Source organism: Cetorhinus maximus, chromosome 10 (genome assembly GCF_964194155.1).
Source record: "Cetorhinus maximus chromosome 10, sCetMax3.hap1.1, whole genome shotgun sequence".
In the NCBI taxonomy this organism is placed as follows: domain Eukaryota; kingdom Metazoa; phylum Chordata; class Chondrichthyes; order Lamniformes; family Cetorhinidae; genus Cetorhinus; species Cetorhinus maximus.
This window is the reverse complement of record NC_135888.1, coordinates 99,108,034-99,235,814: the sequence shown is the minus strand read 5'-3', so window position 1 is coordinate 99,235,814 and position 127,781 is coordinate 99,108,034. Positions and strand designations below refer to the sequence as shown.

Here is a 127,781-nt window from a genome sequence, read left to right as displayed (position 1 = left end):
AGCTAGCCAATTTTCTATCTATGCCCCAATAACCTTTGATATGGCACTTTATCAAATGCCTTTTGGAAATCTAAGTACAGTACATCCAATAGTCCCCCTTTATCCACAGCATATGTGACTCCTGCAAAGAACTATGAACTTATATGAAGAACCTGCCTTTATGCTATCCTTTAAATATCACACAATGTCAGTATCTAAGCTAGAGGCTGTAAGTGTGAAATTGGGTGATGATGCGTCATCACCACTGTCTTCTTGCTGCTCCTCCACTGCCTAGTCAGCACTTTTTGGGTGCCAAAGTGTTAGTAACTAGATATAGTTTAAGTAAGCTGTATTTGTGGGTGTTAGGATTAAGCTATAGCTTTAAGTTTAAGTTTTAGCTTTAAGTTTAAGTTCTGTATTTGTGCATTAAGGAAATCTGAGTTTTAATTTCACTTTAAACTGATGCCTGCAACTCTGGGGGTTTGTTTGTATACTTGTACCCTAATGAGGTTTTATGACTCTTGAAGTAGAAAAAAAACTATGCTGTTGCCTGGCAACAGGGGGGCCCACAAAGACAGAAGAAGCAGATTTGAGTTCAGTTGGAAGAAAGTGCCAGGACAAGACATGAAAAGGGAAAGGGAGCAAATCCCAAACTAAAGAAGAAGCTCAAAAACCAGGGAATGGGGCATGAAAAGTCCCAAGACGACAGCTAAGTCAAGGAACAAGGAGCAGGGATTGAAAACAGGTCTGGTTCAGTGTAGTCAAAATAAGGAGTAGAGGGGAAGGCTCCAAATTAAAGAGGAGAATTGCAGGAAGCAGACATAAAGCAAAATAGGCTTGTGAGAAGCCAGAAGATCCAAGGAGACAGCCAAAGGTCTGTAACTCTTTACCATGGGCATGTGAAGCAGTGGTGTTCTGTTAGTACATCTGAGTATCTGTGAGAGAGTGCATGGAAGGCGTCCAAGATAAAGCGTCATTTGGGAGAAGATTCCAAAGTGAGTTCTTTGAGAGTGGAGATTGGAACCTCATGTGAAAGACGGAGTTCAGTGAGACTGGTTGGCTCATGATGTGACAAGCATCTGGGGGGACTTGATGAGAGATCCTTAGCATCTGTTTGGGGTAGCATCTGTCACTTGATCCTGGAGTGTGGTGTGTCTGGCTCCAAGTCACCTATTGGTTTACATGGACTGTGTACTGATGGTGAACATTAGAATATAAGATAGCTTTTGTAACTTGTGTTATCATTACAAATCTGTATAAACCTGTAAAGGTATAGTTGTGGGTGAAGGAGTAATGTAATATAGTTAATCATTCTTTAGTTAATAAATGTTTTATTCTTTTGTTAGAAGTTCATCAGCTGACTCCGGTGACTCTGTTCAGTAGCTGCTCTCCATGTTTCAAAACAAAAAGTACAAGTACAAGTTAGGATTTATCAAAAACAAAAACAGAATTACCTGGAAAAACTCAGCAGGTCTGGCAGCATCGGCGGAGAAGAAAAGAGTTGACATTTCGAGTCCTCAAGACCCTTCAACAGAACTGAGTAATATTAGGAGAGGGGTGAAATATAAGCTGGTTTAAGGTGGGGGGGGTGGGGGGAGAGAGAAGTTGGGGGGGGCGGTTGGTTGTAGGGACAAGCAAGCAGTGATAGGAGCAGATAATCAAAATATGTCACAGACAAAGGAACAAAGAGGTGTTGAAGGTGGTGATATTATCTAAACGAATGTGCTAATTAAGAATGGATGGCAGGACACTCAAGGTACAGCTCTAGTGGGGGTGGGGTGGAAAGAATAACAGGGCATTAAAGGTATAGATTTAAAAATAATGGAAATAAGTGGGAAAAGAAAAATCTATATAAATTATTGGAAAAAACAAAAGGGAGGGGGAAGAAATGGAAAGGGGGTGGGGATGGAGGAGGGAGTTCAAGATCAAAAGTTGTTGAATTCAATATTCAGTCCGGAAGGCTGTAAAGTGCCTAGTCGGAAGATGAGGTGCTGTTCCTCCAGTTTGCGTTGGGCTTCACGGGAACAATGCAGCAAGCCAAGGACAGACATGTGGGCAAGAGAGCAGGGTGGAGTGTTAAAATGGCAAGCGACAGGGAGGTTTGGGTCTTTCTTGCGGACAGACCGCATGTGTTCTGCAAAGCGGTCGCCCAGTTTACGTTTAGTCTCTCCAATGCAGAGGAGACCGCATTGGGAGCAACGAATGCAGTAGACTAAGTTAGGGGAAATGCAAATGAAATGCTGCTTCACTTGAAAGGAGTGTTTGGGCCCTTGGACGGTGAGGAGAGAGGAAGTGAAGGGGCAGGTGTTGCATCTTTTGCGTGGGCATGGGGAGGTGCCATAGGTGGGGGTTGAGGAGTAGGGGGTGATGGAGGAGTGGACCAGGGTGTCCCGGAGGGAACGATCCCTATGGAATGCCGCCAGGGGGGTGTGAAGGGAAGATGTGTTTGGTGGTGGCATCATGCTGGAGTTGGCGGAAATGGCGGAGGATGATCCTTTGAATGCGGAGGCTGGTGGGGTGATAAGTGAGGACAAGGGGGATCCTATCATGTTTCTGGGAGGGAGGAGAAGGCATGAGGGCGGATGCGTGGGAGATGGGCCGGACACAGTTGAGGGCCCTGTCAACGACCGTGGTTGGAAAACCTCGGTTAAGGAAGAAGGAGGACATGTCAGAGGAACTGTTTTTGAAGGTAGCATCATCAGAACAGATGTGACGGAGGCGAAGGAACTGAGAGAATGGGATGGAGTCCTTACAGGAAGTGGGGTGTGAGGAGCTGTAGTTGAGGTAGCTGTGGGAGTCGGTAGGCTTGTAATGGATATTGGTGGACAGTCTATCACCAGAAATTGAGACAAAGAGGTCAAGGAAGGGAAGGGAAGTGCCAGAGATGGACATTGTGAAAATGATGGAGGGGTGGAGATTGGAAGCAAAATTAATAAATTTTTCCAGGTCCCAACGAGAGCATGAAGCAGCACCGAAGTAATCATCGATGTACCAGAGAAAGAGTTGTGGGAGGGGGCCGGAGTAGGACTGGAACAAGGAATGTTCCACATACCCCATAAAGAGACAGGCATAACTGGGGCCCATGCGGGTACCTATAGCCAGACCTTTTATTTGGAGGAAGTGAGAGGAGTTAAAGGAGAAATTGTTCAGTGTGAGAACAAGTTCAGCCAGACGGAGGAGAGTAGTGGTGGATGGGGATTGTTTGGGCCTCTGTTCAAGGAAGAAGCTAAGGGTCCTCAGACCATCCTGGTTGGGGATGGAGGTGTAGAGGGATTGGACGTCCATGGTGAAGAGGAAGCGGTTGGGGCCAGGGAACTGGAAATTGTTGACGTGGCGTAAGGTGTCAGAGGAATCACGGATGTAGGTGGGAAGGGACTGGACAAGGGGAGAGAGAAGGGAGTCAAGATAACGAGAAATGAGTTCCGTGGGGCAGGAACAGGCTGACACGATTGGTCTGCCGGGACGGTTCTGTTTGTGGATTTTGGGTAGGAGGTAGAAGCTGGCCGTCCGAGGTTGGGCGACTATCAGGTGGGAAGCTGTGGGAGGAAGATCTCCAGAGGAGATGAGGTCAGTGACAGTCCTGGAAACAATGGCTTGATGTTCAGTGGTGGGGTCTTGGTCCAGGGAAAGGTATGAGGAAGTGTCTGCGAGTTGACGCTCAGCCTCAGCGAGGTAGAGGTCAGTGCGCCAGACAACAACAGCACCACCCTTGTCAGCGGGTTTGATGACAATGTTGGGGTTGGACCTGAGAGAACGGAGTGCAGTAAGTTCAGAGAGAGACAGGTTAGAATGGGTGAGAGGAGCAGAGAAATTGAGACGACTAATGTCACGCCGACAGTTCTCAATGAAAAGATCAAGAGAAGGTAAGAATCCAGAGGGAGGGGTCCTGGTGGAGGGAGAATATTGGAGGTGGGTAAAAGGATCCGTTGAACGGGGAGAGGACTCCTGCCCAAAGAAGTGAGCACGGAGACGAAGACGGCGGAAGAAGAGTTCAGCATCGTGCCGAGCCCGAAATTCATTGAGATGAGGGCGTAAGGGTATGAAACTAAGTCCTTTGCTGAGCACTGAACGTTCAGCGTCGGAGAGGGGAAGGTCAGGGGGTATAGTGAATACACGGCCGAGGCTGGGATTGGAAGATGGGGTGGGGACGGAGGGGCAGGCAGGGGTGGAGGGTCCTAGATGGGTGTTGGTGTCGATGAGTTGTTGGAGCTTGCGTTCCTTAGCACTTGAAAGAGAAAAAGTTTCTTGTTGAGGCGTCGGATGAGACGAAGAATAAAATGAAACTGGGGGCACGCGCAGCTTTGAAAAAGAGTGCGGCGGTGCTGCTGGAGGGAGAGGTCGAGTGTGTTCATATGGCGGCGCATGGCACTGAGTGTGAATCTCAGAATGCGACGGGAACAGCAGTCCGAGAAACGTTTTATGTCCCGGAGATACCTGTAATCCTGGGTGAGTTCGAAACAAGAGGGATGGAATTTCAGTTGAAATCCACGTGGGGTAAGTCGGAGATGGAGACAGTCACTGAGAAAGGAAATATGGCTGTGAAAGCGGGTTTTAGTAAACACCTTGTCAAACACCAGGAGAGAAATGGAAAGCAATGAAGGTGAACAAGGCAGAAGAGAGATACGGAAATACTGTCGGAGAGCAGAGCAGTACTTCTTCAAGGTAGGCATTTTTTGAAGAGGAGTGGCAGTCAATTAAACACAGAGATAAAAACAAAAAACTGCGGATGCTGGAAATCCAAAACAAAAACAGAACTACCTGTAAAAACTCAGTAGGTCTGGCAGCATCGGCGGAGAAGAAAAGAGTTGATGTTTCGAGTCCTCTTGACCCTTCAACAGAACTGTAATATTAGGAGAGGGGTGAGGGCTGGTTTAAGGTGGCTGGGTGGGGGGGGGGAGGATAGAAGCTGGTGGGGGGTGTTGGTTGTAGGGACAAGCACGCAGTGATAGGAGCAGATAATCAAAAGATGTCACAGACAAAGGAACAAAGAAGTGTTGAAGGTTATTATCTAGGATTAGGATTTATCAAGCTGGGTTCCACCATGTGATCTGACTTGTCCAGTAGTAACATCAGCTGGGATCATAACACAAAGGCACAAGGATAAGGTTGTGTTGTGAGAGGATGGGAAAGTAAGGAGTGCATCATTCTCCTTCAGTAGTTTGTAAATCAGAAGTAAGTGTGGGATGAAGAGGAGAAGGAATGAGAAGAAGGATTTGGTATGAGGATACCATCATCTTTGACTGTTTCAGCTTCTCTGCTAGCCAAAGCCTCAGGAACAGGTATCTCACTAATGGTTAACATTGTCTCCTTCATTATGTGTTAGGACATGCAGGTGCACCTGTCCTCTCTGTTTGCTCCTGCTGCCTCTGGTTGTGTACCACCTTGTCCTCTATGACAAAGGAAAGTGTGTCATTTAGGGCTATGTAATCTATTTGAGTGATTGGCTGCCATGATTGAATAGCTAGAGATGTGTGCAAGCTGCAAGATGTTGGGAGTGAGTTTTGCAATGATACCACATGTGTAACGGTGCAGTGGAGTATATAATGGCCGAGTATGTGTCGTGATTGATAGAGATTGTTGGTGGATGTGTGATGGAGGTGTGGTGAATTGAAAAGTATCTGAGCCTAACTGAGCAGTTGATAGAATATGGTATTTGAAGACACATTCACTGCCCTTGACCACTCATGTGATGTCATTGAATTTCTTATGGCATTACATCCAGGTCCCCAGGGTTTGATTCCTGACATTGACCTCTATAGCCTTCTGCTCCCACTGCCTTTTGATTGTGTCTGGGTGATCTCTTGGCTCCCTCCAGATACAAGACATCTTTCTTACGTTCCACCCCTCAATGAAGGCCTCCAGTGCAGTGTCTGAAACGTTGGAGGCCCCTCTCTCCCATGATGCGCCATTTTTCACTGTTTCTTAAGCTAGATTCACTTCCTGCATGATTACCAAAACCTGCTCCAGCCCCTTTAAGGGGTATCGAGTAGCTTTTAGTTGTGCTAGCAGTTTCTCAGGCATCTAACCAACCAATAGCATGCTTCGCGTTGGCTGAATGCTGAAATCAAACAGTATGAAGTTAATGGGTGCAAGTTAATCGCGATCCTCACGCTCGTTTTCGGGTAAAAATGGCATTTTGTCCCCTCTGTATTTATACAGCACCTTTTAACACAGAAAAGTAACGCAGGGTGCCTCACGAACGAAAATAATTGAAAGCTGTTATGTTATATGCCAATTTTCAGTTCAGTTAGATTCATCAAGATATTTTATGGGCATCAACATTATTTTTTTAATCCTCCAGTCACCTGCTTGTTCGGGCACCAATTCCAAGTGATTTCTAATGGGTGGTTAATTGAAAATGCCTCTTGTCACTGTCAACAATTGGAAGGGTAACTGGAGAAAGAGAATCAGTGGTTTCCCCCTCCCCGCGGACAGAAGTTGGAGTGGTAACAAGTCTGTAAATTGGGGTTGAGTATGGACTCGGTATGATAGATCCAGTTGGCTGCTTTCAGACAACTTCATGCATTGCCACAAAGTAATTGGTATGTAGAAACAATTTGCGGCTCCATTCTAAACTGCACGAGCCAGCAACACTGAGTAATCACCATGGAGACCGCACCATCTTGGAACATCACCCAACGGCCCCTGCGCCTCCGACGTCATATCCAGGTCTAACGGGAGCGCTTCCTCTTTCTCTGCGGCCCGAGAAGCGCGTTTAGCTGAGGCCGAGCCCTCTGCCGCAATCCAGTTCCATCCGACCTCAGGACGCCTCATCTCCACTCAAAATGACGGAACAGATGACCCTTCGCGGGACCCTGAAAGGCCACAATGGCTGGGTGACACAAATCGCCACAACTCCGCAGTTTCCCGATATGATTCTGTCTGCGTCCCGAGGTACCAGGAGTGGGGGAGGGGGTCCAGTTCGCGGCACTTGCCACTCTGGCCGAACAGAGCAGCCTTTTCCCGGTTTTACTTTTATTGCGTCTCTCTCTCTCAGTCGCATTTTGTTTAACTTTTCGAGTTGTTGGCTCTAGGCGGCCAGTGTAATTAATTGCGGGTTGCATGTACCATTATATCCACCGATTACAAGTTGGGTGAGGTAGAGGCCTGGCTCCCTGTCAGCAAATAGCTACTGCGAATTGTTGTAAAGCACAAGACGGAAGCCTGCATAACTGATGTGTATAAATTAGGGCAAGCAAAAGCAAAAATACTTTTTTTTAATGTGTTAAGTAACTTCAGGTTAATTAGCGCCCACTAGACCTCAGTGTCCCAAAGTGCTTTACAGCCAATACATTGATTTTTCTTTGCAAGTACAGACACTTACAGTGAACGCGGTAGCTAATTTAAAGCGCGCCGTTATTTTTGTGCTAAAAGGAAACTACTTTGCCTGGCGAAAAAATATCTGCGGATTCTGGAAACCTGAAACAAAGTACTGGAAGCAGTCAGTTAACGTTTTGCTTTCCGACCTTTCCAACGGGATCGTTTGTCAATCCCACTCCTTGGATGGGCAAACAACTTGCATTTTCGAGAAGTAGGGTTAACGTTTCAGATCGACCACCTTCTATTAGAAGTACTGAAGAAAGGTCATTGATCCGAAATGTTTAACTCTTCTCTACATAGATGCTGCCAGACCTGTTGAGTACCTCCAGCATTTTCTGTTTTTATTTGTTTTTTAGCATCCACAGTAGTTTGTTCTTGTAACTTGCATTTCTATATTCTCTTTAATGTAGTAAAATTTCCCAAGGCACTTGGCATAGGAATGATTGTCAAACAGCATTGGCTGTTGCTATGTCCTATATATGCTAGCTTTTGGATACAGAGTCATTTTAATAAATAAAGTTTAATGTATTACATTAGTTGATGTCCTAGCTGGAAAATAACTTCAAACTCTGAAGTTGCAGCTTTCTATCTCTAGATGTAGTGTTTGAAAGACTATATGTTTGTTTTCAGATAAAACTATCATCATGTGGAAGCTAACAAGGGATGAGACCAGCTATGGTGTCCCTCAGCGTTCCCTCTGTGGCCACTCTCACTTTATTAGTGATGTAGTCATTTCTTCTGATGGTCAGTTTGCCCTTTCCGGCTCCTGGGATGGAACTCTGCGACTTTGGGATTTGACAACGTAAGGGTGCAGTTAATTTAGTATTTTAAAATAATCAAATTTGTAAGTAAAAAAGGGTTAATTTGTTCTGAATGCACTTTAAATGTTGTTAGTAATTTCAGGATATTGATCCAAAAACATTAATGAGGTAGTTGAACATTTTCTGTTCTATGCAATAATTGGTGTATGTTTTTTCACAACTTGTTGGATTGATTAATGCAAGGTCAACTTTATTACTCTTCCAGAGGTTCAACTACCCGCCAATTCGTGGGTCACACCAAGGATGTACTGAGTGTTGCCTTTTCAGCCGATAATCGCCAAATTGTGTCTGGCTCCCGTGACAAGACCGTCAAATTGTGGAACACTCTGGGAGTTTGCAAATACACAATCCAGGTAACTTTGAGGCTGAGTGTTCCTAGCATGGCTACTGCATTATGTAAGAAAATAATTATTTCACTTTATTACCTCAGAATTTGATATTTTAGCCTCCTTCAGGCACTGAAATAGCTGATAATCCAAGCAAAAGTGAAGCTTAAATGTAAATTTAAAGAACCTACAATTAATTGGAATTGCCATTCCGAGTCTTGTACTGAGAAATTAGTTAATGAGTTATTTGACTAAGAGTAATGGTAGGCCTGAACTTTTCATACTTAATTTGTCCACATGGATTGAAAGCGCACACCAGTACAATTATTTTATCCTTGAGTTGTCTGGGGAGAATGTTCTATGAGGTACAGCAAATTGACTTCACAATGTATTGGCGCAATGTCAAATGGAAATAAATATTGTTGCAAGTAATATTGGAGTCAGCCATGTTACACTATTTTTGAGTCAAAATTATGTGCTCACTCTTAATTTGTTATAAGTGCATTGTTTAGCTTAAGTTATGCAAAGTTGTCCAATCTTGTTTTGTTGAATTATCAGAATTTTAAAAAATCCAGTATGGCTACTATGTGGTGAGGAGGAGATGTGGAAGTTAACATCAGTGGCTGATCTTTCTGAAGCTTGACAGAGTAGTTAGTATCTGTTGGTTGCCTCATTGTTCATTTCAGACAGCAAAAAGCTTGAGAAACATGGTAAGATACCAGATGTGACCCTCCAGTACCTCATACCATGTTAGAGGCTATGGTTTTAAGATTATCGAAAGATGATGAAAAGAATGGTACCTGTTACTGGTTGAGCAGTGGGATGTGTTTGATATTTGAAACTATTTAGACAGTTGCATTGGGGATGTCATATTAACGTGAATAGAGGAATGGCTAACAGGAAACAGTGTCAAGGATAAATGGGACATTTTCAGGTTGGCAAACTGTAACGAGCCAAGTGCCATATCATAATGTCATGGATGGAGGGACCAAGTGTATTGTAACCAAATTTACTGATATAAAGGTAGGAGGGAAGCAATTTGTGAGGAGAGCACAGAATCTGCAGAGGGATTAAATGAGTGGCAAAAAATTGGTAGATGGAGTATAATGTGGGAAAATGTAATGCCTGTTTTGGTAAGAATAGAAATGCAAATTAAATGACAGGACACTACAGAATGCTGTGGTACAGAGGGATCTGGTTGTCCTCTTACATGAGGCACAAGAAGTTAGAATGCAGGTACAACAAGTAATTAGGAATGCAATGAGAATATTTACCTTTATTGCAAGGGGGGTGTGGAATATAAAGGTAAGGAAGTGTTGTTACAGCTGGAGAGGGTGTTGGTGAGATTATGCCTAGAGAACTGTACAGTTTTGATCCCTTGAGGAGGGATATACTTTCATTGGAAGCAATTTAGTGAAGGTTTGCTAGATTGATGTCTGGAGTGAATAGTTACCTTATGAGGAAAGGTTGGGCCTTACTTTAGAAAAATGAGAGGTGGTCTTATTGAAACATACTCTGAGGGGGCTTGGCAGGGTAGTTGCCGAGTTCCCTCGGGGAATCTAGAAAAAGAGGGCACCATTTCAGAATAAGAGGTCTCCCATTTAAGGCAGAGAAGAAAAGGAACTTCTTCTGAAGGTTGTTAACCTTTGGAATTCTGTATCCTAGAGAGTGGAGGCTGGGTAATTGAATAAGTTAGACAAATCTTTGATCTATTATGGAGTTGAGGGTTGTGGGGGCAGGCAGGAAAGTGGAATTGTGGCCATGATCCGGTCAGCTATTTTCTTATTGAATGGTGGAGCAGGCTTGAGGGCCTATTGACCGTAGTTTCTTGGGGCGGTGACAGGAAGAATTGTGAAATGTAGTAAGTGAGAAAATGGTGAATATAAATTGTATTAATGTGCCTTTGTTAAATTTTATTCCACTTTTCCCATGTCTTTTTGTAGGATGAATGCCACACTGAGTGGGTTTCTTGTGTTCGCTTCTCACCAAATAGCAGCAACCCCATCATCGTCTCCTGTGGCTGGGATAAACTAGTTAAGGTACAAGTGGGGCTGATGTAAATTAAAATTAATGGTTGGGCTTGTGGGAACAGAATATGCTGGAAATATCTTTCAACTTCTGTAAAGAAAGATGAATGGATGGGTGTAGACTTTTGTCAAGACTGAATTGTTATAGGTCTGAAAACGAAGGGAAATGAAGCAAATCAGATGCCGTGATTTGTTGGAGGCAGTGGTTTTTCTTCACCTGTGATCGCCAAGGCTGTTTGATGTACCCATTTCATTTCTGTACTTTCTCTTAAGCTAAGAGTTTCTCATTGTTTCTCTCTGTGCGTGCCACTCATTTCTGCTAGTTCATATTTCTTAATTACTGCCACTAAACGTTATATTCCCTGCACAAAATGTAGATTCTATTATATTTGGTTCCTTAGCAGAACATATCCTTTGTGACATGTGTGCATGACCTCCCTGTGGCTCACTGCTTCGGTACTCGTTAACAGTACTCATTCTTTTCCATACCCTTTCCTTATCTAGGTAGACTCGGTGCACTCCTTAGAGATAGTGTCTCTTTCTGCTCCATATTTTGTAGTTATTTGACCTGGGCATTGATTTGGTTTTGTTTTTGACACTTGCTGTATTTTTACAATTTTTAAATACTGTTTCACTACTTTTATGTATACTCATAATTTTTTTTGAAGAACTTATTTGCAGAAAGTGGTTAACTATCTTTCAGTGATGTGGTCGGTATATGCGATCTCCTATCTTTAAAATTTTCCTACTTACCCCCTTTTGTTTTATTCAATCCCAAAAGGGAGTTGCCTTAATATCTAGTTTGTCATCGTGATGAAGGGCCTACACCTGAAAAGTTGACCATCTTCCTTCTTCCCAGGTGCTGAGTATTTTCAGCTTTTTTTCCCCCCTTTCACCCAGACTGGAATTTGAAGCTTTCTTTTGGAAGAATATGATCTGTGGTCTCAGTTTACTTTAAAATTAGGAAGCGATAGTTGTTATGCAAAATGTGGAATCTTCAAAGTTTCAATGTGTACTCATCACTGTTCTAGGTTTGGAACTTAGCCAACTGCAAGCTGAAAACCAATCACATTGGGCACCCTGGCTTTCTGAACACTGTTACTGTTTCTCCTGATGGATCACTTTGTGCTTCTGGAGGCAAGGTAGATCACTGTAGCTTCACATGATTACTATTAACAGTAAAAGTAGATGTTTCTTATTTGATGGATTAGATGGCTAACAACCCTTAAGGAATAAGGCATTGTCAACAGCTTTTAATTAATCAGTGTATGCACATGAAGCCTGATTTCTGTCATTTATATTCTACTGTTGCTACAATATTTTCAGACTGCTCTTAGGTGGTTTTTGGTTTCAAATGTGAAATATTTTCAAACCAAAACCAGTAAAAGTTCCTGTGTCTGATGGTTTTTCAGGAGTTGTTGAATTGTCTATCAAACTTTGCCCAATATAAGATGTTTTTTCTCTGTTGTGTAGGATGGTCAGGCCATGTTGTGGGACCTCAATGAAGGCAAGCATCTGTACACCTTGGATGGTGGTGACATCATCAACGCCTTGTGCTTTAGCCCCAATAGGTATTGGCTCTGTGCTGCCACTGGCCCAAGCATTAAGATCTGGGTAAGTACATTTGCATTTTTGGGTCAAAATGGGGCTTATTCCTGAAAATTGGAAGTTGAAGCACTTTTTATTGCAGTGATCTTTACAATTCACTGATTTTAGAACAAGCCCTTGAAGTGTATGATGTTTTTAATGGTACAGAATGAAGCTTCAGTTTAAAGTGTTTGTTTCCTCTGTTATCTATCTCTGGTTGTCCAGCCAGTGAACCATGAGCTGTATGTGGCTCAGTTCTGTTTTACTGGCTGGTTCCTCCTATTCATGGCCTGGAGATTTGAAAGGGACTATAGTTGGTGCTGTTGCCTTATTTGTGGACACTGTCTACTCCTAGTGATTGTCACTTTTTTTTTTAACTTGCACAAGCAAAAACAAATTCAAGTGCTTTTGAGATGGGGAGCTAGCCAGAAACAAAGCCACTGCTTAATGCGGTAGTGGTTTTTCTTCATCTCCATTCGCCCATTTGTCTGAAAGAACAGGGTGAGGAAATACTCCCTTGTTTTTGTAACTGCCCACTGATTGACATTGCTTTCGCATGCCTGGGTAGATTGTGTCAGTTAGTATTTCTTTAAAAATGCAAATACTGTTGCTAAATTCACTTGCATTTGCTTAAGATGGAAACTTCCAAACATGTGCATGTTTTCTTGAATGGCTTTGTATTGTAGGTTTTAGTAGTGAATTTAAAATTTTTGCATTTATGAATTGTTTTCAGGACCTGGAAGGAAAAATTATAGTGGATGAACTTCGCCAGGAAGTGATTAGCACCAGCAGTAAAGCAGAACCTCCACAGTGTACATGCCTGGCTTGGTCTGCAGATGGACAGGTATCCTTTTTGCTTGAAACATTACTTCAAATACAACCAGTATCCCGATGATTATATTCACTCACAAACAGCTGACCCTTATGGGGCTGATTACAAGTCCTGCAAATATGAGGGATAATGGACTATAATTTTTTATAATGGTATTTGCAAAATGTATGTGGCTGTTGTATATTAGTCCTATGCCTCCCAAGAGTTGCACAAGTAGTGCATATTAATGGTTAAAAAGCAGTGACTCAAGTGATTTTGGTAGCTGTGGCTTGTTTTGTTCACTGGTTTGCAAATATGGAATCCAGTGGTGGCTGTATTGAAGGCCACTTAAATTAGTTAGCAATTTGAAAGATAAACAACCATATTAGTACAATTAAATCATCTATTTTTTTGTTTGTCCCCAGACATTGTTTGCTGGCTACACTGATAACCTGATCAGAGTGTGGCAGGTCACTATTGGAACAAGATGAAGTGTTTCTTCCAAGAAGATACAGAGAATCTTTACTTGTTCAAGCTGATCTGAAATAAAATATTCCTGTTTCCAACCTGTCTCTAATTCTCAACTTGAATATGTTGTTTCTTTTTGGATTTCTAATTTACAGAAGGAATAACTGCTCTAACCACACTTTTCTGCTTTATAATATGACTTTACCAATCAAATGTTGCTAAGTTTTGTATGTGTAATCCTGACTGCATTATTTACTTGTGCAAGGGTTTTGCAGATAGCATTTAGCAATTTTGGAGTTTTATTAAAACTGGTCTGGATGTGTTGGGTTGCTTATTTCAGGTTGGATGTACATGCAGAGCTGTACAGCAGTTTTTTGGCTTATGGATGCTACATTCACTAAACTAATCAAATATGTGATGGTAAGAATTGGGGTGTTATTTATGGAATCATTGAATGGCTTCCTTCTATGCTTTAAATCATTCTGCCCTTTATGTGCATGCCTGCCCTATGCAAGAGCAACTCAGTTAGTCCCACTTCCCTGCCCTTTCCCTGTAGCCCTGCAATTTCTTTTTCTTTTCAGATAATTATCCAATTCCCTTTTGAAAGCTGAGATTCAATCTCCCTCCACCACTCTAAGGCAGTGCATTCCAGATCCAAACCATTTTTTAAAAAGCAACTATTCATGTTACCTTTGACTCTTTTGCCATTCACCCTGGTTCTATACCCGCTGTCAACAGGAACAGTTTTTCCCTATCCTAGACACTTCATGATTTTGATCACCTTAAATCTCCTCTTTAAAGAGAACAGCCCTAGCTTCTCCAATCTATCCATGTACCTGAAGTTCCTCATCTCTGGCATTCTTGTAAATCTTTTCTGCACGTGCTTTAATGCATTCGCATCCCTCAGTGTGGTGTCCAGAATTGGACATAATAGTCTAGCTGAATATATATGAAGGACTGAAGTTGCTATTTGTACATTATTTTGAAGCTATGCTACCCTTAAAGCAACATTGTAATCTTGAGGGCTGAATATGACTTGCTTGGGCACTTACTCCTCCAGAGCATATGGCTAAAGAGCATGCATTTAATAATGCTCTATCACATCTGTGTCAGTCTTGGTTTTAACACATGCTGGTGACTGATGCCCTAGTTTCTGCAGGGGAAGACAGCAGAATGAGGCAGTAAGCAGTCCAGCCATGCTCCTGCATTTAAGATATGGATAAAGTGAGGTCTGTTTAGTTTTCTACTTAAAATCCCCTCTGTACCGAGTTGTGAATTTGTGAGCATTATCTGCAAGTTTAATGAACGAATGTTGAAATTTTCCACAGCTGCCCCCAACATATCCAGTTTAATATAGGTGAAAGTACTGAAAAAACAGCACCTTGCATAATTAACTTTCAATTGGGAAGATTTAATTTAAATGTTTGCATGGATGGGAAATATATATCAACTATATTCTAAGTTGTTGAATGTTGTCAAGTTTATTTAGCCATTACAAACTTGTTCATAATGACCCTGATCACATACATGTTTTCCAGTAGGAGTGGTAAGTTTGATTTTGCTGCACCCTTCCCAACTAGTTGAGTGCAGGCTAATTGGGATAGACTATAAATTTAACCTGTGACATTCCTAATCTGTAGGACCCTACCCCAAATCTTGCTCTATATATGCTGCTAGGCCAGATTGTTGGACAGGGCTTTCACCATCTAAATGGTTTTTGAATGGTGCCTAACTATTGCTTGCACATCGTTTTGCCCTTACTTGCTTTAACCTTTCAGGACTGATACAGAAGAGGCTATTTATGAAAGTTCATATTGATGTCCTCATTTGTGATGTATATGGAAAGGATGCAAATTTGTGTGTTGTACAGTATGTCAGTGTTATTTTGCTTCCCATCTTTTGAGTTTAGATGTGATTCTCTAGAGGAAGAAATAGATGCTGAGTAAATGAAGAACACAAAAAGGCAATAGCAGATACATTGTTTAAAAATCCTGTAATTATGCATCACTAAAGAGTTTTGACAATGGAATCAGGCAGGTACAATTTCCATATTAAAGAAAGCAGAGCCACATGTGGTCAGTCAAATGGCCTAATCTGAATGCAAGCTAAACACATTAAAATGCAGAAACAAAGGAACAGCAGCTGTAAAAAGCTAAGGAATTAAATAGGGAAGTAAAATTGGCAAAAGTTTTATTTAGATAAATACATAAATAAAATAACAAAAAGCAATAGGGCCTGTTAGGGACCATGAGAGTAACCTGTGAATGGAGATGAAGGATGTGGGTATGGTTCTTAATGAATACTTGGCAGTTCTTTTCTCAAAAGGGGGCAATACAGATGGGGAGGAGTATGAAAGATTAGATGAAATTAACTTTTTTGCTGAACTTGGAGTTTGGCCAATACTGATCTCAATGGGTGCCATCAAAACAGATCATCAGTGATGATTTCATCCCATGTAAAACATACCATTATATTTGCCTTCGTAGCAGTTCCTGGTTAACAAAATTGATTATAAGGGGATGGCATATATAGGTTGGGAAGTTTTGCTACTACTGTACATGACATTGGTAAGACTGCATTTAGAGTACCATGTACATTTTTTATCTCTTTACTAGGGTTTTACTTGCATTGGAAGCTGCTCACTAAAGGTTTGCTGGGTTGTAGGGGTTGTCTTAGGAAAGGTTGAGCAGGTTGGGCCTATCCTATACTCATTGGAGTTTAGAAGAATGAGAGGTGATCTTATTGGAAAAAATAACATTCTGTATGTTCTTGACTGGGTAGATGTGGGGGAATCTAGAACTAGAGGGCACAGTAAAGTAAGGGTCCCCCATTTAAGACAGCAGGGGGAATTTCTTCCTGAAGGGTCAGTAGTCTTTGGAATTCTCTTCCACAGAGAGCAGTGGAGCTTAGATCATTGAGTATATTCAAGGCTGAGTTAGACTTCTGATCTAGAAGGGAGTCAAGGGTTATGGAAGGCAGACAGGAAAGTGGAGTTAAGGCCACAGCCAGACCTGTGATGAGCTTATTGAATGGCAGAGCAGGCTTGAGGGACTGAATGCTCATCCGCTCCTGTTTCTTACGATCTTCTAAATATTAAAAGATTTAACAATGTTGAAATTGGATAAACCTCAGGCCTGAATGAAATGTATCCTAGGCTGTTAAGGGAAGCAGTATAAGAATTATTGAAGGCTCTGTCATTTTCCAATCCTCTGTTTACCAGCATGGTGCTGGAAGACTGCAAGACAGGTAACATACTGCTATTTACAAAGGAAGGCATAGAGCCAGTAATTAAAGGCCAGTAAACCTAAATTCGGTAGTGGGAAAATTATAGGAAAAAATTCTGAGTGACAAAATAAATCTCAATTTAGTATTTCACAGGTTAACCAATCAGCATGGATTCATTAAGGGAAGGTTATTTCTGACTAATGTTGATTTTTTGGGGCGGGGGGGGGGGCACTAATGTGTGAATATTGTGCATTTGATGTATGCTATGTGGATTTTAGCAAGGCTTTGGATAAAGTTCCATGGGGCTGACTGGTCACAAAAGTGAAAGCTCATGGGATGCGAGGCAAAATGGTGACTTGAATCCAAGGTAAAATGGTAAGATGGATTCAAAATTAGCTCAGAGGCAAGAAGCAAAGTCATGTTTGATGGATATTTTTGTGACTGCAAGGTTGTTTCCAGTGGTGTTCCAGAGGATGCTAGGTCTCTCGCTTTTGTGGTAATATCAATGATTTGAACTTGCATGTCGGGGTATGATTAAGAAGTTTGCAAGTGACACTAAAATTGGCAGTGTGATTGATTATGAAAATGAAAACTAGATAGCAGGAAGATATCAATGGACTAATCAGGTAGGTGGAACAGTAGCAAATGCACTTCAATATGGAGAGGTACCAGGTAATTATTTTGGGCAAGGCTAACAAGCCAAGGGAATGCACAATCAATGGTAAGATATTGAGAAGTGTAGAAGAACCTAAACAGATGCCTGAACAGGTAGATAACCTGGTCAAGAAGGCATATGCAATTGTTACCTTAGCTGGGGCATAGAATATAAGCTGTGAGGTTATGTTGGAACTGTATGAAACACTAGTTAGGCCACAGCTGGAGTAATGTTTGGGTTCTGGTGTCTACACTATAAGAAAGATGTGATTGCACTTGAGAAAGTACAAAGGAGATTTATAAGGATGTTGCCTGGAGCGGAGAATTTTAGTTGTCAGGAAAGATTGCATAGGCTATTGTTTACTTTGGAATAGAGCAGGCAGAGTTAGAGGGATGGAATGTATGAAATTGAGAAGTCTAGATAAAATTGCTAGGAAGGCCCTAAACCCCTAGATTGAGTGCTCCACAACCAGGTGACATAAATTTAGTGAGAGAGTTGTGAGGATTTGATGGGAGATTTTTTTCACCCAGACGGTGGTGGGGATCTGGAATTCACTGCTTGAAAGAGTGCTAGAGACAGAAACACTCATTGCATTTAAAAAGTACTTGGACATAACATTTGGAAGTGCTGTAGCTTACAAGGCTACATACTAAAAACCAGAAAGTGGGACTGGGCTAGATGGCTCCTTATTAGCCAGCACAGACATGATGGGTTGAATGGCCTTCCATCCTGTGAATTTATAAAGTTTATTTTCATGTTTTCGTTAACCTGAATATATCTCCTATTGCTGATGTTTGCAGAGTTTTCTGCTCTGCAGTGATTTAAATTTTTAACGTTTGTTTTCAAAGTGTGAGCGATGCTGCCAAGGCTGCATTTATTTCCCACCTCTAGATGCCCTGTGAAGGTGGTGATGGGCCTCCTGTAATTGCTGTAGTTCTACGAAGCTGATAGAGCATTCCAGGAACCTTGGCAATGATGAGTAAAGGGTGAAAGATGTTTAAGTTAGGATAGTTTGTGATTTAATCGAGGGATATGTAGATTGTTTCCAAGACATTTATACACCAATGAATTAACAATACCAAACAGCCCACAGCGTGAACTGTAGGAAATATTCTCTCTCTCTCTCGCCCGCCGCCCCGCCCGGTAGAAGCCTGCGTGTGACTTTGTTTAACGTGGTCATTGTCCACACGGGCTAGTGGTCAGATTTCGATGTGTCCAACCACTTCCTGCTGCAGCTTTCTTTCGCCTTCGCAGAGGCTGAGACGCACAGTCTTCCATCGCCTATTCTGCCGTTGAGGACTTGGACAGAGCTTTGTCTGGCATCTCTCTCGGTCTTTGCCACAATGGGTTCTCTTCCCGGCAAGGAGCTTCTGAAGGAATCGCTCGGGAGATCGTCGGAGCGCACAAGCCTCTCCACCACATCGAGGTAGCGATCCACGTCCTGTGCCCCACCAATTTAGCTAGCTACCGTGTAACAACAGATTAGAAATCGGGTGAACCAACTCGGTGTCAAGTAGTAGCTACTGTAAACAGCTCAATACATATCAGAGTTGGAGACTTAAGAATAGTAAATTGCTTAAATATTTAGCCAAATAACCATTATTTCAAAACATTCCATTGAGGTAAGTATTTTAATATTTCAACCGATCTCAAAACAGACGTGGGGTAGAATCTACATTCCCACGCTCAAGATCTTTTGAGTTTAGCGGAAGCCTAGAAGGCCTGACTGACACTGTTGACTTAGAGGAGCCACTCAAAAGTTGCCCAATGACAACACTGAGTTTTCCTACCGTCATTAAGGTTTAATTACAACACATTGCAGATTAGCAAAGCGTTTTACGCTAGTAGGATATTAATTCCTAAAATAACCTGCACTAAATATAAATTGGTATCAGAGGTAGGTTGCTTCTGCAAAGTCTCCTGGGAGAGGGACATACACACAAGTGTTCCTTAGCAACCAGAGCAGCCCAAACAACACCAGAAGGAAAATGGGGAAGATTAGTGCCGTGCTTTAGAAAGCTCTTGTACTCGCGAACACAAATAATAAGAGTAAAAAATCATTCTAGAATAGAGTTTTCATTTTCTTGCTGCCGCTGCAGTGCCCCATGCTCTATTTTTTTTTAAGGAATTTCGCCTGAAAGGGAGTGAATTATGGAGGAAGCCCAGTCTGCAGCAGAGGTGTATGTGGAGAGGACACTGGCCCTGATCAAACCCGACGCCATTGACAACGCGAACGAAATCGAAGAGATCATTCTCCGATCCGGGTTCACCATTGCTCAAGTAGGCTGTGTGGTTTCTACTGGACAATATCTTGTACCATTGTATCTCCCGCTAGTCAATGCAACTTTTACAGCTCTACGCAAAACACTGTCAATTAGAATTCCGAGTTTTAATGTTTTACAGCATTGTTAGTTTTAGTTATGGGGTGGTTGATTTATGTCTTTTATCGTTGAACAGAAAAAGCTGAGTTCAGTTTATTATTCGCGATTTTGTTTCACTGGTGTTGTTAAATAACAAAAATATAGAGGAAACTACTGCCATAGGGTAAGACATGGAGAGGTTTTTCTGGAGCTTGCGACTGTATCTGCTTTCTTTCCTGAAACGTTTGGCTGAAAGATAGCAGCAGAGTGGTGGTAGTGGTGAATGGTTGTTGTTCACTCTGGAGGGTAGTGTACGATAGTATTCCCAATTGGTCTCTGTTAGGACCATTATGCTACATAGTAAGGACCTGAACCTGGAAAAATATAAGCAGAGAGAGAGACAAGTAACACTAGACTAAGGAATAGTTCAGAAATAGGAAGGACGTGGCAGGTGATCTGTGCCAGGTGGACCAGATCCACAAGGGAAACTTGGCCATGCTATCACAACCATTTTGCAATTTGTATTTATTGCAAGAAGATTTGGGCACTGAATTCAGAAGTAATGAGTCTGCTAACCCATTTAGAGATTTTAAAAACTAAATTAAAACATTTATTAACAAAAGAAAAAAGATTTCAAGCACATACCTAAGATTACAGTTACTTAATATTATAAATCCCAAAATTTCTAATTAAACTGACTCCCAACTACACACCCCCTTTAAGGCAACAGTCCAAAATAGATCTTAAATTTAAATAGCAAGCTAGTTAATTTACCACAGCACCCACTTGACAGAATGCCAAAGGCTTGTCTCCAACTTTAGTTACTGGACACAGCAGGTTTTTGCAAACATGATGGGAGGCTTCCCCAAGGCTGTTTCCCACACTCCTGTTAGATCTTATGTGGGTCCCACAACATTACTTTCCCTCCTGATTTATATATGTTTCTCTTTTTAATCTGTAAATTCCATTGTCTTATATGTCTTTGGAAGTGTACTTTTCCCAAGAGATAAAAAATCTTTAATGTTGCCAATATAGTCAGTACCTTTTGAGAAAAATAAACATAGTAACCTTGCCCTATTTATCTTGTTAGTTGTAAACATCCTAACATCCCTTTGAAACCCAAACAACTCCTCTTATCTAAAAATGCAAATTTCCTTCACATCCTACATGCTAAGACCTCATCCATGTTTACTCATTTGCGTTTCAAATGCCTTTTATCCCTAACTACTTTTGATAATTTCAAGCTTGAAGCCTATCTGACTCGAATTTAATTAAATCACACTGAGAAAACCATCTACATGCACACCCATAAACCTGCTTTACAATAAGTTTCATAATATTATTATGGTTTATTATAGTTTTGTGACAATGGGTAAATGCGAGGCAGTCTAATGTGGGGTTGGAATGCAATACTTAAATGCATGTAGTGTGGTAAATAAGCTTGGTGAGCTGCAGACACAAGTTGGTTACATGGATCTATGATTATAGTGGCAATAACGGACCTAGCTCAAAGAAGGGGAGTTTTGGGAACTTAATTTCCTTGGCTATGAGATATTCAGGAAGGATATGGAAGGAAAAAAGGAGGGAGAGTGGCAGAATTTATCAGCTAAGCTATTGTAGTACTGGAGAGTGTTGATATAATTGCAGGGCCAGAGACCGAAACTATTTGGTTAGAATTAAGGAACAGTTGAAGAGTTATTACAGTAATGGGTGTATACTTCATGTCACAAAATAGTGGGAAGAAGATGGAGGTGCAAATTTGCAGGCAAATTACAGAAAGATGCAAGAACTTTAGAATAATAATATGGGTGCCAATTATTCCAATATAGACTGGGATAGTAACAACGAAAGGGCAAAGAAGGGGAGGAATTCTTGAAATGTGTACAAGGAAACCTTGATCAGTATGTTTCTAACCCAGTCAGGAAGGAAGAATTGCTAGATCTAATTCTGGGGAAGAGCAGAAGTGGAGCATGTTTCAGTGGGGTGCATTTGGGAACATTGATCAGAATATCATCTAATAATTATGGGAAAGGATAAAGAACGTGTGTGAAAATATTTAAATGTAGATGGACTCATTTCAGCAAGTTGAAAGAGGAGCTGGTCCAGGTAGGTTGGAATTAAACATTGGTAGGCAAAGCAGTAATGGAACAGTGTCAGGCCTTCACAGAGGAAATAGCTTGGGTACAGAATAGACACATTTCCATGAGGCGAAGGGAAAGGCATCCAAAGCTGGAACTTCCTGGATGACTGAAGATATAGATATTTAAATGAACGAGGAAAAGGTGGCTTAGGACAAATACCTGTAAAAGGTTCAAAATACATTAGAGAACCAAGCTGAATACAGAATGTACTGAGGAAATCTAAGAAAGAAACAAAGGGCAAAGAGGGTGTAGGAGAATAGATTAGCACTGTACTTAAAAGGGAACACAAAAATCTTTTAGACATATAAATAATAAAAGGCTAGTTAAAGGAAGGGCAGGGCCTTTTACAAACCGAAAAGGTGGTGATCTCCTTTTTGTCGGAACTAAGAAACACCAAAGGACAGAAGAGATTGGTGGGTGAGGTTTATAGGCCTGTACACAGTGGCTGCAGTGTTGGGCAGAAGAATACAAGTCAGGAAATCAAAGGTGCATAGGGTGTAGGATGGAGGAAAAGGCAAAACTGTTGAAACCTCAGCAGGACTTGAAACACTTAATAGAGAATAGCTATTGTTAGGAGCAGTCAATGAATCCTTCATTATGACATAGATTGAAGGACATCAGTTTGCTCAAAATTTATTGGATTAGGGAAATAATTAGACCCAAACTTACTTTATCATCAGATGGGACAGGTGCTAATGGCGGATTCATTTTTTATTTGTTCAAAGTAGCGTGTTATCGTTGTTTTGAGATGTGAAAAATTATTATTTTTACAAAAAATGAGTTGAGTTTGAAATTGAGTTAAGGAAAGAGGGGACAGTTTGCACATATTTTGCTCTTTACAAACCCAACTCAAATTTAAATTCGACAAGAAGTATATCGCTGAAAAAAATCATTAATATGTATTTTAAAAGTTTGAATTAATGTATGATGTTGAACTGAAATTTTTTCCCATTGCAGAAACGGAAAGTATATTTAAGTCCAGAGCTGTGCAGTGATATTTATGCTGCACATTATGGAAAAATGTTCTTTCCCAGTTTAACAGCATTCATGAGTTCTGGACCAACTATTGCCATGGTTATTGCCAGACATCAAGCTGTAGAATACTGGAGGGAGTTGATTGGACCTGCAAATAGTGTAAAAGCAAAAGAAACTCATCCAGGCAGGTGAGTGTTCTCAGAAACTAGGGTGTGTGTAGCAAATCTATGTCTGACTATAGTGGCAATACCCTATTAGGACACAATTTTATCTTTCACTATGGTGGAGCTGCTTTGTGGGAGTTGGGAGTGGGGGCAGGGGGGGGGAGGAGTGGAATTTTTATCTGAACAACCAATCTGGAAAGTAAAATGGGTGGCTGATCTGATCCTATCAGTTTAAGATTCCTTCTCTCTCAACCTGTTTCTGAAATCAGAGGACTGAGTGGGCTAAATGCATACACATGTTTTCAATTGCTGCACACTAGGTTTGGGTGTCCCGAATGCCTAATTTCATGAATTTTAAATCAAAAGCTTTTGTCATTAGGTGAAAGTTTTATCGTAACAACTGAGCAGCTTCAATAAATTTTTTAACAATTGATATTGCTTTGATGCAGCAGATGTGTGCTAGGCAGATCAGATCCATGAGGGAAACTTGATTTTGCAATTTGTATTTTGTTTCGAGCTGCATGCCCTGAATTCAGTAGTAATAAGTCCACCAAGACTCGATTTTTTTTTACAAAACTAAATTAAACATTTATTAACAAAAGAAAAGATTTCAAGCACATACATAGTTCTACAAATTACTACTATAATAACTCCTAAAACCCCTAATTAATCTGGCTTCCAGTTACACCCCCATTAAGGCAATAGTTAACCAAAAAATAGATTTTAAATAGATTCCAGCCAGTTAACACAATACCCTGGACAGTAGAATTCAAAATGGCTTTTCCCAGCTTCGGTTTCCGTAGATAGCAGCTTAATGCACAACTACTGGAGGCTTTTCACACTTCTGGCAGATCTTACAATGCCTTTCTCTCTCTCTCTACATGTTTCTCCCTTCTAATGCAAATTCCATTGTTTCAATATATCTTTGGATCTTTACTTTTCTCATAATCTAAATCTATTCATGGCACTAATATTGTCAGTAACCTTTAGGAAAAATAAACACATTGCTTGGCCTAGCTTCTCTGGCTAGGTGTAACATCCTACCATCTCTTTGAAATTCAAACTACTCTGATTTGTCTAAAAATGCAAATTCTCCTCACCTCACATTTGTAAACTTCAGTCATGTTTACGTATTTAGCATTTCAAACCTAGCTTCTTTTTATGAGTCAAAGCTTCCAACTCAGATAACAGATACACACACACACACCCTACTTTTATAATAAATCACAATAATATGAGAATTATTATACTTTTGTGACAATATACTTAATACACGAGGTGCTGGTGCTGCTTCAGCATGCTATCAGGTCCCTCTATTTGTGGAGCAACAGTTACGTCCGCATTCTCGGCGTTAAGTCAAATTCATTCAAGGTGCATCTTGTTTCCACTCCTGTTAGTGATTTTCATGAACAGAATATCAAGGCACAGCCAAGATAATGGAGAGTATCCAGTTTGGGGGCTTGAGGGTGGCATCTCCATTGTTTGCAGGTGATGTTGTGCTTCTCGCCTCATCTGACTGTGATCTCCAGTGGGCACTCGAATGTTTCCCTGGCGAGTGTGACGCAGCTGGGGTGCAGGGCATCACCTCCAAACCTGAGGTCATGGTTCTGTCCCGGAAAAGAGTGGGTTGCTCTCTCCAGGTGAGTGGGGGGGGAAACAGCTTCCCTTCGTGGAGGAGTTCAAGTATCTCGGGATCTTGTTTGCGAGTGATGACAGGGGCAGCTTGAGATAGTGCGGCGGCTGCAGTTCTGCGGGCGCTCTACCGGGTGGTGAAGCAGAAGCTGAGTTTTAGGACGAAGCTCTCGGTTTACCGGTCGATCCATGTCCTCATCCTCACCTATGGTCATGAACTGTGGGTAATGACCGAAACGATAAGATTGCGGGTACAAGCACTGGAAATGAGGTTTCTCCAAAGGGTTGCTGGGTGTACTCTCTGTGACAGGGTGAGGAGTTCGGCAATCCAGGAGAGCCTCAGAGTAGAGTTGCTGCTCCTCCGGATCAAGAGGGGCCAGTTGAGGTGGTTCAGGCATCTGATAAGGATAAAAACAAAAAACTACTGCGGATGCTGGAAATCCAAAACAAAAACAAAAACAGAATTACCTGGAAAAACTCAGCAAGTCTGGCAACATCGGTGGAGAAGAAAAGAGTTGATGTTTCGAGTCCAATGACCCTTCAACAGAACTGAGTGTAGTTAGGAGAGGGGAGAAATATAAACTGGTTTAAGGTGGGGGGTGGGGTGGGGGGAGAGAAGTTGAGGATGCCTCCTGTTAGGCTCCTGCTGGAGCTGTACCGGGCATGGCCACTGGGTGGAGACCTCGAGGCCGACCCAGGACACACTGGAGAGATTACATCTCCACCTATCGCTGGCCTATCCAGCTTCACCTGTCCCACCCCACTTAAAGAGTATATATTTCACCACATTTTTACTTCTCTCTAGTTCTGAAGAGGAGTCATACAGACTCGAAACGTTAGCTGTCTTTCTCTCCACAGATGCTGTCAGACCTGCTGAGTTTTTCCAGCAATTTTTGTTTTTGTTTCAGATTTCCAGCATCCGCTGTATATTGCTTTTTTTCTTTCGGCTGGCCTGGGAACACCTGGCAATCCTCCAGGAGGAGCTTGAACCTGTGGCTGAGGAAAGGGAAGTCTTGCTCAGCTTACTGCCACCGTGACCCTCACCAGGAGAAGCGGTGTGAAAATGGATGCTTAATACATTTTATATTTAAAAATTGATGTTAAGAATGCTGCAGTTTTACTTATAAAAATGCTAGCAAAATGTATATGATCCATTTGACCTACTTTTTCAATGTCTGCCTGTTCCAGTTTAAGGGCGCTATATGGGACGGATGAGCTTAGGAATGCTGTACATGGTAGTGAGACCTCTTCTGCAGCAGAGAGGGAAATTCAGTTTATTTTTCCTGACGGTGAGTCTTTAATCTGTAAGGCTATTGCTGGTTACAATTTCCAATCCCAGTTTTCTTTAATGCACGTAATGGCAGGTGTGGTCCCATTTTATCTCTCTCTTAATTTCTTGGTGCAAAACGACAAGCAAAATAACCCAAATTATTTCATTTGAATACACGAGAGCTGTGAAGACAAGTTCTGATTAAAAGTCCTACAAAAACTGATAAAGGTTTCATAAAAACATGTGTACAGTTTCCCCAAAATAAGTTACACTGCTCTTGTCTTTCAGTAAAAATGCATGCTCAGGTTTCCTCGGTCTGTCATTCACGTTGGTGTAAAATCTGTGTAAAATGGGTGAATGGCAGAGCTACCTGTAATCTTGTGTAGCCTACAAACTTTAGCACTAGACTCAGGAACAAACTGGGAGGAGAAAGACATTGCTTTGGTCTTTCAATTCACTATCAAATGACTTCACTTCCATTTTAAGTTTCTGCTTTTATTTGTGTCTTTTAAAAAGATCAGAAAGAAACCAATTGGATCCATCACAAGAAGTAGCGCAAATAAACTGCATTGGCACAACTTCAAGGTAGAAGAGCAAAACATTGCAGATGATAAATTAGAATCGTTTGTGCCCTCTTTTTGGGACTGTATACTCTTAGAGCTCCAAAATAGTGCTCCCCAGCCTGCATGCACTTCTTGGGGAAAATTGCACTGGCCACTATATTGGTGAGTGCGTTAGCATGCCTTTCCTACCAGTAATATTTAAAGAGATTATAGCTATTTTCAGTTAAGATCCTTGTTGATTTCTTCGAGCTGTTGCTTTGATTCTAAAAGTATTTGGTGCTTTCTTTAGTTGTTTAAAATTGAAAAGGTCTAACAGGGAGTGGTATGACAGGTGCTGAAGGAGTTTTTACTTATTTCAAGACTTCTGTATAAAACAGTTTCTCTCAGACATGGGTACACCAGTAGACATGCTCCTTGGAATACAACACAACTTTGAGAATGAACAGTGGCTGTACAGTGCAAGACAAGCTGCTGGAAGAAGGAGGGGGTGGTGGAGAAAGGCACTTAACAGGAGCTATATCTGCTCAGATTGTTCAGGGAGCAATTCTTCTAAACGAACCTCAGTGATGACTAATGTGCCTGCACCTCTTTAAGAAAATCCTCACTACCTGTTGCCACAACTGCAACTTCAGAGCAGGGCAAGGTGTATCTCTTTGCACCATTGCGTCTTAGACAAGAGATATAAGTGTGTCAGTGAGTGTCACGCAATCAGTTTGGCTGTTGTGACTGATGTGGTTGAATAGATTGTAATTTGTTTGTGCAAGCTGTGAGATTTGGGTGTTGAGGTTTGCAGCTGTGTTAAGTGTGTGAGTTTGCGATGAAGCATTCAAATGTCAGGTAGGAGTCCTGATTAATAGATTGTTGGTAAGTGAGCGATGGGGTGTGGATAATTGGGCAGTGTCTGAGGTTAATAGTGCAGATGGTAGGATATGATATTTGAAAATACATTCACTGACCTCAACCACTCAGGTGAGGTTACTGAACTTCTTGTAGTATCACACTTAAATATAATCTAGGAATATATTTTAAAGCAAATTTTTTTTGAAAGTAATTATTTTTTAAAACACTGCCAGATTAAGCATGTTCATGGCAGATTTTGCATTCAACAATATACGGATTAGGTTGGGCAGAAAGACCACAGGCTTGTGGGGGGAGAAACGTGTTTTAAAATGGATGCAATTTGCACTGAAATCAAAAACTCCCCCAATCTGCTTGTATATTCTGCAGTACTGGAAACCTGGAACACACTCCTCTACCCCTCCACATGCTCAAATAACCCCTCAAAAAAGCAGTGTTGAATATAAGAGCACAAGAAATAGGACCGGAATAGACCAAATGGCCTGTTGAGCCTGCTCTGCCATTCAATATGATAATGGCTGATTTTGGGCTTTAACTCCACTTTCTTGCCTGCTCCACATATCCCTGGATTCCTTGAGTGACCAAAAATCTTTCTATCCTAGCCTTAAATGTATTCAGCGATAGAGCATGCACAACCCTCGGGTAGAGAATTCCAAAGATTCACAACTGAGTGAAGTAATTTCTCCTCACCTCAGTCCTAAGTGATCGGCACCTTATCCTGAGACGATGCTCCTGGTTTAGATTCCCCGACCAGCGGAAATAAACTGTCAGCATCTAGCCTATCAAGCCCCTTCAGAATCTTGTATTTCTCAGTGAGATCATCTCTCGTTCTTCTAAATTCCAGAGAATATAGACCCAATTTACTCAGTTTCTTATCATAGGACAACCCCCTCATCCCAGTGACCAATCTAGTGAACCTTTGCTGTATCGCCTCCAATGAAAGTATGTCCTTTCTTAAATATGGAGACTAAAACTGCACACAGTATTCCAGATATCATCTCACCAAAACCCTGTACAACTGTAGCAAGACTTCTTTATTCTTGCACTCCAATCCTCTTGCAATAAAGGTCAAAATGCATTTGCCTTCCTAAGTGCTTGCTGACTTTGACTTTCATGCTAATTTTCTGCCTTGTATGAGCACACCCAAGTCTCTTTGAACACCAACATTTACAAGTTTGACACCTTTTCAAAAATGTTCTACTTTTCTATTCTTATGACCAAAGTGAATAACTTCGCTACATTATACTTTATCTGGAATCTTGTTGCCCACTCACTTAACCTGCCCACATCTCTTTGCAGCCTCTCTGTCCTCCTCACAGCTTACCTTTCCACTTAGCTTTGTATCATCAGCAAACTTACATACATTGCTCTCTGTCTCTTCATGCAGGTCATTAATATAGATTGTAAATAGCTGGGGCCCCAGCAATGATTCATGCGGCACTCCATTGGTTACAGCCTACCAACTTGAAAATCCCCCGTTTATGCCCTCTCCCTGCTTCCTGTCTGTTAACCAATCCTCTATCCATGTTACCCCCAACTCCATGAGTCCTTGGGGTGAATTTCACAGTGATGTGGAGGGGGTGCTATTGCTCTCACACACACACACACACCACCCCCCCCCCCCCCCCCCCCCACCTCCCCACCCCCACCTCCCCACCCCAGTAGAAAAGTTGGTTAGCAGCTCGCCGACTTTAAAAAGGGCTACCCGACACTGGTAATAGACTCGGGACGGCCTTAACAAGTTGAGAGTGCAACATCTGCCCCTCAGGGATGGGAAATCCTGCCCTTGAGCTGCCGGCCAATCTGATTGGCAGCTGAGTAGTCCCAGCAGTGCCATAGCACAGTAGTGGACACTGCTGGGTCTACAAAGGAGTCTTGAGAAGAAAATCGATGGATTCCAGACTGATAGGTAAGTCCAGGGTTTTTGTCAGGAAGGGATTGGGGACCCTAGTGAAAGGTGGTTGGGGTTTTAGAGGTTGTGAGGGGGGTCCAATCTTGGGCATTGCCCCCGATGGGAACATGGGACCTTCCCATCTTTTACCTGAAGTTGGGAAAGTAGCAGGCTTTTCTTCTGTCTTCCCCCCGCGCCCCCCCGTCCATTGTTTTATGGAGGCGGAGGCAAAAAGAGGCCTTTAAGTGGCCTTTAATTGTAACTTAAGGGCCTCAATAGGCCTAAGGGTGGGTGGGTTGGCTGACGACTTACCCTCCCACCTTAATATGGGGGAAACCTCAAGGGTGGGCGGGAAGGAAGTGGGCTGGCTACCTGTTTTATTTTATATCCCCTCCCGCCTTCAAATATATAGCAGGGCGCTGTATAATACATCCTCTCACCTTGCCTATTAACTGTTTGTGTGGCAGTTGTCATGAGCACGGATCCTATCCCTGAATTAATTACAGACAAATTAATTTTTTAAGTAAGACATGTGTTTTTTAAAAAAGGACATACAAACAAAAGCTGTCTGAGACTGTAAGGAAACCACCTGCTGGAAAATTCCTATGTGGGTTACTTGACCAACTAGTTCAGAGAGAACAAAATGTTGCACATGAAAGGTGTGACACAGCCTATTTCAGACAGAGGCACTTCAAAGGAAAAGATGCAATGTAAACTGAACTGTAATCTCCTGCGGTTGTGGCGATAATAGAAAAATGATTACCATCTTAGTTGAAACCACCACCTGTTGAGTTATATCCCAGACTGTGAACATGGACTGAGTTTGACAAGAAAACAGATCTGGGCGAAAGACATGTTTGTTTTTCCCTTCCAGGAATACACAAGGAAAGGTGTTTTTTTTTTAAAAAAAAGCCAACTGCAACTTGAGGGGGAGGGTGGGGGGTGCGTGTGCGCACATGTACATCCCTGCCATTTGCAGGTACAACATCTCTTTCTTTCGCTCTGATTGCTGGAAGCAAGTCACAAGTTGGCAAAGCTACAGCCGAAAAGAAAACAGGACAACTCCTTTAAGCTAACCTGTAGAACCCAGAATCTCCAAACCAACTGCTCAACTGCCAAAGTTAGCTCTACCGGAATCACCTCAACTAAATGTCCGCAGCGTTTCACCATCTATTCCTCACGGACAATCTATTTTTGGTCTCAATTTCTCATTTCTAATCTTTGTGTATGTGTGCTGCATTTTTATTATTTTTTCTCACATTTAGTAACTAATAAACTCACTCTTTCTTTGACTCAAGACACCCTGGTTAAATTGGCTCTTTTTAAAACATAAATTCATTTGGATTGGGAAGTGGTATCCATGAGGGAAGGAATCCTTTTTAAATTAACCTTGTTGCGACCAACCGAGGGGGTTGAATAAACAAAGGGAGCCAGTTCATCCTTCCTCACCCGGGATTTGCGGTACCTTGTCTGGGATCATAACAAGTTGGGGGAACCTCACCCGGGGACCGGTAGTGACAAATTGGGGATCTCTTCTGGCAATTTAGCAGATTGGGGGCTCGGTGCCGGGATTGTTCCCACAGGCAAAACAAATGAATTAGAGTGGGGAAAGTAAATTGTTCCTTTGAAACCAATTTTAAAAACTTCAAAAAGGCTTTCTTGAGTCTGCACTATTAAAGTGTAAAAATGTCCACATTTGAGGCCAGTGCTTTTCTAGGAGAATTAAGGGAAGTTACTTTTGAGGATTTAAAAGTTCTGTCCCTTGAACAGTTCAAAGATTTAGCGGGGCACTTAGGATTAGAATTTTGCCCGAAAGCTAGAAAACCAGAAATCTTAAAAGGGGTGGCCAGCAGTCTACAGGTGGAAATTGAGGACGATGAAATGGATAGAGTAGCAGTAGAGAGATTAAAATTGGAGCAGCAGACATTATAATTTCTGGAAAGAGAGAAGGGAAGAGGAAGCTTTCCAAAGAGAATGAAAGAGGGGCAGGAAAGAGAAAGGGAGAGGGAGGAAGCTTTCCAAAGAAGACTGCATGAACTGGAAAGGGAGCGAGCAGTCGGGAAAAATCACTTGAGTCAAAAAAAGCTGCAAAGGCTGGAGGAAGCCAGCTGGGATCTGTAGGAATACAGGGAATCCAGAATAGGTCAGAGGCCTTAAGGGGGGGCGCGATAGAGCCTGTAAGGATTGGAGTAGCCAGGCAAGGGCTACTTGCAATCAAAGAGGCAGGGAGCACTCAGGCAAAATCTGCGGAGAGATGGAGAGTGTTCAGGGGCCTAAAAGGAGGTGGTAGAACCAGTGAGGGTTCAGGTAGTTAAGAAGCAGCTTCTTGAATTTAAAAAGGCCAAGGTTAGGTCTGTAAAGTTATTGAAGGCCAAGAAGAGACTGGTGGAATTTAAAACAGGTAAAGAGGTTGACCTGAAAATTGAGTTAGTTGGTACGTTTTTTGCAGAATTAAACGGGGTCAGGGGGAGTTCCCAAACAGAAAGGTGGATCATGAGGGAGCTGCCTCACACAGTCAAAGAGCCACATGGCAGAGAAGTAAAAGCTAGCCAGCCTCATGTGAACCAGGGTGCTCCGGAGGACATGGGACCGAATAGGGATTGGCCTTCCCCTACAGTAACTACAGTGGGAAGTCATTACCCTGTGAGCAAGTCCATGCTTGCCATCATCCCAAAGGCAGAGCAAGTGCAGCAGTTAACTCCCAGGCATCCAAAACGAGTGGGCAGAACTCTGTTGAGGAGCCGGGGGAAGAAAAAAGGCTGGATGGGAGCAGCCAAGTTTGGAAGAGATGCAGTCGATGAAGGGCTAGCAAAATCCTTCTCGCTGGAGGTAAATAGGGGCACAGAAAGTCCCCAGACCTGGCCAGAAGCCTGAACCCCTGCTGCTTGAGCAGGAGGCCTGATGAGCCCACATAATTTTTCCAACTTTAGAGGGAGAACAAAGAGGGTCTCAAGTAGACTTGCAGATAGTGAGGGAGATGCCTCATCTAGTTGATGAGCTGCAGGGCAGTGCAGCAAGAGCTGAACCTCCACCTGAGGGCAGTAGTGTCCCTGAGCATATGGGACACTTTAGGGGAGGACCCCCTCCTAAACAAAAAAAGGAAGAGAGGACCCTCGACCTTAAAGTAGGCAAAACTTGTGAAGATCACAAGGAGAATAAGGAAACCCATGCAGGGGCTAGCCCTGGTAAACCAGACAAAACCAAACACGCTTTAGTTCTCAACCAGAACAGTGTTGATGAAAAACTTACTAAACGTGAAGTACCTGAACCCCCAGAATCCCTACAGGAGGTGGAGGTCACATCACGACACACTAACCTCCTGACAATTAGACCAGTAAAAATGCCTGTGTTTGGGCAAGGAAATTCATGGGTTGCAGAGGTAGGCAAAGAGTTAAACCTGATAAGGACAGCTCAGCATAACAGCCTTTGTAGAAGACAGCCTGGGGCCAGGGAAAAACACAGTATGAGCAGCTTGGCTATTGTTAGCAAGGTGGAAGCTAACAGTAGGTAAAACACCCAAACCTCATTGATGATACTTAACCCAATGTCACAGAAAAGGATGGATACAGGTTTAAAAGCAAAAAACTGCGGATGCTCACTAGATATAACTATAAGATTAAGCAACGTTGAAACTTTGATACCAAGCTAATCTGCAAATGAAAAGTAGTCTTTGTGAAAAAGTTTGATACATAGAATGCCAGGTTATTCCATTGGAGTTTGTTTCTCCAACCTAAAAATCACCCACATTGCCGGGATATAAAATGTGATTGCAGGCAGCCTGTCTAGAACTTAGAGACCCGGTTAGAACTGAAACGATAATATTGACCAAGGCTAGGAGAATGAATGTGTGTGTTGTTTGTGGTTTATATTTAATTTTTTGTTTATCCTTTTGTAATGAAATGAAAATGAATCTCATTTCATTCATCGTGTGGGCCAAGTGTTGTGACCACAGATCCTATCCCCCAATTACTTGTGGACATATTGAACTTTTAAGTAAGGCATGTGTTTTTTTCAAAAAAGGACATACAAGCAAAAGCTGGCTGAGACTGTAAGGTAACCACTTGCTGGAAAATTCCTATATGGATTACTTGACCAACTAGTTCAGGGAGAACGGAATGTCGCACCTAAAGAAGTGTGACATGACCTACTTTAGACAGGCACTTCAAAGGAAAAGATACAATGCAAATTGAACTGTAATCTCCTGTGGTTGTGGGGATAATAGAAAAAATGATTACCAGCTCAGCTGAAACCACCTCCTGCTGAGTTATATCCCAGACTGTGAACATGAACTGAGTTTGAAAAGAAAACAGATCTGGGCGGAAGACATGTTTGTTTTTCCCTTCCAGGAATAGACCAGGAAAGGTGTTTTTAAAAAAAAAGCCAACTGCAACTCTAGTTCTGTGTGCTGGCTGGTGTTATGTGCTAGTGTGTGTGGACTGTGAAGGTCGCAACTGAAGAACACTAACTGGGCATCCCGGCGATTGCAGGTAAAAATACTCTGATTGCTGGAAGCAAGTCACAAGTCAGCAAAACCACAGTCGAAAAGGAAACAGGTCAGCTCCTTTCAGCTAACCTGCAGCACCAAGAATCTTCAAATCAACTGCCAAAGTCAGCGCTACCAGAATTGCCCCAACCTAACAGCCACAACCTTTCACCATCTATTCCTTACGGACAAACCAAAGGACTGATTCGTATATCATTTTTAACTTTTATTTTTGGACTCAATTTTTTATTTCTAATCTGTGTGTATATATTGCACTTTTACTATTTTTTCTTGCACTTAGTAACTAATAACCTCACTCCTTCTTTGACTGAAGATAGCCTGGTTAAATTGGTTCCTTTTAAAACCGAAATAAATTTGGACTGGGAAAAAGTATTCACGAGGGAAGGGATCCTTTTTAAACTAACCTTGTTGCAACCAACCAAGGGGTTGAATAAAGAAAGGGAGCCAGTGCATCCCTCCTCACCCGGGGGCACAACAATTTGGGGTACCTTTTCTGGGATCATAACAAATTGGGGGAACCTCGCCCGGGTACTGGTCGTAACACAGCTTATGAAATGCCTTTTGGAAATTCAGGTATAGTACTTCTACTGGTTCCCCTTTATCTACCCTACTAGTTACATCCTCAAAAACTCTAATAAGTTTGTCAAACAAGATTTACTTTTGTAAAACCATGTTGACTTGTCTTAATCAAACTATACTTTTCTAAGTGCGTTGTTATGACTTCCTTAATAAATAAATTCCAACATTTTCCCAATGACTGATGTTAGGATAACTGGCCTCTAATTCTCTCTCCCTCCTTTCTTGAAAAGCAGGGTTACATTTGCCAACTTCCAATCTGACAGGTGTGTTTCCAAATCTAAGGAATTTTGGACAATCATCACTAGCACATCCACTATCTCTTCTGCTACCTCTTTTAGAACCCCAGGATGTAGGCCATCAGGTTCTGGGAATGTCAGATTTTAGTCCCTTAAGTCTCTCCAATACTTTTTCTCTGCTGATATTAATTACCTTAATATCCTCACAATGTTTAGCCCCTGGGTCACCCTCCATTGCCAGTATGTTACTTGTGTCTTCTACTGTGGGACAGACACAACATATTTGTTCAATGCCTCTGCCATTTCCTCAATCCCATGATAATTTCTCCTGTCTCTGCTTCTAAGGGACCAACATTGACTTTAGCTACTTTCTTCCTTTTTATTTACTTATGAAAGCTTTTACAATCTGTTTTAATATTTCTGGCTAATTTACTCTTTTATTTAATTTTTTCCCTTTTTATCAACTTTTTTGTGACCCTTGGGTTTCTAAAACACTCCCAATCCTCAGTCTTGCTACTGTTTTTTTTTGCAACATTCTAAGCCTCTTCTTTTAACCTAATACTATCCTTAACATCCTGAGTGAGCCATGGTTGTGTCTTTCTTGCTGAGTTTTTTGTTTTCCAATTGATTGTATTTTTGTTGAACATATTGGATTGTTTCTTGAAATGTTTCCTACTGCTCATTTACTGCCATACCTTTTATTCTATTTATCCAATAAGCCTTAGCCAGTTCTCTCCTCATACCTATATAATTGGCTTTGTTTAAGTTTAAGATTCTTGTTTGTGATTGGGGTATGTCACTTTCAACTGAACATGGAATTCAGTGGTATTATGATCATTATTTCCCAGTGGATCTTTTACTATGTTGAGGCTAGGTGAATTGAAAATTTCAAAACTGAGATGAATAGACTTTTGCTTGGCAGGGGATTAAGGGCTACAGAGCCAAAGGTGGTAGATGGAGTTAAAATACAGATAAGCGATTCAGTTAATTCGTGGCTAAACAGGCTTGAAGGACTGGGTTGCACCTGTTTCTAATTCTTCTCTGATATTTTAACAGTTGTTAACTTGTTTATTTTAATTGGGGTTATATTAAAATAACAAGAATTTGACACATATGTGCTAAATTTTAAAATAGCTGTGTTATTTCTGGTCTATACAAATGTGATAATTCAAGATTTTGATTTGGAGAAATTGGAGTGATTATTGAGGACTTCACACAGATGTCAGCAAATTTACAGTCCCAAAGTTACATCTATATCAAACTATTACTGGAATAAAAAAATTCAGGACAGAAAATTAGCTAATCAAAATCAAATAACTAAATTAAAGAATGCTTCATTTGAATTAAATGCTGATCCTACATACAAAATTAGGGATCTAAAGTGGATTGTATTGTAATTTAATTAAGCCAATTGATTGTGAAGAAAAAATTTAAATCTCAATTGCCTGTTCTGAATGTTACTTGGTTTCAATTAATTACAATATAGCTTATTAATAACATTAATACAGATTATTAATGGCACTGCATAGTCGAGTGTCCAATATGATGCAGATAGCCCTGTAGCTTCAGCTAATGATCACATGCTCACACATCAATTTTAGGCTAAAACCCTGATACTTGCAGAGCTAGATGGCGAAAAGTGCTTTGATTAGGCTCAGTTGACTAAAACCACACTCATGAGCAGCCAGTAACTCTTGCTAGAAATGTGTGTGCAACTTTTTCAAGTGAAAACCGGTTCTGGGCCTAGTTGTGATGCCCCCAACAGCTGAACAGCCTGCTGATTTAGCCTGCGTTTGATTGGGACTTGGAAAATTTATGATTTCACAAGAGTTAAGGGGAGAACATTATTAAAAAAAATCTACAAACTAAGTGGTTAGAAGAATGAAAATTTGAAGCATTATATATTGTTTATAATTTATCTTTTAGCAAACATGTCTGTAAAAACAATAAACTAAATAAATTCTGTGGAGTTTATTAGCTTCGCTAGGAGGAGCAATAAAGTGGAAAACATTCTAACAAGACTTTTTAAAGAAAACCTTACTCTATATTAAAAAGAATATTGAGGTGAAACATTCATTATTCAATATTTACAGCTACTGTTTACCCAATTCCAACTGGGCAGGATGCAATAACATACCTGAGCAAATTTGTAAATCCTACATTGTTGCGTGGACTGACCGAACTCTGCAAACAGAAACCCAGAGATCCTATTGTAAGTACTCATCAGTTAGTGAATATTCTACATTTACGTATGTGTTAAATGCTTATTAAGTTATTCCTGCTTACCTAGGATATTATTTTCCTTTACTATTCTTAAAGTAGACATAAGGAATTTTCAGGAATTTGTGTCCTGTTGAAGTCAACTCTTAATGCTGGATTTTTCCACTATTGGAGGGTTTTCATTATTTCGATCTGTTTTAAATTGTAAGCATGCTTTGTGGCTTTGTAATATACTGAGTTCCAGAATGTTGTTTGCACCTGCTATGTGATGCACAGGCAGTAACTCCAAGCAACTCCTGTTGGCAGCCATACAAACAGTTTAGTGTCAAGTAAAGGGAGGGAAAATTTGGAGAGGATCACATTGCAAGCATCTCACATGCAGTTCCTCATGACATTGCAAATGTATTGAAAGCTAATTGTAAATTCTCAATGTGAGAAAATTATGCACAATGAAAGGAGAAAAGGGTACGTTATAATTGGCTTCAACCAATTAATTGGAAACTTAAGCCAATTCTGCTTGCTGTCCAGGAATCTAATTGGAAAGTATGTGTGGATTTCCAGTAAGTAAGGATCAAGTTTAGCCATAATAACTCTTCAGTAGTTGAATGGTATCCCGACATTCATTCTCTATGATAACACTTGAATCATGTCCAATTAGTTGAGGCAACTGAGGATGGTTAATCCTGAAATTTTTTTCTAAGTTTTATTTTTAAATGGATAAATGGATGGACATGTGAATTAGCAACATTTTAATTGTATAGGTCTTAATAGTTTTGTACAGTCGCAATATGGAATCTCTTGGTGTAATCTGGGTTTATTTTTATTGAAGAAAGCCATGCAAGTTATTTTGCATGCTAGACAGTAGAGTACTCAATAAAAAAATGAATAAGTTTTGTGTTGGAATTGATGTTTCTCTCTTTGGCTTATCATTTACAGTCACTATTATATCTTGCTTGCCAGTTACCCTCTGCTGCTGTAAATATTCTTTTTGATATCACTGCTGCATTCTCATAAATTTTGTGCAATTCAGTGTCAATTTATGAAGTAACCCTATCATTTTAAGGATTAAGATATGTAGAAAGTCCCTGTAAATATGTCGAATATTAGCAATTTACTCATGTTTTTGTGGTACTTATCCTGTATTGTACTGTAGGGAGCATTTGCATAAAAGGAAGTACTGTTGCCCATCATTTAAATGAATTTATTCTTTGAGACAAGGAGCATTTAATTGCGTACTGTTCTTTTATCCCTGATGAAATATAAACCACCTCTCTAAACTAAGTGCAAGGGCTTAAGTGAAATGTGTTTTGGGCACTTTCATTTAGTTACTGGTTACATGGGCCTAAAGTGCCAAGTTGACCACAATTTACCAATAGATAGACAATCTAATGCTGGAAGGCCATTAAGATGGCTAGTACACAAGATGCAGCAAGAGATGTTATTCTAAGATTACATTGGCCAGGATTTTACAACCCTGCCATGGCGTGTCTCCCCCTGGCAGATATGGGGAGCCATTTAAAACTCCATTCAGTTTGATGGGACCGTAATATCCTGCCGGGTGGGAGGGGACGTAAAATCCTGGCCATTAAGTAGAGGGAGATGTACTCTGATCTAGCCCAAAATGGGAAACTAGATGCGAAAACATGGTGGAAGTGGCTCCACTTCCTAACACTGATATGCATCATATTAATGTCCATGAATAGTAACTATGGTTTAAAAAAGGTTCATTTAACCTTTTTAATGTAATTTTATATATTCTCTTCTCTTACAGACCTGGCTTGCAGATTGGCTGATTGCAAACAATCCCAACAAACCAAACATTCATGAAGGTCTGTTAGAAGAGCCATAAAAATTGCTACTCCGACCGTAAGGACTCTTATTTGTTGGAAAAGTGAAAACCAACTACAGATTTCAGGAAATATGCACTGCAACTGTAATTTAACCAATGCAAACAACTGGCTTTGAATTTTAATATGTTCAAGATATCTGAGGTTGTTATTATTTTGATATGAAATTGGAAATAAGCTTATGGGTATTTTTTTGTGTTGTCAAAGGATTGCAAAAATAGAATACTGTATTGTATCCTCAAGCATTAATACCCACCATCCTGCTGATCAGAAATATGAAGGTCAATATAATTTCTGTGCTAAATGCTGATTGCTCATGATATCATCTCTTAATGTTTTCTGTTCCAAGGAGAACAGCCCTAACTTTTGAAACCTGCCCTCATAACTGAAGTTCCTCGGATAAATCTTGATAAGCCTAGTTTGTACCCTTTCCTATGCCTTTACATTTTTCCTGAAATGTGCTACCCAGAATTGTCCATTATATTCCAGCTGAGACCTAATCAGAAATTTACAAAGTTCCAGTATGACCCCTTTGTTTTTATGTTCTATTCATGAACACAAGTAATGTGTATGTTTTGTTAACAACCTTTATCATTCTTGCCCTGGCACCTTTAAGAATTTATGCATATGGGCACAAAGGTCCCTCTGCTCATCTACACTTTTCAAAATGATGCCATAGTATATTTATTTAAGATGATTTTTCAAGTGTTTACCTAATTCTCTCAAACGTGTGATTAACACAGCTTATATATCAACTTGTTATAATTCATTCCATATTCTAATGATCCCTTGCTTGAAATAAATTTTTTCTTGGATCCCTCTTTATACTTTTAGTACTAACGCAAAGATTAATGCTTGCTTGTTGCCAATTCATCAACCAGTGAAAATAATTTTTTAATTATTTGCTTTTTCAACTTTTTGAACACTTGTTAGATTTCCCCCTTAATCATCTTTGCTCCAACTAATAATACATCAGTACTTTTTAAAGTTTTTCTTCAGAATTATGTCCTCACAGAGCTGGTATAATCTGAGTGAGCATGCATTACATCTTTGTTATAATTCCAATATCCTGTCTATTATGGGGTATCCAAACTACACCCAGTAACCTAACTGCGGCGTACCTCGCATAGATCCATCAACACCTTTTTTATGCAATGCCTCTCCATGTAAAACACAATTGCACTGGCCTGTTTCTTCATATACAATCTTGCGTTTTTCTTTATCTTTTCACAGGATCACAGAATTGTTACGGTGTAGAAGGAGGCCATTCGGCCCATCGTGCCTGTACCGGCCCGCTGAGCATTTTAACTCAGTACCAATCTCCTGCCTTTTCCCCATAACCCTGCACATTGTTTCTATTTAGATAATCATCCAATGCCCGATTGAATGCCTCAACTGAACATACCTCCACCACACTTCCTGGCAGTGCATTCTAAACCCTAACTACTTGCTGTGTGAAAAAGTTTTTTCTCACCTTGCATTTGCTCCTTTTGCAAAATACTTTAAAACTGTGCCCACTGGTTCTTGATTTGTTTACGAGTGGGAACAGTTCCTTTTTATCTACTCTGCCAGGTCCCTCATTATTTGAAAACTTCTATCAAGTCTCCTCTCAGCTTTCTCCTCTCCAAGGAAAACAGTCCCAACTTCTCCCATATTTCCTCATAACTAAAGTGTCTTATCCCTGGAACCATTCTCGTAAACCTCTTCTGCACTTTCTCCAATGCGTTCATATCCTTACTACTGTGTGGTGCCCAGAACTGTGCACAATACTCCAGCTGAGGTCTAACCAGTGTCTTATATAAGTTCATAAAAATGCCCCTATTAATGAGGCCTAGAATACTGTATGCTTTAGAAACGGCTCTCTCTACCTGTCCTGTCACCTTTAATGACTTATGTACATATACACTCAGGTCTCTCTGCTCCTGCACATCCTTTAGAATAGTATCATTTATTTTATACTGTCCATGTTCTTTGCACCAAAGTGTATCACCTCACACTCCTCCACATTGAACTTCATCTGCCACCTATCTGCCCATTCCACCAATGTGTCAATGTCCTTTTGAAGTTCTACACTGTTCTCCTCACAGTTTACAATTCTCCCAAGTTTTGTGTTGTCTGCAAACTTTGAAATTGTCCACCACACACCAAGATCTAGATCATTTATATATATCAGGAAAAGCAAAGGTCCCAATACCGACCCCTGGGGAACTCCACTACAAACCTTCTTCCAGCCCAAAAAATACCCATTCACCATAACTCTGTTTCCTATCCCTCAGCCAATTTTGTATCCACGTTGCTACTGTCCCTTTTGTTCCATGACCTATAACTTTCCTCAAGTCTGTTGTGCGGCACTGTATCGAACACCTTTTGGAAGTCCATATACACCACATCAATGGCCTTGCCCTCATCAACCTGAGGTGCCACAGGTTCATAAATGGTGGTGGGTAATTAGACAACAAATGGGAGGAGGAGGTTATTGAACATCCTGATTCCCAGTGATGCAGCAGCCTAGCATGAGTGCAAAGGACAAGGCTGTAGCATTTGCAAGCATCTTTAGCCAGAAATTATGAGTGGATGATCCATCTCAACCTCCTCCTGAGGTCCCCACCATTACAGAAGCCAGTATTTAGCCAATTCAATTCCTTCCAGGTGATATCAAGAAACAGCTGAAGGTACAGGATATGGCAAAGGCTTTGGGCCTTGGCCATATTCCAGCTGTAGTGCTGAAATCTTGCCCTCCAGAACTAGCCGTGCCCATAACCAAGATGTTCCAGTCATCTACAACACTGGTATCCATCTGACAAAGTGGAAAATTGCCCAGTGATGTCCTGTCCACAGAATGCAGGAGAGATCCAATTTGGTCAGTTAGCACACCATCAGTTTACTTTCAATCATCAGCAAAATGATGGAAAGCGTTGTCAATGGTGCTATCAAGCAGCACTTACTGAGCAACAATCTGTTCACCAATACTCGGTTTATATTCTGCCAGGGCCACTCTGCTCCATAGCTCATTACAGTTTTGAACCAAACATGAACAAAAAAGTTGAATTCCAGAGTGAGGTGAGATTGACTGCCCTTGACATCAAAGCAGAATTTAACTCAAGGAGCTCTAGTAAAATTGAAGTCAGTGGGAATCAGGGAAACTCTCCATTGGCTGGGAGTTATGTGCAGCACAAAAGTAGACGGTTGTGATTGTTGGAGGCCAATCATCTCAGGATATCGCTGCAGGAGTTCCTCAGGCCGGTTTCCTAAGCCCAACCGCCTCCAGCTGCTTCATCAGTGACCTTCCCTCCATCATAGGGCCAGAGTGGAATGTTTTGCTGATGATTGCAGTATTCAGTTCCATTCATAACTCCTCATACTGAAGTAGTCCATGTCCGCATTCAGCAAGACCAGGAAAACATTCAGCCTTGGGCTGATAAGTGACAAGTAACATTTGAGCCATACAAGTGCCAGGCAATGACCATTTCCAACAAGAGAGAATATAACCATCTCCCTTTAACATTCAACAACATTACCATTATCAAATTCCTCATCATTAACATCCTGGGGGTTACCATTGACCAGAAACTTAACCAGCCATATAAATAGTGTAGGTACAAAGACAAGTCAGATTCTGGGCAGTTTGCAGTGAGGGGTTCACCACTTGATTCCCAAATCCTTTCCACCATCTACAAGGCAAAAGTTGGGAGTGTGATCGAATACTCTCCATTTGCCTGGATGAGTGCAGCCTAAACAATACTGATGAAGCTTGACACTATCCAGGAGAAAGCCTGCTTGAACAGCAACCATCCACTACCTTAAACATTCACTCCCTTCACCACGGGCGCACAGTGGCAGCAATGTGTACCAGCTACAAGATGCATTGCAGCAACTCACCAAGGCTTCTTCAGTAGCACCTCCCAAACCCGTGACCTCCACCACTTAGAAGGACAAGGGAAATAGGGAACACATCACCTGCAAGTTCCTTCTCTAAGTCACACACCATCAAGACTTGGAAATATATTGTCACTGGGTCAAAATTCTCCCTACCTTAGAACTGTGGGAGTACAAACACCACACAGACTGCAGCAATTCAAGAAGGTGGTTAATCACCAATTTTTCAAGGGCAATTAGGGATAGACAATAAATGCTGACCTTGCCAGAAACGCATAATTTTGTGAATGAATTTTTAAAAAATTAAATTTTTTCCCCCAGCCACAGAGTTGAACCAGACTGTTCACAATTTTGGCATTCTATTTGACCTTGACCTGAGCTTCCAACCCTTTATCTTTATCATCATGGAAACTGGTTACATCCACTTCTATAACTTACCCTGTATCCACCCTTGCCAAACCTGCTGCTGAAACTCACATCCATAAGTATGATTGCAATTGTGTGAACGGCCTTGGGATTTTTTTAAATGTTAAAGGCATTATATCAATACTAGTTGTTGACAATGGAACTGTCTTAATACACTATATATTTTTATTTAAATCTACATTACTAGATAATTTTTAAAATGTGAATGCTATTTCTTAAGGGTATATGTTTATATGTATAACTATTTTAGAATTTTACCTTAATGAAATTAAAATGTAAAAATGAACTCTGTAAGATTCTGAAATAATTATAAAATCAATTTACAAGCAGGTACATGAGTGAGAACAATGTATTTCAAATAAAAACATTTTTGTTGCGATATCCTTTGGATTAAATTGGTATTTACAATATCAAAATAGCTGACTGGGAAAAGAATTAGATTTAAGAACAGAGAACGTTTGAAACCCAGTCCTGCATTATAAACTCTCCAATTACACTGTTGAATGTATGAATTTTCAAAGGGTGCTTTATAAGATATTACATAGGAAGTTAGCATTTGGACAATTCCTTCATATATATATATATATATATATATATGTAAAAATTGTTTGAATTCAAATATAGAGTAAAAAAATCAATTTTGTAGTTGACACGAACCTAATGAAATGGTGAAGAGTACTGTAAGTGGTATTAAATGGACAGAGACAGGTTCGGAAAAGAGATTTTGGATGAAACTAAATGCACAGAAATTTGAGGTTATACATTTTTGGAAGGAGAATGAGAGGTGATATACATTAATAAAACTTTGAAACAGATAAATCCGGGGAGCCAGATATGCAAACCCTTAAATTGGAAAGAGATGATAACAGCATTGAGAAACACCGGCTACCTCTCGGTAAGTTTAAAGAGGACATTTACTGTTCTCAGGGTTAATGGGGGCGATTCTGGCTAATGGGGTTATAGTGAGAAAATTGACCCTCTTTGTATCCAGGTCTTGTTATTGAAGAGGGGCAGCATATCAACCATTTTGGAAGTAAAGTTGTCTCTTAAGCATACAAGTGGAAGCTGAGCTCATACTTGCTGCTGATGTTGCCAAGAGGTACCTTGCATTTGGTGAAGAGGAAGGAATAATTTATTGATATTTTCCTATGAGGTGATATGGATAAATATAAAATTACACAGAACTATAGCAAGAGTGGGTCGGTAGGCGATCTGTTCCCTGCAACGTTGCTTTTATTATATATTCTTGGGTGGAAGTTTTTTTTCCCGAATCCTTACCACTCTGAAACATATCAATTTAAGCAGCATACGATCTCAGTGGTATCCATGTTCACAACGCCATGAAGGCGTTGAGACGTTGAAGTCCAGTGCTGCAGGCAGCAACTTTTGTGTAAAAGCTTGGGTGCCAATGAAATGTAATTTTCTGATCAAGATCATGTTCTTCTGTGACATTGTAACGTGGGGCAGTGTTGTACTTTGTATAGTGCCATGCACTATTTTTGTAATTAACTTGAATTTGTAAATTGTCACAAAAGATTACAAAGGCTGAGGTGTATTGTTGCTGCGCCACCTATCGTATGAAAAACCTGAAAGATGCGGCAATTCATTGTTACTATAACACGGGTTGAGGGCATTTGTCCTAATGCTGTAAAATACTGTGTACCAAAAAGTTGCTATCCTTCCAATATAGACTCGATACATTGTTATTAAAGATATTTGGGTGGAATTTTGAGGGTAGCATCATATGAAGGCTGGATGCACTTACCTAACAGTCACCAACTATTTTAAAATCAATTTCGGATTTATGGTTTTTTGCATTTTATTTTTAAAACTTAATAAATACTTGGAAATGCTGAGGCGTGGCACCGATTCGATTCGTGACTTTGGTTTGGTGCTGATAATGGAGTTTAGTGAGACGGTGCTGTTACGTGGAGTTGGAATTTGTGGTGCGAGGAGATTAGAGTTTAGGGCAAGGAGGAACTGGAGTTTAAAACAAAGGAGCTGTAAATTGCTGATAGAGGGCAGGGTGGGAAAAGGACTGGAGCTTGGAAGAAATAAATTGCAACAGTGAATCATCCTGCCGCTTCTCCGCCACCCTCAGCCCAGAACACTGTAGCAAACTGCTGTGTCACATGGCTTCTAGCAGCCAATCAGAATGGCAGGAGCGGCTCACCAGCAGCAATGGGGTTCTATGGCAGCTGAATTGTCAATCAGATTGACTCTTTCCTCCCGGCTTCGGAGAGTGATTATGACTGACGTGCAATGCCTTAAATGCCTTCACATCAGTTGGTCAGTGTACTTGGGAAACATTCGGGGGAAAAAAAAATAAAGAACCTTAATTGTAAAATAACACTATTGTGATGAAATAGAATAAATGATAAAATGTTTCCGCCCGGTTTCGAACCGGGGACCTTTCGCGTGTGAGGCGAACGTGATAACCACTACACTACGGAAACTGTGATGGCCAAACTCTTGCTGACAGTCACTTTGTTAAGTATCTTAGTCATATTCAAATCGCGTTTACATCCTTTTCTTCGTTTCAGTTCATCAATGACTTAAATTGAGGGCTTTCAGCATTTGCTGAATGTCATAATTTTGTCTAAAACATTACGTCAGCCGTAGTCTCGCAATAATATTGAGAATGATCCAGGACTGAACGCACTTTTCAGTGAATAATGGGAGTGAGATTTCTATGCTCACCAATCCCCCACTTTAAGTACCTTTTTATGTTTTGTAAAAAAAAACTGCATTCATAATTTATGATCTTTGGCCCCCGCACGCCACTTCATGATTTTTTTAAATTACGAAAGTCTACAAAATTGTAGGTGGACTCGACTTTGTGATTTTTCTCGCTGTTTTATTGGATTTTATTTGAAATGTCTCTAATTGAATTTGTATGTAAAGGCAAAAAACACGACGTATCATTGAATTAAAATTGTTTTTCACATCCTCCCCAAAAAAAATGTTTCCGCCCGGTTTCGAACCGGGGACCTTTCGCGTGTTAGGCGAACGTGATAACCACTACACTACGGAAACTTACGTGGCAGCAGCTCTCCGAGATCTTCAGTTCAATTCAACCGACATCCGGGAGACTCCCGAGCTCCCTTCATTGTGAGTCCGTGACCCGGATGCAGGACTGGCGCGCGAACTGAGTCTCATCCTAACGGCCGCCGGTGAGGGAGATTAACGGGGCCGGGGAGTCCGTCCTCTCGATCGACACTCTTCTCATGTCTCTATTTTCATGAGTAATCTACCGCCTCTGCGGTATGATTTCATATAATTCTAATTCCCTTTCCCCAGCCCCATTTCCAATTCTCAAGACACCTTCCCTCTTGCCAACCGCAGGCTTTGCCCAGTTTTAAGTTGTGAGATCTCGGGTAATATTTCTCAGCTTTCTGATTTTTCGTTATTATATTTGTTAGTTTCTAAAATGGCATCTTTTAGGATTGTTCATGAGCAAGGTCCAACGCCTCCCTTCACCTGGCACACTGGCATGGACTTACTTCCCTGAGCTCAGGCTGTGTGACTTTCCATTCCCTGAGCTCGTAATGAAGTAGGAGAGTGTCCAGAGCCTGCGGTACACATGTTGGCACCTGGACATTTATCATTTGCATCAGCTCAGTTGAGTCAGGGTGTGTCAGGGAGGTGTAATTTTGAACAAGGATCAAAGTTAGCAGGCGAGAAATTGTCATGGGAACCCTTATGAGTTTTTTTTTGGATTCCCCTCGCCTAACCAGGTTGGTGGCGAGTGATCGCTAACCATTGAAAAAGATTAAAATGCCAGCATTGTTTCTAGTAACGCAATTTCTTGGTGACATTTCGTTTATTTAAGTTGTAGAACTATAAAATTATTGAATTTTACAGTACAGAAGGGGGCTATTCTGTCCATTGCATCTGCGTTGGCTCGCTGAAGGAGTTCTCCACTTTGACCCAATGTCCTGCATTTTCCGCATGCACTTTTTAATAGCCGCGAAATGATGATCACTTTAATTTCAGGACGTCTTAATGGTTTGAAGTTTGGTTTCATGAAATTCTCAGGACTGAGCATAGCACTGGATTTTTGTCAGAGCGCACTCCTGTGAAGTGCGTTGGGATGTTTTACATGAAAATACAAGTTGATGTTGTTCCATTGGCTGTGTCTGGTAGCATTTCTGTTAACCCTTCCCCTTCCTGAACCCCCTTTTTTGCACGAGTCTCATTATTTTGACATTTTCAATGTTGACATCTCTGTTCTTCAGGTACAGAGTGAATTGTTTTTCAATAAAATATATGTAAAAGAGATACAAGGAGAAGATTACAGTTTGCAAATTTATGTGTCGATAATCCGCTATTTACAGACAGAATGCAAAATGGCTTTGTTGCAGAAAGAAATTAATGAAGATATGTTTGATGATAGCGGGCTCTCAACCATGTTATTGTACTTAAGAACTATGTTATCCTTTACAGCTTGAATATTCCATTCCCAATACCTCTTAAATTGGAAGAATAAAAATAGTGAAAAAAATCTGTCATCATGTGGAAAATTTCCAGAATCTTAAGTGCCAGATGTAAAAGAAGAGCGTGTTCCAAGAAAAGAGTTAATTGCAGTTGATGCATTATCTGGGAATTGATTTATGATACAGATGGAACAGAGAATAAGGTACAAATTTAGACCAATAATCTAATGTCTGGAGAGGGATTTGCACTGATAAGGGAAGCAACAACTACAGACAGAAAACTTCAAGTAGCTATCAAGTATGTTAAAGAGCAACCCAAGTGTAGTCAGCATGTTCCTAATAAATTGGGAGAATATTGTATTGTATGAGGCAACTCAGTGATAAATGTCTTGTTAATGTACTGGAACAGGTTTATACTCTAATCAGCAATGAGGACCAAGATTTATGACAGAACCCATTAAATGTATCTATGAATACATATCTGTGCCATCGCTAAGACTGCCTTTTTCTAATAATTTTTAAAGGGCATGAGATTGTGCCCATAGTTCTTGTAGAGAACTGAGAATTCTAGTTTGTGTCACCTGATTCACAAATTTACCAAGGCTGCGTATATCACAAAGGTAATGAGTAATTTTATTTTTGTGTGTGTTTCATTGAAACCATGAAGGAAAATTATTTTTAAGTGACTAATTTGACTCAGATTGTTATTTACATATTGTTACAATTATGAGGTTTATAGGTTTATTATATTTTGGGACTGTATCTTTAAATTTAGGGTAAATGAAGTAACATCTCTAATTTCATTTCATTAGTAATCTGCCATCTCTGTGGTATGATTTCACCACACTGTTTAATTTCCTTTCCCCAGCCCCTTTCCACTTCTAAAGAAATCTTCCCACTTGGCAACACAGGCTGTGATCTGCTCTGGAGTCTGCCTGACAGTAAGCCTTGGTGGTTTGGTTGTTTGAGATTAAAGCAGGGCTTAGATTGTCTTACTGAGAAGAAGGTGCAAAGGAATTCTATGATTCTATATTCATGGTAAACTCAGAGACTGCTGCCATTGGCTAGACTCTGGTTGGGATTATGTCAACAGTGTGTCAATCTCGGCGTCGTAATGGGAGCTATGTGCCACTTCACTTTCCCTCTTTTTGACTTTTCCCACGTGATTATATTTAAAATGCTAAGTGGCATACATGGAAAACACATGTGATTTAGTGGCGAGGAAGCTTTTCATTGGTCAACTTGCCATCAGCTGACAATGCTGCATCTACATGTGGCCTATTAAAGAGTCTCCTATTCAAGCAGGGAACCTGTTCATCACTGCCAGGATGCTCCACTGTTTGACAGTGCCATATTCTTTGGAGAGATGAATAACTGCTGAAGCAGACCAGCAATACCTCCCTCCATGTACTCCTCCAAGCTGTGAGGGAAAGGCAGGAGGTGCTCTTTCTTGAAGATGACATAAGAAGGCCTTCCCGCCAGACCACACTAAAGCCAAACTTCCAAACGCTTTGGCCTCAATTGCCATGTGGCACTAAGGCTGATCATTCTTCTGGCATAGTTGCCCACTCGCTCATAGACATTGTTGATGATCGCAAAAGAGACTTCTGTTTGAAGATGTGACTCTGGCACTTACCCTTGCTCCTGCCAGACCAAGGCTGCCTGGACAGAGCAGAGGAGGTGAGCAACTGTGTGGTCACCTGCCAAACCTGGGTCCAGTGGAGGAAATGGGCCAACAACCTGCTCCAATCAGCAAGGGTAAGTGCCCGAGTTGCATCTCTTTTGTGATCATCAACAATGTCTATGAACAAGTGGGCAACTATGCCAGAAGAGTGATCAGCCTTAGTGCCACATGGCAATTGAGGTCAAAGTGCCTGGAAGTTTGGCTTTAGTGTGTGCTTGGATGCAACATGTGTATATGTGATGGGAATGCAGAGGGTTAGGTGTCACTTGATGTGTCACTGCACTTTTTCATGCAGGACAAGCAGACCCACAATTCCTGTGAGAAGAGATGCACAGGAGGAAGAGGTCGAGACCTGGGGCTCCTCACAGTTACTGAGGAGGAGGTGATGGAGATCGCTGGTGAGGAAGAAGTGGCAGATGGCATGCCTGGACCAGCCAGGAGTAAGGAGGAAGAGGCACCCATCCTGCTGGTGGCATGTGGGCACAGAATAGATGCGATGTAATGTGGAATGTTCAAAATGTGAGCACCATCATCAATCTACCTCCTCATCCATCTCCACCAGCACAATTACACCCACATGGTGCATGGAGAAATTGCGGGTAGATTTGGGAACACAAACTGGTGAGCATCCCAGAGACACAGCAGTTGAGGGAGAATGTGAGAGCCAGGTCCCCAAACGATTGGAGGATTTCTGGGGACCAGGCCCCTGCTGAGCCCTGTGCTAATGATAAGCCTATGGCCATGGCCAAAAGAAGCCTGCTGGACATGCAGCAGAAACTAGGGGAATATATGGTGAAGATGCCAGGGAACATGCACAGCTTTGCACTGGCTACGGACGAGTCCATGCTACCCATGATTTCTGTCATGTCCCAAGCTTTTGAGCGCATGCTTCATGGAGAGGATAGCGACCGCTTTGGAGAGCCAGGTTGAGAATTCAATTCAGATGCACTCTGATCTGCATTCCTTCGCTTTGGCCATGGGCTGGCCGCAGCATTGGCTAGGCAAGTTGGGGGCGAGGCCCCTGGACCCCATTCCAGGAGAGCCCTTCTCAGTGAGACAGGGACATGCCGTTGTGGAGCCAGATGGAGGAGAAACACATGCCAGCTGCTCAGGACAATCTCAGGGCTAGTGGTATCTCCTCAACTGCTTCACCATTGACCTGAACAGCTCCAGCAGACAAGGCTGAGGGGGTCACCCCTGCACCAGTGCAGGAAACTCATGGTAAACTGGAGCCCTCAAGGTTCCATTTATCCAGAGGACCCCCACCATAGTTGCAATGGGGCATGATACTGAGCAGACTGCTTACACCTTAGCTGGTGATGTTGGGATTGCACCTAGATGTAGTGGTAGAAAAAGAAAATTGAAAAAAATATGAGCACTAAGATGGCACAGGCGATTTTTCCATGGCCAGGATATTTTAGATGGCAGGGTTTCCCATCCCAAAGAGTCGAAGGGGAATGCATGCCTGTCCCGCAGCCATTTCAAGCTCGAATGAACATTAATTGGCTGCAGGTGGGACTTCTGCCCCTCGCTTGGGAGGAAGTCCCAGCCTAGAGAGCTGCTGGCCAATCTGATTGGTCAGCTGCTCTTTCGTCCCTGCAGTGACAGAAGCTGCAGCAGACAGAAGTGGAAGTTCATGAAGTTCAAGGCGCATAAGCCCCATCAAGTGACACCTAACCCTCTGCATTCCCATCACATATACACATGTTGCATCCAAGCACACACTAAAGCCAAACTTCCAGGCACTTTGGCCTCAATTGCCATGTGGCACTAAGGCTGATCACTCTTCTGGCATAGTTGCCCACTCGCTCATAGACATTGTTGATGATCACAAAAGAGATGCAACTCGGGCACTTACCCTTGCAGTGGGAGTGCACAGAAAGGTGAGTTTTTGGGGTCTCAGGTGGGGAAGGCTTGGGGGAGAGGTGGATAATGGTGGACTGGGGTGTCAGGGAGAGGCCCTGGGCTGAGGGGGTGGGAGGTCCAGTGGCCACCAGACCTTGGAGGGTGTGGGGTGTGCAGTTAGAAGGGGGCTTCTGATGGAGGTGTCCAACTCCCCACTTTTCACCTGAAGCCTAAACCCAATCATTTTCAGACTTCCCCCACGCCTGGGAAGTCCCCCTGCCAGCCTAAAAATTGAGGCTGGGTGGAAAATTGCCCTTAAGTGGTCAATAATTGGTCACTTAAGGCCCTCAATTGAGGCAAGGACGGGCGGCCCATCCGAGGCCTTGCCCGCCCCAGGCAGAGAGAGCGTAAAATTCAGGCCCATGTCTTTTCCGATTGTTAAAAGACACACAATATAATTGGTTTTCTGTAATTGTTTGTAACTATTGAGACTTTTTGGGGTCTGTCACATGTTTTTCACAATGTGATGTCTAGAGAGGAGATAGGAACACAGACATTATTCCTGAATGAGATGCATTGCATTCTCGTGCATTCTTTATTGAATGTTCTTGTCTCTCCCCTCCGCCCCCCCCCCCCCCCCCCACCAAGCCCCTGACCATCTATGCACTCTAGAGGATATTGGTCCACTTAACTCAGTGGCTATAAATGAAACAGGTGCAGTTGCATTCAAAGTACTTGAATGGTAGTACTGGATCAGAATAATTGAGCAAGGCTGTTACTTGGATGTCCATGTACCCCTAAGATGTCCTTGATATCAGCACTCACTAGTGAGCATGTGTGACATAGCTCTGCTCCCCATTCTATTCTAGGTGGTAGAGGGTATAAGTTTAGCATTGACTCAGCAAAAGAGGAAGGTAGGGCTAGGTCTAAACCCCAGGAAGGTGATGGAGGTCAGGCGATGGAGCGATGGTCATGCAGAAACATCATTGTTGGGCAGACCTTGTGTAGATCAGATTGTCTCTGGAAGCCTTGCATGTCTTTCCATGGTCCTGGCACCCATGAAAGGCTCATTTGGATTTATGGGCTCCTCCTCTTTGACAAATCCTCATCACCTGAGGAGGGTAGATCTTCCTCGTGCTCTTTCTCTTGCAACATCTGTCTGCGTCATAGCACTAGGTTGTGCAGTGCACAGCAGACCACTACTATTCATGACACCCTCTAGGGTGTGTATTGCAGAACCCCTCCGGACCAGTCAAGGTAGCGGAAGCGCATTTTAAGAAGCCCAATAGTGTGCTCGATGATGGCTCCGGTGGATGCATGAGCTTGATTGTAGCGCTCCTCTGCCTTACTCTGGGGATGCCTCACTGGCGTCATGAGCATTGCACGCAGGGGATAGATTTTGTCACTGAGGATCCATCTATCAACCTGGTCTGAGCTTCAACAAGATCGCAAGATGTGTGCACCGTGACAGCGCCCTGGGAAATGAGCACAGACTTGCATTAATCTTCTGTGGTCACACACCGGTTGTGCATTCATGGAGTGAAAGCCTATATGATTTACAAATGCAGCTAGCTGTTCCCAGGGAGTTTTTATGGCCACATGAGTGCAGTCGATGACACCTCACACTCGAGGAAACCTAGCGATAACACTGAACGCAGCTGATCTTACGGCCTGGCTGTCTCCATTGCTGGTTAAAGGGATAAAATTATTAGCACAACTAAATAGAGCATTGCCACTTCCTTTATACACCTATGTGTGGCAGCCTGTGAGATGCTTGTTATGAAACCCAACTTACCTTATCTTGAGCTCAGAGGTCGGGAATTTCATTTCCCAATAGTCTTCAGACTTTCTGCACATGTGCAGGCAGGAAGGGAGCTGCACACTTGCAGTTCTACATCTTTACATTCTTCAGGCCCTACGTGTCTGCGCATAGAGAAAAAAAGAAGGGTATAAATACCCAGGTCACGTGACCACGTGCAGAGTACCATAACCAGTAAGTGTCCCAGACAGGGGGCAGGGAGAGATCCCATATAGGGGAGAGTGGACAGGGGACAGAGACAGGTCCCAAAAGGAAGTCTCAGGCAGGGGACTAGGTAAGGGGACAGGTCCCAAAATGAAGTCCCGGGTAAGGGACAAAGACAGGGGATAGGAATAGGTAAAAAGATCTTTTGATTATCTGCTCCTATCACTGCTTGCTTGTCCCTACAACCACCCCCCCCCCCACCTTAAACCAGCTTATATTTCACCCCTCTCCTAACTATACTCAGTTCTGTTGAAGGGTCGTGAGGACTCAAAACGTCGACTCTTTTCTTCTCCACCGATGCTGCCAGACCTGCTGAGTTTTTCCAGGTAATTCTGTTTTTGTTTTGGATAGGAATAGGTCTCAGGAAAGAAAAAAAGATAGGAGCAGAGAAATAGGCTCCAAGTTAGAGAAAGCGCTGCGGGGAGCAGATTTTAAGTAAAGAGGGCTCAGGAAAAGCCCTGGTAATTGAAGAGGGCTGCTGTGGCAAAGGTACCCTTTTGGAGCAGTAGTGTTTTGCTCGGTGCGGCTGAAGACCTAAAGCTGTGCCTGTAATTTAATGCTTGGTTGTATACTCGGGAATCCAGGGGAATGGGACCTCAGAAGGTGAGATTTAAAACCTGGAGGTGGGCCGTTGTTAATGCTGTTCGGGTCTGGTAATTGAAGAGGGCTCAAGAGAAGCCCTGAAGATCCAAGAAGGCAGCCAAAAGTTGATGACCCTGTGGTGTGGACCCTTAGGGCAAAGGTACCCCTTTGGAGCTGTAGCGTTTTGCTCAGCGCAGCTGAAGAGCTGAAATTGTGCTTGTAAGTTGATGTTTGAGTGTACTCGGAAATCCACGGGAACAGAGTCTCGGGAGACGAGATTGAAACCCTACGATGTTGGCTGTTGTTGAAACCATCTGAGTTGGAGCGACTTTTGGAGAGAATTCGAAGGTGAAGATTAGAAACCTTTGTGAGAGAGAGAGACGGAGTTTCAGTGAGATTAGTTGACCCACAGTGTTACTAACGCCTGGGTGAATTGTTGAGAAATCGATGGACTCTGTCTTAGTCACATCTGCCATTTATTGTGCAATGTGGTGCGTTCGACCAGTTTGCCTGTTAAATCGTATGTACCTCATATTAATAGGTATTGTAAATTGTTTTCTCTTTGTGACCTTGTATAGTAAAGTTTATTTTTGTTTGTTTAAAACCTGTGGAATCTTGTGGCTTTTTTCACTAAGCAAGTGTCTTAAATCTCAAATTTTGTCTACTTTAAACAAAACGTCGTTGGTCCCTAACCAGATCTCACTAACAACTTGGAGGTCTGGCCAAGGGTCATAACATGCCATATATGTCTCCTGTCATGCCCTGGAAGCCACCGGTGGCATAGAAATAGAGCATCACTGTAACCTTGAAGACCAAGCTGGCATGGGGTTCCCACCAAGTCCTCATGACTGCACGTCTTGATGAATGCACCTCGGTGACCATTTCCCGGACATCCTCAGAAGCCTCTGGGGCTGCCTGCTGTTGGCCTTGAGGCCTTTGTTGTTAGACAGCAAGAGCTCTCCTTTGCATTCTATCCTCCTGCTCCCGAGATTGCAGAAAAATAGGGTGAATGAGACCCATGGTTATGGCAGTAATTGCACTATACGAAGAGGGTAGACATACATTTGAGAGCATGCTCATCCATGGTTCTCATCCATTTAACTAAATATTAGGGAGTCCCTTTAATTGGCCAGTTATATGCAGCATGAACTCCACCCACGCAAACCGACCTTGCTCCCACATCAATCTCCAATCCATGCAACAGAATGTGCATTTTCAGTGAGCCACAGACAATGGCGCGTGTTACATTCCAAACCTGATCCTGTACCGTCTACCCTCCCCCTGTGACCTGCACGCTCCCCCATCACCCTGACCCACCCAACATGAACTTTCCTCTCCCCATTATTATCCTTAACCTCCCCGAGTTACCCTGGACTCTACTACCATTTTCCTGCACATGTCATCTCCCCCCACCCCTCTGCCTACACCCATGACTATCCCAATGCCAACTCTGAACCTGAACCCTCCTGTTATCCTCTTTCATGCTTTTGTTCGCTCCTGTGACCCACCCCATGAGACCTTACAATACTCGATCCTGACTCTGGACCTGCCCCCATACAAAGTACAACTTGTGACTGTGACTGTTCCCTCTGCCACCCAGCACTCTCAATTTGACCCTCAGGACCCCACCATTGATAGCAATGACCCAGCCCTTTAGGCCCTTCATCCATCTTTCAATCCCTGCTTCACCTGCCCACCACAACTCCGCCACCCCCCCCCCCCCCCCCGCCATTACAGGACCACCACACCCAGGACGTTAGGTTCTTCCTTGCGCTGCATCTCCCTGCAGTAGAACACCACTCTCTGTATACCCTTTCTTCCCTCCACCCCATCTCCCTGCATCTGAACACCAACCTTTCAACACCCACAGAGTTCAACATGGAAACCTGCATCCCATAGCCAAAACTGCACAAAGCTGACTGGTGCACACCACCTTTAAATGATCGTGAACTAGCTGCCACTAGATTCACGTGTGCTGCTGACTTTATCCTGAAGTAGAACTTTATTGAAAACTGTTTCAGGTTAATGAGTATTCATGGCATGCAAATGTATTGCAACTATGAACCACCACAAGCTGGCATAATTTTTGACACACCATAAACAGCTGTTGACTTTACTTTTTTTTGTTTTTTGTTTTAAAAATAAGTTTTATTAGTGTATTTAGATTCTCAACCTGCGGTCGGGAAATTGAAATTTCACATCTTGCCTAATTAAGTCACCCCGCTTGCCACATTTACTTCCTCTGTGTCCCCCAAGGTCCCAGAAAAATGTTATAGGTATTGGGGTGTAAACATTTATGATGTATACTCCCCATTTACTTCTAAGATGAAAGGATGTTGAAGCAAGAATAACTAATCAGCATTTCTACCTAGATAAAAGCAAAAAACTGCGGATGCTGGAAATCCAAAACAAAAATAAAAATACCTGGAAAAACTCAGCAGGTCTGGAAGCATCTGCGGAGAGGAACACAGTTAATGTTTCGAGTCCGTATGACTCTTCAATAGAACTAAGTAAAAATAGAAGAGAGGTGAAATATAAGCTGGTTTAAGGGTGGGGGTGGGACAGGTAGAGCTGGATAGAGGGCCAGTGATTGGTGGAGATAACCAAAAGATGTCACAGACAAAAGGACAAAGAGGTGTTGAAGGTGGTGATATTATCTAAGGAATGTGCTAATTAAGGGTAGAAAGCAGGACAAGCAAGGTACAGATAGCCCTAGTAGGGGTGGGGTGGGGTGAAGGGATCGAAAAGGGCTAAAAGGTAGAGATAAAACAATGGATGGAAATACATTTGAAAATAATGGAAATAGGTGGGAAAAGAAAAATCCATATAAATTATTGGAAAAAAAAGGGGGGATCGGAAAGGGGGTGGAGATGGAGGAGAGAGTTCATGATCTAAAATTGTTGAACTCAGTATTCCGTTCGGAAGGCTGTAAAGTGCCTAGTCGGAAGATGAGGTGCTGTTCCTCCAGTTTGCGTTGAGCTTCACTGGAACAATGCAGCAGGCCAAGGACGGACATGTGGGCATGAGAGCAGGGTGGAGTGTTGAAATGGCAAGCGACAGGGAGGTCTGGGTAATACTTGCGGACAGACCGAAGGTGTTCTGCAAAGCGGTCACCCAGTCTGCGTTTGGTCTCTCCAATGTAGAGGATCCCCCCCATTTTTTTTCCAATAATTTATATTAATTTTTCTTTTCCCACCTATTTCCATTATTTTTAAATGTATTTCCATCCATTGTTTTATCTCTACCTTTTAGCCTTTTTCGATTCCTTCACCTCACCCCACCCCTACTAGGGCTATCTGTACCTTGCTTGTCCTGCTTTCTACCCTTAATTAGCACATTCCTTAGATACTATCACCACCTTCAACACCTCTTTGTCCTTTTGTCTATGACATCTTTTGGCTATCTCCACCTATCACTGGCCCTCTATCCAGCTCTACTTGTCCCCCCCCACCACCCCACTTAGATCCAGCTTATATTTCACCTTTCCTCTATTTTTACTTAGTTCTGTTGAAGAGTCATATGGACTCGAAACGTTAACTGTGTTCCTCTCCGCAGATGCTGCCAGACCTGCTGAGTTTTTCCAGGTATTTTTATTTTTTTTTCTCTACCTAGATACAAGGCTACTGTTTCACATAGCACTGGGGAAGAGGGCAGAGGAAGCCATTTTTGAGATCAGGTTTCAGGCTTCCCTACAAATCAATGAATATCACAGACAGCAGAGATTCTGTGTAGAGAGAAAAGGTTGCTTGACTTTGCAAGCTACCACAGTCAGATGTGGGAGGGAGACAGTCTCTAGTCAAAGAGACGATACCTGTAGCCTTCTATAATTCTGGGAGATTTTTCCTGCTATGACCAGAAGGAAGAAAAATCACGGGAAAAGGCTTTACTACTGATGGTGGATTTAAGGAACTCCGAAAACTGAGTGAAGCGCCTGGAGATGGTCGCTTGAAGATACTACTTAGCGAAAGGGGGGATATGGAAACCTATTGGAAGCTGGGAGCAATTGTGGACTGTTTCCTAAAAGCACTGTAATTCTGTGGAGAGTACAATGGGTGAAAAGTATACAAGAGGAATGTTATTTTCTGTTGTTTAAAGTATATGTTGCTTACAAAGGGAAAATAGTGTTTAGTCAATAGTGTTTTTAGCCATTTTTTACAATAAAAGTTTTGAAATGTGAAATATTGACATGTCATTCTTTCAGCTATTAACTGGAAGTTCAAATTTCTTTTTAAAAGTTATCAGCCTCTACAGAGATCATAACAATGTGACTCTGCATCTATCAGTAATGTACAAATGGAACAGAATTTTCTGTGTTACAATTGTTTGTAGATTTGTCATTTATTATTAATGGTCCAGTACAGTACTTAATTTTAAAAAAATTGTTTTCTTAAAATCTTTGTGAACTATTTAAAAGCTTGACTGATTGTTTATTATTTATTTGCTTGTTTGGTTTTATGAGAATATTCCCTCTTAAAAAAGAGCACTCTTAATTGTTCCTGTTTTACTTGTCAATTTACACAAGTAATCTGTTTTGATTTGCGATGGAAGAGAGAGAAGCTTTGCAATTTTTTCCTCAGGGTATTAAATGCATCAGGTGAAGTTCATGATAGTTTGAATCCTAAATGCTCTCTGAAAAGAATGGATTTCATGAGGCCCATGATCTTTTCTCATTCCAAGCCTTTTCTCTCAGTTTTATCCCCTTTTCTTCACTCCTGCCCTGAACACATGAACTCCTGGTGACGTTCAGCTCCACAAAGACTAGCAATGCTGTTGAAGAATACTTAAGTGCTGATTTTTGATTAAAAAAAACATGTTGGCAGGTATTTGATTGTAGAGGGCAGGCATCGCTGTTTTTCAAATGTATGCTTTGCTCTAATATGCTTAACTTTAAATTTATTTGCATTGCAATGGACCTGCCATTCCTTAGTACAAAAGGGAAAAGTTACATGGCTATGGAAAGAGCAGGGGAGTGGGATTAATAGGATTGTTCAAATGGCCTGCATAGGAATGATTGATCTAATGGCCTCATTGTGTGCTGTAAGATTCTATGATTAAGAAAAAATGTCATTTTCATACATGTTGGCATGTATTATAATAATCAAGGTGAGCAATGCAGTGGCATTAAAGTGAACTTTAGCCTAGAATGGTTAAGAAAATGTTTGTTCTCTAAATCATATTGCACCAATGATTATGTTTAGATTGGAACAATCAGTAAATTAGCATCAAATCTAGGTTTACAGTTCTTGTGAAGAGGGTTTAAGATTAGTGTATATCTGAAAAGCTCTTAAGAGTTAGATTAGAAAGCTTCTGTGATTAAATGGTAGGTAAATTACTGTCTTCAATTATGTGTAAAATATTGGTATGGATTATCAGAAGTAATCCTGAAGATTATCTACGAAACACTCAACACAGCTTTGAAGGGGAGGATCCTGCCTGACTAATGTCTTTGACTTCTTTAAGGAAATGACAATCCCAGTGGTTTGTTATGTATATAGATTTCCAAAGGCATATGATAAAATTTTATGCAAAAGGTTACTAATTTTTCTCAAAACTGTGAAGAGATTCAGGGTAATACTTGGGAATGGTTAAGAAAATTGCTGATAGAAAGGAATAACAGATACTTTGTTAGAGGAGTCATGTTGGGAAGCAGTACTGAATGGGGTGCCCCAGGGTTGGTGTTGGGGAACTACTGTTTTTAATTTACAACAATGACTTTGATTCAGAACCTCAACATAAATTGTTCAAATTTACAGATGATGCCAGACCAGGAGGGAGAGTGGAATCTAAGGAGGCTGCCAGAAATTACAGGATATGTTAAAACATATGAGTGAGTAGAACAATGATAAAATTTTAATGCAATAATGTCAACTACTGAACATAGGAAGAAAAAGTGAAAGCTCTTCACCACATTCTCAGAGAAACTAGGGATGGGCAATTATTGCCTGTCTTGCTAACAACACCCATACCCCAAGAGTCATTTTTTAATGGGTCATGCATCTATTCTAAGACAGGTTCTGAAATGGCTAAAAGATGAAGTTGATAGGAGCCTAACCGTTTTCGTATATTTGATTCTTAGCATTTCCAACCAATGGAAAGCAGCAAAGAAAAATATCAGCATGTTGAACTGCATGGCCAAAACAGAAGAATAAAGTTAGAGGAAGTTGTGATCAAATTATCAGTGCTCTAGCCTGATCACATCTTGAGTATTGTTTCCAGTTCTGGTTGCAGATAAACAAGGGAGACATTCAAGTACAGGAAGCAGTGCAGAGCATACCCATAAGATTGATCTCTGGTGTCAGGGTCTGAGTTACAGGGAAAGACTGGGGAGAATTTGGTTTTCTAGCCTGAACAGGAGGCCTCTAAGTTATTATGGAGGTACATAAGATAGTTAAGGTAAAGAAAGAGGTAAATACAAAATATTTTTAAAAATTAAATTGTGACAGTATTCAAATTAGTAAGAGATAAATTTAGGACTGAAATCTGAAAGTTTTATTCACATAAAGAGTGACCAACACTTAGAATGGACTCCCAGATAGAATAGTGGAGGCAAAATTCTGGGATTATGTAAAAAACAATTAAATGTGGCAATGAGGGGGCTGTAAGTTTCTTCTGGATGAAAGAAATGAGAGAGTCCAATTGACTTTCTTCATCTACAGGTGATCTGATTTAACTATATCATGCAGAATTGCCTTGATTCTGCAGTTGTTCAGCATTGCTTGTCTTAGGGGGCCAATGTATATCCATAGCATGAGGCCTGATCTGGTGGGTGGCAAGGCTTGAGTGACAGCTGTACTTGAGATTCCTTTAGTGAATGTGGCTGTACTGCCTTCTTTGTGTGAGAAAGTCCCCAGGAACCTTTAACATATATATGTGGTTTCACTTCCCACACAAAATCTGAAGCACATTGTATTATCCTACTTTAAACTATGTGAAAGTAGACATCACAGGATGATGTCATTATCTTGTTAAAGTTTCTTGGAATAATTCATGACTTTAATGTTCATTGTAATTGTTCTACTACAGCTATAAGAAAAAGAAAGCCCAGTGCACTTTCTTGTTTTATTATGGTATATGATACTAGTTGATTTGGGGTGGTTCTGCACTATATACTTAAGTTAATGTTGAGATTTTGCTGAATTTTCTCTGATTTTAAAATTATCCCTAAACACCAAATAACTGCTAGGTTCACTAACTTTTTGGATTTTCTAACTTTTGGGATTTTACTAAGCCTCAGAAGATGTAGTTCCTTGCTTTTCTTTCAGCTGTGCAGAAATATCTAGTGTAGCATTTTCTCATCTCTGAGGTACACTATCACAAGTAAATTACATAGTGATAATTAAACTTAACCCTTAGTCTACTGCTTTCTACTGTGTATACAAACAGTATTGAATTTTCCAGAAGGCTTCGAGTTGATAAAACAAGATGTTTAGAACTTGTATTTTTACAAAACAAGGAGGAATCAATGTGTAATTCCAGCTGATTCAAAAAGTGACCTTTGGTGCAAATTGTATTACCTATACCAACAGGGTACAAATCTAGTTTTACTCCTACCATAGAACCTAAGTCAAACAACTCTCAAAAAAATCATGCGATTTTGTGTCTTTAAAAAAAAAATTATTTGTGACTTAATCATTTTGAACATGTTCATATTTGTAACACAATATATTGTTCATACTATTTAGTAAAAGTTGAAATCTATAATACAGATAAATATTAATTAGCTATATTGATTTATTCAAAATTGTTGTCAAGAATATTGTATGACAATATTAGTCAATTGAGAATACAATTCTTCAGGCAATATTATTGGCAATTGCTTCTGATCCAGTACAAACAGGAAACTATAATACTTATTATCTGTACTGTGGGATTTTATGTTAGTTGCTCACATTGTGTCTGCATTCAAAATTTCGAATGGAATCATCAATTTTTAGGCAAAGTTATCTGGACTCCATTTCACTCTGGAGCAGGTCTTAATAAGCATTCTTAATATACAAATGGACTCAGCTGATACAAGATTAGATTTGTTGAACTTCCTTCTTCACTGAGGAGAAAGAGCCTAGAGGTTTTCCTGAAGGAAGTGGTGCTCAGAAAAATGCTTGTTTTGAGGGCATAGGAGCCCCCTCCTAACAGAGCGACTGAGCAGCAGGTTGGCTAATTGTGTGAATATTATCCCCTCGGTATCACTCATGGGAGCAAATGAGAAAATGTTCTCCAGACTGAGGAAGAATGTAGGGGAAACTAGTGTCCACTCAAATTTAGGCTGTACTATGCATGCATGAAACACACAGCCAGGGTCCACTGCCACAACTGTAATGCAGTTTGCAAAGTCCTGACCCCCAACTCTCACTATCCTAAAAATATGAAGTTATACCTTATAGTTGGTGGCTGCCAAAGGGATCAACTTTCTTTCACTGACACAACTCTAGCATGTTTTCTCACCAACTCACTATATGACTCTAAGAATTACTTGTATATCCTGCTCATCCTTTCATATGAGATGAGTCACAGTCTGCTGATTAGGGTGGTCCTTGTGCTTGAATTGTCTCTTTAGTCTCTGCTCAAAGGAAAGACTGCACCTAAACATTAGCAGAGAGCTGGTGCCAACAGAGCTAACATGAGGAGAAGGTCCTCCAAATAAGTAATGCGGAGGCCACCAGGAAAATGGATGAGGGGGAACTTGGTGATTTTGTACCAGGGTCAAACAAGGTAAGGGTTTGCACCTACATCTTGCTAGCACCTAATTCCACATCTATCTTCAAATATGGAGTTGTGCGAAAGTTGGGCATGGATTTGGGAGGTGACAAAACTGTGTTTCCTATGTTAGAGACTTTGGACTCCATGTTTAATTAGGCTTTCACATAGACTATAGAGGCTCGGGGATTAGCTTGAGAAGCCTTGCTAATAGTCTTCACACTACTTATTAGTGGCCAAGGGTGTGTTCCCACACAGATCCCTTGGCATCTGCAAGTTACAGCAAATGGCTGGGACCTGGCAAAGGAAGTATGCGGAATTGATCTCAGGCCAATAATCCATCTGCCCCTTAGGGAATTGCAGAAGCAGTATATAAGAAACAAGAGCAGACATACACTGAAATGCTGGATGTTTTTGCATGGACAGCTCATAAGCTCATAAGCATGGACTAGCAGAAATGGGGTTTTTACAATAGGCAACTTAGAAGGACCCCACTGAGGAACTATATTTGCTTCTCCCAATGAGATGGTTCTAAGTAGAGAATACATACCCTACGCTATCACCAAGGGCAAGCATCGGGGTGGTCAACATTGTTGCAGGGACATGTATGGAACAGGGAAATAAACTTTTTTGCAACTACCTTGGATTGTTTGATTATGATGAGATGGCCAGAAAGGATGTATGAATGTTGTTGTGGGTAAAGGTGGTAATGCAGATGGAGAGTATTTGACCCAGACGATTAGTATTGGGTGAATGTAGTACAGCGAATACCATAGATCTATTCTTATAGGAGTTGACGGTGATTTTTTAACTGAAAATGTTAATCATGTCCTGATGAATCAGACTGTCTGAACAGCTAGCAGCCTTGGCCAATTCTTCCTCATACAGAACATTTTTTTTCTATTTGTTCATGGGAAGTGGGCAGCACTGGCTAGGCAAGCATTTATTGCCCATCCAAAATTGCCCTTGTTCAGAGGGCATTTAAGAGTCAACCACATTGCTGTGGATCTGGAGTCACATGTAGGCCAGACTAGGTAAGGATAGCAGATTTCCTTTCCTAAAGGGACATTAGTGAACCAGATGGGTTTTTACAACAATCAACAATGGTTTCATGGTCATCCTTAGACTTTTAATTCCAGATTTTTATTGAACTCAAATTCCACCATCTGCCGTGGCGGGATTCGAACTCAGGTCACCAGAGCATTACCTTGGGTAAGAAATAGGAGCAGGAGTAGCCCATTTTCCCCCATTCTGAGCCTGCTCTGCCATTCAATAAGATCATGGCTGATCTGATTATTGCCTTAACTCCACTTTCCGACTGCCCCCCGCCCCCTTACAAATTGCGAGGACAACTTCACAATTTCCCACATTATACTCCATTTCTGTCTGTTCATTTAACCTATTTTTGCAGACCCTTTGGGTGGAATTTTAATCATGGCGTGGAACAGGAAATGGGCATCAGTTCCGCTGTCTTGCTTTTTGCTGGTTCCCATGCAATTATAATTAAAATCTAAAGTGCTGGCAGCGTGCATGGGAGAGGTATGATCACATGGTAAAGGAAGGTTTTCAGTGGTCAGTTGACAATGCAGCAGGCATGGGCAGGCTATAAAAGAGCCTGCTGGACAAACAGGGAGGCTGTTCATCATGGCCACAATTTTCCTGCCCAACTCCGTTATCGTTAACATAAAAAGTCTTATTGAGAGCACAAAGGTGGCATGAGTGTTTTTCAAATTTAAATTTCACTTATAAATATTTCATGTTACAATGGTTTCACTTTATTCATGTGTGCATTGTTGTTATTTGTTGAGACTAGCTTAGTGAGAGAGCCAAATGTACTAGCATACCTCATGATTGGCATGCATTGATGGTTACAGGGGAGTTAGGGACATTTCTTTATTGTGGAAGAAACAATGTTGTGTTTTTGTGTTCTGTCTTAATTGAATGTTCACACTAGTGTCCAGTGTTGTACTCACCCCTCTGTGGGACATTTGCAGCCTCAGCTGACCCTCCCTACTATGCATTGTAAAGGACATTGTCCAAGATCATTCTCAGTGGGGATAATTGAAATGATGTAGGTGAACTCAAAGCCACGTAAGGACTTTGCCAGCTAATACCCTGTGTTGGATCCGCACGTGGACAGTATTAACACTGCCCTTAGGCCCCTCTTTTTTCTTACCTTGACTGACTGTTCCCACCACTCCACACCATACTCCAGATGCCAGGCCCTTCCCTCTTCCACTCCTCCATGTCCCCAACCCCACTCTTTGTCCTCCCTTGGATCCCTCTTCCACTCCTCCATGCCCCCAGCTGCACTGCATACCTTCCCTCACCACTGACATACCCTTACCAGTCCCAAACCTCCACGCAAGCTGACATTCTCCTGCAATCTCTTGTGCTGCAGAGTTCAAGAAGGAAAACCGCTGACCTCAGACACAATCGTACAAAGCTGACTGTTGCACCCCACCTTCAAGTGAACCCATACTGGGTGCTGTAAGATTCTCATGTGCCACTGGCTTTATCTTGAAGGTAGAAAGTAATTTTTAAAAGTTTTATGCTAATGAGCATTCATGACATGCAAATGTATTACAAGTTGGAACTCGCCATGGATGGCGTGAGGCCTGACACGCCACAAACCAGGCCACTGACTTAATCTCTACATCTCAAACCACCGTCAGGAAATTGAATTTCAACTCCCCACAATTCAGTCGCCCCACATGCCATGTTTCCTGCTCTTACAGGCTCCATAAAATCCCCCCCTTTGTGCCCTCCTCAGAACTTGCTTTCCAACTTATCTTTGTATCATCAACAAATTTGGCTACAATACATTTGGTCCCTTCATCCAAGTCATTAATATAGATTGTAAATAGTTGAGACACAGCACTGATCCCTGTGACACCCCGCTAGTTGCAGTTTTTGCCAACCTGATAATGATCCATCTATTACGCCTCTCTTTTTCCTGTTAGTTAAACAATTTCTATCTATGTTACTATATTACCCCAACCTCATGAGCTCTTTATGTGGTACTTTATTGAATGTCTTTTGAAAATCCAAATGCACTACATCTATTGGTTCCCCTTTAACCATCCTGCCTGATGCATTGTCAAAGGACTCCAATAAATTTGTCAAATATGATTTCCCTTCATTAAACCACGTTGAATTTGCTTGGTTGTATTATGATTTTCTAAATGTCCTGCTACTATTTTCTAACAATGGATTCCAGCATTTTACCAATGACAGATGTTAGGATAACTTTGCTGCTTTCTTTCTCCCTCCTTTCTTGAATAGAGGTGGTTTTTTGGGGTTTTCCAATCCACTGGGACCTTTCCAGAATAAAGGAATTTTGAAAGATTACAACCAATGCATTCATTATCTCTACCGCCACTTCTTTTAAGAACCTAGGATGCAGGCCATCATGTCCAGTGAACTTGTCAGCCTTTAGTCCCATTAGTTTTCCTAGTACTTTTTCTCTAGTGATTGTGATTATTTTGAGTGCCTCCCTGTGTTTTGCCCCTTGATTTTTTTACTGTTATTACTGGGATGCTTTTTGTGAAGACAGAAGTAAAATACTCGTTCAGAGCCTTTCCAGTTCCTTCTTTTCCATTATTAATTCCCAATCTCATAATTTAAGGGACCAATGTTTAGTTACTCTGTTCCTTTTTATACACTTGTAGAAGCTCTTACATCGGTTTTTATATTTCTTGCTAGTTTATTCTCATATTCTAATCTCTCCCTCTTTATTTTTTTATAGTTATGCTTTGCTTGTTTCTAAAATTTTCCCAATCTTCTGGCCTACCCCTAATCTTCGCAGCATTGCGTGCCTATTTTTTTCAATTTGATACTATCCTTGACTTCCTTAGTTAGCCACGATTGGTGCATCCTTCTTTCTCAATGGAATATGTTTTTTTTGGAAAGTTATGAAATATCTTCTTAAAAGTCTGCCACTGCTTCTCTACTGTCTTACCTATTAACCTATTTTCCTAGTCCACTGTAGCAAACTCTGTAACAAGAACTTAGAGGGTGACTACAGAAAGCCCCCCCTCGTGTTGCCCTTCTCCTGACTGCCATTCCACAGCCTTCACTCCCTATTGCCCCCCTCATGTTTGCCCTTCTCTCTTACTGCAATTACACAGCCTTCCTTCCCCATTGCCCACCTTGTGTTCATCAACCCCACCCTCCCCTCACAGCCCACTCCCAGTTGAAGTGCTAGTTTCTGAAAGTGGAGGCCTACATGAGTACCACAGCACAGTGGTGGTCTTCGGGACAATGTAGGCAAAGAGCAGGATCAGACCAACCATACAGTCCCAGCAGTGTGTTGTTCATCATAGCAAGACTGGCGCAGTGCTATGGCAGGTAGGCTATGTATGTTGCATTCACCTTGAAGTTACCAGAAAAACTGACTTCCGACTTGTCACCTCTTTTCAAAGGGGTTTGAGGCTGACGTAATTTCCCGTTGGCATGATGCAAGATTGGGAGGTGTGACAAGATTCTGACGAGCAGCTGTTTTAATGAGCATTCGTGAGATGTTAATGAATGAAAATGGCGTTCACGCCATTAGTCGGCGGGATAACTGACCTGCTATAAACCCAGCCTTGGGAGAATTGCAAGCTGTTATTACACTGGCGAATTTCCGACATTTTGCTTACTGCTGGATTCTCCACTCCTGCCCGCCACAAAACCTGCCATGGGTGGGGTGGGAAAATTCCACCCTACATCTTTATCTTCTGAACCAAGATCATTTCTCACTATTCACTTTCTCACTCACTGTCCTCCTCTTAGCCTTCTTTCTTTCAGCAGCCAAAGCTACGGGCTTACTTTCCTGCCTTCTGCACGGAATTTCCTTATAAATGATGAAATTGTGTAATACACAGTGCATTTTGATGACCTTTGATACTTTCTGAGGACAATAGAGCATAACCCCACCTGATTTGTTGAGACATCAGAAGCATAACTTTAAAATACCAATTGCCTGTTTCACTAGAATTCAGATAAAAAAATGAAAAGCCTCATTGTATATTTTTTTACTAACTTGAGTGGGGGTGGTTTCTGGACAATGTTCATAGTTTGCACGGCAAGATGTTGCCCCAGTCACCGAACAGCCAACCATTCATTCTGCCTGCTTCTTTTGAATAGCTGTGCCGCGTAGACTGTCACAAGGTAAAAGCATCATACTTTCTGCTGGTCTATCAACTGCATCTTTGAGTTGTAATGGTATGAGATTACCTGGATATTTATCAAATTGAATTATTAATGCAAGTTGTTGTTGTGCTTGTTGCCTTGGATATTCACTTGGATACAGTAGTGCTAATCATTCCCATAAGCGATCTGAACATCTTACATCCAGGGGTATACCCATGCTGTGCAATATCTAACCCTGGGGTATAATGCTAGGACCCTCTTGTGATCTAAAATCTTGTTCCTTTCACACATGCCCTTGCATACATTTCTCCAGTCTTTCCAAAGATGGACTGAAATATTTGCTGCATTTAAATGGTACATTAATTATTAAGCTGCTTTATTTTACAGATAAACATACAGAATATCATTGAAAGCAAGTTCTGTTTCTTCAGACTCACTACTGTCCTTGAAAACTGGAAAAGGATAATTTACCATGTGCCCTTTTTTGGCTGTATCTTTTGTTCAGACTACATTTTAATTTCCAGCTGTAGACCTCAGGCCTACACTTCACAGTCTCTTGTTTAGAACCTAGATGCCTGAGCCAGATGGCAGACTGTGATGCTGACTTCCTCTGGTCAGTGACTCACTAGTAGGCCTGCCGATAAAACCCCTTATCTTCCCCATTCAGTGTGGGCTTGAAGAGAACACGTCTTGTTGTTTTCAAAATGATTTGTGGTTATTTCAACTAATGGACCTGGGGTTATACAATTGAGCTTTAGATTGTATCAGTTGTAACACCCCACAAACTCGCCTGTTTAGTTATATATATATATATATATATATATATCAGTGGGTTCATCTTGTGGCTTTTTTGTAAACTATTGAGAATTCACTTTCTTTTAAAACACAACATTTATACATACCACAATCTCAAAAATTCTTCATGTGAAGAAAAAAAGATTTTTAAAAATTCTGAATCTTTTGCAGTTCCTATATGCTAAAGAATTGTAATATGTCCTAATGCTTAGATAGGTGTCATTAATTGGGCTATGCATTTTTGATAATCCAGTTACTTGTGGAGGTGCTGGATGTTCTCCTTTGGGGAAAATGACATATGGGTTGTCCTGGCCAACAAGATCGCAGTGATCTGCTTGATGTAATGGTGTGCAGATGATTGTCTGAACTGGGAATTGTCAGTAGAGGTGATTTGAAGTTCCCCTCCAAGCTACATACCATACTGACTTGGAACTATATCGCCGTTCCTTCACTGTTGCTGGATCATACTCCTGGAACTCTATTCCTAACAGGCCTATGGGTGTGCATATGCCACGTGGACTGCAATGGTTCAAGAAGTGGCTCACCACCACCTTCTCAAGCACAGCTGGGGATGGGCAACAAATGCTGGCCGCACCAGTGATGCCCACGTCCTGTGAAAGAACAAATTAAAAAAGAAAAATGAGCAGATGGCAGAAATGTTCAATGCTTTGGTGATTTGGACAACAAATGAGGATTTTCTCCAAAGTTTGTGGTCCAGTAGTCAGTCAGCTTGACTGCACCCTGCTGAATCATAGATGGAAAAAGCATGTGTCTTCCAACATGCAAATAACTGCTGAGCCACCTGTCAGTGAGCACCAGATGTCTGAGGTGTCATCACAGCTGCTCTCCACTACTCACAAGAATTCCTTTTCTTTAAATCCAGTTTACATGTTAACTGAGGTTTATAGTTGCAGCTGCATAATCAAGTGGTGGCAACAAGATTACTGCTGTTGGAGATGTGCACCCAGAGAATGCTGAAAAACAACAGTCAAAAAATGTAATTCTCACAAATCTGACAAACCTCAGTATGGAGCACCTCTGAAGTGGTGAAGTTCTTACTGAGGTTGCAGGTCTCCCAGTGTTTGTCTTATGATGCGTTTACATAATTTCTCAGCCTCTCATGAGCCCAGTGCATGAGAATAGCATGGCTTCCAAAATAGGAAAATGTTTTCCCACGTAGAATTTGGAGCTCGGTGCCCATTGCACTGACACTGACCTACCTGCTCAGTTCAGTGTGTTTTGTATGGCACTAAATAGGGACCACTTCTCAAATCCTACATTGAGGCATCTGCCCTATACCTGGAAGACTTTTGGACTGTGCAATAATGTTAAGTGCTGGGACCCAGAAAACCATTCAGTCAACCTTAACCTACCTAAAAACATAATGCAAATATGCTTGGTATAATTACTGCTTCCAGTATACATAGCATGTTTGCTGTTATTGCAGCTGTTTGTTCCCACTATGTGTTTCTGCAGTCAGTTTTTTAGAAGGTTCCACAAGAATATGGGGTGAGTTTTGACAGAACAACTGACTTTTGACCGTGACTGTCTTTGTTTTGCAAATGTCATTAGTAAACAGACACCATGCTGACTTGCTGAATGGGACTGTCGGTCAAATTCAATAAAGACAACAAAAGCTAAGGAAATGAAACCTTTTTGGGTTTCCTATTCATGTAATTGATTGTTTATCACACTGCTTACGATGTCAGAGCAGCAAAGCAGATTTTGCTAATATTTCCTCAAGTCTTTTGATATCCAGTAAATTGTTGCATGTGTAAAGCTATGATCAGTATGGTAAATAAAGTAAAATAGATAAAGAAGTTAAAAAAATGTTGTGATGTGGAATCTCCCAGCTTCTTAGGATCCTACTGGAGTAGCTAGCTTTTCAGACCTCCTCCAGTTTTTCAACATTCAAGAAAATCTCCTGGACTTTTAAAATGTTATTGATAGTCATAAATGTAACATTTGAAATAGAATAATGACTATAATATATAAATAAGTTGGCAGAAATATATTTTAACGGAAAATTTAACAGGGATAATTAATAGTTGTAAAAGAAATTATCCTGCCTCTGCTGTAAGAGATGAAATATACTGATGTATGGCCCAACAACTATGATGACACCCAAGCTTTTGTGTGAGCCGAGGCAATGATTGTTGGTATTTGTCTGTAGGGCCCAGCCTCACATCCATTCTTGCTTGTTTTCTGGATAGTGGTCAGGAGTCAAATCATTGCTGTACCCTCAATAAATGAAAACAAAGTCTTAAGTTATCCTATCTGACATTATTGGATTGCACTGATTCAATGAAAAGGTCCATTACTACCTTCTTAGGGCAACAAAGGATGGACAATAAATTTAGCTTTGCCAGTGAACCCTACACACCAAGAACACATGTCCTAGGAGGTGAAATCATGGAACCGTGGTTTTGATTGTTTTTAATTTTTAAATAGAATAAGCTCTTTGTATTGTGTTCTGTTTTTACAGGGTTTCAATATACAGTCACAATTTATTACTTTAGCTGATTTTCCTGACAAAAATATATTGATGCACTTAGTTCCGCTGCAGACTTGGATAATTTAGTACATTTATTTTACTAGAAAACTAGTATCATCACTCATCCGTATGTTATGTTTGTGTCTCAGAGCCCAATCATTCCACTGTTTACACTGCAGGGATCTTTAGTCTGAATCGTACCAACATCTAGCTTGCAATAAGTCATGGTGATAGGCCCCATTTCCGCCAAGAGCTCCACTACAGGGAGCTTAAATATTATCCTTCCCACTGCCGATCTCTGCTCACTGTTAGTCTGAGTTCATTTGTATGTCATGATTCACACCACAGGGATCCTAACTACAGATTCCAACTATCACTGTCGGTCTGCAGAAGCTGTAGCCTTGTTTATACTCACAATAAAAGATTGGATTAGACCTAACATTTTTGCATACCTAACCTCCAACTGGCAATTGTAACAGATTCTATGCTCTGAATCAACCCTAAACTCAAGTAAACTGACATGTTGGTAGGATTCACACAGGGACAAATACAGAGGGTCTTATTCCTTTTTCCTCATTCTTGCATTCCATCCCTTCAGCCTACTAGTTTTTCTGTCAGCTGCTTTCCAGTTCTTCATATGTGATGCACACAAACACTTTATGGCAAGCGTCAGTGGACAGATAATGGGAGAAGAAGCTCAGCTAATTTCTGCCGATGCTACCCCGGGGCACTGAAGCCAAATGTAATACTCCAACTGGGATCAGCTAATTCAGTGCAGGCCAGCACAGAAATTGAGAATGAGATGTGACCTGTATGAGTTTGATTCTACCAGTGGTGCCTTTATCTATTAGGCCATCTGAACAACCTATGTGTGCTTAATAATGCATACAGACCCTGAAATCTGCAATAACAAAAATCTCAATAACAAATAAATACACTTGTGTTCATTTAGCTTTTTTCATGATCTCACAGCCAATGAAGTAATTCAGAGGCAGATGAGTTCTTGGTCTAATACTTCATGTAAGGGAAGAACCTCTGACAGTGTAGTACAGCTCAATATTACACTAACAGGTTGGCCTAGATTTTATGTTCAGGTACATAGTGAGGCTTGAACCCACAACCTACTGATTTAGATGTGAGAATGTTGTCAACTGAGCCACGCTAACACACACTATATTTTCTCACCTCAAAGGCACTAATTCTTACTAGGATGTAGTTTCCTAGGCACTACTGGCACTCCAATGCATTTTTCACATGTTAATCTTGATGATGCAGAGTGATTACCCATTCAACTTTGCAGGGCATTACAGTGGGACCTCAGTGGACATTCAGGCTGCCAACTCTCACGATTTTATCATGAGACACAATTTCTCAGTAAAAGTAAACTCAGAGAGTTCTGAAGTCTTGGGAATTTTCACAGGCTGTTATATCCTTAGAGAACTCATTTTCTACTCGCACAAATATGAATAATTACTTTCAGGTAGGAGATTTCCTAGAAAATGTTTATTTAACTTCTGGAGGCTTTAAATTGAAATGCATTTCCAAAATTTTCCTTTTGATTGCTGCTTGGGGAACCAGGCTGTAACAGGGTTGCTGACTTTCTGCCTGCTGATTGGCAACCTGGTTGCAGAGAGCAACTCTGCAAAGCCCTAAAGGTGCCTGTGGCTTTTTAAAAATATTGTGCTTAGCCTCCAACAGCTTCCTACAGAACATCACTCATCACTTTTAAAGAGGTAAGTATGCCGCTATTATTAAAGGCATAGCACATAGTAATCATACTAACAACTGCAGCATTACAGTTACAAAATAATTTATAAATTTTTCTACACTCAACTTTTGCATAACATGCATAGTTTAAAGCACATATTACATTCATGTTACAACCTGGTTTCCCAAGCAGCAATCAAAAGGAAAATATATTTCAATTTAAAGCCTCCAGAAGTTAAATAAACATTTTCTAGGAAATCTCCTACCTGAAAGCAATTATTCATATTTGTACAAGTAGAAAATGAGTTCTCTAAGGACATAACAGCCTGTGAAAAATCCCAAGACTTCAGAACCTTCTAAGAGGAGTTTCTTTTAGAGAAATCGTGTCTCTCGTGATAAAATTGCGAGAAATAGAATATTTTATGGTATAGATTGATTTATAATCAATTTTTATGGTGATATTCAGTTAATTTGACTCCACTTCTATAATTTAAAATAATAAAATGCTGAATATAATTTTCCTACCAAATTACAAAACTGAATGCAAGGAAAATAATTATTTTAGCATCCAGAGAATTAAATGCTGAAGCATGGTCATATCAATTTTATTACTATCTACTTGCATGGCTTTCTGTTACCAGGATGGTTCATATTGCTAGGGTGGAGCACCATTGATGACATTTCATTTAAGTGACCCATAATCTGGAAACTCGATAGTACTGGAGGCCTAGTATAATTATGTGTGCTTTTATGTTTGATGCTCTTGCAGTTCTCGATATAGGAGAGTGACATCTGTACTTTGGCTTCCAGTGTTTACATTGTAAAATCTCCTACTGTATCCCAGTAGTAGGACACAAGTCCATGAAAATTTGTGTCTACAAATCAGCTGAGAGGATAAGTGAGACAGTTTTAGGAATGTTAATCTAGGGAGCCAATACACATAGTTCACACTATGACGATCAAAACAGCAGAACTAACAAATTTAAAAGCATGGAACTCAATTTCCTTCTTATTGAGAATGTTAATCAGACTTAATTTGTAATGGAAGCAGAAATTAAATGGAGAGAGGGCTGTGTGGAGATCAAGGATCTTTGAGCACCATACTCTGAGTCTGCTTTTATAACCATAAGTAAACTGTGAGATTGGGTGCAGCTTCATATGACCTGTTAAGAGATTAAATAAGCCATTCATGGGGTTTACAAAAACTGTCAAACTTTATTGGTTTATGTTTGAGAAAAGAATGTTCGTGGTTTTTATACTAAATCTCTTGATTTTAGGAGATTTTCTCCTAATTTATGAGAATGTGGTTGGCATTATTGTAAGACTCGATATCTATACGTAAAAATTTTTCAGCACAAGTCACTGGATGATGATCAGGAGAGGAAACTGTGGCCAAGGGTAACATAAGCAGTTGCATACATAAGCAGTTGCACATTAACATTGGCAGTTGCACATTTTCCATAGTTTGTTTGGCAGACATTTGGAAAGATTCCAACATGGAGTTATGGGATAGATAGCTTGGGATTTGAAAGGTGACATTGCATTTAGGGATTTTGGAACATAGAAACATAGGATTTAGGAGCAGGAGTAGACTATTTGGCCCTTTGAGCCTACTCCGGCATTCTATAAGATCATGGCTGAACTGGTTGTGGTCTCACTTACACTTTCCTGTCTGATAAGGGGACCAAAACTGTTCACAGTATTCTAGGTGCGGCCTAACTCATGCCTTGTATAGTTTTAGCAAGACTTCCCTATCTTTACACTCCATTCCATTGAAATAAAGGCCAACATTCCATTTGCCTTCCCTATTCCTTGCTGAACTTTGTATGCTAGCTTTTTGGGATTCATTCACATTTCATTATTTACTGGCAAATCTCCTCCAGCATTGTTCAAATCATCAGCCTTACATCATCAGCTGGTTATGTTACATTATTTCCTACTGTTGAATAACATACTAAAGAAAAATATTGAAGTTCCTACATGTATTCATTTACTAAACAAATGGAAGAGATGTTTAGGTACATTAATGGTCATATTGTAACTTAAAGCCTGGGTTCATACATAAAAAGTAACGACTTATGTAGGAAATATTGGGATTGGAAGAAAGGAGAACAAAGACTTCTATTTATTTAGCGCTTTTCACACCCTCAGGACATCCCAAAGCACTTTACAGCCAATGAGGTACTTTTGAAATATAACCACTGTTGCAATGTAGGAAACTCGGCAGCCAATTTACACACAGCAAATCCCACAAATAGCAATGTAATAATGATCAAATAATCTGTACTGTGGGAGCAGATGGGGCCTCAGTTTAACATTTTAGTTAAAAGATGGTACCTTTGATAGTGTAACATTCTTTCAGCACTGTACTGGAAAATCAGTCTTCATCTGTGCACTCAAGTCTTTAGAGTGGATTTGAACCCACAAAATTCTGACTCAGGCAAGAATTCTACCTTCTCTCAGGCAGTCCCTCAAGATTGAGGATGACTTGCTTCCACCCTGGTTCGATGCATTCTGAGATGGGTGGTAAGTCCAATGCTGATCTGCAGACTCTGCCACATGTGGGGCAGGTGGTGCTTGAAGGGTTGGGTGGGTGGGTTGTTTGGAAGTTTGCGAGCTTCCTTTGGCGCCTCGACATCACATCTGCACATTTCCGATGTTGTTTCTTGATGTGTTTGGTGCCTTCCCGAATGAGCCTTCTCCATTTTGGTCAGTCACAAGCCAGGGTCTCCCATGAGTTGGCGATTATGTTTGACCTCTTCATGGATGCTTTGAGAACATCCTTAAAGTGTTTTTGTTGTCCTCCTTAGAGTCTTGTGCTGTAACCGAGTTCAAAGTAAGCAATTGCTTCAGGAGTCTGGTGTCAGGCATACAAACAAAATGTCCCACCCAGCAGAGCTGGTTTTGTGTGATTAGCACCTTTATACTGTTAGTATTGGTTTAGGAGGGGTGCTGCTATTGGGCCACCATTTTTGCCATCGGATTTGGAGAATCTTGTGAAGGCACTGCTGGTAGTACTTCCCCAGTACTTTGAGGTGCCGACTGTAAGTTGTCCAAGTCCCTGAAGCATACAGGATCACTGGGGATCACTGCTGCCCGGTAAACCGTGATCTTGTCTCAGGTTTGAGACCCTGGTCCTCAAATACTCTTTTCATCAGTCAGCCAAAAGCTGAGCTGGCACATTGGAGATTATGATGAATTTTGTCATCAATGTCTGCCTTTGTCAAGAGGAAGCTCCCAAGATATGGAAAATGGTCCACATTTTCCAGGATCTTGCTGTTGATCTTAATCAACAGGGGAGGTGTTTTGCTGTGGGAGCTGATTGGAAGAAGGCCTTTGTTTTCTGTGTGTTTAGTGACAGACCCACTTTCTCATATGCTTCGGAGAAGGGAGAAGGAGTCAACAATGACCTGGAGCTCAGTTCCTGAGTGAGCGCGCACACAGGCGTCATCTGCATACTAAAGCTGTATGACTGAGTGGATTTTGTTTTGGATTGAAGCTGGCATAGATTGAACAGTTTCCCCTCTGTTCTGTAGGTTATTAGACACTTGTGGGTAATTTGCTGGAGGTGAGGAGCAGTATTGCAGTGAGGAAAATGGAGAAGAGAGTTGGTGCAAAGACACAGCCATGTTTTACTCCAATTTTCACAGAGATAGGGAGACAAGTCTGATTGTGGTAACTACAGAGGAATCTCCCTGCTGCTTGCCACAGGGAAAGTCATTGCAAAAATCCTCCTCAACTGCCTCCTCCCAGTGGCCGAGGAACTCCTTCCAGAGTTACGTGTGATTTTCATCCATCGAGAGGCACCACAGACATGATCTTCACTGCATGGCAAATTCAAGAAAAGTGCAAGGAACAGCACCAACCACTGTACATGGCCATTTTTGACCTCACAAAAGCCTTTGATATATCAACTGCGAAGGCTAATAGAGTACACTCCTCAAATTTGGCTGCCTTCAGAAGTTTGTCACTATGCTCCGGCTACTCCACAATGAGATGCAAGCCATGATCCTCACCAATGGTGCCACCATAAGAATTCTACCAATGGAGCCATGACTGATACTACAAAAGATTCTACTTTGAAAACAACTTTGTTACATGATAATGTAAGGAATTAAAGAAGCAATTTGCATTTATATGATTTATCAGGATTCTCAGCAGTATCTCAAAGCACTTTACATGCAACTATTTGCTTTGAAGTGCATTGACCATTGGTATGTAGTGATGATATGGCATGAAAATTCTTTGTATTAAAGGGGGTCAACTGAATTACCACATCATCTCAGTTCCAGGACATCACTACAGGAGTCCCTCAAGGTAGTGTCCTAGGCCCAACCATTTCAGCTGCTTCACCAATAACATTCCATCATAAGGTCAGAAGTGGGTTTGTTCGCTGATGACTGCGCAATGTTCAGCACCATTTGTGACTCCTCAGATACTGAAGCAGTCCATGTCCAAATGCAGCAAGACCTGGACAATATCCAGGCTACGGCTGACAAGTGGCAAGTAACATTCGTACCACACAAGTGTCAGGCAATGACCGTCTCCAACAAGAGAGAATCTAACCATTGCCCCTTGACATTCAATGGCATTACCATTGCTGAATCCCCAACTATCAACATCCTGGGGGTTACCATTGACCAGAAACTGAACTGGACTAGCCTTACACAGTAAATGGTAGGGCACTGAGGAGTGCGGAGGAACAAAGGGATCTGGGAGTTCAGATACATAATTCCCTGAAAGTGGCGTCACAGGTAGACAAGGTTGTAAAGAAAGCTTTTGGCATACTGGCCTTCATAAATCAAAGTGTTGAGTATAGGAGTTGGGATGTTATGGTGAGGTTGTATAAGACATTGGTGAGGCCAACTTTGGAGTATTGTGTGCAGTTCTGGTCGCCTAACTACGGGAAGGATATCAGTAAGATTGAGAGAGTGCAGAGAAGATTTACTAGGATGTTGCCGGGTCTTAAGGAGTTGAGTTACAGGGAAAGATTAAACAGGTTAGGACTTTATTCCTTGGAGCGTAGAAGAATGAGGGGAGATTTGATAGAAGTTTACAAAATTGTGAGGGGTATAGACAGAGTAAATGCGAGTAGGCTCTTTCCACTTAGATTAAGAGAAATAAACACGAGAGGACATGGCTTTAGGGTGAAAGGGGAAAGGTTTAGGGGGAACATTAGGGGGAACTTCTTCACTCAGAGAGTGGTGAGAGTGTGGAACGAGCTACCATCTGACGTAGTATATGCGGGCTCACTTAATTTTTAAGAATAAATTAGATAGATACATGGATGGGAGAGGTCTGGAGGGTTATGGACTGGGTGCAGGTCAATGGGACTAGCGGAATATTATTTCAGCACAGACTAGAAGGGCCGAATGGCCTGTTTTCTGTGCTGTAGTGTTCTATGGTTCTATATAAATACTGTGGCTACAAGAGCAGGCCAGAGGCTAGGAGCTCTGCGGCAAGTAACTCACCTCCTGACTTCCCAAAGCCTGTCTACCATGTACAAGGCACAAGTAAGGAGTGTGATGGAATACTCTCCACTCAAGAAGCTCGTCACCATCCAAGACAAAGCAGCCCACTTGGTTGGCACCCCATCCACAAACATTCACTCCCCCCACCACCGATGCACAGTGGCAACTGTGTGTACCATCTACAAGATGCTTTGCAGGAACTCACCAAGGCTCCTTAGACAGCACCTTCCAAACCCACAACCACTACCATCTAGAAGGACAAGGGCACATGGGAAGGACACATAGGAACACCACCACCTGGAAGTTCCCCTCCAAGCCACTTACCATCCTGACTTGGAAACATATTGCCATTCCTTCACTGTCGCTGGGTCAAAATCCTGGAACTCCCTCCCTAACAGCACTGTGGGTGTACCTATACCACATGGACTGCAGCAGTTCAAGAAGGCAACTCACCACCACCTTCTCAAGGGCAGTTAGGGATGGGCAATAAATGCTGGCCTCGCCAGCGATGCCCACACCCCATTAATAAATTTTTAAAAATGAAAAATATTAAATGAATTTCCAATTGATTTCTTGAACTGTAAATGATTAAGAAACAGAAGCAAAGTTAGAATTAATCAAAGCAGAGAGGTTAAGTTAAAATGTTATACTTTATGACGCATTCATGAAAATGTAATGCTGGCAAATGTGGGAGAAAGTGGCTTATCATTTGGCAAACTAGCGACAGAGATTTTGTTTAATCAATGTAGAATGTTGCATTTCCTTTACACCTTGTGAAACCAGGCATTATATCGAGATGGCCATTATGCTGTAGAGAAAAAAGAAAATAATAGCAATGGCACTTAATTGTGAAAAAGCCAAAACTGTGTGAAATTGCCACTTGAGTAGCAAATAATCTGTGAAATTCAGTGTCAAATCCCCAAAACAGTGTGATATTTGGCATATAATTCTGCAGGAGGGCATTTGGTGTAACCACTCTGGCTGTCATCATGATAATAATACCTATAAAATCCTAATTTTCCAAGAATCTAATCACATTAAGAATTGTATTAGAAATCTGGAATACAGAACTACATTTACTGACACCAGCAACCAATAGCAAATTATTCAAAAATGATTTGTAAGAAGAATTTGTTGATTAGTAAAATAAATGTCACTTTTAGTCTGCTGTTCTTCAAATGATCACACATCTCTTCATTTAATAAGAGGATAGTGATGTTTGCTAATTTGCTACAGGGAATATTCAAACACTAAAAACATTACTTGAATTTGCTAAACATTATATCAAATTCTGTTCAATAATTATCCTAATTGTTGAAATTGTTGCTTTATACCATGGTGTTTATAATGCTTCTGAGCATTTTCCCTTAATCATTATGTACATACAAACCACACAGCCCTACTGCAATCAATCAGTATTTCTTGTTTTGGCCTATTAGGGTGCAGTTTGTCAATTTACAGATTCTGTGGATTATATCAGGTATTGGTTGGATATTGATGCTATGGGCAGCTTTTAAGAGATTTTTGAGATTTGAGTGCAGTCCCATCCAACAAGGTTAGGAGTCTGCACCATTCTCATCAAAGAAAGCAGAACAATTTGCATGTATAATCTGAACACCTGTGCGGAGCTCTATTAACAGTCATGGGGATGGTGATGACACTTTTAGCGATAATAATGAGCAGTTTGAATCCAAGTGCTAATGGACCATCACCTTAAAATGGTTTAACACCCAAAACCCAAGCCAAGTGCCAGTTTGGCTGCAGTAACCACTTGGCTTAAAAACAAAATATATTATTTAATTGTGCTTTAAGGTACAGATTGAATGTAAATTATCAACCCTATTTTTAGCAGGTCCTTATTTTGTTGCCATTTATTGTAAAGAGTGATTAGGATTTGATAGAATTACAATCTGTGTTTTAACATGTAGCTGCCGAGGTCCAATCACATAGGGCAGAATCGTCCCTGAATTACACTAAGTGCGGTGGCGGGCATGAAAAAAGACTTTTTATTCACCAACCGCAATGGCGGGTTTTTGCACCATATTGTCCTCTTCCCGGCACGTCCCACCCCATTAATAATACATTCACAGGAAACATGCCAGATCACTGGCGGGCGGGCTCGGATTTGTCTGCCAAGCCATGATCTCAGCACATCCTCACTCTGGGTGCCATATTTAAAGCGCACCAGAGTGCAGCCTACTTCATGCCTTGAGACCAGCGCTGCTCCAGGCAACAGATGGCCCCGAAAGCAAAGAAGCATGCAGCCCCCAAATTTAATGACGTCTCTCTGGGGCGCCTGCTGGAGCAGTGGAAGGCCGCTGTGATGTCCTCTACCCCCCCACCCCCCCCCCCACCCCCCCCACCTCCACCCCGCCCCTCGCCGTAGGAGGTCCACCAGAGACACCAATCCGGCCTGGGACATGGTGGCAGTGGTGGTCAGTGCCACCAGAGCACAGAAGAGGTCAGCCATCCAGTGCTGGAAGAGGATGAATTATCTCATCTGTTCTGCCAGGGTAAGTCAACCACCTCAACACTCTCAACTTACAGACTCTCAAACCCATCACGCATCCACAGAGATCTCATACCTAAAGGGACAATGCCTCTAACTCTCACACACACCCTCACATCTCCATCAGGCTCATATCCTCTGGACCACAAGTGATTCTGGAGGAAGAAATGTGTGTGTAGCAGGGCCTTTCAGAGCCTCGCGCAAGCACTCCCCGACGCACCGGAGCATTCATCCATCACACTCATCTTACTGTCCCGAGCATTTTCATTGCTGCCTGCTGGGGTTCTCTTTCACTTGTCCATCTGAGCTGACTTGCATCTCCTCCCACCTTTTGATCACACTCCCATGCAGCACCTGTGCCCGTCCAACACGAGGCTCCGCTCACTTTCGATTTCGACACCCCCATCCTTGCCCCTCCCCCAGTCATCCATGTCCTTTCCTGCATCATTGTGGACCCTCCTGGCATCACCTTTCACTGTCACCTACCAGCCCAAACCCTTCCAGGATGTCCAGGTGAACATGCACGTTCCCTACCTCCCTGAGAATCCCACCCCCATCCACATTGACCTCCCTGACCTCCTCCTTCCCAAACCCAGGGTCCGTGTCTCCCTCCAAGTCCCCACCAACCACCCTCGCTGTCCCTTCTACCGTTACCGATGCATCCTCATGCTCCCACTCTACCGGCTCCCTCTGGCCCCTCTCATACTCACCATTTCCTTCTACCATGCCCACCCTCAGTTCATTCCCCAGGAGGTAGTCTTTGACTTGACAGAACCCCCCTTGCATGTTCACCTGGACATTCCCCTCCCTGCACCCTTGCTCCCAACTGCACTCTTACTCTCATCTCCACCCTTACTCCCTCCTCTCCCGGGACACCTTTCTCCCTCCGAACTCACTTCCTTACACCTTCCCCTTCCCCCTACCTCCCCACTTGCTACATTCTCCCCATTATAACCTCCTCCCTCCGTACTCGCTCCTCCATGCTCTCCCTCGTACTCCCTCCTCCACCCTCCCAGCTTCACCTCTCTCTGACACCTTCAACCCCCCCCTCCCATTCTCACCCACCCCCCAACACCCTGGTCTCCCCCCTCCCAACCGCACCCCCCCTGACACCTTCATTCCCCCTCCAACCTCACCAGTCCCCTAGTACACCTTCCTCTCCCAGTCACACCTGGACCTTCCTCTCCCAACCCCACTCCCGGTACACCTTCCTCTCCCACAGCAGCCTATGGCCTAGACTGTGATGTTCCGAAGCAGACCCAAAGCATCAACGGAGACCTCCCATTTTCTGCGAGCTGCTTCCCGGTGGAGCCATGTCAATGAGGATCCACCCAGCATGCGATGCACATGTTCCGCCAGGGTCCAGTCACTGTAGGGCGCCAGCATTTTCATCTCCAGAGATGTCCGCGATCTGAGCAAGGCCCTAAAGGTGAATCCCGACTTCTGCACGGCTTGCTTGACCAGATGTTTTCTGGACTGGCGTGTTTTCCCACTGGCGTGATGGTAAATCGGGCATGGGAGCACTATTCTGATTGGGCCTTCTCTGCATCCGATTACCGGGATGTAAGTCAGGTTCCTGCCGGCCTCTGGCGGGATTCGCATTCTGCCATGGCGGACACCACTGGACGATCCCGCTGTGATTTCACGCAGGCCTGAAACCGATTTCTGCCCCTCATGCCCATTTGTCTCCCCCCACCTGCCATGATGCCCGCCACCAACAGGATTGGACGATTCCGCCCATAGGGTCCAATTTTAACTGCGCAAGTGGGTGGATTTTGAATGGCTTAAAATCAAGCCCCTTTGACACTTGCAACCTGTCACCTGTTTATTGCTAATAAACCTGAGACTCTAAAGTGACACACAAATTCAAAGTGAACTAAACTGGTCTAACTTTACAAAATTCTGAGCTACGTAATCACATAGACCTGTGATAGTTATATAATTTGATGAAGCTATGTCCATACTGGAGCCAATCTTTTTTGACTGCAACTTTCAAAATGTGTACAGTTTGTTATTATACAACAGCTGCAAAACTGATTATGTGTGAATGCCTAGCACTTATTGAGCAGTGGTGGAGAATACCCATAGATATTTTTACCTTTATAGAATTCCAAAAGGTAAAGCTGTTGAACTGCAATTTGAAGATTTACTTTAAATCAGAATGAGCCAGGAACACAGGACCAGAACTAAGTCATTCAACTCCTTGTGCCTATTCCACCATTCAGTGAGATAATCAATAAGTATCCTAACTCCATCACCACCATGACTCTGAATCCCTTTATCCTTGGCTAGCAACAATCTCTGATTTCAGATTTTACGTTATTAATTGAGCTAATATCTGCTTTTTGTTGGAGAGAGTGCCACAATTCTCCCACCCTTTGGGTGAAAAAGTGTTGTTCTCCTGAATGACCAAGCTCAGATTTCATGGTTATGTATCCTTATCCTTAACTCCCTTTTTCTCCCCTCTATATTCTAGACCTCTAGTTATAAAGGCTAACATTTTACTAGCCTTTTTTTTCAGTTCTTTTTGTACCTGGCTACTACATTTTAGTGATCTGTGTGCAAGGACTCCTAAGTCTCTTGGTACCTCCACTATTAATAGCTTTTTACCATTTGAAAAATACTTAGATCTGTCCCTTTTTTTGGTCCAAAATGGATTACCTCATAATTAGCTGCATTGAAATTGATCTGTCAAAATTTTGCTCATATTCTTAACCATTAATGTCTCTTTGTAATTTTATGCTCCAGTCTACTATACGTACTTTGCCACCAATCTTTGTGTTCTCAGCAAACTTGGAAATCTGTCTCTCTATTGTGTTATGTAAGTCATTAACAAATATAGTGAATAGTTGAGGTTCTAGCTCAGATCCTTGTGGGACACCACCAATCACCACCTTCCAATTCGAGCATATACCTAATGTTTCTGCTCTCTATCATCTACCACCTAACCAATCTCTTAACCGGGTCAATGATTTGCCTTCAATTCCATGAGCTTTATTTTTACCTAAGTCTCTTACATGGAGTCTTAACAGATGCCTTCTAGAAGTCCATATAAGTTACATCCATAGACATTACCCTACTACTTTATTTAACTCCTCAAAAAATTTAAATAGTTTCATTAAACATGACCAACCCTTTACAAATCCATGTAGGCTCTCTCTAATCAACTCAAATTTCTCTTAGTGTGCAGCTGCTCAGTCATTATAGATTCTGTTAACTACCGATGTTATTCGATGTTAATATTTTAAAGTATTTATTTAAATTTATTTAAATCTTGAGCTACGTGGATCTAATAGTGATATCTAATCTTAACTTAATCTTATCTCTTTAAATAGACAAATTTCACATAGGTGGTGGATAATGATTCAATAGTATCCAAAAGGAGAACTAGATAAATCATAGAAAGAGTGTAACGTGCAGGATTGTGGGGAAGGAGTGGGACTAACCGGATTGCTGTTCAAAAAAGCCATTACATCTCAATGGGCTGAATGCCTCCTACTGTCCTGCACTATACTATGATTCTGTTCTATATTTTTCTGCAATGGTGAGATTGGTAATGTAGACTGTAAATTTCATCATCTCACATGGCAATTTTGCCATTGATAACTCCATATTTTCCTACCTTTCTAGTTAGAAAGATTTTTGAGTTAATTGAAGGCTTCTAAATTGCAATCATTTTCAGATGTTGGTGGACACACCAATTTCAAAGTCCACATTATTTTTTTGCAGGGGGAACACTCAAAACTCAATGTAAGATCTGTAAGAAGTAATTGTTTAATAATTAATTTGTCAAACATCCCTGCATTTAAATCTTGAGCAATGTGGTATCTAATAGTCATCTTAACTGTTTAAATAGCCAAATTTCACATTTACTCCCCCAACAAAATTATTATTATCTAGCCATAATCCCAAAGTACCATAGGCATCTCTCTCCATTAGAGAGCGACAGTTTCACTACTTGTAGCTTGAGGGTCATCACTCTGCAAGTGTGGGGCAAAGCGAGGAGACGGGCCTCCATGAATTACCACAGCCGGTATGGAACTGAACCTGTGCCATTGGTGTTATCCTGCATTGCACTCTCACCATTTAGCTAACTGACTCCCACACCTCACCCAACAAAATGTTTACTACATTACAACAGTGACTACATTTCAAAAGTATTTAATTGGCTTTAAAGCACTTGGGACATCCTAAGGTCAGGAAAGGTGCTTTCTTTCTCTAATGATGCACTAGCCCATTGACGTAGAATCAAATGTGTTTATTAACATGAATCCTAAAATAATCACTTATTTAGATAAGCAATCTGTTAAAATTAACGTATTGACACTTTTAAGGGATGTGAGATTTAATCATAATTAGATTCTATTTTATTGCATTTCTCATTTGTATGAGCCAAAACGTTAAATGAATGTGGAAATATTCTGCCTGGATTTCCATTGCTCCTACAGTACTTAGAATGCTCACCGGTGCTATTTGTTCAATGGTCTAAGTGGCAGCAATGGCGATAGCCATGACAAAACACAACAAAAAGGAAAAGCCAACATTGAGATAGTGGCAGTCAATAAGGAAAACTTGAATGGGAAACTTACAACGAATCACTATCTGTGGTAGTTGGAAAAGGGGAGAACATGAGGCTTCTGTAGTACGTTTTGATAACTAGTTAACTTAAGTCCTTAAATCTTCTTTTGTAACTTATTTGCTGGGATCCTTCACATGTTATTCATTCACATCATCATAATCATTTCATTACATAATATAATGAAATGTAACTCTTAAGAGTAACCACTGCTAATGTATATTTAAACATACCATTTGTTTCAGCTGGTCCTGGTCACACTTGAAAAAAAATATTAATGGTAATGTTACTGGAGTTTCAGAGAGCAAGTATAACTGTTAGGTTTAACACTGCACACAAAAGTGTTGATCAATGCCTCCTTGTTATTGTTATTTAAAGGAAGAGTTTTTACAAATCAAAGGAAACATCCTCTTTGTTTCAGTTCAAAAGGGACAGCTAACATTATATTCAGTTAAAAATTGTGTCAAGTGGAATACTGTGTGACCAATTGATTGGATTACATATGAAAAGCCACCATGTCACTTGGATAAAAGGGAATGTGCCATTTGTTGTTTTCTGTGATTGATAATCCTTATTCGTGTTAACAAGTAGTGGGTATGAAAACTCAGGGTGACACAGAGCTGCTTCTTTACATTGTTAGATAACTCTTCAATAGTAGATAGAAGAATGTGTATTAGATCTATAGAGCAAAATTAAAGATTTTCAACTTCTACATCTGATTTAAAGTAACTTAATTATAACTGTCAATTCCCCAGTGACCAATAAAGGAAAGGCAGTTAAAACAGAAAGAGCTGGAAATACTCAGCAGGTCTGGCAGCACCTGTGGTGAGAGAAACAGAGTTAAAGTTTTGAATCAAATATGACTCTTCTTTGGAACTTGGGTAAAGGCAGTGTTCAGTTGAGCCTCTTTTATTTTCCACAAGGTCCATGCTAGTGCACTCAACTCCTAACAAGTAGGTCTCACACAACTAAGAGTAATGATGAAGTAAAGCTGGTGGCTTGGAAGACCTAGTCAGAAGTAGGAAGTGAAAAGGGAATTTTTCTTTTAAACACTGTCCCATTTCCCACTACATTGACAGTGGGAAGTCCAAAGAAATACTGGTTTGTAAGAAAGTGGATATGGTGTGGTCATGGTAATAAGGAGTGAGACCATTGGCAGAATCTTCGGCTCGGCGAGTGGAGGCGCGTCATTCAGATTTTCAGTTTGGCGGGTGTGCACCCGAGTTGGCTGCATGCCCGCCGAACAGTCAAAGGCCTATTAAGGCCAGTTAACTGTCAATTAAAGCAATAAACTGAGCTGACCGTCCAACCTTAAGGTTGGCGGGCAGGCGAAGAGTCCAGGCGGCCTTCGCATTTTTCATGGAACCTCATCCATGGGCAGGATGAGGTTTCATGAAGGTTTATAAAGTCTTGTAAAAATTTTTGATAAAATTAATAGCTATGTCCCAGCTCATGTTTCAATGAGGGGACATGTCTTAAAATATTTTTTTCCCTTTATTACATTTTTCTGAGTTTAAACTAATCTCCCTGAGGCAGCTCTGTGCCTCTGGGAGATTTCTGCGCTCTTCCGCACGTATGCGCGAAAGAGCGCAGGCCCCGACTTAGGCAACCCCCACCGCCCGCGCAGGGAGCGCTCAGCACTTCTAGGTGCGCGTCACGCTGGGCGGGCCTTAAATGGCCCGCCCACGTAAAATGGCGGCACCCAGCCGATCGCAGGCAGTGATCGGCTGCGCGTGCACTGTGTCCACTCCCGCCCCTGCCCAACCCCCCTGACAGGGAGAAAATTCTCCCCCATTAATTAATTGATTCATTTGTGGTTGTCCTATTGTTCCTGAAGCTTGATTGTATCTATCCAGTTTTTTAATTGATTGATTTGTTGTTGGACACTCTTTCCAAAGCCAGATTGTACATATGGTACAAGTAATGAATTAGAGCTGACATGCTATAACAACACAAAAGCAAAATACTGCAGATGCTGGAACTCTGAAATAAAAAAGAAAATGCTGGAAATACTCAGCAGGTCAGGCAGCTTTTGTAGAGAGAGAAATTGAGTTAATCTTTTGGGTTGATGATGACCCTTCAGCAGAACTGAGGAAAGATAGAAATGTAATAAGTTTTGAGCAAGTCAAGGCGTGTGGGGGGGTGATCTCCAGTGAACAAAAGGGAAGGTCTGTGAGAGGGTGGAAGACAGGGGAGATTAAATTACAGAAGATTTTGTGGCAATGGGTAAAGTAAAGAAACAAAAGGTGTGTCCAAATTGGGTGTGAATGGCTGGATGGCAGCCGTCTGAATGCAAAGTGAATGAATGAAGATAAAATTGTTGAATTCAATGTTGAGCCCACAAGGCTGTAAAGTGGAAGTTAAAAGATGAGGTGCTGTTCCTCGAGCTTGCATTGAGTTTTGTTGGAACACTGCAACAGGCCATGGACAGAAATGTCAGAGTGGGAGCACTCCTGATGAACTGACTCCCTTGAGTCCTTCGAGAAGAGTAAGACTCCCGGAAGCGACGGTTTACCGGCTGAGTTGTATTCGGCTCTGTAGGACTGGATCGGCCCAGACCTGCTATAAGTGTACGAGAGTATGCTTCTGGTCAGAATCCATGAGGAAAGGCATCATCAACCTCATCTACAAGCGGAAGGGGGAAAGGGAGGAAATTAGAAATTGGCGACCCATTTCACTGTTGAATGTGGACTATAAGATTCTGTCCAAGGTCATCGCCAGTCGGGTCAAGTCTGCTCTGGAGTTGGTGAATCACCCTGACCAGACCTGCGCTGTGCCCAGCAGGAAGATCTCTGACAGCCTAGCGCTGCTCAGGGATACGATTGCCTATGTGCAGGACAGGGGTGTGGACCCCTGCCTCATCAGCCTGGATCAGGAGAAGGCCTTTGACAGAATATCGCACACCTACATGGTGGATGTGCTCTCCAAAATGGGGCTTGGGGAGGGAATCCACAACTGGATCCAACTGCTCTACACTAACATCAGTAGCACAGTTTCAATCAATGGGTGGGAATCAGATAGCTTTTCAATTAAATCTGGAGTCAGGCACGGCTACCCCCTCTTCCCTGTCCTCTGTGTGTTGCATAAAACCCTTTGCTGAGTCCATCCGGGCATAGGAGGAGTGACGATCCCATGCAGTGGAGGCACTCAGGTCAAAGCCTTCCTGTACATGGACGATGTTGCCGTCTTCTGCTCGGATCCGCTGTCAGTGCGCAGACTGATCAACATCTGCGAGCATTTCGAACTGGCCTCGGGAGCCAAGGTAAATCGTGGGAAGAGCGAGGCCGTGTTCTTTGGGAACTGGGCTGACCAATCCTTTGTCCCCTTCACCGTCAGATCAGACGGCCTGAAGGTGCTAGGGATATGGTTCGGAGGGACCGGGGCATGCGTTAGAAACTGGAAGGAGCGAGTGGCTATAGTGGAAAGAAAACTGGGCATGTGGGAGCGACGCTCCCTCTCCATTGCGGGTAAGAATCTGGTCATCAGGTGTGAGGCACTCTTGGTGTTGCTATATGTGGCGCAGGTCTGGCTCATTCCTCACTCCTGTGCGATGGCGATCACCCGAGCCATCTTTCGCTTTATCTGGAGGTCGAAAATGGATCTTGTCCACAGGGACGCGATGTACAAGCCTCTAGATAAAGGGGGAAAAAACGTGCCCAACATTGCCCTCATCCTGATGGCCACCTTTGTGTGCGGCTGCATCAAACTGTGCGTAGACCCTCGGTACGCAAACACCAAGTGTCACTACGTGCTGAGGTTCTACCTGTCCCCGGTGTTGCGAAGGATGGGTCTGGCCATGCTGCCGCAGGACGCTCCAAGTAGTTGGACTGTGCTGTACCATCTGTTACTCGTGGAAAAATTTATGCAGAGAAACACCTTTGACCACAAGTCCATCAGGCAGTGGTCGGCACGTGAAGTCTTCGAGGCCCTGCAGGAAAAGGAGATGGTGGATCCTGTCGGATGGTTCCCCGAGCAGACTGTCAAAGTCATTTGGCAGAATGCCTCATCGCCAGAACTTCCCAACAAGCACCAAGATGTCGCTTGGCTGGTGGTGAGAAAGGCCCTCCCCGTCAGATCCTTCCTACACGCCAGGAGTCTCACCCCCTCTGCACGTTGCCCTAGAGGTGGGGAAGAAACCTTTACTCACCTCCTTGTGGAATGTGCCTTTGCAAAGGAGGTCTGGAGAGAGATGCAGTGATTTTTGTCGAGGTTCATCCTGAGCAGTGCTGTGACACAGGACTCTGTGGTCTATGGGCTGTTCCCAGGGACACACACCGAGACAAACATCAACTGCAGCTAGAGGATGTTCAACTCGGTAAAAGGCGCTCTTTGATCTTCCCGAAACTTGCTGGTTTTCCAGTGCAACGAGTTGTCCCTGACCGAGTGTTGCAAACTGGTACATTCCAAGGTCCAGGACCACGTGCTGAGGGATGCACTAAAGTTTGGAGTAGCCACCGCAAAGGCGCAATGGGGAAAGGTTGCTGTCTAAGACTGTTCTGCCATAGTGCACTGAGGGTCTGGGAAAGGTACAGACCCATTGGGCTGTACAGCTCACAATAAATGTACGCATTGAATACTAATTGTGTTATAATTGTATTGAAGCACCTCAGAGTGCAACATGATGTATGTTGATAACTCCAATACCATTGTACTGTCTGATTGTCTGTAATGACCATATTGAAATGATTGTAATATTCATTGATTGTATTGAAGCACCTCGTGATCTATGTGCAAAAGTTGAATATGATTGCACTTTTTGTGATGGCAATTTAGAAATGTTTTGTAATGTTCTTTCTGATATTTTATGAATAAAGTATATTTTTCAAAAAAAAAGTCAGAGTGGGAGAAAGATGGGGAATTGAAATGACAAGTGACAGGAAGCTCAGGGTCCTGCATGCAGATTCAACAGAGTTGTTCTGCAAAGCAGTCACCAAGCATTTGGTCTCCCCAGTGTAGAGGAGATCACATCTTGAGCAGTGAATATAGTATACTATCCCTCATCTAGGAAAAGGAGTGCATGGCACGGGATCTCAGGGATGCTGTGACTATATTCAAGAAAGGAGACCAGTCTGATTGTGGTTATTACAGAGGAGTCACCCTGCTGTCTGCCAGAGGGAAGATCATTGCAAGGATCCTCCTCAATTGTCTGCTCCCATTGGCCGAAGAGCTCTTTCCAGAGTTGCAGTGCAGTTTCATTCATGGAGAGGCAGCACAGACATGATCTCCACTGCATGGCAAATCCAAGAAAAGTGCAGGGAACAGCACCAACTGTTGTACAAGGCCTTTTCACAAAAGCCTTTGACTCTGTTAACTATGAAGGCTTATGGAGTATCCTCCTCAAATTTGGCTGCCATCATAAAATTGTCACCACCTTTGGCACGATGACATGCAAGCCATGATCACCACTAATGGAACCACAACAGACCCTATCTCAGTGAAGATTGGGGTCAAACAAGTCTGTGTCATCACACCAACCTCATCTCCATCTTTCTCAATGCAATGCCACATCTTACCTCCAGCAAATTACCCATTGGCGTGGAGATAATTTACAGAATAGAAACTGTTCAACCTATGCTACCTTCAATCGAAAACCCAAATCACTCCAACTTCAGTCATTGAACTTCAGTATGCAGATGACGCTTGTGTGTGCTCGCTTCGAAACTGAGCTCCAGGTCATTGTCAACTTCTTCTCAAAACATATGAGAAAATGGGCCTTTCACTAAACACCTGGAAAACTAAGGTCCTCTTCCAACCAGCTCCCACAGCACAACACCTTACCCCATTAATTAAGATCATGAGCAAGATCCTGGAAAATATGGACCTTTTTCCCTAACTTGGGAGCCTCCTCTTGGCGATGACAAACATAGATGATGAAGTTCATCATCGTCTCCAACGTACCAGCTCAGCCTTTGGCCAACAAGCAAAAAAATAGTTTGGGACCATGATTTCAAACCCAAGACTAAGGTCAAGGCCACCGGCAGTAGTGATCCCCACACTCCTAATAGTCATTGAGTCATTGTCAAAGAGTTATACAGCAACGGAAACAGGCCATTCAGCCCATCATGTCCGTGCCAGCCATCAAGCACCTATCTATTTTAATCCCATTTTCCAGCACTTGGCCCAAAGCCCTGTATGCTGTGGTGTTTCAAGTGCTCACCTAAATACTTCTTAAATGTTGTGAGGGTTCCTGCCTCTATCACCCCCTCAGGCAGTGTGTTCTAGATTCCAACCACCCTCTGGGTGAAAAGATTTTTCCTATCTACCCTATCAATGCCCGTCATAATTTTCTAAATCTCTATCAAATTTATTTGATGTATTAATTAATGGCTGACGAAGTCTGATTGTATTATTTAGAGCAGATTTAGTTACTGTATTTGCCAACTGGCCAGTTTTCCCTGTAAGCCCAGTAGATTTATTGAGATTACATTTATTTATATATTAAGTACCTTGATGATCCACTGCTCCCAAAACAGTCCACATATTCAGGATGAATGCATTTTCCACTAATTTTTGGTTGGCTCCATTAGAACTAATTGCCTGCTTCCACCTTGGCCCATAGACCCCAAGAGCAATAATCTTTTTGACAGGTTGCTCCCAAATTACTATCCATCTCTGCCTAGACCAATACAATAAATTGAGGCAGCTACCTCAATATGTCTGAGGTGCAGTGCCGAAGGAGGCTCCGTCTCTCAAGGGAGACAGTCAACTATATCTGGCAGATGATTGGGCCTGAGATCTCCTCTAACTGTGTGGGTGGAAACCCCATGCCAGTGGCTCTAAAGGTCACAGCTACCCTCAACTTCTATGCCTCTGACTCATTCCAGGGTTCGGTGGGTGATCTTTGCGGTATTTCCCGATCAGCTGTCCACACTTGTGTCAAGCAGGTTACAGACACTCTGTTCAGGCGTGCATTGACCTTCATCCACTTCCGTTGGGACCAGGCAAGCCAGGCACAGTGAGCCAGAGGCTTCGTGGTGATTTCTGGCTTCCCCCGTGTCCAGGGTGCTATAGATTGCACACATGTGGCCATCAGGTGAGCCCGGTTCCTTCGTCAACAGGAAGGGCTTCCACTCCATGAACGTGCAGATAGTGTGTGATCACAGGATGCTGATCCTGCAAGTCTGTGCAAGGTATCCAGGCAGCTCCCATGATGTCGACATCCTCAGACACTCCCAAGTGCCGGGGCTCTTCATTGCTCCAACCCGGCTTGATGGATGGCTGCTGGGTGACAAGGGCCATCCCCTCAGAAGGTGGCTCATGACACCTCTCCACTATCCAAGAACAGAAGCTGAGCAGCGGTACAATAGGAGCCACACCCTGTGGCGGAGGGAACCATTGGTCTTCTTAAGATGTGTTTCCAATGCCTGGACCATTCAGGGGGCACAATCCAGTGCCCCCCAGATCGTGTGTTGGTGACAGTGGTTGCATGCTGTGCCCTCCACAATCTTGCGCTGGAAAGGGGAGACACAGTGGACGATAAAGACGTTGACGCAGTGTCTGCAGCTGCACACCATGAGTCCAGCAGTGAGTCCGAGGATGAGCATGCACAGGGAAATGCTGAGGGCGTAGACGCTGACCCGGGCATACTCCAGGGATGCAGGGATACCCGGAAGGCTTTAATCCAACAACCCTTCAGCTAGGACACCACATATGGACCTCCAGGACAAGCCTGGGCTGTAGGCTCAATACTCGATTCCTGAGTGCAAAATCTGCCAGGTTAGGAACATTACCTAAGGGCCTTGGGAGTGCCATCTGAGACAGCAGCTCAAGAAGGTGGCTCACCACCACTCTCTCAAGGGCAATTATGGAAGGGCAATAAATGCTGGCCTAGCAAGTGACGCCCACATCTTGTGAAAGAATAAAAAAAATTCCCAAGATGTTTCACAGGAGCATTACAATACAAAGTATGACACCAAGCCACTTAAGGAGATATTAGGTCAGATTGGTCAAAGATGTCTAAAGGAGGAAAATGAGGTGGAGAGGTGTTTTATTTGTATCGTTATCACAATTGGGCACTTGCTGCCATGATGATTTTTCAATAAATCAATTATCTAAAACCAGTTATCTAGTCCTAAGTGATCGTCCCTTTATCCTGAGACTGTGCCCGTGTTCTAGATTCCCCACCTAGAGGAAACAACTTCTCAGTGTCTACCCTGTCAAGTCCCTTCAGAATCTTATATGGTTCAATGAGATCACCTCTCATTCTTCTAAACTCCAGAGAATATAAGTTGAATTTATTCAGCCTCACCATAGTACAGCCCTCTCATCCAGGGACCAATCCTTCACTGAATTGCTTCCAGTGTGAGAGTTTATCCTTCCTTACATATGGAGACTAAAACTGCACACATTTTTCCAGATGTAATCTCACCAAAAGCCCTGTACAATTGTAACAAGACTTCCTTATTCGTGTACTCCAATCTCCTTGCAATAAAGGCCAACATGCCATTTGCTTTCCTAATTGCTTGCTATATCTGCATGCTAACTTTGTGTTTCTTGTACCAGTACACCTAAGTCCCTCTGAACATTAACATTTACAACTTGCACACCTTTTAAAAAATATCCTGCTTTTTTACTCTTAACACCAAAATGAAAAAGTTCACACTCGCCCCATTATACCCCACCTGCCACTTTATTGCCCACTCACTTGTCTAGATCTCTTTGCAACATTTTTGTGCTCTCCTCACAGCTTGCCTTCCCACCTAACTTCATATTGTCAGCAAACTTAGATACATAACTCTCTGTCCCTTTGTCTAGGACATTATTATGAGTAGCATCCTTCCACCTGCAAGAGATGATGAGAAAGTAGCCTCAGTACTTTGGTGAGGTCAAATGAGTTCATCTACTGCACTTCTTTTGATGGCCGAACAATTCTGGAAAGGCAAAGTCTGCTACAAGTGCTGTACATGAAGTTGTCCTTGCCAGCGGTGCAGGATGATCTCTGCTGAGGCCTTGATTACAGGGCTGGTGTCTGCTTAGGAATTTCTGAAACTGCATGTCGTGGTGGCAAATTCTTGCCCATAGCTGGTGTTACCATTTACACAACTGTGGTTTCCCACTTGTCATGACTGATATTGGGTGCTTTCATGCCTCTTTTGATAGTATCCTAAAATTGGAGCTTTGGGTGCCCTGCTAGTCTCTTGGCACACGATACCTTTCCTGTATACAGGGTAAAGCATTTCCACTGTTTGGCAGATTTCCAACAATGGTTTCTCAGGAATCCGCCATTTTAAAAAACGTTCCGACCTTCAGGGCTAGTCCAAGGTACGGGGACTTTAAAAAAAATCACAACTCTGTTTTCAGTCAGTGTGAGTGGGAACTGAATGCAGAGCTGTGATTAGAGTAGCAAGAGTGTGAGACAGACACTGTCTAAGTCACTGGTCCTCCAACTACAGATTCTGTCTCCTGTGCTGGCTGCTCCAGCTCCTTAAATCACAGATTTCCTCCCTCCTGCACTTCAGAGATAGACTATGATTAGAGGAGCAGGAGCAGCAGCATGGGAGATTCCACCCAGCCGTGGTCTCAACCACATCCTGCCCTTAGCAACAGACACTACATTGCACAGGCTCTGGATTGGCCCACTCAGGACCTTGGCAGTACCCAAGCACCCAGTGATGGAAGAGGCTGTAAACCTGGCTTGCTGGGATCTTAGCCCCTGGGTCCAGCTCCTATCTCCCAGGGAGGCTCTCACCTTTCGCTGGCAGTGCAGATTCAATTGGTGTGGCCTAAGGAGCTGCCACAGCCTCCCACTGACAAAAGCAGCAACAGCGATGAGGTGCTGAATCCGGGCAAGGTGGAGAATTCCAGGTGGGGGGAGGGTATGGAAGGGGGAGGAGATGAGTGAGTGGATCTATATGGGGAGGGAGGGAAGGGTTACATGAGTGAGGTGGGGGGGGGGTGGGGGGAGTAGGGAAGGAAGAGTTGCCTGAGTGGGCGGTGGGTGGGGAAGGAGGGAAGGGTTGAATGAGTGCAGGGTGGGTGGGGAGGGAGGGAGGTTTGTGTGAGTGGGGGTGGGTGGTGATGAAAGGAAGGGTTGCGTGAGTGGGTGGATGGGGAGAGAGGGAAGGGATTCATGGGTTAGGTGGGTGGGGAGGGATAGAAGTGTTGTATGAGTGGGGGGTAGATGGAGAAGGAGGGAAGGGTTAAGTGGGTGGGTGCGGAGAGAGGGAAAGGTTGAGTGAGTGAGGGTGGGAAGGTTTGAATGATTGGGGTGGATGGGAAGGGTTGAGTGAGTTGGGTAGGTGGTGAGGGAGGGAAGGGTGGGGTTGTGGGGAGGGCAGGAAGGGTTGTAGAGTGGGGGGGTGGGTGGAGAGTGAGTGAAGGGTTAAGCGAGTGGGGGTGGGAAGGGTTGAGTGAGTTGGGGTGGGTGGAAGGGAGGGAAGGGTTGAGTGAGTGGGTCTGGGTGGGGAGGGATAGAAGGGTTGTGTGTAAGGTGGGTGGAGATGGAGGGAGGGAAGTGTTCTCTGAGTGGAGGGGTAGGTGGGGAGGGAAGGAGTGCATGATTTGGGGGGAGAGTGGGAAGAGAGGGCATGAGTGAGTGGGGGGGCAGGGATTTGAGAAGAGGGGCTGCTGAGTGAATGAATGAGTAGGTAAGTGGAAGGTGGGTTAAGAAGAGGGGTGTGTGTGTGTGTTTGTGGTAGGGAGAGAGGAGCTGAATAGTGTGTGTGGGGATGGGGGGAAGAGGGGTTTCACTGTGTCTTCTGTCACCACGGAACATGGAGAGTTTGGCTGAAACCTATGTGAGTACATAAAATAACATTTTTGCAAAGTATTTTAAAAACAGACCTTCAAAATAATATGATAAATTATATGTAATACATGATATTTAATAATTTTATGCTGAATGTTACTATGCTGCTATATTGGTTTTTTTCCTGGCACTTGGGGTCATGTTAATTTTCAAGATTATTTTTGTATTCATTCATGAGATGTGGGCGTCACTGGCATGTCCAGCATTTGTTGCCCGTCCCTAATTGCCCTTGAGAAGGTGGCAATGAGTTAAAATGGGGTCACGTTGGAAAATAGTGCCGGAGTCCTTTGCTTTGCATGTGCATAATCCAGCAAGGTCATGTTGTTTTCAGTATAGACTTCACCCTGTATTACATACGCTAACTGCACTGAATTCTGAAATGCCAAATTGCAGAATTTGCTGACTGCTTCCAGTGGTGTGTTGTTAAGTGTGATCACTGGCAGATACACAACACCCTGTCCCATTAGTAGAGTTTCCTTGACACGGTCATGGGACAGACAATCCATGAGCCTTTGGAGTTGGTCTTCTGTCTAGGCAATTAGTGCAGCAGCATCAGAATCAGAATTCTCTGATCAGAATATGCTACGCTTTTGTCCTGGCTTTCAGTTTTGACAGATTGAGGAGTTTACTATCTGATTGTGTGCAGAGGTACACTTCTTCCATGTCAGCAGGGAAAGCATAGGTCAGGAGGACAGAGATACAAAACAGAGTGGGGGGCTAAGATGCAGCTCCTTTCTTGATCTCAAAAGTGTTTTAGGTGGATCCCTCAAACTGAATGGTGCAGTGCATGTTATCATGTAAAGACCATATGAGACTGTGAAGTTTGGGAGGAAAGTCGATTTTCTCTACTATCTGGTAGAGGCGCATCTTGCACAAGTTGTGAAATGTTTGAGAGATCCACAAAGCAAGGTAGAGCAGTCAAAAAACAGAATACTGTAGACAATTCATACTAATTCTACTTCCTGATCTTCTGAGCCAAGATCCCTTCTCACTAATGTCCTTATATCATCATTTACTCTCAGGGCTACCCTTTCTCCTTTCCTATTCTGTCAGTCTTTTCAGAATGTTGTGTATCTGGAAGTATTTATTTCCCAAACTTGGTCACCTTGTATTCACGTCTCTATAATGGCAATTAGATCTAAACTGTTTATTTCTATTTGTGCCACTTGTTCATCTATCTTTTTGTGGATGCTTTGCACATTCAGATAAAGAGCCTTTAATTTTATCATTTTACTACTATTCCCCACGTAGACTTTTATCACTGATGCACTATTACCATTAAACTCTCTGTCCCTTCCTACCCCACTCTGCTTGTGTTTACCCACATTGCTACACTGTTCTATTGCCTCGCCTCTTCTCTTTGGATTTCTAATCTTCTACCTGAACACCACCTTGATTTATGTTTTTTCTAAAGCTTGTATCTTTTAATGTCAGCTTTTTGTTCTTTCCATCCCTCTGTGCTGGGGTAAAGTTCCATTGGCATTAGGGAGCCTCCCTTACCTTGCTCAAGCGTTTGTTATATAAAATATGCAGAAAATATTGCGAATACTGACCAGTCAGTATCTATGAAAAGCAATGATAGATTCATGTTTCAGGTGTGTACCATTCACTGTGAACATTTTACTGTGAGCCTGTAAACCATAGCAAGCTACTCAATTATGGAGAATATTCCAGATAAACTTGGGACGATCTTCATCCAATATCCACACAAATCCATCAAATTTCTAACAAGTGTTCCTGAATGGTTATCACTAACAGGATCACAGAATCACACAATGCAGAAGAGGTCCTTCGGCCCATCGAGTCTGCACCGACACGTGAGAAACACCTGACCTACCTACCTAATCCCATTTACCAACACTTGGCCCATAGCCTTGAATGTTATGATGTGTCAAGTGCTCATCCAGGTACTATTTAAAAGGATGTGAGGCAACCCGCCTCCACCACCCTCCCAGGCAGTGCATTCCAGACCGTCACCACCCTCTGGGTAAAAAAGTTTTTCCTCACATCTCCCCTAAACCTCCTGCCCCTCACCTTGAACTTATGTCCCCTTGTGACTGACCTTTCAACTAAGGTGAACAGCTGCTCTCTATCCACGCCCCTCAATCTTGTACACCTCAATCAGGTCGCCCCTCAGTCTTCTCTGCTCCAATGAAAACATTCCAAGTCTATCCAACCTCTTCATAACTTAAATATTTCATCCCAGGCAACATCCTGGTGAATCTCCTCTGTACCACCTCCAGTGCAATCACATCCTTCCTATAATGTGGCGACCAGAACTGCACACAATACTCCAACTGTGGCCTCACCAACGTTCTATACAACTCTAACATGACCTCCCTATTTTTGTAATCTATGCCTCGATTGATAAAGGCAAGTGTCACATATGCCTTTTTCACCACCCCACTTCCGCCTTCAGAGATCTATGGACACACACGCCAAGGTCCCTTTGTTCCTCAGAACTTCCTAGTGTCATGCCGTTCATTGAATACTTCCTTGCCAAATTACTCTTTCCAAAGTGTATCACCTCACACTTTTCAGGGCTAAATTCCATCTGCCACTTATCTGCCCATTTGACCATCCCATCTATATCTTCCTGTAGCCCAAGACACTCAACCTCACTATTAACCACCCGGTCATCTATGTCATTTATATAAATGACAAATAATAGGGGACCGAGCACAGATCCCTGTGGTACACCACTGGACACTGGCTTCCAGTCAGTAAAGCATCCTTCTGTCATCACCCTCTGTCTCCTACAACTAAGCCAATTTTGAATCCACCTTATCAAATTACCCTGTATCCCATGTGCATTTGTCTTCTTTATATGTCTCCCATGTGGGACCTTGTCAAAGGTTTTGCTGAAATCCATATAAACTACATCATCTGCACTACCCTCATCTACACAACTGGTCATCTCCTCAAAAAATTCAATCAAATTTGTTAGGCATGACCTCCCTCTGACAAAGCCATACTGACTATCCCTGATCAAACCTTGCCTCTCCGAGTGGAGATAGATTCTGTCCTTCAGAATTTTCTCCAATAGTTTCCCTACCACTGATGTGAGACTCACTGGCCTGTAGCTCCCTGGCTTATCTCTACAACTCTTCTTAAATAGTGGAACCACATTAGCTGTTCTCCAGTCCTCTGGCACCTCCCCTGTGGCCAGAGAGGAATTAAAAATTTGGGACAGAGCCCATGCGTTCTCCTCCCTTGCCTCCATCAGCAGTCTGGGACACAAATCATCCAACCCTGGAGATTTGTCCACTTTTAAGCCTGCCAACACCTCCAATACCTTGTCACTCCCTATATCAATTTGCTTAAGAACCTCGCAGTCTCTCTCCCTGAGTTCGATACCTTGATCCCCATTCTCTTGGGTGAAGACGGATGTGAAGTATTCATTCAACACTCTAACGATGTCCTCTGGCTCCACCCATAGATTGCCCCCTTGGTCCCTACTCTTTCCCTGGTTATCCTCTTCCTATTGATATACTTATAGAATATCTTGGGATTTTCCCTACTTTTACCAGCCAGAGCTTTCTCATATCCCCTCTTTGCTTTCTTAATTGCTTTCTTAAGCTCCACCCTGCACTTTCTGTACTCCACTAATGCCTCTGCTGATTTGCTTCCCTTTTACCTGCTAAAAGCCTCTTTTCCTTCTCATCGTAACCTAAATATCTTTGGTCATCCATGGTTCTCTGGGCTTGTTACCCCTTCCTATCATCATTAATAATTTTCTCACTCCTAGCCTAAAGGCACTGAGGCCACCTATAGCACTCAAGTTGTTGCCTGGCTAATTCAACACCAATATGTGCTTTGAACTGTGTCATGATGTGTAATAACGTACCCATAATTCCATACCTGCAACAGATGACATCCCATGGTGTTGTTGCACATGGGTGGTATACATTCATAGTTTTCCATTTATGATTGCATCTTCAGTATGACTTGGTTCTAATCCTTTTCCCAGAAATGAGGGAGGAAATGCACATACGAAAACTGATGGATGTAAAGTTGTAATCAGTGAATTTTTTAAAAAAATCAACATTTTTACCCAATAAATCTAATAAGATCAATGATGGACCAAAATATGTATCCGTAATTACTGCTGGCCATCCATTATTTTACATTTACAGTATATTAGCCCTAAAAGTAGAAGTAGATGATGTTAGTCAGGGACAGCTGATTGGTTCAGTAAAAACGTGCATGGTCGCTTGTCATTATCTCTTCAGTGTATTTAAACTGAACTTTTGAATGCAAACCTACTGAGCCAACAAAGATAAAAGGGAAACAAATGAATGCGAATATATTATGCTGTATAAATGCAAGCTGATATTGTATACAAATGGAACGTCTGACAAGACACTGATCGATAACTTGTGTAAAATGCATTCTGTAGAAAGCCCACCAATTGTTTTCTAAACCTGCTTAGAAAAAGATCGCAGGAATCCGAAGGACTGGTCCGTACTATTTCGCAATCGTTAAGCGCGGCAAACAGTGAAAGAAAAAGTTAAAATGAAATCCAGTTGTTTATAAAGGTATTAGCGAATTTTATCTATCTTGACATAATTCAGGATGGGTAAGGGTGAGTATTAATTTCATCATGATAACTAGTTTGTTTTGTTAATCGTTCTGCGTTCAAAGATAAACGCAGTTCCTTTATTAAGTCTTACTTTATTGTCTCAAATCCAGATAACTTTCAACTTCAAAATCTGACACTTAAGTAATTATTAGTGGCCATGTAGTAATAAGAAACTCCACACAATAAACCTCTGAAATATGCGAAGACAGTAGAGGAGTCCTATTATGTATTTATTCAGATTGTCTTGGTTTTCGCGCGCATTAAAAATTGTGGCGAAAACAGCTTTACATCACGAACAAGTTCACAGGTATAGAAAAAGGGTAACACGTTTTCTTTTTTCAAGTTCAAAGGGGCTAAGCGGTACTCCTTAGAATAATGAAAATGAATGACTTGTGCTGCTTTCCATTTCAAAGCATTGAGACAAATAGATTTACCCATCAGTGCACGCATTGAAATCGAAGTTAAACGTTGCAACTACTGTAACTCGCTTTGGTTAAAGTTTTACCGTAGCAGGAAAACAGTCAGCTATTTGCTTATAAAAGGAAAAGTAAACGTTGTAGGGAGTGAACAGGTGGCTTATGGGGGGTAGCACCAACATAGAATTGGTGAAGTGACTAGCCCGTGCCCTAACGTCTTATGATGCGATTATGCGCATTGACGCCAACTGAGCAATTCAATAGAAAGGATATGCTTGATCAGTTTATCATTGGTATATGATTTCTGCGTTTTATCAATAGTTCTAGGAAACGAGCACAGCACTGTACTCAAATGAAAAACACAAATTGCAATCCTTTAAGAACTAAACACTCAGCTCTACCCCTCCACCTCTCTGCACCCTTCAGTTGTCTAAATTGATTACTAATCCAACATCCAGTACCTGATGAGCAAAAATTTTCTCCAGTTAAATATCAGAAATGTCTTTGGTCTCTGTTCATTAATTACCAATTCCATCCCTCTACCTGGCAACTGTATGGGGCTGAACCAACCAACCTGAACCTCCGTGCCTTATTTGACTCAGATGATTTTCAGCCACATAGGTAAGACCACATCTCTAACATTACCCACCTAGCTCATCTGCTGCTGTAATCCCTATGCATGTTGCTACTTTTAACTTGATTTCCAGCATTCCTGGCTGGCCTCCCACATCCTACATGTTCCATAAATTTAAGGTAATCCAAAACTCTTCTGCCTGTGTCCTTACTTGCACGAAGTCCTGGTCATGTATCATGCCTGTGCTTGCAAATCTGCATTGGTTCCTGGTTAAGTAATGCCTTGATTTAAAATTCTTAGTCTTGTTTTCAAATTATACGAGCATAAAGGTAGTAGACCATATGGCCCATGAGCTTGCTCTGTCAGTCATTCAATATCATAGCTGATCAGTGTTAACTCCACTTTCCTCCTTCCCCTCATGTCCCTTGATTTCCTGAGACACCAAAAATCTCTCATCGTTAAAAACACATTCAATGATGGAGTGTCCACGGCCCTCTGGGATGAGAATTCCAAAGATTCACAACTTCAGGTGAAAAAAATCTTTTCATCTCAGTAATAATGATTATCCACTAATCCCGAGACTGTGTCCTTCCCCAGCTTTTGGAGCGGGGGTTGGGGGGTGGGGGGTGGTGGAAAGAGAAGAGACAGCTTGTCTACCCTGTCAAGTCCCTTCAGAATTTTGAATATTTCAATTAGATCACCTCTCATTCTTCTAAACTCGAGAATGTAGAATCAGCCTCTCACCCCAGGGAGCAATCTAGTGAACCTCTAGGAAAATCCTTCCATGGCTCTACCTAATCTTCTCAGTTATATTTTCCAGTCCCACTACTTATATCTGTGCTTACCTATTTCTGGCCTCTTAAGGATCCCCGCTTTTAATCACTCCACCATTGGTGACTATGCGTTCAGCTGCCCGAGCTCTCGGCTCTGGAATTTCCTTCAACTTTTACATCTCTTTATTCCTTTAAAGACGCTCCCCATGAAACCATAAAGCACAGGCGTGATACATGAACAGGACTTGGTGCAAGTAAGGACACAGGCAGAAGAGTTTTGGATGACCTTTTAAGTTTATGCAGCATCTGAACAGGTTGGTTCAGCCTTAGTTTTTTTTTGTTCAAATCTTCCCCAGCCCCATAGAGGCGAGTGGGGTTGGGGGGGAGAAAGGAAACAGGAATTTGGAACGACGTGTGTCAGGTACATCTTTCAAGAAGGCGGGCTACAGGCGGAGGTGGCTACCCGCATGGCAGTAGCCAATTAAGGTACTAAGGGAAATTAGCCCCTGTTTTTGAACACACTAGAAACATTGCGAAAGGCGCTCAGTGGGAGGTGGGAGTCTCATTAATTGAGACATTTGAAGAGCTCACCAGCAGCAAATATCAGTCTTGCCCTTGAGTAAAGAAATGCAGAAAATGTCGTAGTCAAATGTATTTACTTTTCATCTGCTCCACTGATGATAGTGACGACAGTGTCTCCCCGCTATTCTCAGTCTGGCCCTCAGCAGCGCTCCACAGGTCTCAGTGGGGCTACTAGACGCCATTGGAGTGGGTCATGGTGTCCTGCGCTCCTGCCTCTGGGATCCTTAACTGGGCGGTGAACATGTTGGGACCCGGTCCCACATCCAGTGGAAAATTCAGCCCAATATTTAGTGTAGCTCAGTTGTCACTTTGTCTAAAAATTCAAATGAAGCGCCTTGGACGTTTTGCTGTGGTAACGGCCCTAAATGTTCAATTAAAGTGCAACATAGGCACGTTCACCTGGTGTCAGCTGTGGCTCAGTTCATAGCACCCTCGCCTTTGAATCAGAGGGTTGTGGGTTCACGTCCCACTCCCGGAAACCAAGAACTGTGAATGTACTCGAAAGAGTTACAATCAGTGACTGTTGATAACTCGAAAGAGTTTCAGCGGTTTAAGAAAATGCGTTGAAAGGAATAAGTTGTAGGACATTTTACGTTTCTGCAACCTCCCTTTACACTATCCAATATTAAAATTATAGTAGCTCTACAGTAAGACCTGTCTAATTATAAAAACAAAGCTACTGCTGATGCTGGAAATCCAAAACAAAAACAGAATTACCTGGAAAAACTCAGCAGGTCTGGCAGCATCGGTGGAGAAGAAAACAGTTGACGTTTCGAGTCCAAGATGACCCTTCAACAGACATTTAACTTCACTAAACGCGAAATTTAAAAAAAAACTGACAACAGTTGATGGAAATAAATTTATTGGAGAATACGAACCAATTTTCTAGTCTAGTGTACTTATCCAGAATATATAACTAAAACAAATTGTCAGCCGTTTCCTTATTCGCCATATCATAAACCTGAGGAGATGCTCAAAACTATTGACAAGTTCTTTACAGCAACTTCTGATGTTACATTAGTTTATCTAAATTCGTTTATCTAAATTCCTGGAAGTGTCCACGTGCAGTTTCCGTAACAGTGCGAACGCTTTTAAACTGGTGCAAAATAAGGTTATAGAAAAATAAGTGCATAAGAACAATTATAATCGTGCAGACAAAAGTGTCGAATGAAGTCCCACACCCACTTTCCCAGAAAGAAACTGCTGGATTCACAAATATACAACTAGAAACATTCCTTTGGATAACTTGCAGACTAGAATTTAAATACTCCCGGCCTTAAAAACATTTTTAGAAACGAATATTTAGTTAAAATCTTTTTGCTTCTATAATGTTGCAACTGAAGGAGCAGTGTAAAATAATCTGCAAACAGATCATAAGAACGGTGGAATATAGCAAGTTTGGCAACGGTCCGTTAACAAAATGAATGCGGAGAGTAGCAAGTTATTGTTGAAGTCTTAGCGTTGATTTTTTAAAAATGTCATTTTGAAGGTGTTCATGAGGGTGGGGTCTCACCAATTCTGGGCCCGATTTTTACGCTTATTGTTGAAAGATCTGTTCCTCTCTCGCCGAGAGCAGTAATGTTTGGTTACGATTTGTTTGCATTGCTCACATTTCACAGTACAACACCAGTGGAACTTGCAATTGCAACTGCTGATGATCTCCGTCTGCCTCTCCTCTGGCTTGAGTCCACACTCTCCGCACAACCGTCTGCAGCTCCTTCTCTCCCACTGAGAGAGGTTCTTGCCACTTTGGAGACATTCCCTTCCTTCTGTTCCTTGCAATCCCAGTGAGACGTTCCGGACGCAGTAATCAGGAGAGTCTTCCAAGTAGACAAGTTCTGTTGGCAGCACTGCTCTAAACGCATCCGCGATTGCTGCCCGGTTATCCGCGCTATTCCCTCCTTTCATGCGCCGCTTCTCCAAATCGATTTTCACAGCTTGTTCGTGTTTTACTTTCAGAAAGTTCCCTATGTCGCGAAAATCAGCTAACTGGAGCCAGCAAGTCTGGATACTGCAGCTCCCCGACACGCCATGACACTTGCAGGTTCTCTTCATGGTCTCTTTGACAGCCTACGGAATCAACATCAACATTAATTCTATAATGCAATTTACACAAACACCATGGCTATAATCAGTGCTCACATTAGATCAAAACAACTATTGTAGAATTCCTATTTAAAGTTTAATTTACTGTATATAAATACAAAACTGACTACTTCCACGAATTTCTCTGCACCACCGTCACACACTTTTATTTGATGGCGGGAAGGGGTGGGGGGGTTGTGGTGGCGATTTATATTATGGACGAAATATTGTCAGCGACTGGAGTACTCCTGAATTTTATAAGAAAGTAAAAAGGTTGTCGATTTATTCTATTTCGCAACAAATAATTCTAGATTTGCATCCCAATACAAGATTTCAGTAATTTATTGATTTGAATTAGAGGTCAGCAAGGGAGTTTTCCCAACTCGCGGTAGTCAAGTCTTTTGTTGGATAAACAACAAACGACCATTGCGCCCCGTCCCCCATTGTCTTTATTCCAATCAAGATAAATATTCTGTACAACTGCTGTCGCTCAATAGAATTGAGAACTGGAGGTTTCAGGTATGGTCTTTGAGGAACTGGCTGATCTTAGCACAATGGGTAGGGAGAACAAAATAGCCAAAACACTTTCCCATCCAGAGATTCCGGTTGGAAAGTACGTGTATAGATATATAGACATGATCATAAAATGTTTACAACACAGAAGCAGGCCTTCGGCCTGTCCTTTCCTTCCAGGCTCTTCAGAAGCAACTCACCTGGTTCCACTCCCCCGGATTCTCTGTTTACTCCAGATAATTATCCGACTAAGGTTTTAATTGAATCCGCTTCCCACACATTCAGGCAATGCGTTCTAGATCCTAACCACTCGCTACATAAGTTTTTCATTTCGTCTTTGTTTCTTTCGCCAACCACCTTACATTGGTGCCCTTTGATTCTCGATTCTCCCGCCAACGGAAGCAGTTTCTCTCCATTTACTCTGTCCAGACTAATGATTTTGCACACGCATTGTTGTAGCTCTCCCCACGCCCCTCCCCATAGTTTTGCTCAATCTGAAGTATACACCTAGCTGAAGCACCAGAACACTGACATTCCGAAAGCATTGCAGCACCAGGCCGTCTTCAGAAGGGTAACGGGCAAATGGAAGAAAGTTATCTTCTTGCAGCCTTACTGTGACTGAGGAAGCCGGTGCGCCATATGGCAGGCAGAAAGCAAGAATTAGGCACTGTTGTTATTTCATACCAATTCCCAGCAAGGTATTGTTCCGTACTTTCCAAAGTATAAAAAGCAACGAATGAAATGATTTTTGCACTGGGGGCCAAAACCCGCCGAGAACTGGAATGCTATTGCTTTGTAGAGCACTCAAAAATAAACTCGTCAGGAGGTTCAGACTCAGGTGAAAAGGACAGTACGGGTATTTCGTCCAGTCCTCAATTAAGTTAATTGCTGACATCTTTACCTTTACTTATTGCCTAATGATTACCAGTGTTTCCAAAAATGTTAAAATGCAAGGACCATCCGTGAAACAACCCGATATTTGATTTTAACTTGGTGTACCGGATAAATTTTGTCCAACAATGAAGAGACAAGTGTAAACCTACGAGCAGTCTTCAGTAATAAAATATTCGATCGAGTAAACGCAAATAATTTAATACGATTTAGAAGCACTCGTTTTCCATAATGCAACATTTAGAAGTTAACTCATTATCACAAATACTTACCCTTCTTCCTGCTTCGTTATTGTGGAGGTTCATGGCAGCTCTGGAATCCTGTCCCGTCTCCAAAGCATCGACAAACTGTTTAGAAATTCGTTCTCCAAATTCAACATTATCACTACATCCTCCCCAAACCCAGCCCCGTCCACCTACAAACAGATGTTTAGACACATCAGCACAGAAAATACTACAAAATGGACTTGAAGCAAACAACATGTCTAATTTTAATTGATAAAATTTAGATCAAAATAAATGCATGCCCTTGGAAATGAACTAAGGAAGGAACTGAAAAGTTCGGACAAGATTTTCCAACCTACCAGCCTCACCGCTTCTTGACTCATCGCATCCGCAGTTATCAAAGTCCCCCATACTGCAGTTTCTGGTCAGGGTGTACATGACACCTGCAGAACTTATTGCATGCACGAAGGACGTTTCTCTAGTAGCTAATAAAAGCACATTAAAAAAGTTAATTAACAAATAACCCTGAGTAAAACGCTATTTGGAAACCATTGTTTATGAGCTGCGGTGGGGTTCTTACCGCTCCGAAGACCATTATGTGTTGAGAGTTGCAGTGCGCTCTGTGGACAATTCCAGCGGTCCCAGGTGAACTGGTGTTTACATTCCTCAATCCCGGACTCAGCCCCAGCAGCAACACTACTGGAATATGTCAGGAACGCCTACCAATAAAAGTAACCGCAATCGGTTCGTCAAATACATCAACAGCACCTGCATACTTCTTACAAAGCGAAGTGAAGCCAGATTGTTAATGTTATGCCAATAGTTTGATATTTAAATTTGTTACTCGTGTGCATGACTTTCTAAAGAAAAATAGTTAAGAAAATCGAGACATTGTCATTGAACGTTTAAAGGGAGATTTGTGATTAACTTGGCAAAATATTCTCAGCGGCCTTGGGAAATGTTACCAGCTGCTAATGGAAGGGACGCAAGCAATCCGTGAATCCATTACATTAAAACACGTGTTCTAATATGCCTAAAGTACTAATTTCAAATAAAATGGATTTTGAATAAAGAGATCTTAAAATAGTTCCAAAAGAATACAAACAAATTTGTTAAAAGACAACGTCAGTTTACCTTTGGTCCAGTCATCAAAAAGTTGTTTACGGACCTGTAACAAGAATGTAGCAGGAAGTTTAATTCCCTATGGTATGAATATCCCACTTTGCAGTTACACATTGGAATAAAAATGCTGAATGTATGAAGAGGCCAGCTTACCACAAAGCTGCTGGAGTAATGCAACTGTAAACCAGCGCGAAGCAAGCAGTTACTTGGGCGAGATTCATGGCAGCGGTGTCTCATTCGCTGAAATAGCTCTGAACTCGAAAATTGAGGGCTGAGAAAGTTGTTCCGCTATTTATATAGGCTGCACAGCGGTCAGGAAAACACTTTTGTTGTAAATTAACTAGTTCGGAGCCGGACAAAGTGTAAACAAACACCAACCAATCGTAGACTAGAAAGGCCTAATGAATTTCAAAAGGATTGTTAACACTTATCGCCAATAGTCATTTACTGAATACTTCCATAATTAGGTTAACTTTATGCACACCACATACAACACTTGCTCATCTCGATGCTTATATTTATCTATCCTTAAAAATACTACATTCTATTGACGAAGAACTAACTTTAAATATCAAAGTTATTCTACTGTTTACGATTGTGGTTGCAGTTCATTACTTTCTCCCAATTATCTTCACTAGAAGTACTGTTAATTGGGAATAATCTAGCATTGGACGGCTTATTTTAAATTGTTTCTGATAAGCGATTGGAGTTTGGAGTTGTGAATTGCAGCTTTTCTTAGTTTCGATTGCATTTCAGAAGCTTTGTCCTACCGAACAGGATCTGGCTATCTAGACAGTATTATTTTAAATAGTATAAGGAAACGCGAATGCTCGATTTTGTTTATTCACGCGGTTAGTTTAATTAATTATTGTTGCATATTTCAAATGAGAAATTATAGTTTTTAGAATTGGAACGCGCATTGAGACTTGGTCCTTCTATACCAAATCACTTGTAGATGCCCCACTGCAGAATTTAAGCATAACATTTAAAATTAGCACCTCAGAGGTACTGAATTCTTGCACCTTGGTGTATATTAAATATTAAACCAAATCTGTTCAAGTGAATATTAAAGATCTCAAGGCACTATTAAAATATCTTGGATCAACAATTCTCTCAACTCAACACCAACAGAATCGTTGCTCATTCATTTCAATTCGTGAAGAGCCTTAAAAATACGATTTACACAATGTCTTGTGTCAATACCGGGTCACTGTACCTCAATAATTCATTCATTGTATGGGAAGGATTTGAGACTTCGCGTCCGATAAAGGTGCTGCATTAGAATCAGATTTGTTGCTCCAACATTGTCCAAGACTACCATGCGTAATTTAATGCGAAAGCATATTATGAACTACTTAATAAACAACTATACGAGTTTCTGCATGGATGCAATCGGGTTTTCCCATCACACCGAAGACAACGGCATAACGCTTATCTAAAGGTCATTAAATGAAGTGTGACCTAAACTTTGGCAACTGGTGTGAGACTATTCCAGGAAGCAGTCTCACACTACTTGACTTCACGCTGGCTACAGAATAACTGTAGCGCATTGAAAGCCATTTAAAAAAGTTAATGATAAGTAAGATTTCCAGTAGAAATACCATGGTCTGTATGGAGTAGCTAGAGCGGTGGTCTTCTCTGTACAATTAGGAGTGTTACCAAAATCTTAATGTACAAATTCAGGATTGAAATGCACAAAACGCCAATCTTTGACGTGTCAAACTACTGCCAATGATAAAAGTGGAAATTGAATTGCAATTCACTTTACCATCTTCCGACCTAACCGACGCAGAATCGGCGGAAACTTGTGTAACTCCTGTCGAAATAATGGTGGGGTTGATCTTTTAATCAGATAGCTTTTAAAAAAGTTGTAGCCATCGCCATTTCGATTTGAGATTGCCGTTTGCAAATACCTGGACAATGCTTTCTAGGTGATGCGAATGACAGTTGAATGGGTATTACGATATGCAGCCGCAGGCTGGTCTGGCAACTTATCAACGGGGTCCAGTCGTCCTGTAGAGATATGTATCCAAGCACCTCCTAATGAACTTGCTGTCAACTCAATAGTGCAAAAGGAACGCGCTAGTTTGAGATAAACATCCTTTCCTAGGAGTTCAAAAATCATGATCTCAACAAATTACGTGTCAGCTCCATATATCGTTTACGCATTAACATTGCGAAACGGTACAAATTGCGTCAAGAAATTGGACTTTTTTTCTTGCAAATTGTAGACTTTAAGGCACTATGAGACACCTTAAGAAATGTCTTAGCGACCTCTCGCTTACGTTGAAGTTCACGCTCCTGCTGACTTTGCTGTAACCGGACGGTAAGGGAAAGGTTTGGTTTCGAACTCGTGACATGCTCAAAACCGTACAATAATCAGAACAACTGTTCATAATTATTCTGGTAAATTCAGGATAAGTGACGGAAATATTTCGGGTTATCAATGGAAGTGTATATTTGGAAAGGATTACTTTGGCTAAGTGGTTATTTCAAGGTTTTACACCAGAAATACATTTCCTTTTTAAAAAAAATGTGGGAGGTAATGGAAATCATACCACATTCCAAGCATTAGAACAAAATCCAACCAGGATACTTTCAAGCGTGAGTTAGCTTTCACGTAAGTGTTTAGGGAGTCGTGAATGTGTTTATTAAAGCATTTACAATAAATGAAAAAGCCTATCTTTTTCATGAGACTTTTATTTCTATAGTGCTTTCCACGACCACAGGACACCGCAAAGCGTTTCACAGCCAAGTATTTTTGAAATTAGTCAATGTAGGAAGAGCCACAACCAATTTGCTCACAGCGAGCCCCCGCATTCAGCGATGATGTGGAGCTGAGGTTACAATCAGATCAGCCATGATCTCACTGAATGAGGGAGCAGATTCGAGGGGCCGAGCGGCCTACTCCTGCGTCCAATTCGTATGATAACCAGGGCACGAGGGATAATTCCCCGATTCTTCAAAATAGTGCCATGGGTTCATCATCCAGTGAATGCGCCCACTGGGCCTGTTTAAGGTCTCACCTTTAACAATGCAGCACTCCCTCAGTATTGGACTTGACTGGAGCAATTTTGATCGTAATGCTCAACTTCTAAAGTGGGACTTCAGTCCACAACCTTCCAATTCGGGCTAGCGCCACTACTGACATTTCATAGTGAAATTAAACCCTTGTAGTGAAAAAGGGCGATTTGAAAAACAATTTCACCGTATTCCAATGAGTCTGCCATATATTTATTCTTTGAAACTAACAACTGAGTTAACCACGCCGCCTCCTGGTTACATAGGCTATACGGGACAAGCAGCCCAACCAGTCCACGCCGGTGTTTGTATTCAATCGAGCCTCTTCCCATGTTTTCCTCATCTAAAATGTTGGATTAGGTGCCAAAGTTCCATTGTTGGCATACTTTGTCGTCATTTGGTGACTTCTGCCGAAGTAAATGCGACTGATCGCCAGGACCTCCGAGAAATTCTCTCCCAGTACTGTTTTTAAGTAAACCCAAAATAGATATGTATCCCTCTGACGTTAAAATCTCGCATTCTGGCCATCACAGCTAACTAATTTTGTCTTTTATCCACTCCATCTCACCAGACCCGTTACTAAAACTCTAGTTATCCCCGTCAGAACCAAATGCTCTGCTAGCTTTGAAGAGTCATATGGACTCGAAACGTCAACTCTGTTCCTCTCTCCACAGATGCTGTCAGACCTACTGAGCTTTGTTTTTGTTTCAGATTTCTAGCATCCGCAGTATTTTGCTTTTATCTTAGAATCAAGTGCTGTCCTTATGAATTCCAACCTTCACAAACACCACCTCTTGCAGCCTAATCATTACCCACCAGCTATGTTTTCATAAACCGCGTGAACCGTCCAACATAAATTTCAAATTCTATATCCTATTCCACACCTCAGTGGTTTTCCACATGCGATAACCCTATAAGCCCCGTGATTCGATTTTTCAGAATCTTTACCTCATTTCATTCGAGAACAGAACCTTCGACTACCTCGCTCGCACTTGTTTGAAATGCTTGCTCCAAGTCTCCCCAAATATCCCATCTATCACCACTCGCCTTTAACAAATGGATCTCGAGTAGGTTAGCAACTCTCATTAATAGCCCTTCCTCCATCACTGCTCGAGAGCTGATTTTGTTCAAGGTTTTACTATGATTAAACCGTTGTCTGTGTTTGAACGGTGATGGAATAGTTCAGCAGAGTTCTCAGCAGCATAAAATAACGAGGCGGTTAAGCTTTCACTCCAGTCTCAAAGGCTTTACCTCAATATCAGAGAAAATACAATGGTATTACAAACTTAATATATAACCAGACCAGCCCGTGTACTTACAACAACCTCGAGGCGCCAAGGTTGATTATATTTGTAAGTCGTAACTCTGGTCGTGGGGGGAAGAAACCTTGCGTTTTCGAGACTATGTAAATATCAGAGCACTCCAATTGAATCTGAGATTTGTCAAACATGCAGGAGATGCTAACTAAGCAGCTGAGCCTTGTTCGGATGTAATGCATTCCACGTGATGTGACTAATTGAGTGGCGTACGGTTTTGTTTCTAAATAACTTTAGAAACACGGAACTATAGAAAATGTTTTAGATGTTAAAATTTAGGTATCTTAAAGGCTTTATCGAGGATGAATCAAGAAATGAGTTAAGAATGTCCTTTTCCACTGGAGTACAATATCCTAAGATATTGTAAAGTCTTGATTGAAAGGTACGAAATGTGGAAATTTGGGATGTTCTAGCAAATTAAATAATACTTCTATAGCTGATCCACAACGTTTAGTTTAGATGATTATTTGTCTTTTACAGCACGGAGTTTTGTGGCAAACTATTGTTATTCTAGTTCTTCAATTATTTTTACAGTAACTCCGTTTTATGTAAACACATAATCTAAATTCTGTTCTAGACCATGAAGAAAATATATTGGACATAGGGGCATCGAGTTGAAACGGAAAAGCGATAAACAGTTTCAGTTTTAAATTAGTAAAGTTCCAGAAATTGTGAAGGGCAATTGAAACTCTTCTAATTTCCATGTTTTTAAACTTGTATTCCATCAAATGTTTGCTATATTCAGGCCCACATTTTGCTAAAGTTAAGTTTATCCCAAACGAATTGTTTATTTGTAATTTTTCACGTACTTTAGCACGAAGTATAAAGCTTCTTTGATAGCGAGGGTCAATAACAAGTCGGCAGGGAGCTGGCTGTTTGAAACTGTGTCTCTCTTAAGACTTCACGTAAATCGCAGAACTTGAAAGCCACGACTATCCCCCGAATCGCACTATATTTTTAAAGAAGTGTGAACTTCTGTCTAATCCTGTTAAAACAAAGACTACATCCTGCCGACGTTAACACACATTGTTCAAAGCAGACCGTGCCAAGAGCCAAAATTGGTAAATTATAATCTTGCCTAAAACTGGCGGAATAGAATCGAGCGGTTTCGATCCAGAGCGCCTACTTTTAGCTGCTTTGAGATAATTTGAACGTCCATCGGGTCTTTCTATCTGGATTATCTGGGCTTTGACTTTCATGTAGATTTGTTTCAATAAAAATAATGAATATTTTTAAATCAATTATTTTGCTATCAAAAGCAGGTTACTGGAAAATCAAATTGTCACGTCATGTATATTGATCTATCCCCAGTCTGTCATTTTCTTTTTTTAAAAAAACTACAGATTTAAATTTAATTGTTTTCGGTAAACTAAAGAGATGCATCAGTAAGTTAACGCCAGCGTTTATATTTTATATATTAATCCAACTTCCAACATTTCTGCGAAAAGTGCAGAATTTTGTCCAATTTAAAATAATTCAGTAAATATTTTTGTGATTCATAAGGGTAAGTCTGCCTTACTGATATTCCTTACAGCAACTCTCCAGTTTGCCATCCATGTGAGAAGAGTGTGACAGCCACTGAGTGGATTGAGGATTCCTGCCTAGTCCATATCTGTCCTTGCCTGCCTTTTGTGTTAATTTTATACATGAAATACACATGCTCCCAGGACCTGGTTTCATATTTTTTCTCTCTCTGGGAGGGTTGAGAGTCTTTGGAACTCTCTTCCTCAAAAGGCCGTGGAAGCAGAGTCATTGAATATTTTTAAGGCAGAGGTAGATAGATTCCTAATAACCTTTCACCCCCTTGCTTATCAGGGGTAAGTGGGAATGTGGGGTTGAGGTTACAATCAGATCAGTATTGATCTTATTGAATAGTGGAGCAGGCTCGAAGGGCCAAGTGGTTTACTCCTCCTAATTCATATGTTTGTATATATATGCTAGAATATATATCTCACAATCCTGCTGCTGCTTGTAGCTACTCCTACCAGGAGATCCGCTATCATGGTATGTCATGTTCCTCTTCTTGCGCCATCCTTGTACATCCAGCTTGTAGCTTGTCTGCAACCCTTCTGTGACATCCATCATCCAACTATGCCTAGGTTGACCCCTCTTTCTACTGCATTCCACTTTGCCCTCTACAAGAGATCTCTGTAGTTTTTCAACTCTGATCATATCTGAAAATACTGACACTTTCTTTTCTGGATGTCACATTTTAGAGTTCTTTTTGGGCTCTTCTGATTTTAAACAGCTCTTTATTTGTCTTATGGTCTGTAGTTGGAATTGTTAAGTATACATCTTAGCGTCTGCATTTCAAAGTTCTTTATTTTCTTCCACAGATCGTTCTTTATTGTCCAGGTTTCTGAAGCATATTTTATCCATTTTGCCATGTAGCATCTCATGAGTGTTTTCCTTGCTGTTAACACACCTTTCATCATCACAAAATTACTTCTGGCTATCTCTATCTTTTACTGACTTCAGCATCACATCTACCATCTTCTTCTGTTATCATTTGTCTTAAATAGAAAAACTTATTTACTTGTTCCAGTGTGACACCATCCACTTCAATCTTCACTCTAGTTTACAAAATAAGTGAATTGTATGATGTATCTAATTGAGGGAGTCCTCAAGATATAGAGACAAATGAAAGATCAAACATTGATATCAGAGGAAAAGAATGCTTTGAATTTGATGAGTACAGGAAAAGCTCCAGGCATAAATGAAGTAAAAACAGAACATCTAAAAGCCCTTTTGAGAAACAGAATTAGAAGTGATAACAGAAATTTGTGATCAAATATATACCAAAGGATAAATTCCAAGTGACTTGACACATTTATTATTTAATTTATCTAAGAAACCTAAAGCCATGGAGTGCAATCATTTCAAGCTTAATCAGTCATCCCATTAAAGTGATCTTGAAAATCATAATAGAAATAATAACACACTTGAAGCAGAAATTGGTGAAAGGCGATCTGGAGAGGAACAAGAGGGAATATTTAACCGAAGAACAATCTTCAATAAATATCTAGAAGTGAACAAGAACATTTACATAGGCTTCATAGATAGACTATGAAAAAGTGTTCAATCATGTTTATCACCAAAAGCTAATGGACGTGTTGCTGAAATGTGACATTAACAGTAAAGATGTCAGATTTATCCAGAGCCTACATTGGGATCAAATAGTGAGCTAAAAGACCGTCCCTTTTCTGGTCAATCACATATGTTTCAAGTGAAGAGAAGGGTACAACAAAGCTGTGTACTCTCGCCAAAATTGTTCAACCTGCACGCAAAACAAATATTCAGAGAATTAAATGTACTTATAGGGGTAAAAATTGGAGGCAAGAATATAATGAACTTGCGGTACGCTGACAACACAGTGCTACTTGCAGAATCAGAAGAGGCATTACAAAATATCAAAGATCAAGTAAAATCGAGAAGTTTAGAATATGGATTGAGTATGAACACCAAAAAGACAAAAGCAATGATAGTTAGAAGAAACTACAAACTAGAGTGAAGATTGAAGTGGATCTCACAATACTTAAATGCAAGGACGGTCATACATAATTATACAGTTCCATGCTGAGCAGTAGTTGGTGATGGGGCCAGTGTCATTCCTGGTGAAGCGTGCTAGAGGCTTATGGAGAGGAGGATGAGGTTACAACATTAATAGGTTATTGTCAGCATTGTGGGTCCTATCTGTCCTGGGACTAGCCTAGTTGTTGGAGTTTGGAGTAGGTGGGAGAAGGCATCATAATTGGTGTTTCTCAAGCTTCCTTTGTAGCCCATGCATTAGTCATTCTGACTGAGAGATGTAATGTCAGCTTTGGCTCAGTGGCACTCACCTCTTGAGTCAGAAGATTTATATCCCATTCTAGAATGCACAATCTAAGCTGATAATTAAGTGCAGTCCTTTTATGCCAGATTGTATGTTGTGAAGCCCACAGCCAGCATGGCACCCAGTCCTCTCTGCAGATGCTGTCAGACCTGCTGAGTTTTTCCAGGTATTTTTGTTTTTGTTTCAGATTTCCAGCATCCGCAGTATTTTGCTTTTATCTTAGTGTTTAATTGACTGCCACTTCTCTTCAAGGAATGCCTACCTTGAAGAAGTATTGCTCTTCTCTCCGACAGGATTTCCACCTGTCTCTTTTGCCCTGTTCACCTTCATTGCTTTCCATTTCTCTCCTGGTGTTTGACAAGGTGTTTATTAAAACTCGCTTTCACAGCCATATTTCCTTCCACAGTGACTGTCTCCGTCTCCGACTTACCCCGCATGGATTCCAACTGAAGTTCCATCCCTCATGCTTCAAACCCACCCAGGATTACAGGTATCTCCGGGACATACAACGCTCCTCGGACTGCTGTTCTCGTCGCATCCTGGGATCCACACTCAGTGCCATGCGCCGCCATATGAACACACTCGACCCCTCCCTCCAGCAGCACCGACACACCCTATCTCTAAGCTGTCCTTGCCCCCAGTTTCATTTTATTCTTCATCTCATCCGACACCTCAACAAGAAACTTTGTCTCTTCCTTTCAGGTGCAAAGGAACGCAAGCTCCAACAACTCATCGACACCAACGCCCATCCAGGACCCTCCACCCCACCCGTTCCTCTGTCCCCATCCCGTCTTCCAATCCCAGCCGTGTTTTCACCATATCCCTTGACCTACCCCTCTCTGATGCTGAACGTTCAGTGCTCGGCAAAGGACTCAGTTTCATACCCTTACACCCTCATCTCAATGAATTTCGCGCTCGGCACGATGCTGAGCTCTTCTGCTGCCTTCGTCTCCGCGCTCACTTCTTTGGGCAGGAGTCCTCTCCCCGTTCAACGGATCCTTTTACCCGCCTCCAATATTCTCCCTCCACCTGGACCCCTCCCTATGGATTCTTACCTGCTCTTGATCTTTTCATTGAGAACTGTCGGCGTGACATCAGTCGTCTCAATTTCTCTGCTCCTTTCACCCACTCTAACCTCTCTCTTCCTGAACTTGCCGCACTCCATTCTCTCAGGTCCAACCCTGACATTGTCATCAAACCTGCTGACAAGGGTCGTGCTGTTGTTGTCGCAGAGGCTGAGCGTCAACTCGCAGACACTTCTATCCTACCTCCCCCTGGACCATGACCCCACCACTGAACATCAAGCCATTGTTTCTAGGATTGTCACTGACCTCATCTCCTCTGGAGATCTTCCCTCCACAGCTTTCAACCTCATAGTGACCTAACCTCGGACGGCCCGCTTCTACCTCCTACCCAAAATCCACAAACAGGACTGTACCGGCAGACCAATCGTGTCAGCCTGTTCCTGCCCCACAGAACTCATTTCTTGCTATCTTGACTCCATTCTCTCTCCCCTTACCAAGTCTCTTCCCACCTACATCCGCGATTCCTCTGACGCCCTACATCATATCAACAATTTCCAGTTCCCTAGCCCCAACCGCCTCCTCTTCACCATGGACGTCCAATCCCTCTACACCTCCATCCCCCACTGGGATGGTCTGAGGGCTCTCCGCTTCTTCCTCGAACAGAGGCCCGAACAATCCCCATCCACCACTACTCTCCTCCGTCTGGCTGAACTTGTTCTCTCACTGAATAATTTCTCCTTAAACTCGTCTCACTTCCTCCAAATAAAAGATGTGGCTATGGGTACCCGTATGGGCCCTAGTTATGCCTGTCTCTTTATGGGGTATGTGGAACATTCCTTGTTCCATTTCTACTCAGGCCCCCTCCCACAACTCTTTCTCCAGTACATCGATGATTGCTTTGGTGCTGCTTCATGCTCTCGTCTGGACCAGGAAAAATTTATTAATTTTGCTTCCAATTTCCACCCCTCCATCATTTTCACATGGTCCATCTCTGACACCTCCGTTCCCTTCCTTGACCTCTCTGTCTCAATTTCTGGTGATAGACTGTCCACCAATATTCATTACAAGACTACCGACTCCCACAGCTACCTCGACTACAGCTCTTCACACCCCGCTTCCTGTAAGGACTCCATCCCATTCTCTCAGTTTCTTCGCCCCCGTCACATCTGTTCTGATGATGCCACTTTCAAAAACAGTTCCTCTGACATGTCTTCCTTCTTCCTTAACCGAGGTTTTCCATCCACTGTGGTTGACAGGGCCCTCAAACGTGTCCGGCCCATCTCCTGTGCATCCGCCCTCACACCTTCCCCTCCCTCCCAGAAACATGATAGGGTCCCCCTTGTCCTCACTTATCACCCCACCAGCCTCCGCATTCAAAGGATCATCCTCCGCCATTTCCGCCAACTCCAGCATGATGCCACCACCAAACACATCTTCCCTTCACCCCCCCGGTGGCATTCTGCAGGGATCGTTCCCTCCAGGACACCCTAGTCCACTCCTCCATCACCCCCTACACCTCAACCCCATCCCACGGCACCTTCCCATGCAACCGCAGAAGATACAACACCTGCCCCTTTACTTCCCCCCCCTCCTCACCGTCCAAGGGCCCAAACGCTCCTTTCAAGTGAAGCAGCTTTTCACTTGCACTTCCCTCAATTTAGTCTACTGCATTTGCTGCTTCCAATGCGGTCTCCTCTACATTGGAGAGACCAAACGCAGACTGGGTGACCGCTTTGCGGAACACCTTCGGTCAATCCGCAAGCATGACCCAGACCTCCCTGTCGCTTGCCATTTCAACACACCACCCTGCTCTCATGCCCACATGTCCATGCTTGGCCTGCTGCAATGTTCCAGTGAAACTCAACGCAAACTGGAGGAACAGCATCTCATCTTCCGACTAGGCACTTTACAGCCTTCCGGACTTAATATTGAGTTCAACAGCTTTAGATCATGAACTCTCTCCTCCATCCCCACCCCCTTTCCGATTCTCCCTTTTCCAATAATTTATAACTTTTTATAAATTTTTTTATATATTTTACCGCCTATTTCCATTATTTTAAAATGTATTTCCATCCATTGTTTTATCTCTACCTTTTAGTCTATTTCGATCCCTTCCGCCCCACATCACCTCCACTAGGGCTCTCTGTCACTTGCTTGTCTTGCTTTCTACCCCTAATGTCATCATTAGCACATTCCTCAGCTAATATCACCACCGTCAACACCCCTTTGTCCTTTTGTGTATGACATCTTTGGCAGTCTCTTCTTTGCCTCCACCTATCACTGGCCCTCTATCCAGCTCTACCTGTCCCACCCCCCTTCAACCAGCTTATATTCCACCTCATTTCTATATTTCTTAGTTCTGATGAAGAGTCATACGGACTCAAAATGTTAACTGTTTTCCTCTCCGCAGATGCTGTCAGACTTGCTGAGCTTTTCAAGGTATTTTTGTTTTTGTTTTTGTTTCAGATTTCCAGCATCCGCAGTATTTTGCTTTAACCCAGTCCTTTCTGTTCTCTATCAGAGGTCTTACACAACAGTACACGGGAGAGTCTGGACAAACCATTAACTCCTGATGAACTGACTTGAGCCCTTAAAGAAGAATAAAACTCCCAGAAGCGATGGCTTACTGGCTGAGTTGTATTTGGATCTGTGGGACTGGATCAGCCCAGACCTGCTAGAAGTGTACGTAAGTATGCTTCTGGCCGGCAGCATATCAGAATCCATGAGAAAAGGCATCATCACCCTCCTCTACAAGCAGAAGGGGGAAAAGGGAGGAAATTAGAAATTGGTGACCCATCTCACTGTTGAATGTGGACTATAAGATTCTGTCCAAGATCATCGCCAATCGGGTCAAGTCTGTACTGGAGTTGGTGATCCACCCTGATGAGACCTGTGCAGTACCTGGCAGGAAGATCTCTGACAGGCTCGTGCTACTCAGGGATACGATTGCCTGTGTACCGGACAGGGCTGTGGACACCTGCCTCATCAGCCTGGACCAGGAGAAGGCCTTTGACAGAGTATCGCACACGTACATGGTGGATGTGCTCTCCAAAATGGGGTTTGGGGAGGGAATCGCAACTGGATCCAACTGCTCTACATAAACGTCTGTAGTGCAGTTTCAATCAATGCTTAGGAATCAGAAAGCTTTTCAATTAAATCTGGAGTCAGGCAGGGCTGCCCTCTCTCCCCTGTCCTCTGTGTGTTGCATAGAACCCTTTGCTGAGTCCATCAGAAAGAGGTGTGACGATCCCAGGCAGTAGAGGCACTCAGGTCAATGCCTCCCTGTACATGGATGTTGTCACTGTCTTCTGCTTGGATCCGCTGTCGGTGTGCAGGCTGATCAACATTGTAACCAGTTCGAACTGGCCTCAGGAGCCAAGGTAAATCGTGGCAAGAGCATGGCCATGTTCTTTGGAAACTGGGCTGACTGATCCTTTATCCCCTTCACCGTCAGGTTAGACTGCCTGAAGGTGCTGGGGATATGGTTCGGAGGGACCAGGGCATGCGTTAGAAACTGGAAGGAGCAAGTGGCTGTGATGAAAAGAAAACTGGGCATGTGGGAGCGATGCTCCCTCTCCATTGCGGGTAAGGACCTGGTCATCAGGTGTGAGGCACTCTTGGTGTTGCTGTACGTGGCGCAGGTCTGGCTGATTCCTTACTCCTGCGCGGTGGCGATCACCCGAGCCATCTTTTGCTTTATCTGGAGGTCGAAAATGGATTGTGTTCACAGGGACACGATGTACAAACCTCTAGATAAAGGGGGAAAAAGCGTACCCAACCTCACCCTCATCCTGATGGCCACCTTTGTGTGTGGCTGCATCAAGCTATGCATAGACTCAAACACAAACACCAAATGTCACTATGCGCTGAGGTTCTACCTGACCCCGGTATTGCGAAGGATGGGTCTGGCCATGCTGCCGCAGAACACTCCAAGTAGTCGGACCGTGCTGTACCACCTGTCCCTCATGGAAAAATTTATCCAGACCACTTTTGACCACAAGTCCATCAGGCAATGGTTAGCATGTAACATCCTAGAGACCCTGCAGGAAAAGGAGATAGTGGATCTTGTCGGATCCCCGAGCTGACTGTTGAAGTCATTTGGCAGAATGCTTCATCGCCAGAACTTGCAGTGTGTCCACCTCTTTATATGTGCTATTCATGATACTCTCCACTTCGTGGGTGCTCCACAGTGTCCCCAGCCGCTGCTCCAGCTCTGAAACCCGGGCTTCCAGGTACTGTAGCTGGAGACACTTCCCGCACACATGCTGGCCCCGGGCACTGGAAATGTCCCTGGCTTCCCACATAGAGCAGGAGGAGCACACTGCGGCTTTGAGCTCTCCTGCCATGACTTACCCCTTTTAAATTAAATTAAACCTTTTGGAAGATACTTAATATCAATTACTCTAGGGCCCTTCTTCCCTGCTCCTTGTTATTACAGAATATAGCCCTTACAAACGATGAGCCACAAAATAACACCTTAAAAACTATAAGCTATTAAAGCAGTAAATACTTACCTGACCATACTCACGGTACTCAAAGGATCACCTCGTTCCCTCCTCACTGAACTCCCAAAGCAGCACTCCAGTGCAGACTGTGATGCTGATGCTGTAGAGGAGGAATGCCTGGCATGTAAACGGGATGGTTTTCTGGACCGATATGTTGCGGAACCAACTAGAGAACAGGCCATCCTAGACTGGGTATTGTGGAATGGGAAAGGAATAATTGGCAATCTAGTTGTGCGAGGCCCCTTGGGGATGAGCGACCATAATATGATAGAATTCTTCATCAAGATTTAGAGAGACGTAGTTGATTCTGAGACTCGGGTCCTGAATCTTAATAACGGAAACTACAATGGTATGAGGCGCGAGGTGGTTACGATGGATTGGGAAATGTTACTTAAAGGGATGATGGTGGATAGGCAATGGCAAACATTCAAAGAGTGCATGGGTGAACTGCAACAATTGTTTATTCCTGTCTGGCGCAAAAGTAAAACAAGGAAGGTGGCCAAATCATGGCTTACAAAGGAAATTAGAGATAGTATTAGATCCAAGGAAGAGGCATACAAATTGGCCACAAAAAACAACAGACCTGAGGATTTGGAGCAGTTTAGAATTCAGCAAAGGAGGACCAAGGGATTGATTAAGAAGGGGAAAATAGAGTACGAGAGTAAGACCATAAGACATAGGAGCAGAAATTAGGCCATTCAGCCCATCGAGTCTGCTCCGCCATTCAATCATGGCTGATTCTCCCGCCTTCTCCCCGTAACCTTTGATCACCTTACCGATCAAGAACCTATCTATCTCGGTCTTAAATACACTCAATGACCTGGCCTCCACAGCCTTCTGTGGCAATGAATTCCACAGATTCACCACTCACTGGCTAAAGAAGTTTCTCCTCATCTCTGTTCTAAAAGGTCTTCCCTTTAATCTGAGGCTGTGCCCTCGGGTCCTAGTCTCTCCTACTAATGGAAACATCCTCCCCACGTCCATTCTATCCAGGCCTTTCAGTATTCTGTAAGTTTCAATCAGATCCCCCCTCATCCTTCTAAATGATCCTTCTACTCCATTGAGTATAGACCCAGAGTCCTCAAACGTTCCTCATATGTTAAGCCTTTCATTCCTGGGATCGTTCTCGTGAACCTCCTCTGGACCCTCTCCAGGGCCAGCATATCCTTCCTGAGATACGGGGCCCAAAATTGCTCACAATATTCTAAATGTGGTCTGACCAGAGCCTTATAAAGCCTCAGCAGCACATCCCTGTTTTTATATTCTAGTCCTCTCGAAATAAAAGCCTACATTGCATTTGCCTTCCTAACTGCCGACTCAACCTGCAAGTTAACCTTAAGAGAATCCTGAACTAGGACTCCCAAGTCCCTTTGCACTCCAGATTTCTGAATTCTCTCCCCATTTAGAAAATAGTCTATATCTCTATTCTTCCTACCAAAGTGCATGACCTCACACTTCCCCACGTTGTATTCCATCTGCCACTTCTTTGCCCATTCTCCTAACCTGTCTAAATCCATCTGCAGCCTTCCCGCCACCTCAATATTACCTGTCCCTCCACCTATCTTTGTATCATCTGCAAACTTAGCCAGAATGCCCTCAGTTCCTTCATCTAGATCATTAATGTATAAAGTGAAAAGTTGTGGTCCCAACACTGACCCTTGCGGAACTCCACTAGTCACCGGCCGCCATTCTGAGAAGGACCCCCTTATCCCCACTCTCTGCCTCCTGCTAGACAGCCAATCTTCTATTATAAGTAATATATATAAGTAAGCTTGCTGAGAACATAAAAACTGACTAAAAGTTTCTATAGATATGTGAAGAGAAAAAGATTGGTGAAGACAAATGTCTTCAGTCAGAAACAGGGGAATTTATAATGGGGAACAAAGAAATGGCTGACCAACTAAATACACACTTTGGTGCTGTCTTCACAAAGGAGGATACAAATAACATACCAGAAATGTTGGGGAACACAGGGTTGAGTGAGAGGGAGGAACTGAAAGAAATCAGTATTAGTAGGGAAATGGTGTTGGGGAAATTGATGGGATTGAAGGCCGATAAATCCCCAGGGCCTGATAATCTACATCCTGGAGTACTTAAGGAAATGGCCCTAGAAATAGTGGATGCATTGGTGGTCATCTTCCGAGATTCTATAGACTCTGGAACAGTTCCTACAGATTGTAGGGTAGCTAATGTAACCCCACTATTTAAAAAGGGAGGCAGAGGTAAAACAGGGAATTATAGACCAGTCAGCCTGACGTTGGTAGTGGGGAAAATTCTAGAGTCCATTATAAAAGATTTAGTAGCTGAGCACTTAGAAAACAGTGGCTGAATTGGACAGAGTCAGCATGGATTTACGAAAGGGAAATCATGCTTGACAAATTTACTGGAATTTTTCAAGGATGTAACTAGTAGAGTTGATGAGGGGGAGCCAGTGGATGTGGTTTATTTGGACTTTCAGAAGGCTTTCGACAAAGTCCCACAAAAGAGATTAGCGTGTAAAATTAAAGCGCATGGGATTAAGGGTAGTGTATTGAGATGGATAGAAAACTGGTTGGCAGACAGGAAACAAAGATTAGAAATAAACGGGTCTTTTTCCGAATGGCAGGCAGTGACTAGTGGGGTACCGCAGGGATTGGTGCTGGGACCCCAGATATTCACAATATATATTAATGATTTAGATGAGGGAACTAAATTTAAATCTCCAAATTTGCAGATGAGAAAAAGCTGGGTGGGAGGGTGAGCTGTTAGGAGGATGCAGAGATGCGTCAGTGTGATTTGGACAAGCTGAGTGAGTGGGCAAGTGCATGGCAGATGCAGTATAATGTGGATAAATGTGAGGTTATCCACTTCGGTAGCTAAAACAGAAAGGCAGATTATTATCTGAATGGCTATAAATTGAGAGAGGGGAATGTGCAACGAAACCTGGGTGTCCTCGTACACCAGTGGCTGAAGGTAAGCATGCAGGTGCAGCAGGCGGTAAAGAAGGCAAATGGTATGTTGGCCTTCATAGCCAGAGGATTCAAGTACAGGAGCAGGGATGTCTTGCTACAATTATACAGGGCCTTGGTGAGACCACACCTGGAATATTGTGTGCAGTTTTGCTCTCCTTATCTGAGGAAGGATGTTCTTGCTATAGAGGGAGTGCAGCGAAGGTTTACCAGACTGATTCCTGAGATGGCAGGACTGACATATGAGGAGAGATTGAGTCGATTAGGATTATATTTGCTGGAGTTCAGAAGAATGAGGGGGGGATCTCATAGAAACCTATAAAATTCTAAGAGGACTAGACAGGGTAGATGCAGGAAGGGTGTTCCCGATGGTGGGGGAATCCAGAACCAGGGGTCACAGTCTGAGGATGCGGGGTAGACCATTTAGGACTGAGATGAGGAGAAATTTCTTCACCCAGAGAGTGCTGAGCCTGTGAAATTCGCTACCACAGAAAGTAGTTGAGGCCAAAACATTGTATGTTTTCAAGAAGGAGTTAGATATAGCCCTTGGGGTGAAAGAGAGCAAAGGATATGGGGAGGAAGCAGGAGCAGGCTATTGAATTGGATGATCAGCCATGATCATGATGAATGGCAGAGCAGGCTCAAAGGGCCGAATGGCCTACTCCTGCTCCGATTTTCTATGTTTCTATGTTTTCCAACAAGCACCAAGACGTAACTTGGCTGGTGGTGAGAAAGGCCCTCCCCGTCAGATCCTTCCTACACACCAGGAGTCTCACCCCCTCTGCACATTGCCCCGAGGTGGCTGTGGTGGGGAAGAGACCATTGTTCAGCTCCTTGTGGAACGTGCCTTTGCAAAGAAGATTTGGAGAGAGATGCAGTGGTTTTTGTCGAGGTTCATCCTGAGCAGTTCCTTGACACAGTACTCTGTGCTCTTAAGGGCTGTTCCCAGGAACACACACCGAGACAAATGTCAAGTGCAGCTGGAGGAGCTGTGAAAGATGCTCTTTGGTCTGCCCGAAACTTGTTGATCTTCCAATGCAAAGAGTTGTCCCCGACCGAGTTTTGTAGACTGGCACAATCCAAGGTCCAGGACTACGTGCTGAGTGTTGCACTAAAGCTTGGGGCAGCTGCCGCAAAGGTGCAATGGGGAAAGGTCACTGTCTAAGACCTTTCAGTCATAGTGCACTGAGGGGCTGGAATTGTACAGACCCATCTGTATGCAGCGAATACTACATGTATCACAATTGTATTGAAGCACCTCAAGTGTGCAACATGATCTATGTAGATAACTTAAATACCATTGCACCGACTGTCTGTCTGCCATGACCATGTTCAAATGTTCATAGATCATGAGGTGCTTCAATACAATCAATGTGAAAAACTTGAATATGAATGCACTTTTTGTGATGGCCATTTTTAAATGTTTTGTAATGTTCTTTCAGATATTTTATTAATAAAGTATACTTTTCCAAAAAAAAGATGATTAAGTGCAGTACTAAGTGAGTGCTTCATTGTTGGAAGTGCAATCTTTTGAATGGGAGGCTGAACAGAGACCCCCATTTGACCTCGCAGGTGACTATTAAGAACCCAGTGTATGATTTCAAGAAAGGCAGAGGAGCTCTGTTGGTGTTCAGGTTTGCATTTATCTCTCAACCAACATCACTGTGCTCATTTATCTTATTGCTGTTTGTGAGATTTTGGCGTGAAAAATTTAGCTACCTCATTTTCCTACATTACAACAATAATTATACTTCAAAAAGTAATTCATAGGATGTGAAATATTTTGGGATGTGATGCCATAAAAGGTGCTATATAAATAGAAGTTTGTTTTCTGTTATTCTTCCTATGCTTAGCCTACATGTTTGTTTTTGGGAGCATTGGATTTTGACACAGCATGGGCATGGATCTTCTTGTCACCAGGACAGATCTGCGTGAGCTTGCAGTTGTATGGCAAAATTACATGTAATATATCTTTAAATTTTCCCCCATCCACTCTATGTTTCAACCTCCCTAAATATTAAAAAAAAAATCAGGTCCTGAGGATTTGGCCATCATGTTCATCTTAAACTCAATTGCGTTCTCCACTCTATTTTTAAAATATGTATTAAATACACAAAGTTGCTCTTGAATTATTTATAGGTTCTCTTGTACAGCTGGTGTTTTGTCTTCCTTCACTGTGAAAACAGATACAAAGTGCTAATTTAATATTTATGCCATTGTACATCATAGGCTTACCTGCATTTGTTTTTAATGGGCTCACATAATGATAGTAGGAAAAAAAGTACAATAGATACAGGATCCATGTGATTGAGTTAAAAGATGAGAAGGGATCCATCACCCTAATAAGGATATAGTATGGGCCACCAAATATTTAAGGAGGTTGAGGAAGAAATGTTTAGACAAATTTGAGGTAAGGAGCAGGCATAGAATAATAATAGTCATGGGAGGTTTTAACTGCCTCCAAATATATTTGCTAGAAGGAGGAGAAAAGGGAATCCTATTTTAGCAGTTTATAAAGGACTTCTTTTTCATTTAGTTTGCAAGAAATCCAACAAGGAAAGAATCAATGCAAGATCTTGAAATGGGTAATGCACCAGAACAGACAGGAGTAAGAGTCGGAGAGCATTTTCATAGTAGTGATCATAAAATAGTAAGGTTCAGGATTAGGATGGAGAGTGACATAAGTAGGACAAAGACTACAGCAACAGATTGGAAAAGAGCAAATTGAGGAAATGACAGTGGAATTAGAGAAGGCAAACTGGAAGAAAATCTTGAAAACAAAGACATAAAAACGAAAAATTAGCAAGCTAGTTCTGGGGCACTGTGCTTGAATAAAGAACTAAATGGAAAATTAAATCTAATGAAAAAGACATTAAGATGAATATGGTTGACTTTTTAGTGGCACCTTGACATTATTATGGAAACTTTCAGAGTAAGCCTTTTTAGAGAGAGCATTTGTATCATGGTTCTGCTCCCAAAGGCTTATTTCTTTACTGCTCTGTGCATACAGTCATTATTCTGATGCCAAATGCATAATTGGTGTTAGTAGGACTCCTGGTGGTCAGAATGATTATATCCTCAAAAGAACCTGATGCTAAAATGTAATGTTTCATCTAAGGACGCTTTCCATATTTGAGTGTTGACTTAAAAAAAACCAATGTTTTTTAAGTTTCCCCTGATATTTTTAAATTCAAGGGAAAAATAACTGTTACAATAGCTGGAAAATATAGATTTTGTTAAATTTAAAATAACACAAATAGGACTTACTTATCACTGTGTTAATTGCTTTTAAATGGTTTACTTGAGAGGACGGAGAAACATTACAGACCACTGCGTGGTGTTTTCATGAATAACTTAACCAGCTATTTAGACCACTTGTGGGTCCAATGGAGTACAATGTGTAATGTGTGTTTTCATAGTACCTAAATATGTGCAACTTCCACCTTCAGTAGAGTTGCAATGGAAAGGAGCGGTGAACCGAGTGTGAAATGAGCAGCTAATTTGCTATGACTTTTTTTGTCCTGTGATAATTATCCAATGACTTCAATGGAAAGGAAACTCATTTAGTGTAGGGGGTGAAGGATGAGTATTACCTCTTGCCATCCTACAGTACTCCAGCAACCCTAGCCTCTTCTGCATCCACTATTCCCTTCACCAACCATTGGCTGCTGGGCCTTTTGATGCGAAGGCCCTAAGCTTTGGAACTCCCTCCCTGAACCTTTGAACATCTCTCTGTCTCCTCCTTTAAGCTTCTCCTTAAAATCTACTTTGTTGGCCAAATGTTTAGTCAGCTGTCCTAACATCTCCCTAATTGACCATTTCATGTTTGACTATGCTCCTGTGAAGCACCTTACATTACAGATGGTGTGCAAATTTCTGTTGATTTTTAGAACAAAAAATCTTTAGATGTCA

At 42.2% G+C, this 127,781-nt stretch overlaps 3 protein-coding genes, 1 long non-coding RNA gene and 2 other non-coding genes across 6 annotated transcripts; 3 read left to right on the top strand and 3 right to left on the bottom strand.

Moving 5' to 3' along the window:
- The first annotated feature begins 6,633 nt into the window (after positions 1 to 6,633).
- On the top strand, positions 6,634 to 13,437 carry rack1 (receptor for activated C kinase 1). The gene is made up of 8 exons (XM_078550887.1): positions 6,634 to 6,873; positions 7,930 to 8,101; positions 8,326 to 8,473; positions 10,390 to 10,485; positions 11,505 to 11,615; positions 11,947 to 12,087; positions 12,794 to 12,904; positions 13,297 to 13,437. The coding sequence occupies exons 1-8, from the start codon at positions 6,765 to 6,767 to the stop codon at positions 13,360 to 13,362; spliced, it is 954 nt and encodes a 317-aa protein (XP_078407013.1). The 5' UTR covers positions 6,634 to 6,764; the 3' UTR covers positions 13,363 to 13,437.
- Positions 13,438 to 18,400: 4,963 nt separating this feature from the next.
- Positions 18,401 to 38,779, top strand: nme5 (NME/NM23 family member 5). Its single transcript, XM_078550888.1, has 6 exons — positions 18,401 to 18,645; positions 19,345 to 19,499; positions 22,678 to 22,883; positions 25,680 to 25,780; positions 36,486 to 36,604; positions 38,384 to 38,779. The coding sequence occupies exons 2-6, from the start codon at positions 19,371 to 19,373 to the stop codon at positions 38,459 to 38,461; spliced, it is 633 nt and encodes a 210-aa protein (XP_078407014.1). The 5' UTR covers positions 18,401 to 18,645; positions 19,345 to 19,370; the 3' UTR covers positions 38,462 to 38,779.
- A 6,365-nt stretch (positions 38,780 to 45,144) lies between these two features.
- On the bottom strand, positions 45,145 to 45,217 carry trnav-cac (transfer RNA valine (anticodon CAC)). Its single transcript has one exon. It is a non-coding gene; the product is annotated as a tRNA-Val (tRNA).
- Positions 45,218 to 45,724: 507 nt separating this feature from the next.
- Positions 45,725 to 45,797, bottom strand: trnav-aac (transfer RNA valine (anticodon AAC)). The gene has a single exon. It is a non-coding gene; the product is annotated as a tRNA-Val (tRNA).
- A 253-nt stretch (positions 45,798 to 46,050) lies between these two features.
- Positions 46,051 to 64,647, top strand: LOC144685887 (uncharacterized). The gene is made up of 3 exons (XR_013577805.1): positions 46,051 to 46,138; positions 59,085 to 59,158; positions 64,427 to 64,647. It is a non-coding gene; the product is annotated as an uncharacterized LOC144685887 (long non-coding RNA).
- A 38,587-nt stretch (positions 64,648 to 103,234) lies between these two features.
- On the bottom strand, positions 103,235 to 107,264 carry LOC144685884 (protein Wnt-8-like). The gene is made up of 5 exons (XM_078550889.1): positions 107,235 to 107,264; positions 106,681 to 106,819; positions 106,460 to 106,585; positions 106,149 to 106,291; positions 103,235 to 104,457 (listed from the first exon to the last, which is right to left on the bottom strand). The coding sequence occupies exons 1-5, from the start codon at positions 107,247 to 107,249 to the stop codon at positions 103,897 to 103,899; spliced, it is 984 nt and encodes a 327-aa protein (XP_078407015.1). The 5' UTR covers positions 107,250 to 107,264; the 3' UTR covers positions 103,235 to 103,896.
- Positions 107,265 to 127,781: the final 20,517 nt, after the last annotated feature.

Coding starts and splice junctions, on each gene's coding strand:
- LOC144685884 (XM_078550889.1), bottom strand. Junction 106,292..106,459: donor GTCAAGAAGCGGTGAGGCTG/GTAGGTTGGAAA, acceptor ATCTGTTTGTAG/GTGGACGGGGCTGGGTTTGG. Junction 104,458..106,148: donor ATAACGAAGCAGGAAGAAGG/GTAAGTATTTGT, acceptor TTGATTCCGTAG/GCTGTCAAAGAGACCATGAA.
- rack1 (XM_078550887.1), top strand. CDS start 6,765: ATGACGGAACAGATGACCCTTCGCGGGACCCTGAAAGGCCACAATGGC. Junction 11,616..11,946: donor TTTGTGCTTCTGGAGGCAAG/GTAGATCACTGT, acceptor TCTGTTGTGTAG/GATGGTCAGGCCATGTTGTG. Junction 12,905..13,296: donor CTTGGTCTGCAGATGGACAG/GTATCCTTTTTG, acceptor GTTTGTCCCCAG/ACATTGTTTGCTGGCTACAC.
- nme5 (XM_078550888.1), top strand. CDS start 19,371: ATGGAGGAAGCCCAGTCTGCAGCAGAGGTGTATGTGGAGAGGACACTG. Junction 22,884..25,679: donor AAAGAAACTCATCCAGGCAG/GTGAGTGTTCTC, acceptor TGCCTGTTCCAG/TTTAAGGGCGCTATATGGGA. Junction 36,605..38,383: donor AGAAACCCAGAGATCCTATT/GTAAGTACTCAT, acceptor CTTCTCTTACAG/ACCTGGCTTGCAGATTGGCT.